General features: G+C 43.4%; 3 protein-coding genes and 1 long non-coding RNA gene across 9 annotated transcripts in view; 3 read left to right on the plus strand and 1 right to left on the minus strand.

Annotated features, from left to right (window-relative positions):
- Positions 1-7,591, plus strand: part of LOC132079627 (uncharacterized) — a 7,652-nt gene extending 61 nt beyond the window's left edge. Inside the window, exons 1-3 of one of the 2 annotated variants that reach the window (XR_009419436.1) lie at positions 1-3; positions 960-1,152; positions 6,313-7,591. The exon at positions 1-3 is cut by the window's left edge and continues 61 nt beyond it. This is a non-coding gene — a long non-coding RNA (uncharacterized LOC132079627). Of the gene's footprint in view, positions 4-959; positions 1,153-1,459; positions 2,179-6,312 lie in introns of those variants that run through there. The other variant, XR_009419437.1, reaches the window with a different exon arrangement.
- A 10,076-nt stretch (positions 7,592-17,667) lies between these two features.
- Positions 17,668-50,532, minus strand: LOC132079504 (tropomodulin-2). 2 transcript variants are annotated; one of them, XM_059482172.1, is made up of 10 exons: positions 50,451-50,532; positions 40,586-40,787; positions 38,197-38,353; positions 27,289-27,411; positions 26,160-26,246; positions 23,384-23,514; positions 22,705-22,812; positions 22,291-22,434; positions 21,842-21,986; positions 17,668-19,827 (listed from the first exon to the last, which is right to left on the minus strand). In XM_059482172.1, the coding sequence occupies exons 2-10, from the start codon at positions 40,709-40,711 to the stop codon at positions 19,793-19,795; spliced, it is 1,056 nt and encodes a 351-aa protein (XP_059338155.1). In that variant the 5' UTR covers positions 40,712-40,787; positions 50,451-50,532; the 3' UTR covers positions 17,668-19,792. The 2 variants fall into 2 exon arrangements, with proteins under 2 accessions (XP_059338155.1, XP_059338156.1); XM_059482173.1 differs by having other exon boundaries at positions 40,586-40,790; positions 50,451-50,522.
- A 5,011-nt stretch (positions 50,533-55,543) lies between these two features.
- On the plus strand, positions 55,544-80,143 carry LOC132079384 (tropomodulin-3-like). 2 transcript variants are annotated; one of them, XR_009419399.1, is made up of 11 exons: positions 55,544-55,603; positions 61,748-61,944; positions 63,323-63,479; positions 70,467-70,589; positions 71,169-71,258; positions 71,758-71,888; positions 72,834-72,941; positions 74,374-74,517; positions 74,855-74,999; positions 76,089-76,380; positions 77,131-80,143. XR_009419399.1 is itself a non-coding variant. In XM_059481957.1 (10 exons), exons 2-10 carry the CDS (start codon positions 61,819-61,821, stop codon positions 77,160-77,162), a joined length of 1,056 nt encoding a protein of 351 aa, XP_059337940.1. In that variant the 5' UTR covers positions 55,544-55,603; positions 61,748-61,818; the 3' UTR covers positions 77,163-80,143. The 2 variants fall into 2 exon arrangements, 1 of the variants encoding a protein (XP_059337940.1); XM_059481957.1 differs by lacking the exon at positions 76,089-76,380.
- Positions 80,144-80,609: 466 nt separating this feature from the next.
- Positions 80,610-89,811, plus strand: LEO1 (LEO1 homolog, Paf1/RNA polymerase II complex component). Of its 3 annotated transcripts, none has more exons than XM_059482112.1 (12): positions 80,610-80,680; positions 81,420-82,124; positions 82,373-82,480; positions 82,982-83,076; positions 83,739-83,884; positions 84,333-84,417; positions 84,730-84,824; positions 85,100-85,234; positions 85,906-86,041; positions 86,348-86,534; positions 86,806-86,903; positions 89,527-89,811. In XM_059482112.1, exons 1-12 carry the CDS (start codon positions 80,623-80,625, stop codon positions 89,629-89,631), a joined length of 1,953 nt encoding a protein of 650 aa, XP_059338095.1. In that variant the 5' UTR covers positions 80,610-80,622; the 3' UTR covers positions 89,632-89,811. The 3 variants fall into 3 exon arrangements, with proteins under 3 accessions (XP_059338095.1, XP_059338096.1, XP_059338097.1); XM_059482113.1 differs by having other exon boundaries at positions 82,376-82,480; XM_059482114.1 differs by lacking the exon at positions 85,100-85,234.
- The last annotated feature ends 25,353 nt before the right edge of the window (positions 89,812-115,164 follow it).

Genomic DNA, 115,164 nt, shown 5'->3' on the forward strand with positions numbered 1-115,164 from the left:
AAGGTATGGAACTTTGTGATAAGGATACAACAGTATGGGACCCCTGTGATAAGATCACAAGTATTGGGTGTCTAGATGCCATTTTATCATTGAGAACCATTCACATCTAGATCAGTAAGTGCACAGTGATCATGATTTTTTAAAAAATATATGAATCAGCAGACTACAGTCAGCATCTTCTAAAACAGAGATCAATATCAGCTCAGTCTAGTTACAGCGGCCATATAATTTGATGGCAAAGTAAGTAGAGAAGAGAGGAAAATGCCTTCTGGCTAATTAATCACTCTGTTAGTGGTCAGCTATTCATCACCTCCTTTGCCAGTAAAGAAGTCCAAGCTTGCTTAGTAAAGGATAAATGGAAACTGAGCATTTCCTAGCTTTGTTTATGGTGATGCAAGCTAGGAACATTACCATTTATAATAGTTGCACTGATGTAGGACAGAGAACAATGGAAAACCTATCCTTGTGGGCAGATTTGCACTAATTAGGACAGTACAGAGGAAAAGAAGGCTGCCCTCTAGTAATGAGTGGTGTATCAAGCTAAACCATCCACCTCTGCTCATGTTGTAACCTCTGACAAAAAAAAAATTATGTAATGTAGGACAAAGATCAGAGACAAATCCTGCCTTTTAAGAATAATAGCCCTGGGTTCTTCAATTAATTGCAGCAAGGAGAGAGGGTCTTGCATCAATTTCAAAAGGAAAGTAGGATCATCTGATCTGGTGCACATTACTTAAGATGTGCACATCTTCTTCATCAAAATAAGCCCATTATGTAGCAGTAGCAGCTGGGAGCCATTATTAATATTTAATGCTCTTAGCAGGGGTTACTGTGGGTTTCTGTATTAAGGTTACAAGACAATGTTGCAATATGCGCTGGGTTTGGGCTCTTTGAGCTTTTTTAGTTTTGTATCAAGTTCTAGTGAAGTCTTATTAATTCCCCTTCCTTACCATTTGCAGAGCCAGAATATTTTTCTAAGCTGGACTGTGGTGCAGGATTATTCATGCTTCATTGCCTCCAGCTTTACTAGTCCATCATCTGCCACTTAGCAACGTGAGGATTGCAAGTCCCATTCTGGGAGGAGCAATCTTGCACAGGAGAGGATGAAACCAGTTTGGGTCCCATGGCAAGGGCTGGCTTCTGCGGTCACAGGTATGTTCTGTTTCCTCCAATGTCATTGCAGGGTGTCTCCAAACTGGTAATAATTAGCATTGACTCCATGATTCTCAGAAGGCTGATCAATAAACTTTATTATTAAGAAGCCTATTGCTTTTTATAGACAGTTATGATACACCTGGACCTAACTGGTCCTTCAATCTAAACACCATCACCACTGGCCAATTAAGAAACCACCCTTTGGTAAACAAATCTCCATAACACATTGCACCTGTTCACACCAACAGGTGCAGCAAGTGAAGATAAGAATTGTTTCTCATTCTTTTCTCTGGTCTTCTCACAGTTTTCCCCAGGACAATGCCTGGGAGAGTTGTTTCTCTCTGTGGCTAGAGAGCTGCTGCAACACTCCAACCCTGTGGTTTTTGGTGTGACCTTCTGGAAAACGATGGTACCACTCAGTCTCTCCTTCTTAACTACATCTTTTGACTGATATTTGCTTTCTACCTGTGCATGTTGAAAGGACAGGTGATTCTTGGAAATTTTGTAGTTGTTTTCACTGAAAATAGGGCTGAATATGTAGAATGGAATCCCCATGTTCTGCACATCTCAGTCTAAGAGGACACCATCCATGTCCTTGGGACATGGGGCCAGCAGCCACTCTTCAGTACAGCATGAGGGACCTGGCAGGCAGGGAGCTTCTGCTGGCAGTGCTTTAGAGGAGTGTGGGACAAGCTCTCCACTGGCTCTTCAGGGACAGTCTCTGGCCTTCAGGCTTTCTTTTTGCTCATATTTTGTTTATACCCTTTTCATGGTTTATCAACTTTTTCCTTGAAGTCATAAAATCCTTGAAATCAAATTCATTGCAGCTTTTTCTGGTTAATAAGTTATCAGGCAGTGAAGCCAACAGTGCAGAAGGGGGAAACATTTGGAGCAGCATCATCATCATCATATATATCCTTAAACATCATAAACTACATAAATCACTGTTCTACATTAAGAAGCAATTGTTAGGAAGGTGCCACGGGACAGTAACTGCTGTCCTTCAATGACTCCTGGATTAAATGTACTCAATTTAGAGCTAAAATGTCAGGCTAGAGCCTTCTTTCCATTCATGCCTCACTGATGAGGTACAGCCTGAGATTATGTGTAGCAGATGGCTCAGTGTTGACTTGCTTCACAATGCCTCAGTGGCACATTTCCTTTTGCACTGGGTAGCACATTAGTGACAGGACACATTGGCAATGCACCTTTTTTCTCCTGAGCTGCCTCAGAGATTTGCTGGGGGAATTGCCTGATGTTACTAATCTGTGCTGTCTGTGTAAACACTGCTGCAGGCTGATGGCAGCACATCATGCTCATTTTGGAAGGGGAGGAGGGCAGAAATAGTGCTGAAAACATGGAGTTAAGTGTGTGTGAAGAACAGTGAACCTTCTGAGCCATTCCATTATCATTGGACCTCATGATAGGATATTTGATTTCAGTTTCTGGAGTGAAATGAATGTCAAATTGCCAGTTAGCCATTGCAGGATGCTTCTGAGTTCCAACATGTTTTTAATTTAGCTTCTGTGTGTTTCTATTCACATTGCCTGAGCTGTCCATGCCAAGAGCTGCTTTCCAGAAGCCTCCTTTGTTCACATGCACCTACAACACAGGTACAGCTGGATACACAGGATCCTCACCCTGATCCCACTCTGCCATGTCTGCTGAGCCTGCTGGTGCCCTGTGAACAACAGCATCTTCCTTTTCCTGCTGAATTCAGATTCAGTGCAATTAAGCCTACTTTAGCCTCTTTTGATTAAAAAACAACAAACACAATAAATCTGGATGTAACGTGGATATTAATGGCAGCTTCGTTGATGTGCTGTGAGTCACTTCTGAAATCACCTGCATTTATTGAGTGCAGAGGATGCCTCTGACTACAGCACCCCAGGCCTGAAGGTGGTGGCCCTTGTGACACTCCTCTGAGAGCAGCCTGTCCTTGTGTGAAGGAAAGCTGCTCTGGAATAAGAAGGCAAAACAATTACAGGAGTGCATGTGAAGCTGTGTAGCAAATTTCTATTCCAAGAGCCCTCTTTGCCTTCCAGCCAAAGTTTACCAGTGTTTATTTTCTTTCTGTTGGTGTATTTTAATTTGACCTAATTGGCCTCGTAGCCCGTGTTGTCATTCAGTGTCCAAAGCTGGAGCATGTTTTTGGCCTCTGACTATTTTTAGCTGTTGTAAGTGGCGCACTGAACCAGCAGTATTCATGCCTGTTTTTTACAGGCTTCTGGCCCTAGAAGTGCCATGGCATTATTGGAAGTGAAGAGGTGATGATGGTCCAAGTGGGTCATTGTTTTGTACCCTGACTGTTGCTGGGTGCTGCTCCTTAACTTTTAAATCACTATTGTACAAGAACTTTCTCAGGTCTGGTCAAAAGAGAGTTGGCTGCTCTGAGTGAAACTTTTTCCCTTTCTTGGATGAAATGTTTCTGTTGGAGGGGGGTGGGAGACTTGGGTGTGGGTGCTTCTGCTTTTCCTTTAGGTGGCTAAGCCCTCTGTAAACAAACGTGCCTGTACAGTCTCTGCTCAGATTTATCTGGTATTGACCTCGTATTCCTTCACTGCTTGCACTTCAGTTCTCTGCTCATATTGCCTCCCTGTTTAAATAGCTGCAGGAAGCTTGGAGATCAGCCTGCAAACAAAATCCTCGTGGTGAGCTAACACAGTCCGGCAGTTTGGCGTCCTTCCTTTTTTTTTCCCGTGTCTTTTTATTTTACTGAAATGCTGCCCTCGAGTGGCGAGCAGCTGATTGATCCCGATGGGAGATCGAGCTGTTCTCCTGCCTGGCCGGTGCCCCTTTGAGGGGGATGAATGTTCCTGGTGGCCCCGAGCACCAGCGGCTGCAGAGCCAGCACCCAGCGGGAGCAGCTGCTCAGCCTGCTCTGTGCAGGAACTGGTTGGAAATTTCCAAGCAATGCTATGGCACAGCAGCTGGAACTCCAACACCAACAGTGTCCTCAGCTTTTACAAGCAGATGGAAAACTGTAATTCTGAAGGAATGTGATGTTTTGATATGTTTATCTGATCACAAGCCCTCTAAATTTAGTTTATATTATTATTTCTTGCAACCTGTTATACTGTTTCCTTACATGAATTCAAGGTTTTAACATAGAAACTGTTTGTAGAAGAGTGTTTTTCTGTGACAGGGTAAAGATCTCTGAGCTTGTCTGAGCAGTCCCTCCACTGTGCTCTCTGGGTCATGTAGCAAAGGGCCTGTGTGAAGGTCCTGAGTGAGCTCCAGAGCACCCCAACAGTATATTAAGTTGGAATACAACATCAGGAGTTAATAAAAGGACAAAGGTGGTTTGTGGTAAAGCAATTTGAGGCATTACTGCTTTGAGCTTTATTCTGTGTCTCTGTGCCAGAGGCTGCAGCCTTTGCAGCATAAGGACTCTGGCTCCTCAGCCAGTAAGTTGTGGCTCAGTGTGCTGGTTTTACTCAGATTTGTTTTTCTGGGCCACTGAAAACTGTGTCAGCATGTGACTTGTTTTACCTGCAAGGTAAAAAGAAAAAGCAAGAACGAGGAAGGGTTTTTATGTGAAAGGAGAGGTGCCTTTTGGGAGGACTTTGTTCTTAGCATTCCCAGGGTATTTGAGGAGCACTCCATGTTTCTGTGCTTCACTGAAGACCAATTGTCCAAAGGGATATACAATCCTACTTGTATGTAATTAACTCTTCTGGCAAGTACCTAAGTGTGTCCTATTTGGAATATTCTCATGTTCTCATCTTTTCATAAGGACAGAAGATAGTGCTTTTCCTAGGTACTGTATACTTCTGTCATCCTGCACAATATGCAAATACCATAATTTCTTCTGCATTAACACACATAATTAGGGATAGGCTTGTTTGTTCAAGTATCACTATGACTTGTGAACTCAGATTAAGTGAAGACAGAAAGTGAGGTAATTTCAGATGCAGAGTCCCTTCTAGGGAGTCTTTCAGGACTGGTTATTTTGGTGCTTGCTGCAATGACCAGCTAATTCTTGCTCACCATCCTTTGGGTGATTGTTCTTAGCAATAGTTCTGCCTATATGTCTATGAATACGTGGCTTGTATGAGTATATGAAGGCTTCTGAGAGGCTCTGTGTGAAATATCTCTGTCAAACACTGTCAGTTAAATAATTTCCTTGATGATTTGGCTCAGCTAAATGCTTCTTGTACTTAAAAACTCTCTCAGAAATTATTTACGTCTCTATTTCTAGTTGCTGAGAGCTCCTTAATTAAGATGCTGATGCTGGGCATAAAATGTGGTTTTTTCAAATGGTTTATAAGCACCTCATCTGTTTTTACCCAGCACTTCTGAAATTCCATGAAAACACAGTGAAGTATGGGAAGACAGTCTGGGGCATTATTGCCACAGGGGAGAGTACAGAAAGGAAATGCCCAGACTATTCCACTAGAAACCAGGTATACATATTACTTCATGCTCTGGATTTTCAAAGAGGAGTTCCAGACTTGCAAGGTGATGTTACAGGCAGCTGATTCTGGATTGGAGGTCAGTCACTGGGAGTGCCTGAAGCAGTGGTTATGTCTGATATTAAACCAGGGGTAGGTGAGATGCCAATGTCAGTGTCTGGGCTGTATGTGTGTAGAGTTCTGGACAATGGTAGCTCCTGGTAGTTGCTTTTCTCCCGACTTGTAAATGAAGGCATTAACTGGCCAGAGCTGCAGCAGGAGGAGGCAGACTCTCTTTCAGCCAGGCTGTACTGGTTACATTATATTTCACATTTTGTTTCTAATAGACATTATTACATTTTGATACATTTAATCCCTTCAGGTGAAACCTGTATTGAATGGGGGCCCGTTGATTTTCTTGCTGCTTAGATCAAATCCTTTTTGCTTCCCTTGAATTTCAAATTTTGTCTTGTGTCCTTAAAAACATAATGAATTAAAAACATAATGAAATAAATTTAAGTGAGGAAAATGGAGAATATCAGTAAAATAGGAATGTTTGCTCCCTGCAATTTAGTGCAGAAAAACATTTTTTTTCTTCCTTTTTCTGGCTGAAATACTCCATATACTTTTGGCTTTAGTTTCCAAGCTCAGTCCAACATCCATTTGTTAGTGTGCAGTGAATCTCTGTATGACACTAACTAGACATGGCAGCTCTTTTTTAAAATAGACCATTCCAATCTGTCGCTTTATTCTCTGGCACCAGGATTTTCACTTTCCTGAGATGAACTCCCCTGCTGGCCATCAGCCTGATGGAGTGGAAGAATTGCAGAACAAGCTGCTGCCATCAGCTAATTCACCTGAACAGAGCTGTGTGTGAGACCTACCTTGTCCTGTGAGAGCCCTGTCAGTGGTAGCAGCTGAACAAATATTTTCAAGGTGGCAAGTGAGCCAATTACCTGAAAGAGCCCAAAGAGTTTATGCAAATACCTGTGCTGTTCTTAGTCACACAGATTTGCTGGAACTTGCCTCACATCATCTTTCCTGTTAAGCAGTTCTTTCAAGGTGCTCTGAATCATTTCCTAACTCCACGCATGTGAAGAGCCCAAAAAGGTCCCCTCAGTTTCTCAGAATCAATCTTCTGCTGCTTCCTGGTGAGAATCCCAAGGAGGTTATTCATTAGGAAGCAATCAGGGAATTAATTAGCATTTAGTTTCAAGATTGCCTTTGTTGTAAAGTCATATAAAACCCTGCAGCCTATTTGTTTGTTACACTGGGTACAGCTGCCAAGGTGCATTTTTCCATCACAAAATGCAGTGTGATCACTAACATGGCACCACTAAGTGATGCCTTTGTTTATTTACATATTGCTCAGCACCTTGCTTCTAGAGAAGCGTGCCACATTAAAAAAGTGGGGAGAGGTGAAGGACACAAAAAAGGGGTAAAGGAATCCCATGAAAAGAGAAATAAATCAAAAGCTGTGTCTTGACCCTGTATGTACAAAAGCTGAAGCTCACTCACCTGCACAGCTCCATAGCTGGGATCAGAAGCTCAAGGACTTCAAGCACATGTCAGGAGTAGAGCCAGAGCAGCCCTCTGGAGCCAAGCTCTCTCTAAACCTCTGTCTGTGCCTCTCCAATGACTTTGTAAAGAAAAAAGAAATTATTATCAAGACTTGGGTCTCATTGTGTGTGGATCCCCAGGAATGAGGATGACACTGTGGGATGGGTGTTCAGACCCTTTTGTTGCCTCTGTCCCCTTCAGCATAATGTGAGGTAATGTGAAGCTGCAAAAAGAGCTGGCTGGACTCCTTTCCTGCTCACCCCACTTCCATGTGTTTAGTGGTACAGATTAAATTTGGCAAGCTGACCAGCAGTGTTTAATGCATGAATTGAAGAACAAGAAGTACTGAATATATTACTCTCTTAAGCAATGTGACATAGTTGCCATCTGCTTTCATTGCTTACTGGTTTAATTGTCTGTCAGGATAAGAGGTTAATTTTCCTTCGTTAAAAGTAGCATTTCATACTATCAGTACATTTCTGCTCACTCAGGCAATACCTTAGTTTGAAATGTAAAGTACACAATGCAAGAAAAGAAAATAACTTCTTTGGAGTAGAATATTACTCCAGATTACAGACTGATTGCTCTTTTTCTTGATGGAGATGTCTGTTCATGTCCAAGTTAGTGCTGAGAAATAAATGAAAGCTAAGAAAAAACAGGGGAAGTCTGCTAAAACAGTGGTTTTTTACAGAAAGATAAAACTGGGTATCAAGTGGCTCTGAGGGCATAATTTCTGGGAAGTTGCAGACTTTTCACATATCAAGTGCAGTCACTCATCACAGTGAATATTTGTACAAATGGCTGGAGCAGCAGGGGGACTCTTGTAGTAAATAATTATCTGCCTCCTAGGGCAATAATGAATGCGTCAAATTAGCAGGATCATGTTCAGCAAGTAGTTTTGAGATGCTGGCTCTGAAGTAGATACTAAAATTGGAATCTTATTTCACAATTATTTCAACTTATTTTGAGTTTGGAAAAGAACTTTTTTTTTTTTGTTTTGTTTTAATTGGCACCTTGAATGATAAGGTTGTGTGAGCTACACTTCAGCTAGCTTGGATATACAAAGATTCCTCAGCCTATTTTACAGCAATAAATTAATAAGTGTTTAATCATCCTGTGAATTGAGATCATTATTTTAGTGTAGTCATAACGAAAAAGGAAAATGTTAATCACTGAGACTGGATTATGCAGTGACCTTTTAAATCTATGGTTGTTTGCAGCTATTAGACTTGTTTCAAAGTAGGAGTCAGCAGTTTTAGTTGTGGACCTTTTGGGAATATTTGCTATGTTTCTGTCCAAAAAATAACTGCTTTTTCCCAAAAAAGCTAATTTCTAGTTACTGATTTTTTAATTCTTTGTATAATCCAAACCATGAGCATATATGTTCTTCAGCCTTGGTGTCCTGAAAAAACAGCAGTTTTCAGCTTTTGTTTAAAACCTCATAAACTTCCTTTTCTTTCTTCTTGATGAAAAGAATTTGGTGCTTTTCTTTGGTATTTACATTAAACGTGAAAGTGGAAGCAAGAGACTCGAGTTCTTTGGGCAGATCTTTCTCCCCAGTAGGACTGCGGCTGTTTATGAGCTGTAGTTCAGTGGCTGTGCTGGTCGGCCAGAAGGAATTTCTGTGAGGGAAATGCAAACACAGAGGAGTTTCTGTGGAGAGCAGAGGGTCAGCGGGCGAGGGGTGCTTGCTCTGCTGCAGGGACTGAGTGGGGTCTCTGGGCACTCAGTCCTGCCTGGGCTGCTCCAGTCTGGCTTCCAGAGGCTTGAGGTCGCTGGAGAGAGCAGAACACGGGGAGCTCAGTGCAGCTGCGCTGCTAGGTGCAGTGGAACCAGATGTATGTTTGTATTTTTGAACTCTAAAATAGAAATAATAGTTTTGCTGGTTTAGTTTCTAATCTTTTTGCAATAGTAACTATGCATTTGCCAGATATGTGATCTCTGCATGGCACACTGGGGCCTCCCACTCAGCTGAGGCTGCTAAACTCTATAAAATACAAATAGCTGTTACAATGGATCTCCAGTGCTAGTTTTGTAGCTTTTAATTGACCCAAGTGATTATCTAAGCTACAGAGTGAGAGCACCACATCAGCTGTTCTGGTACAGGGCTTAGACTCATCTTCTTAAAAGCCTTTGTATGAATCATAACTCTCTCTGTCCTTGAATAACTTAAAATCTAACAACACTGAAAATCTGAACAGCCCAAACCTCTTAATGATGCTTGGCTTTGACGCACATCTGAAGAGGCAGGTACCATTACTCATCCTCACTTGGATTATATCCCAAGGTCCCTTTTGTAACATCCTGTAGTCCTGTGACCAGCTCCTGACTGGTTCTGTAAACAGGCAGGCTCTGTTGTTGAATGTTAAATCTAGCACACAAGTAACTCAAGTAGAATATGTACTCAGAGATGACATTTCAAAGGTGAAACCTTGGAGGATTAGCTCTGAAGTGAATTTATTTTTCCAAAACTGATTACACCAAAACATATTTCCAGTGGACAACAACCTGGTAATTTAGTATCATCCTGGTAATTTAGTCCCTTTCCTAGCTGCAGTCACTGATTGGGAATTCTCTTAGCAAATGTTTGTGCTTGCAAGAATTTCTCCTCATCATCCCTATTGCCAGCATATTATCTGTGTACAAAATCCACCTTAGCTTCACTGAGAGTCTGTAAAGTTCCAGTTTAGGGTCTCAGCTATTACATCAGTATATCCATGTTAGTCTTTTCTGTTGTCTCTATTCTCAGGCTCTTTAGTCCTTATAAACCCAGGTCTTGGCAGAGTAGCAGCATTTTCATCCAGAGATTTCAGTCTTCCCTGCATGTGGGTTTGTTTGGGGGGATTACATCTGGTTTGGGGATGAGGCTGCTGTTATTTCAGCTGTGCCATTACACAGAGCAGTGTAGATGCTCCTGAATGGCAATTTCTGTTCCACACTGAGTTTCAGGAGACTCGGGCCAGTCTGTGGCCACAAACAGTATCAGTTTGTGCCTATTTTACTATTTCATCTCCTAACAAGAGCATGAACCCTGATTAGTCTGTGGTGTGACACTTAAATCTTTCAAGTCTGTCTGAAATGTGTTCAAATTAAAACCATTATTCTCCTCTGAGATTACATGTGTAAATGGGAGTGGGTCAAAACAACAAAAGCTCCATGTTCTTTATTACAATTGGACTGGTCATTTTGAAATGCAGGTTTGCTCCTCCCTGTGTCCTCCTGGGAGCAATCCCTGTAAATAGGTTAGTTGTTAGCACCAAACCCTGCTGTGTCTCAGGTAGGAAGTGCAGGGCAAGAAATTGTCTCCTAATTGGAGAGAGCATTTTGTAAGTCATGCTTCTCTGTACTTAAACAGGTTTTTGTCTATAGCTTATTAAAGAGAAAATTACGTTCCAGAGAAAAAAGTGTCCTGCTTCTCCCTGAGCCAAAATAAGTCCTCAGCTCTTTAAACATCTTATCATCAGGAATTTCTTCTGGTTAGTGCAGTAATTTTTCCCTTATAAGGCAAATTCATCATGAACTCTGAACCTTGGGTGTCGTCTGAGAAAGAGTTAATGGCATGTGAGGAGTGGGGTGGGAAAGCATTTCAAAGGTGTAAATGCTAAAATTGACCAGCATGCATGTTAGCCTTCCTATTGTCTTTTACCTTGAACCTTTTTCCTGAATGATTGCTATTATAGACTTTCACCTACCTGAAAACACAGTAGAAAAACCTCAACATTTCCAACTGTGTTTTCAGGTTTGAACTGATTTCTAGCCTATAGACTTTGGATTCCTAAAGGTCACTGGCTTACTGTCCATCTACCAGAAGACATAAATCTATTTATTGTAGTCTCAGTCATCCCCCTGTGAGGAGAGGGGACAAACCTTGGCCTCTTCCTGCCATGACCAGCATGAGGGCATGCTTGGGAGCTTCCCGTTCCAAGTGTATGTTTTGCTTCCTTGCTTTGATGCTGAAGGGGCTTTCTCTGTGTTAAAGATGCCAGGTGCTGGCAGTGGATCCCAGTTCTGGGATGAGCATAGAGGCTCCAGGCAGATCCAGCTGGTGTCCCTTGCCTTGCTACTGCCCAGCCTTGAGGCAGCCAGAGCTGTGCCCAGCCCTGATTCACCAAGGAGATCAGGGCTTTCTCCCATGTGCTGTTTGGCTGTGCTCTCTGCTCTTTGCTGTCTGTTTGGAGTGTTCCATGGCTTGCCTAGGGAGTGCAGTAAATATTCCATGTGGGAGAAGGGAGGGAGTGAGACTCAAGGCATTAATTAAAGGCTGCCTAGTCTGGGCAGGCCGGTGCTTCAAGCACAGTTGCCATGGCATCACTGCCCCTGGATGCTCCAGCCTGCGTCACGCTCCCCTCTGCTCTGCTGGGGTGCCTGGCTGTCCCTGTGCAGAGGGGGTGACACCAAGGCTTTGGTGACTCACACATCAGAGGGCAAGAAGCATTGCTGCAGCCCCAATGAGCTCCACTGGAAAACAAATCCATGGCCAGCAGATAAATCTCTGCTGACACACCAGTGCATCTGTAGGAACTCCTACAACCAATATCAAGGGCCCATCTAGTGTTAATATTTTGTTGAGTGAATGAGAAAAAAAAGCACTGAATGTATCTGTACCTCAGTTTCCTCTCTGTAGTGTGTGTGAAGGATATGTGCAGTAGTCTTTGAGTGCTTTTAAAAGTTTACACCAAAAGTGCTTAGCAAAATGCAGCAAACTATGATTTGAAGATGGTCCAGAAACTGAAATGTCACCTTTACCAGTTACAGGGCAATTGCCATTGATAGCCACCCCTTCTACATACCCTTGTGGTATCTAAAACCTTCTGGGGGCAAATTTTTCTTTAATTCAGGGCAGCTTTGTCCAGGGGAAGGAGATTCAAAAGGTCATCCAGAGGGCTGATCAGCTTGGCATGGGTTTAAACATTTTCAAGTAAATTAGCCTGCTGAGATTGCTTTGTCAGGTTCCAAGCAGAGCAAATGTTTGGGCTCAATCTGAACATCTGGAAAAGGATGCAGAATGTTGGTGCCAATGCTTTTTTAGTATCTCTGGCAGGTCTTGTGTGCCAAACTGCTCATGGTAAACTCAATCACCAACTCTGAGCTGATGGAGACATCAGGCTTTTCACTTCCTCTGCAGCAGGTGGCTTTTACCTTCAGCACATGAAAATCTCTTCATCTGTCACACCTAATTCATTCCTGCCATTGCATCACTTACTCTCTGAGCACAGTTCTTGTGTCAACATTTTTATTTTATTCTGTATGATGCAAGTATTTGGCCTGATTAAATTGTAGGCTGGGTACTGGCACACAATTTAGGGATATTAGGTACAGAGGCCAGACTTGGTGGCCCCAATTGTCCCTCTCATGGAAAAATGAGACCAAATGGAATCATTACAAAATTTCAAAGCAGCAGGCACTGACAGCAACTCACAGGCAAAGCTGTGACCTGTGCCAGGAGGTGATTTAAGTATCCACCTGGCCTTTGACTCTTCTGACACTGCTGTAAGTGGCACAGCTGCAATGAGTGTGCACAAACAAAACACAAAACCTTGTGCAAGTCTCCTCCTGAACAGCCAGACCTCCTTGGATGTTCTTGCAGTGATTCATTCTGACTCCAAGCTGTCCAGACAGCCCGGTGGGTGCTTCTCAGGGGCAGCCTGAGGTGCCTCAGCCAGTGTGTCTGGGGACTGCTGCCCTTGCAGCACTGGCTGTGTGCAGGCTGGAGCCTCTGCTGACTTCTCAGCATGCAGGATCACGCTGCCTCTCCTTGGAAACGGTGCTTTCCATTGTGCAAATATTAAAAGTAACTTGTTGTGACTTGTTCATTTAATTATGGAGTCGGTTTGAAAGCTTCATAAGAGTGAAGGGAAATAATATTTTTATTGGATTTTCTTATTGGTACAGAAATAGAATAGGAAATATCTAGAAAATATTAAGTCCAGCTGTCTCATTTTAATGAGAAATGTATATGAAATGAAAACAAATGCATTTTTATGTAAATGTCATCACGTATCTTTGTTTAAACATTCAGTCTTTCTCATCATGGAAATGATCTTTCAAGCCCCATGGATCTCCAGTGCTGGAAGGGACCTCAGCTCTTGGCAGGTGGCATAACCACTCCTGTTCCTGCTGGCTGGCTTTGTCACAGCTGCTGAGCACTTCTGCCTGCTCATGCCAATCAAACTCCCATTTCCCTTCTGTCAGGCACTCTAGACTTTTCCACAAATGCATGTGAGATCAGTACTCTACAAAAAAGGCGACCTAAACAGGAGGTAACCAGGCCCAGGTTCAGTAAAAGTGCTCTTGACTTTATTCCAGGCTCAGAAGAGATGCCAAAAACTTCCCTGTGGTGCATTTAATGTCACAGTAGTTCACCTGGATCAACCAGCACATTTGGAATGTGAAGGTAGAGAGAGCTTAAGTGGAGCTTTCATCAGCAGCCACAGAACAATTGGTTCTGCAGAGCAAAATTTTAAGGAGACTCTTTTGAGGGCTTATTCTTATTTTTCTCCCCCCAAGCAGCCTAAAAGCATGCAGGAAAAATACAGGGATGCAGTAGAGTGACTGCCTGGCATTGCCCACCAGCCAGAGGGTGGGGGAGCCTCCACAGCAGCTCCTGCCAACTGTCTCTGTTTTTCCTGCCCTTGAATTCAGCACGCCATGAACTGTTATAACAAAGAACCACATTAGATCTCTGAGCAATCTGCTTCATGAGGGTGATGAACAGCAGTGTGTGCAGGGTGCCAGCATTGCTGAGTACAAACTAACCCTGAATGCCAATGCCCTGGTTCACCAGACACTGGGCACAGTGGCCTCCTTCTCCACCATCATCATCTGAAAGCTTTTAAAGCTATTTGGATGATTGATGAGTATACAGCATTTTCATGGACAAGTGGAAGAATTAATGCAAGATTCTCAGGCCTGGGGAATTGTTTAGTGTTCACCAACAGATTGAGATCTAAGCAGATTTTAGGTGACCTGCATCTGTGATGACAGCTGAGAAATAATTCTGTAACTAGGAAATGTTGCTTCCAGACGCTCTTCAATTTATTATCAATGCAGTCATTATCAGAAAAAAATTGACTGTGAAACAATAATGCAATTGCTTTATCTGACTGCCTTGTTTTCTCCTCCCTTGCTCACTGAATGAGTCTACCTAATGTCAGACTCAATAAAGTCAGACAGCTGCTCTATGAAACAAACAGACCCTCATTAAGGGAGGCCCCTTGCGCTGCTTTTGTTTGTGCTCATCTGCTTTATGGGAATAGACAGGAAAACCATGAATATTTAAAGCACTTTGCTGTGGCTGGGAACCAGCTGAACACAATTTCACTGGTGTTTTGCCCTGTCCCACCCCCTCCAGAAGGAAGCCTCAAAGCCCATTGACCACTCAGATTGTTGGGTTTCATGTGCAAATGCTGTCCTCTAGGTAAATATCCAAAATGTTGAATTGAGAACTGCTTGGTTCCTGTCCAACAGCCCCATCCCCAGCAGAGCACTTGCCCTGTGGGGATCTCCTTGCACTGCATTTGGGTGCCACCCTGCTGCAGCTTTGGCAGCAGCTTGTGCTGGGCAGGGAGCACAGAGCTCCTGGCTGTGCCCACAGAAACACATCAGCCAAAAGAGCAGGGCACAAGATTTAGTCAGCTTGACCCCATTCTCTGATACTGCATTAAAACTCCCTGGAGTCTCTGTTTCATTCAAAATTGAGATTTTACTTTTGGGTAGATGCATTAAAAGAACACCAGCAAGGGACCTTCTGCATGGCAGCAGCAGGGGTGGGTGGGCAGTGGGAAATGCAGCTTCCTGCAGTTCAGGCAGCTGAACTGTCACTCCATATCATATATTCATGGGGAAAATGACCTGGCATTCCATGTAGAATATGAAGCACTGGGGTTTGCACTGTTGCTGCTCAGGCTTGGGAGAGAATTGAACTGATTGGAATAGGAAAGACAGAAAGATGCATGCTCAGAGATTAGGAATAGTATCAATCCTCTCTTTGTAAAGTCATTATTTTTCAGTATATGAAGCTTCCATTCTGAAAAAGGTGAGTGCGGGGGGAGAAGCTGATTCCTAAAATAAAGGTGCAGAGTGATAAGGTGGGATACAGTATCTGTGTTCTTTGGTACATGCTGCATTTATATTGAAAATCCCAAGGGAATTGAACACAACCCCAGTAATGAAAGGGATGCAGGACCAAAACTGGTCTTTTGGTAAAAGCTCTGAATTATGCAGAAATAAAACTGAGAGATATGAAATGGAGTGCATGACCTCATGAGCTTCTGCAGCTGTATTCTCTGATTCCCTTATGACTGAGGATCTGGGAATTGTGCTGCATCGTTCCCATGAGCTCTCTTCTGGTTTAGGCTCTGCAAATCCCAGCAGAACCACACACTGGGACACAGATACCTCCTCTTCTTTCAGTTTGAGATTTCCTCATTTTCTTGAAGAGTCTCATCCGCTTATTTACATTGAGATGAAAAGAAGAAAGATACTGTGAGATTTCACAGTTAAAGTACTGACGTAAGTAAAGGTGGTCTTAAAATGGGTAGAGAAGATGTTTTGTTTCTCTGTGGGTTAACCGTGAAGTTCTCTGGGATTGTGGAGAGCAAATTGTCTGTGGGGAAATGACATTTCCTTTTCAATTGTCCTTATGCACCGTGCAGTTATGTGCATTTGGCAGCTCTTTTGTCATGCAGCACAGGTTCTAAGGGCCACGTTAACCATGTCATTAACTCAGTTCAGGCCTTTAGGCACCCTGAAATGCACTTGAGCCCCTTGAACCTTAGAACTGGGCATAATGTGAAAGAAATTGGTGTGTCTTGGTGTCAAATTCTAATGAGGTGCCACATGGAAATTGCTGAGGCTCTGGAGACGGAGGGCAGGAAATACCTCCAGTCTCTCCACCTGAGAAGAGAAGGGGAAATCCAGGAAAGCTGCAAGAGCCACAGAGGAGAAAGCAGTTTAATCTGATATCAGTGCACCAAAGGGGGCTCGATTCAAGTCACAAACCCATGAAAAATTGCAAAATCCAAATCCTTTGTGAAGGTTTATTTAGAAAAACCACGATGCTGGGGAGTCACTGTTACATAGCATGGTAATTCTCTTTCTCTTGAGCAATATGCACCACACCGTGCGCATGCAATTACTTTGTTCCAGAGCTAACACTGTCATTGATACATGTACACACATGGTCCTCAGTGCACACTACACTTCACAGGGATGGTAGGACACACACAAAGTTGAGCTTTTCCATGAAAAATCTGTATAAAAAATACAAACCAAACTGAAGCAGTCAACACGAGAAGCAATGTGCAAAAATAGACAGTTACTCCTGAATGTTTGCTTAAGAAAAAGGGACTCTTCTGTCCTTGTTCCCCATTCAGCATTGACAATGCCAGATGCCTGAAAGTAGGATATGAAATAACTGGTCACATCCTGCCCCCCTTCATGTTAGTTGCAGAGGTTTTTAACCAGATAAATAATCCTGTATTTGTATTAAAATCTGCCTCCAAGCATCAGCACTGTGTGCTGCGGTTGCATCCAACAGATCTTTATATTGAGTGTCTGATCTGTGACACTCAAGGCTGGTGACAACCCAGGCCTTGTGTGGAGCACACAGAAGAGGCAGAACCAAGACATCTCTGGTCCCTGAGCCCCCTGGCAGGGGCTGGCAGCAGCTGCCTGCAGAGAACAGCCAGGGACTGGGAGCTCTGCTCAGCCTGCTGGAAGGAGCTGGCTCCAGCTCCTGGCCATGGGGGGCACACTCTGCTGGCTCATGGTGGGGCTGGTGTGGGAGATGATCCCCACAGGATGAGGCTCCTCCCTGCAGAGGAACCCTGGCTGTGCAAGGGGCAGATGAAGGAATGGAGAGCCCACCCAGCCAGGTGCCTCAGTCCATGGTGCAAACTGGGGCTGCAGAACTGCCCTGGCTGTGTAAGGACATGTGTGTGCTCTGAGCAAAGCTGTACAGACGCCGCAGACACCATGGAGCAGTCACACCAGCCCATCCCTGTGAAACTGCTGCATGCAAACACCAACACTGTCAACGGCAGCTAAGACTAGAAATGGATTGCACTTGTTTCCCTTGAACGCAGACATGTACCACTAAGAAAGAAAAAATAACCATAAAAAAAAATCTTCAAACAATTGATTGATAATTAGGATTCCCCTGGTTGGATTAAAGGAAAAGCAATTAGGGGCAGAGTGATTCCTATCACTGGAGGTTAGCAGTAACATAATCTTTAGGTGTTGTGGATGAGGATTCTTCCCACCCATGAAACTTCATGGTGCAAAGCCCAGTATTCTCCTTGTAATCCAAATGGTTTTTAAGGATTCTGTTTGAGCCCACGCAGAGTTATGACTGTATTACAGAACTTGTAATTTCTTTTCAATGGGAGATCAAAGTTTTTCACAGCAAATCCTGCACGGATCCAGGGAAAACCTTAGCAAGGCTCCCCTGCGTGTTTTGTTTTTTACTTGCAAAGCAAAGGTTTCAGTTTATTCTGAGGAAGGGAAGAAGTGGAAATTGTAGAGACTGGGAGGGAAGTAAATTGTAGAGACTTCTCAGGGAAGTAAACTGTGGCTGCTGCACTTTACATCCCAGCTCTGCAGACCACTTTAGCCAAGTATTTTAAGTGGGATTTCAGTGAGTGTTATTCACTTTGGATCCCACTACAAAGACCAGTATCCAACAGGAAGAGCATTGGCTTGGACCTTCTAATTTCCCTTACAAAAGGCACAGAGGGAGGGTTCATCCTGTTGGCTCACACCTTGGCAAGGTGACAACATCACTCAGGGAACTGTGCCAAGCATCACCAGGTCTCTGATCCCAGTGCCCCCAGCAGTCCCTGCTGGCTCAGGAGCATCCTGCAGTGACTGTGGTGTGCAGCCCTGTCTCAGAGATGCCACCGTGCCCCAGCTCTGGCTGCAGGAGCATTTCTGCAGCTTCCTGAAAGCTTGGGGTGTGTGACACACCTGACCTGAGCATCCCTGGGCTCTCACAGCATGCACCTCTGGCTGTCAGTCAGCTGTTGGCAGTGATACAACTGTGGCAGAGAGTAGTTTTAGATGGTGAATAACACAAAATGAAACATCAGACTGCATTCTTACTGAAATTTCAATGCTGTTGAGCACTGGGGTTAGCTGCTGCTCTGTGAGTGCTTCCCACTGGGTTGAGATAATGTCCAGCACATCAGTTAAGGCCATGATTTAGCAAAGCATTTGTGCATGTGCTTAAATCTGCCCTTATTCAGATAAGCACTTGTAGGGGAATAGAATATAAGGAAAAAAAAAGATAGTGTAGAAAGTAATCTCACCCCTAAGGAGTTGCAGCTGGGCCAATTAGCAAAGATTGGGAGCAGGCCTGACTTTAACAGGCCACAGCTGTAAGCAATGAGAAGAAGATGCTATAAAAGAGGGGGTGGCTGGGTGAGAGGGGAACTGGGGTCAGTTGGCTGCTTTGTGAGGAAGAAAGAGGCAGTGCTCTGAGGAGATGCCCATGAGAAACACCAAGAAGGTATGGAACTTTTGTGATAAAGAGACAGCAGTATGGAACCCCTACAATAAGGTGACAACAAGCACTGGCACAAATACTCATGTGCCTTGTGATACAGGGCCAAACCTCAGCTGCAGCATGTGAATGTCAGTCATGTGGCTGTCCAAACTACCCCTTTAATGTCTTTTTTTTTTTCCCTGGTAGCACAGTGGCTCTCTTGGATTAAGCATTTAATTAATCTTCATCTAAAAGATCCTGAGAACAGTCCTATAATGCTAACAAATGTACATAAATACAGAACTAAAAAAAGTCAAACTCATGGCTCAAAGCAAAACAAATATTGCTCAGAATACTTGTTTAGGTTAAGATCACTAGCTGTAAACTGTGCATTCTAGTAGCAAACAAAAACTTGTTGGCCTAGGAAAAAAACCCAAAACATTCAATGTCTACGGGATTGGCAGCACTAATATTACTTTACAATGTGAAGTAAGAATAAAAAACATCAGTGTAACATTGCAAAATGATCAGCTAACCTAAGCTGATGTAAACAAGTACGCTTTGACAAGGTTTGCACGTCTAGGCGTGACCCTGCACGGGGAGCTGGGCGGGTGCAGACCCACCAGGGGCACAGGAGCTGCTCCAAGGTGCTTCCAGCTGCCCGGGTCCCTGCAGGAGAGAGGCTCGGGGGTGGCAACCTGCAAACCTGTACTGGCATCACTAGCTCTACTCCTGGGAGCAGCCCTTTGCAGGATTCAGTTCAGCAGGACTATACACATGGGTAAGGATTATTCACAAACATAAGGCATTGCAGAACTTGGCCCTAAAATTTCTATTTTCAGCAGAGAATCCCTTATCTATATACAAGGTGATATTTTTATATATCAAAAAGTGTCTAAAATAAGGGTCAGAGTCACTATATGTTATGCTCAGTAACACAGTTAAGATGCTGCATATTGGCTTCAGATACTGCAAACCATTTTCTTCATTAAAATCAAACCAACTATGAACCTTTCTCACAAGAATTAAATTAACCACGAAAATTAAGAATGAGCAGGCTCTGTTTTCAAGGTTAAAAGGAGAGACATTGACGGAAACCAGCAACTCCCAATGCAATAGTTTTCCAGTGCCTTCCCCTCTGAGCAGTGAGCACTCTGGGCTGCAGTGGTGGTGCTCTCCAGTCGTGCCTGGTGTCCTGTGGCTACTGGCGCTCCCCTTCCACCCGCTTCTTGCGCACTGTGGGCAACAGGAGAGTCAGCACTGCCTCCCTGAGGGCACAGACACCCCCCCCAGCAAGGCAACCAGCACAGAAGGGAGCAGCTTCTGGGAAATGCTCACAAGAATTACCATAATCAATATGTACCATATACCATCATGCACAACAAAATAATTGTACCCAAACTGCGTTTTTTGTACTGCCGACTGTAGAATTTCACCAAGTGTTCACATCAGTACATTTTCCACAAAAATCACATTCTGAGGTAAAGGTTTTAGATGATTAAACAATCACCACTTCCTGCACTTCCTTCCAGTGATACCATTTAGATTTTATTACAGTTTTATTGTTCTTTCAAATGACACTGTGTTCCAGCTAAATTGATACTGGTCTGCTCTAGTCTGCAGTGCACTGGATTATTTAAGATTTAGGCATCAAAAATTAATGACTTCTGTAATTGCACAGTGTATACTGTAGGTAAGCAATAGTCATATTCTTTTAGAAAATAATTTGAAGTACTCTGAAGTACCAATATCAGTTAATATTGGCAAAAAATATATTGGACATTCAATTACCTGTTTAAACTTCACATCCTCTGACTGCATCTGATATTCAGTTAATTGACTCTGTTTTTTAACTGGAAACCACATAGACTGAAGTTGTCTTTTAGCAAACCAGAGTGGTAAGCCTTGTGTTATGGGCAGGATTATTCTGACAAGTGTGAATTTTTACAGCACTTAAGATATATTATACCTGGTATAGAGCAGGTTTAGTTGGGCAGCATTTGCTACTCCACATTCTAGTAAAATACACTGAGTCTTTTTTGACCTGGCCAGATAAGATTTGCAAAGTTCTCCTGTTTGTGTGATAGAAAATTTAGTGTTATGTCAGTGTCATGTCCTGTTCCTGATATTGAATGGCTGAAGCACAGAACAAAGCAGTAGAACTTGATGGATGAATGCTTTTCACCACAGAAAGTCAATAACAACAATATATTACTAAACATCTCATTACTTTACTAAGAGGAGGTTTTTTCATCATGCCTTTTTGGCAGATTGCATTATTCCAAAGCCTGCAGTGTAGCATTAGTCATTTGTGTCTGCTTTCAGTGTTTTGTTCATTTATTTTATTGAATTCCTTTAGGAATTCTGTCCTACAAAATCCTGAACAAAACCAAACAACACAAACACAGGAAAATAAAGATTAGGACATAAGTCTAACGACAAGTGGTGAAATAATGGGGAAAAAGGGTTTTTCTCTATTTGTAGATGGGATATTTCAAATAGCCTTCTGGGACACTGACAGGAAAAATAGTATATGGTTGGAATGCTTAGATATTGCTAAAAATTAAAATTTCAAACTCCTAAAAGCATGCGTGAAAGAAAAAGGTTTTACCTCAACTTTTATCTTAGTTCCCACAGAGAGAAACCCAAGCTGAAACTCACAAAGACATCATGGTTTGATACCCCAGTCTGAAGCAGAACTGATTAAAAATACAAAGTTAATTTCTTTTTTCCCCTTCTCACTCTAAATTTCTTCTGCCTGGTCATCTCCTGTGTATTCTGTGTACTGAGGGCAGAGCATGTCACACTCAGGTGACACTTGCAGGGTTTATTGTCTTTGCCTGTCCTTGGTCACAAAAGCAGGAGGGTCTGGTTTGCTCCCTTGGCTGGGCAGGCTGGACAACAAAGTCAGGACTTCTGTGTCCTCTGAGAAAACAGGATGGGTTTGACTCCTCATGTACTGCCCAGAACAGCTGATAGAGCAGGGAGAAATTTAGGACACTCCATAGAAAAGGCTGAAATAACTCCCCAGAAGGAGCAGGAGAAAAATAGTGGCTCCTAATCCCAGTAAGATCTTTGCTGTTTTCTGCTCTAGAGCCTGAGGAGCTTTGCCTCTCCCCTCACACGGAGCAGTGTGAATAACGCTGTGGTCAAAATTCCGTCTGAATGAGCAGACAGGGAGAGCTGTGCCTGGGAAGGTCAGGGCTGGGCTCACACCAAGAAATGATGAGTAAATGCAGTGCCAGCTTACCCAGATCGTTGTTTTTAGTGATAGCTGCTGCTACCCTGGTTCTTGGACCTTGTTTTGTGAACTGGTATCCAAACTTGAGAATCCTGGAGTTCTCCTCCAGCATCTTGGCAATCTCCATCTCTACAGCTGTCCCAAGCTGCTGCCTCTATCGGGGATGTAGTGAAGGATGCCCAAAAGAAAAGGAAACATTTGCATTCATATCAGAGAGAAGTAGGTGCTTGCATTTAAGTACTGGGCTGCAAACTACAAAGAGAATCCCATCCCTGGGGATTTTGCCCTGGGTTTTGAGTAGAATTATTGAGAAGTTTTCCACCCTTTGGTTGCACTGACTGGGGACATGACAGAGCCACAGAGGCTGCCTTGACTCTGCCAGAGTCCCCTGGTAGAACCCTCTGGGAATCCACATAGAAGAGAAACAAAAGTGAGCTTCCCCAACATTCTCTCTTTACCTGGTTGTCAATTTTAATCTCTGTTAGGGATTCATTCTTTTTCAGTGCATCAATCAGTGCCAAAATCCCTGTCCCAGTGATGAAGTTGGATTCTACATTCAGACTCTTCAGTGTTTTGTTCACTTTCAACATATCTGCAAATGCCTGAAGGGCCAAAAAGAGGGAACATGAGATAACATCTTGAAAGTTTCATGGAATAGCAGGGAATCTGCAAAACAGAGCTTAGTACCAACAAGAAATAAAACATAAATATGCTTAGAAGAATGGAGAGGTAGATCAGAAGAGATTATATTTCTGCTTTTCATAGCCATAGAGAATTCCTGCAAGGGAAAATAAAGAATGTATCCTAAAGCAGACACGAACCTACTTAAAATTTGTTGTGTTTTTTTTTCCCCCAGTAATGTTGAAACTTACAATGGCTACGGGGTCATTGCTTCGAGTAGCTGCAAGACTGAATGTCTTCACATGTGTGTTGGTTTCCAGAGCTTTTGCAAAATCTTTCAGTGTTGGAATAGGAATATTCTAGGGTAAAAGGACAAATCCAGGGATTAGGAAAGCCAATCACACTGCTGATTTTAGTTATTATGAAACTGATTGATGAACAAGCACAGTCTATGCAAAGGAAACAGCCCTGATGGTTTGAGGATGGTTTCCAGAGTGGGCACAGTGGCCCCCAGAGGCTGGAGGTGCCTGAGATGCCAGCGCTGCCCAGAACTGGGTCAGGCCAAGGCCAGCACGTGACCCTCTCTGAGCCACTTTCTGTTCCTCTGCCAGCTGTGCAGTCTCCAATGCCAGCTCCTCCTCCTCCTCTTGCCTGTGTGGGCTGATTGAATTTGGCCAGTGATGATTGCACAGTACCCATGAGAGATCTTCCTTCACAATCTGCTGAGAAAGGCAGCCAAAGGGAGTCACCCCTGGGGCATTTAATCAGCATTTAATTCAGGATGATCAGGAACTGATGACCTTGGAGCCTCTACAACAGGAGCCTCCTTTCCCCACCCCTTCCCTGCGTGCCCTGCTTTTTCTGAACAGTAAAGAGAGACAAAATATGAGGATAAAAGGCACAGGCTTTGGACAAAACCACAGCATCTACCTTTATGTTGTTGAGATTAACTTCTGTGAGACTGGGATCATTTGCTTTTATCCTTTGTAAACTTGCTTCCACATTGGTTGGATTAGGTGGCTCCTCAAAGATGGGCTTGACCTTTTCACCTTTCACCACATCTGCAACACAAAATCTCATGAAATGTCAGCCTAGGAACAGGCACCATCCCTCTGGCTGTTCCATTCCCATTTAGGTTTGTACTGCAGCAGTCCAGAAGGGTTTGTGAGAGCCACAAAACCTGCAGGTAGGAGTATGATCCCCATTTTATCCCTGCCATGCCCTCTGCACCCCCTGTGCACCCAGAGCTGGCACTGGAGGCTGAGGTCAGGCAGGCTGGGCAGCATTGTCAAGGGCAAACTCCTCCTTCATACAAAATCCCTGCACAATTAACTGCAGCCAAAGCAGCTTTGAAGAGTATTGTTTGGGATGTGATACTGTGTCTAATATCTGTAAAGAAAGGTGTGCTCAGACCTTGCCCACTGTAGTGAGAAAATGTCCCTGCACCTAGGAATAGACTGTGCTACAGAAAGCAACAAGAGCAGGAGGCCCCTCAGTTTCCTCCTCCCAGCTGATACTATCTCAGCTTACTATAAATTCAATTAGCCCTTGTAAAATTGCAACATCTGCACTTTTAAAATAATAAAACCATCAAAGCATGAAAAGTAAGTCTGTCTGCCAGCACCAAGATTTATGAAATCTTTGAGTAGTCATGTTCCAAAGAACTGTGGTATTTAGTGCTGGAAGCTATGAGCTATAAATATTCTCAGAGATGCATAAAAATCATAGCTTAGAACATAATTAGTACTTCCAATTCCCATGCATACAATTGTGGAGATTAATTTATTAACCCTGACCTCCCAAGCCACTAGAATGCTGCTGACCACAAGTATGTTTGAATCCTTTTATTTCATGCTCCAGACAGGGAGAGGTCTTGAAGATTTGTGTTCAAGTCTCAGTGTAGTACACATTGCTGTTCATTGCAATGGGTAAAGGTTCATGTCATATCATGGGCCAAAAGAAAACCACATCCTATTTAGAGCTCATACTCATAGTAGAGATGGTCATAGACAAATCTTGAGCTGGTTTTCACTCTGCTCCCTTTGATGCCAAACCTCTTTTTACTAATTTCTTGAGAGATCTCACATATCCCTGATAACACTTCAGCCTTTCTAGGGAGCTGGGAATTGAAAATCACATTTAGAGAATTCACCTTGGATGCAAGGACAGAAAGTAAACAAAAAAAGCAAAGCTTTTTTGCACTTGTGGCAACACCCTGCCAGACTGGGAGCAGGGCAGACACAAGCACCCTGTCCTCAGGTTAGACATCCCAGTGTACTCAGGCTAAAGCCAGGAGGAATTTTCATTTTCTACTTCTTGTTGCTTTCCATGAGTTTTTCTTGTTTCTTTAATCATGGTGCTGTTTTGCCACATTGATGAGCAAATTTTTACTGGAGCATTTCACTTGGCTAAGGCAAGGTATTGCTTTTGGACCAAAGAATAGTGATATGATGGTGATTTTCTGGTTCATAGGTCTGTGATTGGAGCATAGTTTAGCTGACTCACATAGCTGACTTTTTGACTTAGTACAACAAAAATATTCTGAAATCTAGGAGGATTAGTAATGCAGGCAGTTGCCTGTTATGAGATAGATGGCAGCTCACACAGGGCCCCACTGGGAAGGCCTGCAGAGCAGCTTTATCCTGAGAAAAATGAAGTGACATGGGGTCCTGTCTGCTTCCCCACCTCCCCTGCAGCAATGGAAGATGGAAAGGAAAGCCCTTGGTACAGATAGCTGCTCTTCTCATGGCCTGAGGAGAAGAAAACTTTTTTTGAGTGCTGTTTCCCTAGGAAAGGGCATTCCACAGTTTTGTCTTAAAAAGTAAAGTTTAGCCCACTAGATATCCAGGGCCTGGAGGTGACAAGCTCCGGATCAAGGCTTGGCAGCTCTCAAGGAAAGCTTGGAATTCAGATGCTCCATTTCTCCCTCCATCCAGCCTCCTGCGGGCTGCTGAGCTCAGATCAGATTCACCAAGGGGCTGTTTATTCAGTGCAAACATTTCTGGATTTGTTTTTAGTAACTGCAGCTGTTTCTCTTGGGGGATTTCCAGAATTATTCCATTTCCTGTGTCCCTAGGGAGGCACAGAACAGGCACCCTCTGCACCACTGCCCCAGGAGCCAGGTGCAGGTGGGAGATCAGAGGCAGTGGCTGGGCAGGAGCACATCCAGGCAGGCTTTGCCTCCCTGTGAATGCAGCTCAAGCTGACTCTGGTCACAGATGTGACTCTGACAGGGATTCTGCCACATTTGAGCCCTTGTGGTTCAAATAACCACATTATTTATAGTTACAATAATTTTTCAGGTGTGTTAATGCAGGTATTTGGGGCAAAATGGCCTGGCCTGAACTGCAGCCAATTCTTAGCCACAGCTCACTCTGTTTTCTGCCTGCTGCCTAAACTGAAATGGAATGGAAATTTATATGTCTTGGCCTCTTAAATACTCCCACTCTTTCAAACACCTCTGCAGAGCCAGATACTGCTCTCTAGGAAAAGAAATTCCCTTAGGAATCATCTGTTTGTACACTACTGTTGTTATAATGAATTTTAAGATCATATTTACTTTTAAAAAGTCACCTTTCATGATGAGTTAGATCAATCAAAGTTGGTTCCAGTGACATTACACTAAATTAGACCAACAGAGCCCACCTACAGCTGTAGAAGTCCCTAGAGATGACATGCAGCCCACAAGAGAAATCTGCTTGCTTACTTCTCACGATTCCTTTTCCATCTTTACCACGGGCTCCTGCTTCATCAAATTTTGGGTTGTTGACCATGTTGTGCACTCCAAGAACAGCTGAAATGTGTAAACAGCAGCAAGAGGATACAATGTTAATGACAGGAACACAGACTGCAGGACAGTGTCTGCTACAAATCGTAGTTTAGTTCCCCAAACAAAATCCCCTTTATAAAATGCTGTGTGTGTCATGCCTGCTTGTGGGGAGAGTCTTTTGGGCTACAAATTCGGGAGACACAGACACTTCCAATATAGATTTTTGGACAATCAAGTCAATGTAGACTGCATATCCCAGAAGTGCCAGCTGGAAGGAAGCACTGTGGGTCATCCTGTCCAGCCTCTCCCTCAGGCAGGAGCGCTGCCAGCACTAATGAGGTCAGCCATGGCTTTGTCTGCTGGAGTCTGAAAACACCCAGGCATGGACATCCCACCACCTCCCTGTAAATTGTTTCAATGCTACACTCCTAATCACTTTCCTTCCCTAATATACAACCAGAATTTCTTATTACTTATATGTTCTATTGTTTGGTGCATCTGAGAATCTCACTGTACATGTGATGAGCTTAATGCATTGCCATTCCCACCAGGGTTTCCAATGGAAGCACATCAATACTAATGTGCTTGGAAAATAATCAGAGTGTTGAAGATACCCAGGTCTAATCACCTGGCAACCAATTTTCTCATTTAAGGGGTTAGATTCCAAATTTCCTCATGGATTCAGGATCTTTATCCACTCTAACAAGCTCATCTGGCTATTTGGGATGTCAGAGTTGAGAGGAGGTGGCTGCAGTATGTTACAAACAATGTGGATATAATGGGATCAGTCACTTCCATTACAGTGCCAGCACCCCAGCCTGCAGTGCACTGTTCACCCTTCCCTTCCCCAAATCTCATGAGCTGCTTCATCTCCCCCCTGGCCTGACATATCAGCTTTAAGCAGAGAAGTCTGAAATGCAGCAGCTGCTGAGTCCTGCTTCAACCATCCTGGGCAATGTGTGACCCATGAGAGCAGCACCAGGGGCCATCACGGGACACTCCTGGTGGCAGCTGTGGCCAGAGCAGGGCTGCACACGAGGGAGGATCACATCTGTGTGTTTCTAACCTGCAAGGTCATAGAGCTCAGTATCAGAAGCACTGGCCAGGGCCTCTTCCAGCTCTGGATCCAGGGTCACCTTCTCTTCCGTGCGTGTTTCCACGGGCTTCTCTTTAGGGATAAATATTTTGCCTAAGATAAAGAAAAAAAGCCAGAGTGAGTAATGAATTATTGGAACAACTTCTTTGCCTCCTGGCAGCAGAGGAATAGGTCTGTGACAGTGGAACTGCTTGGAAATATTATCACAGGCATGTTTTTCTCTTTCTTACTTGATGTTATCCTCCACACCAGGATCTTAATAAGTCTAAAAATAAAAGGTGCAGATTACTGCTCTTTGTTGGTGATTGTTATTTTGGGAATTTGCTCTCAGGAGGAGTCCCAGCTGGGATTTTTCTGAAGGTCCTGTGTCCTTAAATAGGCAGAATCAGGTCTACACAAAAACCTTGCAGAAATTTCATCCTTATATTTAAATGAGGCACCAGGAGCAGTTAAAACCATCCTACTGCAAGAATCTTTCAGTTCATGAACTTCCATACATGATCCTGAAAGCTCAGCAAACCTATTTTCTTCCAGTAACTCAGTTTAATTCCCAGCCCCTCCAGAGTATTTTCCCTCTGTGTCCCCTGCTGATCATTCACATAAATAGCCTTACCCTGATCATTTGTGCAGGCCTGAAAAGTCTGAACTGAACCACATGTTGCCCAAGAAAGACTCCTGGCATATTTGTTTCGCTCTGTATCCTGCTGAAACCTTTGGGTTAGCAGATATGTGTTTCCATGCAATATTCCCCCAAGGCTGAGGTCACTGGCCTGTCTGTGAAATGGGGAAAATGCAGGATAAATCCAGGAACAGCACAACAAGTTCCACTACTCCTTCAGGCTGCTGTGGTGGTTAACCTCAGCCCTGGGATGATGGAACTGCAAATTGGAGTCAGAGCTGGAGCTGCACTCGAGGCACCAGCACTGCTGGGCTTTTCTCCCACTCAGCTTTCCTGAGCAGCCCCCACAGCCAGGGCAGGACTGGATGATCCCCAGGATCAGACAGAGCCATTGCTCCAATAATTGAGGGAATCCCCATGATCAACTGTCCCCTGTGCCATCGTTGCCCTCACCTTGTCCCTAACAATTCCTTCTCAAGCAGGCTTTAATTAATCCTGCTGCAATGATGATCTTTGGTGCAGGCAGCTTTGGCCACTGTCAGCTTTAAATTTTCATTTTGTGCAGCTTTTTACACTCTAGAAATAATGCTTGAAGCATTACATCTAGTCCTGTGGCTTTCTGAAATGTCTCTAAAATTTTAATTTTAACTCTATTAGTCATATTGTTACCATTCATGAATGCAATTCTGATATTTAGTACTGAATTACAGATGTTTGGCCTCTGTTTTTTTCAACACTTCTGTGACTTCATTTTTCCCCTTTATGGTCCAAAGTATCATTTTCATGTTGTAATTTCCAATTCATTTATATCTTTTATACAAGTTTGTCTACAGCCATTTTTATGCTGTCAGCTTTCATGACTGAAGTCACTGAGTAAGCTCAGAAAAAACTTTAATTGATATTTCTGAAACTCTGGCAAGGTTTATTGATACATGATTCACATTATTTACCTTAGAGATATTTCTACCAAGGCTAAACTACTTCTGAGTAGAAATTGGACAAAAAATTATGCAGGAAGTCAAAGTAGTATCACGGTATGATTTATTTTTCATGTGATACTTTAAGTAAGTAATCTTTTTAGAAAAGGCTTCAAGAAGATAAAAGCCTTTGGTGGGTGAAAGGTAAGGACCATTCTAACTGTGACTGCATTAGGTCACAGCAATTAAGCACAGCCATCCCAGCAGCATCAAACAAAAATCAAGTGGAAATCTGGGGTAAGAAACACTACAAAGATGGGTCAGTCATGCTCTCCAGATTTACCAGCAGCACAGCTGGGCAGAATTCAGACCCTCTCTGTGCCACCCCCTAACCTGAAGTGTTGGATGGCAGCACTATCCAGACACCACTGACCAAGACTTAACCTGACTTGAGGAAAAATATTCATTACTGTGCTGAGGGCTAGAAAACCAAAATCAATCAGAGTATCTGAGTAAGCAATGAATAGTGAGGAATACTGCCCAGAAAGTGTTTTCCTTTCAGGTCACCGGTGATTCCACCTGAGTTTTGAGTATTCAGTAGGTTGGTTGAGGCATCGAGGGAATCTTTATCCTGACTGATAAGGCTGCTCTGCAGCAGCAGTTCCACATCTCCCCAGACCCAAACCCCAGTCACACTTTCAACAAACACTGATCCAAGTCTGTGCTTTCACACACAACATTGCAAAGGCACACAGGACCTTGAGTTTGGACTAAACTGGGCACAGTATGTGGTGTATTTGGTCTTTAAGGACTTTGGATATGTGAAGGTCAAGTGCCTTGCATAGCAAGAAATCAAGGGGTAATGGAAGCCTCTAGAGGCTCATACCTTTGCTGTACAGTTCACATATATAGGAATACAATTTTAAACATTTGTTTCAGGCATATGTAATTCTTGGACACCAGCCTGAATCTCGTTAAATGTGTATATGATTCGCAATGATAGCTTCATTTAATGCATTCTCGGCAAATGTTTCAGAAAAAAAATTCTATTCTTGGTTCTATGAAATATTCAAAGGGGCAAGGTCATGTCAAAGACAGTAATATATATCTTTAATGTATGTGGGTCTTGCTGGCATCCAGTGGTGTTTAAAAATATTCATTTTACTGCAATCTAGATAAGAACATTCCACTGTGAAGAGATGCTGTAGCACAGCAGATGGAGGTTAGAAAACCTTCTGTATTTAGCATGTTTTTAGGAATTTATTACCTGTCCACCAGCTGCAAAGCCTGTGTGTCTGTTTATAGACAGCTGTCAACCTGTTTTCCTTCATTATTTAAAGACACAGTTTAAAGATTCAGGAGGTGTCTCCTAGTCCCACATCTGTACATTGTAAATTCATTATCCAGTGCATCATGGAATTCACTGACAAAATAAAATATGGATTGTGGCTTCCTTGATTCAATGGTCCAACTTAAAATTTATTACTTGGAAGAAGCCTTGGAGGAATAGTGACATTTTATTATTATAAAGTGAGATTTATGAAGAAAGGCTGCTGCTCTTGATGTTCTTTATATTCACACTGTGGTTTAGAAGGCATTTTATTATTATTTTATTCTATCTGGTATAATTAATGTTGGCTGTGCTATATTTTGCCTCCAGAATATGCTAATGTTCTATGCTAAGTTTTAATAGTAGTAGCTTAACTTTCTACCAATGAAAAACACAGTGACAGAAGTTCTGTTTATACATAACTTGAGCTACTTTGTTGTTAACAAGACAAAAGCAACCACAATTCTGCATAAGAATAATATTTTTTTTGCTTAACTGTAGTAAAATATAATTTTATTTTTACACAAGCACAGAAACCCAAAGTGTGTGGAATCCCAAGTGCTTTCTTTCAGTGTGTAATTTTAAGTGTTCATCACTGCAATTCTCCCCTTCCTTTGGTCAAACTGGCCAAAAGTGTCTGGGGTGCCCTGGGGGATGGCTGAGGCAGCTGATTACAAACCAGGGCCTTGCTGAGTGTGAGTGCAGTGAGCAGAGTTTTGTCTTGGCTCAGTTTAACAGCAGAGCTACTCCTTTTCACCCACTGCAGAAACAAGACTTCTATTGAGACTGAAATAGGAGATGGCTTTCCTCAAAAGAGGCTACAGAAACAAAATCCATTGACAGCCAGAGGGAAGAGGATTCAGGGGGAAGCACTACAGAGAGACACAGAAATGTGGATCAGGTAAAAGGAAAGCAAATTCTCCATTAAAAAAAAGAAATTCACTGGGAACAGTCATGAAACCACAGATTTCATTTTGCCACTTGGTTCAGCCAGGTTCTCTTTTCCTGCATTGTGCAAATGCCCCCATTAAAGCAATGTCAGATTAAAGCAAGGAAATGAGATCTCCACCTTTTATACAGTAATAATTAATTACCATATGCACATTTATGGGAGGATTTTTTAAGGATATTGACTTAGTTTTATAATACAAATGCATTTTCTACCATAATTGTAAAACAATAATGTACTTTCTTTCCCTATATAGTGTAACTCAGATCATTGTATTTTCAAGAAAAGACCTGGTTACACTTACTACTTCTGACTTCTCAATGAATCACTGAGCACAGTGAGTGCCTGTTTGTTCTCAATTACAGAATGCTATACTGACCTTGGGAGTGAAATTCAATAATCCTGGAAATCTGCCTTGCCTAAGACAGGCACCTGATTCACTTTTTTCATTTTACACTATTCTTTTCTGTTGATGCTTTCTTAAACACCTCCCTACAAATATTCTATAAAAATGGAGCTAAATTAGTTCTTACCAAGGATAAATTTGTATTATGAAGAAGAAAACATTCCAAGTTCAAGTAAGCATGGAGCTGAACACCAGCAGTAATAAAAATGCAGTATCATAATTGTTGTTGTTCTGCTGCTCTTGGATTAGTGTCAGCATATTCTATGCCTTAAAAACTATGACAATGGACTAGGAAGGCTGCAGAGATAAGCATTCCAAAGCTGTCAAATCTATTGTGCATAAACACAAAAAGTGAACTCAAGTTGCACCAGTATCCTTGGCTTTGATCAGCATGCTGTGATGCTGCCACTGCAGCAAAACCCTTCAAAGAGCTCTCCTGGAAAGTATGCGGGCTCAAACAAAAATAAACCAAAGCCAACCTGTACTTTTTTAAAACAGAAGGAAGCCCAGAATTTCTTCAGACCCTCACATGGATTATCAGAAGTTAGTAACCCAGTATCCTGGATTCTCACTCGACCAATCCAGCAGAAAGATCCATGTCTGATGTGGAATGGTGCTAGAGGAGGAAGAAACTCAAACTGTGCCACTGCACGTCAGGTCCTCCTGGACACCAAAGACCTTTGAAATGTGGGCAGAGCTGAATATCACACGAGTTATGTTCCCTTCTGGCCTCTTTTCTCCTACCCAGCACATTCTTCTCCTCTTTTCCTTCCCTCATTGCCCCCTGTGCCTTCCCCATCCCCTACATCTCCTGGTTTTGAAAATCTTTGAGTCCTGACCCTTCCCACCACCTCCCTTTCTTCTGCCCTCCCTTCCTTACCACTGCTCTCCTCTACAGCTCCTTTCCCCAGAGCTGCCACATCTAATCCTTCATCCTGGAATATTCACACAGCTCCTCAAACCCCCCCTCCACCTCTGCCCCAGCCTCTCTGCTGGCTCTTGGCTCTTTTTTCTCCTTTGCAGTGCCCTTACAAAGGGAGGGGAGGTCGGTCAGAGCAGGAGGGAGCCTCCCTGCCCTTGGTCGTGGTGTGACATGGAGGAAATTCCTCTCAGATGAGAATTTCAAGAGCATCCTGAGAGCCCAGCCATGCCAGGTCCCTCTGGGCACTGCTGAGCTGCCACATGAGCTGGAGCAGCACTCACTGCAGGGGGAATGCTTGCAGAATGCTACAACAAACTGGAAGCACAAGAAAGCACAATATTTTGAGGATGCCAGACTTGAGTATATTTCCCTGGGGATTCCATTTCAAGTCTTCTCTTCAAAGCATGGAGGCACTGCAGGTCATAAAAAAATCAGCTGGAAAAATTTGCTCTAGATGGATAAAACAATGTGTTTTCTCCTAATCTTGTTCTTGGAAGCAGCTAAGTCCTTTTTGCTGACACTTTCCAAAAATCCAACTCGAGGCAGCCTCTCAGCATGGGAAATTTCACTGTGAACTGTGCAAGTTTGGCAAAGTCGTGAGTGACTAAAAGAGAGTCTTAGAAAAGCAAGCAGTGAAAGGCACTGGCCAGAGGCATTACTGTCAGCAATGCTTTCAGTGCCTTAAGAGACAAACATCAGCTCTAAATTTAAGCCCTAAAGAATAGGAAAAAGGTGGCAAAAACTTAAACAAACCATTTAGGCATTGGGGGTGAAACGACTGCCATGTCAATCCAAGAAATGTGTCTCTGTATTAAACCCTAAATTTTGAAAGCAGTCTGCTGGACACAGTGGGATTGGAACTCATTAGCATCCACTCTAACACTCTGACCTTCTGGAAATGACTGTTCTTATTACTGCTGCTGTGTACTGATACTCTGCCTGGCACAGCACCACATGCGACATGGATGGCCTCTGCCAGAGCAACTGAAAACACAGGTTTGGCCAAAAGTTCTCTGGTACTTTCTTCCCTTTTCCTTTTATCAATCAGCTGAAAATGTTAGTATTTAATCACATACAAGCATGTTCCCCTTCCCTGTCTAGCCACAAATAATAATAGCCCAATCCACTGGAGTTTTTCCATGCCTTTGATGAGAACTGGATGGGATCCAAAATGAAATGGTTTGGCAAGGAGCAGAAGACCATGTAGAAAACAAGGATAGTGGTGAAGGGTTGAAACAGCAATCCCTAAAGCAACCATTCATAGCTAATGACATTTCACAACAGAAGAACTTTTTTAAATTGTGTTTCATTAGTACCATACAGTTCAGAGAAGCCCTGCAAGAAAGCAGAAATGCTCTTCCCAGTCGATGTCTGTGCCACAGCAGGACTCAAGCTGAGGTCAGACTGAGGTACAGAGAAAACAGCACTGACAGAGCTCTGGAATACTTTGTGTCTGCACTGCCCCTCATGTTCCCCACTTTTCTTTTTATTCCTGGGTCATTCATGAACATGAAAATGATACTTCAGTGATGGAAGTCTGATAGCCACCTGTTCCAGCTATATCTGTCAAGTGAGTCACCTGGACTTAAGTACAACCCTAAGTAACTTCCACAGACCATCAGGTTCTATGTAAGGATTTCTAGAACATCTATCCTGAGTAGGAACAAATCCAAAATACACAAAATAAACACTTACAAACTGCCCATCACCATGGCCCAGTTATCAGCCCTTACTCTGCCTACACTGCTCATTACTGACACACATCTGTGTTGCACAAGAGCTCCTGAAAGCCACCAGATCGTGTCAAGCCACACAATGGGCATTCCAATGAAGTGCCCAGCCCTGACTTGCATTAGGGAGGATGTGGGTAAAGCAGCCTGAAAACATTTCTCAGTGGCCAGCTTTGGGTGTGAGCCTGTGATCACTCCAGCCCTGGTTTGGGCAAACCTTGGGCCTCCACTGAAATGTGAGATCCCTCCCATGCAGGCTTCAATCCTTTTTGTACAGCAATTAATGAAGTACACCACCAAGCTGCAATGTGGCAGAGGCCCAAAACCCTAATGCATTCCATACATTTGATTGTTTTTGCCAAACACCTCCAACCTCTTGAAACCACAATTACAATCAGAAACAAGGCAATTCCCTGCACAATCAGCCCCCCTTGTCTGGGGCTCACATTTAACGTTTCCTCTGCTTTAACCATTCCGCATATCCCTGTCAGCTCTGGAATTTGGTTTAGCTTGTTTCTAGGACAATCAAAACCTTATGGTTGCTCAGCATTTAGAGACCAACATAGGCAACTGAGTTTTTGTCCTTCAGCAGCTGCTTGGTATTGCTTCTGGGTCAAGAACTCTCCAATAAAATATTCATAACAAAAAAGAGAGTAGATAAAAAAATCATCAGAGTAGATAAAAAATAACAGTAGATTAAAAAAATGACAGTTGATAAAAAATCATCATGTACCACATGCTGGTCTGGAAGGAGGATATTTTAAATGCCACCTTCTTTTCAGCTCATCACTGAATTTCCAAGTTTTAGCTTTGTATAGTAACTGTAAGAACTGGTAGAAATGTCACTTTGCATTTAATAGAAGCATCCCACTTCCTAAACTTGAAAAAATAAATGCTTTTCCAGTGGCAGACAAATATCATAGTACAAAACACTGACAAAAGTTCAAACAACACTTGACATACTCTAATCCTACTGACACACAAATATTCTTAGGTCATAAACACCAAATGGCAATTTGGCATCAATTCTTCCCAAATATACACAACTGGATGCATTTTAGAGCTGCTTGAGAATTTAATTTTTAACTAGCAGAAATAGCCTCAAATTAGTTTGGAATTATTTACAGAATGGCTACATTACAGTGCATTTCGAGTGTAAAGAAATAATTTAACAGAAATCTATGTAATATAATCATATAAATATTTACCAATCTGTAAATACAGCTTAGAGACCATCAACGTGCAGAAGATGAGAAATGAGATTTTCCTCAAGAGATATCCTTCTTTAGAATTCTTCTGAGGACACATTTTAGAAATTTAAATTATTTTTCCTGAACTAATTACTGAGCTTTGGAAGAATACAAATTATTCTCCAATTAAAGCATCTAGCATGTAGCATCAGATTTGAAAATGTCTTTCAGGATTGCTTTGTTCCCTTGCATGGGAAATATCTTCTTATAAGTGTAAAAAAAAAAAAAAAGTAATTTATATTTTAATACAGCCATCCTGGGTTTTTTTTGTTTTCAATTGCAAGTGTCAAAATGAGTCACACTTCAGTTACAAGCATAGATTCTAAGATCCAGGAATAGCCACACATGGACTTTGTAGAACATCCATCACATTTTACCAATTAGCAGCCAATTAGCAGGTTTATCATAGAACCCACGGGAGGATTTCAGTGCATCTGGCAGGTGGAGATTGCAGCTATATGTTTTATAGGGCTCAGGGCTGCATTGCTGCAAGTTTGCTGCATTGGTGGTGTTTCTGTAGGACACCTCCTGCCAAGCCACAGAGGGGCAGCAGGACTCACACTCCAGTACCAATTTAGGATATGCCAAACTCAAAATAAACAACTTTGTTCTCAAAGTCAGTTCCCTTAAAGCAGCGCAAAAATGACACTATGCACTCAATTGTCAAGGTACTGGACCTCATCAGATCTCAGATTAATTCAGTTATTTCTAACCAACAAAGAAACAAAGGGTATTTTCATAGCATTTGGCCTCTGACTTCAAAGAAAATGTAGTATAATTCTGTGTGTTTAGATTATAATTGTAAAATGACTGCAGAAATCACAGAACACATGGTTGTTTTCATTTGACTTAATCTGCTAAAGCTGATACTGAGGATTTTGTCATGAATTTGTATTGTACAAAGAGGAAATTAAGGGAATAATTCCTGTGGCCTAAAATGCTGCCATTACCTCATAATTGTAATAATTCTTGAAATTGTAATTTTGAAGTAAATGAACACAGTGAATCAAAAGCCAAATTAAGAACAGCTTTAAATGCTAGGAGGGCTGCATTCACTCTGTGCTCGGGGGGAAGTGAAATGTGTGGTTGGTTGTGTTTGCAAAGCAGTGGCATTTCCACACCAGAGACACCAGGAACTAATAAGCAGAACTCATAAGCACTTTAAGGGCATCTGGAAGCAAATGTAGGAATAATGTTGCTCCAGCTTCATCAAAGGAAAACTGAAATGGAATAAACAGCCCAGCACATACAGTACCTCTGTTAGGGACAATGCAGGGACTCATTTCGTACAGATCAAGGGCCAGTCCTATGGGTATGTACCATTCCATACACTGCTGGGGTTTGTGCACTGATGTTTCAGCCTTATCTGGAGATCTCAGATATAATACAGTGAAAACTGCAAAATTTTAACCTTAAATCTGTAAATATCAGTGAGGTGAGACCTGACTGGAGGTGTTGGTATAAATACCTGGGGGCTTGCAAGCAGTGACTTGTACTGCTCTGACCCAGCATGAGTAGGAGACTGAAAACAATTGGCAATAAATCCATACTGCAGTAAAGTGCTTTCCTTCCTGCACAGTGTGTGCTTGACCTCTCCTGCTACTGGCAGGACCTCTGCCCTGTCACTGCATGTCAGGGGCTCACCATCAGCCCTCTGAAGAGCAGTGTGTGGGCATTTTGATGGGGCAAAAAATAGGTTAAAGAAAATGCTGCATAGAAAAATGACACATTGATCAGATCTAGCTGAAAAATGTCTCATCTGACTGAAATCATTGTTTCAAAGACTGAGAACACAATGTAATGATAGTAACAACTCCTGGCCTATGAAGTGTTGTATAAATAACATTTTACATCTTTGGTAATTGTACGTAATGTAAAAAATGCTGCCCTTGAGTTTCTTGAAGTATTTGCTTTCCCTTAAGCAGATCCCATTGAAATAATGGCAAATGCATTATACAGCCAGAAATGGACCCAGACTTAGGAAGCTCCTTCTTGAATGAAGGGGTTGCCTGAGGCCAGCATTTTGGTCTCCTTCTTATAAACAAGGAAAAGGAGTTAGTGGTACTAAAGGAATATTGTTTGTTTAAATTATGACTGTTCCTGCCCTGAGGTTATCCTACTAGTGTTTAAATTATTAGAATTAGGTTTTCCTGGTTTTCCCCTTTTTATTCCCTGTAGCTGTAGGACAAGGGTAGCAGGGAAAGTGTCTGCATGAATAGCATTGCCAGATGTGATAGTAAACAAGTGGAAAAATACTTATTTTTTTGTAACAGTATTCCCTGAGCTGTTACGTACAGCAAGATTCACTCAGAAAGGCATTTATTTATGTGTTTCCTCCTGAATGCCTCCCCCACTCAACACCCCTGCATGGCCGAGTGCTTAACAGGGAGCAGACCCTGTGGGGCTGGTGAGAGCACCTTTGTGCTTGAGTGCACCCAGAGGCACTGGCTGAGCAGGGAGCTGCTGCCCGAGCCCTTGGCTGCACTGGTGCTCCTGGTGCTGTACCCCCAGTTAACCTGGGCATTAACCCAGCACAGGCCATGGGGCTGCCACTGGGACAGGCCATGGGGCTGCAGAGCAGTGATGCAGACACCGGAGCAGCTGAACCAGCCCTTCCCCTTGTGCTGCAGCAGCTCCAGCTCTGACTGCAGCCTCGCCCTGCACTGCAGAGCCCCAGCTCTGGTGCCCAGCACACTGCAAGAACAGACAGCAGGGACTCTGTTTGTCTGTCTGCTGCCCAAAGCATGGCCAGTACCTTTCTTTTCCCCCGTGAAGGGCACGAAGTCCTCTCTGTCCTTGTGCTCCAGGGCTTGTTTCTCCAGGTAGGAGAGCAGGCGCTCTCTGTCGAAGGGGCCCGTGGCGGCTTTGGTGGTCTGGTCCTTCTGCCGGAATCCCGCTGGCAGCAGGGCATTCTGCGAGAGACAGGGCAGGGAAAGGACACAGGCAGCTGCACACTCTGCTCCACACCTCATCTCAGGGGTTTGCAAGTGAAATCGTGCTTTGCATAATGCTCTTGGGTGACAGCAGTAACACACGTTACCTAAATGTAATCACAAAACCCAGCACATCATTCGGTGCTCTTGACTTACTACCCACTTGTCACAGACATATTCTATGAAAAATCCTTTCGTTAGGATTTTTTTCTCCTGAGAAGCTGAGAAACCTCAGAAACAAAATATAAACAATAATTATTTGCTGCTGTGGAATGCAACAGATGCATCTGTGATTGGTCTCATATAGTTGTTTTTAATTGATAGCCAATCACAGTCCAGCTGTTTCGGACTCTCTGGTTAGTTACAAGATTTTATTATCATTCAATTCCTTTCTATTCCTTGCTAGCCTTCTGATGAAATATTTTCTTCTATTCTTTTAGTATAGTTTTAATGTATCATCTTCTTTTAATATAATATATATAATAAAATGATAAGTCAGATTTCTGAAACATAGAGTCAAGATTCTCATCTCTTCCCTTGTCCTGGGATCCCTGTGAACACAACCACACCCACTAATATTTGTATTAACCATATCCTCAGTCAGACCACAAGAACTAAGTAAAGTCATTATGACCCCAGTTTGCAGTCCAGGGATATAAACCAGGCTATGTTTTCTGTAAATTTCCTTTACTCTTTTTCCATTTTTCTCTCACTGAAAACAAAATTCCTTTCATTCTAAAGCAGATGTCTCTCAGACTTCAGAAATGAGTGGCATGCACTAAAGAGACTGGTGAATGAGGTAGACCTCAGCTATTCAGAGTATGAGGAAGCAAGCAGATAATTCCCACTTTCAAGATGTAGCTGTGGGGTCCTGTGATTTCTCCTGCATCCTGTAACATGGGAATATGCACGAGGCCCCCACATTTCAGTCCAGGAAATCCCAAGAAGAAATGCAGGTAGGTGGACCTTGCAGTGCACATGCAGCAATACCAACATGCTGAAGGTGCCCCAGAGCACCTCAGGAACATTTCCTCTCTGGCCAGAACATGCAGAGGAAATCTGATCCATGGCAAATACACAGGCAATTCTGAGCACATCCAGTGAACAACTCAAGTCAGCAGTTATTTCACCTGTGCATGCACAAATGTGCCCAGAGTGCTCCAAATTCACTGCACACATGTAGCATAAATACAAATGCACCATGGCCTGATTTACTGTGTTGGTTGGTGTTGCTTTTTTAATGGTTTTCTGTGTCTCCATTTGAGATGCCAGATACTTGAAAATATCAGAAAATGTAGAAGTGGTAGTAGTGTGGGAAGTGGCAACATGGTGGGAGAGAACACTAAAGTTCCCATTAATTTCCAGACAAACCGGTGCTATAGAATGAGAAGCTATAATTCTGTTGTGTTTCTCCAAATTCATTTTGCCTCCAGACAGAACATTTTACCTACCAGTTTTCAAGCTTCTACATCAGTTTGAATATTTTTGAGTAGGTGCAGTCACAATTCCCTGCACACTTGTGACTGTAACCTCGTTATTGTAGGATCAAGTAGTTCTTAGACCAGAGATCTTTAAATTCTTTGTGACAATTTCTCAATTATTATATAAATATAATAATTTTTACACATATATAAAAATTGGGGAGATATATATATATATATATATATATATATATATATATAATTGGGGCAATAGATGGATAGATAGATGGATAGATAGATAGATAGATAGATAGATAGATAGATAGATAGATAGATAGATATAATCCAAATTATTCTTACTCTCTGGAAAATGACAGTTGGGTAGCTGAATCCTGTTTTGCTTGATCATACCCAAACATGTTCTCTTCAGCTAAAAATATATGTGCTGAACGACACAGTCAACAGATTTCAGAAGTTCAAAAGAGCTGATCTCCATAAACACATGTTATGTTTGTTTATTGCTGTGCTCAGAAATAGCAGCCATAAAAAGCTTCTCATTTTGTTGCAGTGTGCCAACATGACTAAAAATTTAGATTGCAGGCAAGCTCATGTCTAAATAGAACAAGAGCACAGTGATTTTTACAAAAGTAGCACATCACAGCAGGAATACAACCAAAATGTCTGCAGCTGAGCTGCTCATACTTTAGAGCACACTGTCACAGAATAGAAATTAAAAATCCTGCAGTGTGTGGCATTTCTAACAGGCAGTGCTGCAATTCTCATCACTCACCTCAGGATCAAGGTCATCAAGAACATGTTCTAGCTGCTTCAGTTCATCCTCTGAGAGCTTGCTGAGTATTTCATCCTCGTTGATGTTCTTGTACTTCTCCAGCTCCTTTCGGAAGGGCAGCGACATGGCTCCTGCTGTGCTGCTCTGCTGCTGCTCAGGATTCCAACCATCCAGGGGTGCCCAGCTCCTCCAGCCACACTCCCTGCTAACAATAAACCATTGTGAGCATCTCCATTGAGCTGAGAGCCCTGGAAAGCTGAGGGTCACAGTGACACTTGCTAAAGCAGCAGCGTGTCCTGGCACAGCACAGGGCTGTGGGATGGGAACAGCCAGGACGGGTTCAGTGTCCTGGGGCAGAGCAAGCAGCAGCTCTGAGACACAGATAAGGAAAATATTAGCAACTCTTCCTTTTTCATAGAAATAGAGCTGCTTTATTTCATTTGCTTGGAAACAGTATCTGTTTGCTCTTTTGGCCAGAAGCAAAGTGGCAGAGGCACAAACAGTCCAACAGTGACAAACAAAAACCAAAACGTTATGCCTTGAGGGATTCTATCTCATCCCAGCTTTGCTGGTGGCTGAAAGCTAACCCACATCATCCTGGCTGACTTTTTGGCACATTCTAAGCATCTGTCAGGTACACTGGTAGTTAGTCTTACTTCAGATACAAATGATAGCACATATAATCAAAATTCTTGGAGTGAGGAGATGCCAGTTATAGCTCAAAACAATATCTGTAATTCAGTCTGTTACATGGGAGACCTGCAGAAGTTCAAAACTTGAAAAAACATGAAAAAAAATACGAAGTTAGTATTTCACAAACTCTTTTCTTTTTAAAATTTGAACATGATTCCTTGTTAGATGATCCCAGCCGACTGGGAACAAGAAGATCCCATTTGCATGTCCACAACAGTCATTGTCATCATATCTGTCATATGACAATATGACAAAGGACTCTCTGTCTTTACTTGCTCTTTTTTTTTTTCTTGTCCAGAGCAAATTCCAGAACCAGAATCAGCCTGTAAAGGGACAGAGTGAAAGAGAACTAACTTATGATGAGAAGCAGCATTAGCTGGGGCTCTCGGTGTGCTCCAGGCCCTCCCAGGAGTGTCCAGCTCCCCCAGCAGCAGCACCAGCACTCTCCCAATGACACAGTTAGCTGGGCAGTTTCACAGATGAGTTTTTGCCTTCAAATTTCAGAGTTATGGTTGATATGGAAACCAGCCAATGGCACCTACCACTGATTTATATACCAACCCCAACCCTAATTTCCTCTGGCCAGGTTTTTAGTTGTCATAAGCTGATAAAATCCATGTGGGTGCTGTTGTTTGTCATATGAGCTGGAAGCCTGATTTTTGTTTTACTTTTATTCCAAGTCCAAATGAAAATATTTCATTTACTTATGAGTTTCACTATTTAAGTACTAAATATTAAAACATATTTCATTTTTATATTTATCAAAAATACTAGAAATCAGCAACCTATTGAAAGGGAAGGGAATAATCAGTGGATTTACAAATTTGAAATATCTGCAATTCTGTGACTACTGCAAGGCACATAAAGCCTTTACTGGTAACTTAAATATCCTATTCCAAGAAGAATCATTATTTTGCCTATACACTTTCTTTTTTTTCCTTATTCCTGCTCTGTTTGTGGCTGCTGTTTTCCTAGCATGACATCATCATCAAGCCACTCCACATGTCAGGATAGAATTCAAGCATTCTTAAGTTGAGAGTTTGTTTTAGGGAGGTAGTCAGCATCTGATGTTTAACAAAGTTACAACTGTTGTGAAATATAATACCAAAATTTCCTCATATGCAATGAGTGTGGGGGATATTTTGACCAAAACCAGTATACAAAGGAGCCAATGTTTTTGTGTACTTAGTGATTAAGAAGAAATCTAGTTCAATATGTGTTTAATCCAAGCAATTTTTTATCAAAATTACTTGTTAAATAATGAAAGAATTTTATTTTAAAATTATAATTTGTTTAAACTGTAAAACCAAATGGAGCTGCAGTACAACATCCTGTCCTAGGGCATCAGGTGCCTTTCTCTAAGTTCATTTGGATAAACTCATTACAAACATAACATTTCAGCTAGCAGTCATTAACTGAGATAAAAAAATTCTTTTAGGGGATTACAGCTTTTTAAAACTATTTAAGTAAAATGGTTATTTTATTAGAGTTTAATCACATCCCTGGAAAGGACAGAAATGTAATCGCAAGGCTAGGGTAATTAAATATTGTAGGAAAAGCAATTTGTAAGAGTCCAGGGCAGTTTCCCTGGCTGAGGGTCAGCAGGACACCTGGAACCAGGACCTCTCCCTCAGAGGTACAGCCCTGCAGGGCTACAGCCAGCAATTGTGGCACTGGGATCAGCAGGGCCATGGAGCTGAGGGCTTCTGCGAGGTCTGCAAAGCAGAACCCATGACTGTGTGCACCCCAAATTCTTTGTGACTTGCCCAATTGCTCAGCCATAAAGGGAAGGTGTGCCAGGAGACACTTTGGACAGGTGACAACTCTCACTGTTTTAACTTTTAAGTAAGAAGAGAAGGTGTCTGACCATGTCCAGCAGGGATACCCCAAAGAGAAATTTAAACCCAGATGTTACAGATGTACCAGCCTAACTTCTCTGATGGCATTAAGAACTGTGTTGAATAACCCCTATGAGATTGGTAGTGCATGGAAATTGTGCTTTTCTTGCCTGCACACATTTGCAACAGAAATTCCCTTAATATCTTAGTTTTCACAACAGAATCCTACTCTTTTGTGACTGAACAAAAGCAGAAGACAGCTTAGGGAATTTCTTTGTCCACAATGCCTGAAAGCAGTAAAGCTTTTCTGGAGCTTTCACTCTGCTGCATAGGAACACCCATTGCTCACTCCTGGGTTTATGCTCTCTGTTGACCTTTCACCAGAGTCACAGAACCACAAATCAAGGGAGGAAATAAACCCAACAATTCAGCACCAGGCAGACTGGGAAGGAAATGCTGAACTCTTGATTCACACACTGGAAACTGCTGTCTAATGTGATGATAAGGATCTCCACCTCCCTAATTGGATTTGATACTGTTAATATTGTGTATGTAAACAGAGCCACATGCTGCCTGTGCAGCTCCTTACTGAGGGTGCACAACTATTTACTTCTTGCACACTCCATCCATTGGATTTGCTTTGTTGTGATCACTGTATGAAAGCTTCCATTAGTTACAAAAGCAGTTCTAACCCAGAGCTCCCTGCTGCTGCTATTTTGAGCATATAAAACAGATCAGGTGTCACACAGCACAAGGGACATGTCCAATCTAGAGACAACCCACTCCTGAATGTCACACTGCACTAGGGACACTGGGGAAAGCAGGATGAGGGAGCATGGATAACACTGGAGCAGTTTCCCTTCAAACTTACTGGGAAGAGTGAAAGAGATGAAGGAATGGGGGAGCACACATCCCATTTGTTTTTCTCCCCTGAGTTTCAGGATGGAGCATCTCAGTTTCTCCTGGGCCTAAGCCCCACTATTAAACAGCAAAGCCCAACAGGTGAGACCTGTGCTCATTCTGGATGGGGCAGAACTGGAAGAGGCATTTCTGCCACCCATGTGCTCCTTTTAAACCCTTGTGGAGCACAGAGGTTCCACAGTGAGCTTCAAAGAACCTCTTGCTGTATTCCTGATTCCTTCTAAAGAAAGAAATACATACAGTGGAATTTGGGGCAGCTTTTCACCTATTCCTGGCAACATCAGCATTCAAAACATGTTTTCAAAGAAAAAAAGGGTGTCATTAGTCAGCCTACATAAAATCATTACTGCTCAGTGCAGTTAACCCCTGCTGTGATACAGCCCCTCTGCACCTTGCCATGCTCTTAAGCACTTTTTTGTTATGCTTATACACTTCTGAAAGGGCTTTGCAGAGGAGTCAAGCTGTGGTTTCTGCTGATACCATAACACTGTTGTAATCTTCTACTGCTGATACAGATGTTTCTTTCAGAGAGTGAATCACTCTTCTGCTGAATTGATGCTGAATATCACAGGGGTCCCCCTTGCATCTGCTTGGATCCCTTAGGAAGTGTTGGAACACCCTGAACTGTAGAATCTCCTATGGACCAGCAGCTACAAATGCACTTCAGGTCACTCCTGCTATCTAAAACACAGACTACACACTTAGAGAAATATCAGTCTCTGGGGTCCTGCAGAGAGGAGAAGACTGTGATACTGAGGATGTGAATTTCCAGGTTTGATAGTGTGTATAAGCTAAGAATGAAGCTGCATGACAATGTGCATTATGAAGTATAGAGAGATGTGATGAATGGGAAATAATCTATTAATAGAGTTCTTTGCATTTTTATTGGGAAAAAAGGTATTTTTTATAATCAGGCTTGACAAATTGCTCTCATTTTTGCAAATCACAGCAACTGATCTTTAGAAAGGAAATCCTGATGCACGACCTCTTTTAAACTATCTCTGTATCCACAGTGGTGGATATTTGTGTTTTGAAAAACAGTTGTAAAACTGACCTGTAAATGTGGGAAAAAATCTTCCCTTTCTTTAAATAGACTCCTGTAGCTAAACATGAAAATAAAAACCAGGTGGAATTAATCCCAAGTTAAATTGATACTGGACCAAATAAATAGGATTGGGGCCATTATGATTAGGAGCCATATTTGTGCAACACAAGCAGATGCTCAGTAGAAGGAGGATGATTGTCCCATGCTGCCCAGGCAAGGAAGTGCCCCCAGCAGCACACTGAACCCAGTGCCAGGCAGGGAATATCAGAAATACTCCATTGTCTGGCATATAAATAAGGTTCCTTTTTAATTTTTATACTTAAAAGGCAAGAAAAATGTACCAATGTACTTTCTAACTATGAAATATGGAGGATGTATGCTGGGAGATGATGTTTTGCAGTAGGAGGTTCATGAATCTCAGAAAAGTTAGAAGGAATGCATTAGGGCCAGCACAGAACACAAGTGTGGCAGAACACAGCATTGCAGAACCGGGGTTTGTGTGTGCAGGATGTGAATAGAATGGGCTACAGGTCCTGATGCAGACACAGCAGACATGTCAAAGAAATTCACATAGGTACAAAATGGAAGAGAGATCTGTAGAAAAGTACTCTTCCTCTCTTTCCTCTTCTGGAATCCCCCAACTTTTCTGTCTGTTTCCCAAAAAATACTTCAGAACATAAGGAGTACTGAAGTGCTCCAGTCTAGTCACCTTTTCTAAGCCTTTTACATTCATGACATGGCATGATCACTTGGTGGATCAGAGCAAATCACCTGTTAGAGGACTTGCAGAATTGGGTTCATCAGGGTGTGTCTCTGGGGCTGGCACGGGGGAGAGCCCAGCTGCACTTGGCACGGCCTCACGGCTGGCCCTGGGACAGTCAGAGTGGGGCCAAACCTCTCCTGTGCCCAGCCCAGCTGCCATCCTTTGTCATGCTGCAGCAAAGAATCCCTCAAAATCCCTGAATTTAAAATCCCTATATTTAAAATGCTGCTTTTCTCCAGAGCTAATGTAGGGTTACTTCATGCTCTGTTCCCAGCAACTGGTTCAGTCCTATACAGAGAGCAGTGAATAATTAACAATTATGTTGTCCTAATATTAGACTAGTCCTGAAATTTTCGGATAATCATTCAGTGATGAAAAACTCCACTTGATAATTGGATGTGGCATTCTGAACCTTGGTAATGTTTATGCTACTCTATAGTTTACATCACAGTTGGCTGCTTAAATGAGGATTGATAACTTCCATGCAAATAAAATGTGAGACATTAATTCATTGTAATGGCACTTCAGTCATGCCCTTTAAAAAAATAACCACCACATATATTGCAAAATTATCCATATGAAAGCACTGTTATTTATAGAAGACATAAAGGGATGTACTCCCTCTGATTGAGGTAACATGAAAGGTTTTTCCCTTGTGATTAAAGAAAGATGAAATATTGACGCTTCTCCCACTGAAGCAGAATGTTACATAATGACCAATTTCTGATTGTTTCTAAAATAACATTAGTGGTATTACTCATAACCACTCAAAACATGAAATTGAGTCCTGGAAAGGAAGTATTTCTTTACAATGCCTGATGCATTTATAGCTTGTTTCTGGGTATCATGATATTTTTAGATCATAACCATTAGAACTGTTTCCAGACAAACATATGATGACTAATTATACAGGGACCATATGATGATTTAAGTCTTACTTAGAAAATCCAACCTTTAAATCACTCAATTCCTGCCTCCAAGAAGAGGATGACAGAACAAAGCTAAGCTTGCAGACATTGGTGGGATTTTGTGTGGTGGTCTGACATTTCAGTGATGCATCAAGCACAGGAAAACACGATGAACACTCCCCGTTGTTTCTAGAGGGGTGAAGTTTAGTTACAAATGAATGAAACAATCTGTCTGCTCACTGCAGCTGGTAACTTTGTAGCACTGGAAGGTTCTTCTGTTTATGGAACTTAATGATGGTTTGGAAATCTATGCAATGTTAATTAACTGTTCTAAGACAAAGACATACCAGTCACTGTCTGAAACTGAGGGCGGTGTGAAGTGCAGGCTGGGAGTCCTGGAGGGCAGAGTCCTTTTATACAGGCAAGAGAGACGGTGAAGTGGCAGCTCCACCCTCAATTTGTCATCTGTGTGCTCACTGTGACGTGAACAGGAACGCCCTGGCTCTACCAGGGTGCCTGACTGATGCTCCCTTGGATAAGACTGCAAGGAGAAGGAAATGGCCTCATTATTCTGGTGGGCACTAATGATATTTTAACCCCCTTCAATAACGACCAGACTCTGCAGGTTGGCAGCAGCCGGGTGCTGATTTACCTGGAACAGGTAAAGATCTGCATCCCTGGTCAGCACTGCCCCAGAGCTGACATGTCCCCTCTGTGACACGGCAGCCCACGGTTCTGTGGTTCCCAGGGAACATGGATCACACACATTACAGGAGCAGCTGGGATGCTCACAAGGAGGTGTCTTCACCCAGTTCAGTTCCCAGTTTTGTGTTGGTTGAAGAACTGTAATCCTTTAATCAGCACACCCACCGTGAATGCACAGCAGAGCACACACTGGGGGAGGAAGACCTGCAGCTTTGCACAGAGGCACACTTGGAAAGCCCAAGGCCAGGTTCTGGATCCTCCTTGACTGATCACATTTACATGGAACCAGCTGCTGTGGAGCCCTAAACACCATCAGCCACATGAGAGCATCTCCACTGCCCTGTCAGGAGAAAGAAATGCCATGTGCAAGGTCAAATGGGAAGTCTGTGGCAAGATAAGGAATGGAACCATCTTCCAAGTGTCAAGCATTGTTCAGCTTTTCCTTTGGCTATGGGTCCCTTCTTCCAAGGACATCTTGTACATTTAAGTGGATCTTTTAAATTAATAACATAGGCCAAGTGAAAACACAGCAGAGACACCCAAAGGCTGGGTAAGAGCATATACTAATGACTGCAGAACTGAGATCCTGAATCATGACCACTGCTAGGTACCCTCTAAATAAACCTCTTTTAGCATCTTTCCTAAGCTGCTTTTTCTCCTTACAATGCACAGAGACATGATAACTACCAACATTTTTGCATTTTATCTGTAAACCAAAGCCAGAAACCATGCAGGATATGCACATCCCAACAGCTGAATCAACAAACAGGAGAAGGAATTACCTGGAAATTGACTTTTTATTTTTACAATGAAATACATCGGACCAACCCAGGAAACAACAACAGCAGTGTTTGTTTCCCACATGTTGGAAACATCAATAGGAAAAAAGGACACTGGGTAACATAAACTGCAGCATTGTTCCACCTGTGCTGCCAACAGATAACAAACCAAGTGCTACCTTTTTGTCACCACTGTTCTCAGATTTCCCTGTTTTAGCATAGCAGCTGGACACTCAGTCCCAGCTGCTCTTTGAAAGAAGGATTTAAAAACGAAGTTTACAGATTTCTGGGGCACCGAATAACGATGACCAAATCCCTCTGTTAAACAGAAGCCACCACTACACTTGTGTGCTGTGGTCAGTAAACAGAACTTGGGCATTTCCCCCACTATGAACCCACCATGTACAAATACCTGAGGCCACAGGATGCAAAACCCTGCACAGCCACCTCATTCCCAGTCAAAAGGACACTCAGGAAGCCATCAAACTAGGAGGCTCAATAATATAGGAATGCTACCAAAAAAAAACCCTAAAACAGATTACAGAAATGCATGAACATTGCTTGCCAGAAGTTGTAAAATACTGGAAATAATGCTAATTTGAGGAAGGAAGAAAAGGTATGCAAAGAAAGCAAAGCACACTACTTTGAACAAAATTATTTAGATCATCAAGATAAGAGAGGCTACTGGCTAACTCAGATATACAACCAAGCTGGATAAATGGGGAAAAAGACACATTAGGAATTTAGGTTGGTGAAGTCATTAAAATGAGTCACATAAGTCTTCATTTTTCTTACTCAGTAGTAAAAATTTAAATATATCCATGGTGGAAAGCAGTTAAGATGTGCACATTGTAGAGCACCAGCACAAAGGCAGGCAGGCTGTTAGACAGCAAATGAGTGCAGAATAACATGGAAGGACTGAGATATTGTCAGTGTAATTCAGTGAGACACCACTGAATATACCACTGGGTGCACCACTGCACACCTCTGAGTGTGAGTTCAGTTTTCTATAACTGCATCCCTCACAAAGAATTAGGGGATGTGATGCCTCCAGCACCAGGCCACCTGATCCCAGGTGTTTCTTTGCCATTGCATGTTCCTCTCTCCAAGAGTGAAGGGCAGAACAGAGGAAGTTCAAAAAATAATCAGTTCTGAGAATAATCAGTTAAAGTAAATCTTTCATATAAGAAATTGAAAGACTGAACCTATTTGCTACAAATAAGCAGCTCAATAACTTGATGAATATTTCCTCTACTAAACACTTTCACAAGCATAGATCTACACAGTGTATCATTCATGGTATAAAAACATAATTACTTCTTCCAATTATTTTAAAATTTATATTTTATATTGATTAATTTCTGTATTTGTCTCATTAGTAATAATGATAGAATTTTTTCAGAAGTTTACGTCACTGCTAAGCTCAGGATGCTTATGTTAATCTAACCAGTTGTCATTTACTTTTTGGTGTTTATAGTTCTCAGTTATCTTTACATGCTTCTCATTATTAACTGTGGATTTTTACTCTGGCAGAAGAAATTCCCCTAAAGTTTCCATCAAAGCAAATTCCCTTGAACTAGGGCACCCTGATTATTTTTAATTAGAAGATGACAGTATGCGATCTCTAATGCCAGTGTGCACGTTTTGAGGGTACACTTTGCTCCTCAGGACCTTGGAAACGTTCTTAAATTTTCTAAATCAGCGATCTCTTCCTGACCCTGGCGTTGGCTCGTTTGTTCTGACCCGCTGCCCGGCGGCGGAGCAGAGCCCCCCTCCGCCGGTCCTGCCGCATCCGTGACATACAAAAGGCAGGAGATCTCCAAGGAGGGGCAGCTCATCACCATCCACACAAACACCTTCTTGAGGTATTTTATTAAACTGCCCATCTAATTTCTGTCCTCCCACGCGTGACCCGGAGGATGCGAGCGCTCCGCAGTAACCAGGCGCGCACCCGCTTGTCAAAGCTGCGTTCTCCGCCGAGCCCGGGCGTGGCGGGGCCGAGCCCGCCGTGTCCCGCACGGCTCCAGCGGCGGTCTCGGGGCGCGGCTGGGTGGGATCGGGGCCGCCCCGCATCCGCGCCCCGCGCCGGGGACGCTCCGCCGCCCCCGCCGCCCCCGCCGCGCCCCGCAGCGCCCGCTGCGCAGTGCGCGGAGCCCCGCGGAGCCCCGCGGGCGATGCTGCCCCGCGTCCCGCCCCGCCGGCCGCCGCCTTACCCCGCCGCGGGGCCGGGCCTGGCCGCCGCCCGCCGCCTGCGCGCCGCTCCGCGCCCGACCGGCGCCGCCGCCGCCTGCGCGCCCCTCCGCGCCCCGAGCCCGGCGGCTGCAGGTGGGTGCCCGGCGCGGCGGCTGCGCAGCGCGGCCCCGGCCCTGCCGGGCACGCTGGGACTCGTAGTCCGGCGGCCGCAGCGCTCGCCGCGGGCACCGGCGCCGCTCCGCACCGGCAGCAGCAGCGGCGGCTCCAGCGGCGGCAGCTCCCGCAGCAGCGGCCCGGGAGCCCCCGGCCAGGCCGCCCTGCCTTCCCCTGCCCCCCGCAGCCCTCTCTGCTTTTGTCCGCCCCAAGCCCGCAGATGAGGTCCCGCCTGACCCACACAGTCCCTGTCGCCTGTGCCTTGGCACGGTGCAGCCTGAGCCTTCTGTCACCCGTGTGGCTCACGACAAAAGAGCGCTCACTGTGCCTTGGGCGCACTGCCAGCCGCGGCCACCGCCCCTGCCCCGGGCACAGCCCTGCCCCAGCACAGCCCTGTCCCGAGCACAGCCCCGAGCACAGCCCTGTCCCGAGCACAGCCCTGCCCCAGCACAGCCCTGCCCCGAGCACAGCCCTGCCCCGAGCACAGCCCTGCCCCAGCACAGCCCTGCCCCGAGCACAGCCCTGCCCCAGCACAGCCCTGTCCCGGCACAGCCCTGTCCCGAGCACAGCCCTGCCCCGAGCACAGCCCTGCCCCAGCACAGCCCTGCCCCAGCACAGCCCCGAGCACAGCCCCGAGCACAGCCCTGCCCCGGCACAGCCCTGCCCCGGCACAGCCCTGTCCCGAGCACAGCCCTGCCCCGAGCACAGCCCTGCCCCAGCACAGCCCTGTCCCGAGCACAGCCCTGCCCCGAGCACAGCCCTGCCCCAGCACAGCCCCGAGCACAGCCCTGCCCCGAGCACAGCCCTGCCCCGAGCACAGCCCTGCCCCAGCACAGCCCTGCCCGCGGTACCCGGTCAGCTCCGGGCACACGTGTCGCCAGCTGATCCCGAAGAACGCGGTTTGCTCCTCTCAACACCTGCTGCCAACCGAGCCAGCCAAACAGGCCCTGCAGCAGAACTAAGATGTGTCACTCCAGGGAGCCACTTTTAGAGTAGAGGGTGCTGACCTCTGAGACCATTTTTGATATTTTTCCTTTCTTCTGTTAATTAGTGTTGGCAACTCAATTTATATTTTTTCTATTATTCTATAGTAAGGTTAATCATTGGTTGAAATTGGAAGTAATATTATTTAAGTGAACCCCTTTTAATTAAGCATGTCCATAAATTAACTTATCAGGATGCTTTCACTGGGTGTTGTGATTTAGTTAAACAGAGGCCCTTGGTTCTGAGCACTAAGTGATGAGTCACAAGCAGCAGAAAAACTGTTCCAATGATTGGGATGTCTTTAAGTTTCATTTCACATTGGCAGGAAAAGAAGACATTGCCTTGTTAAGACGCAGATGCTGCACTGGAGTTGAATTTTCCTACGGAAAAAAGTACAAGTAGGAAACACCAAACCCCGCCAAACACTTCAGGTGTCTGTGGCAAGACTTAGAGCAGAAAACTCAGGCTAGTATGAGGGGCTGAAGGGTTACCATGGGTGTTTTGCCACTGCTGCTAAGGAAAACACCTGTATCCACAATAATGTGCAGTGTAGAAAAATCCTCCAAAGCTGCAGTTACCTGCTTGGAACCTCCTTGCCTCAGACTTCTCGTAAAATGGGATATCCAGCCATAAGTTAACAGCTTTTTTGCCAAACATCTAAAATATCATCAGATCAACAGAAATAGGAAATAATCAGATCCATTTATTCTGCAGTCTTTCCCTTTCCCTCCCTGCCTTGAAGCATTCAAAAAACACAAGGTTTGCATCTGTGATTTTGTTTGTTCAGTCCCAGAAGCATCAGGCAAGCTGAACCAAATTGCTTTGAAATCTTCTGCCCTGTAACTTGGTGGCTCAGGCTGAAGAGCAATTTGTTGGTTTGGTGGTGGGGTTGAAGCTTCCCTGCAAATGGGTCTCATTCAGCCATGAGACAGAAATGTGGATTTAATTATTGACACAGATCAAAACCTCTTTTGGGATTTAATCTTGGTCTGTAGGATCAGGGCCTGAATGAGTCACTCATAATTATACAAATACTGGGAAAGGGAAGTGTATGCTATCTACACAGAGTGAAAGTTAACATTAGGGTGTTTGCTTTTTGATAAACTCATACAAGTTTTTTCACTCAGATTTTCCTGTCACATCTTAAAATGTATTCATTAAGTTGATATGAAGGAAAATGAATCCTCCCATGCTGACTTTCCCATCTGCATGCTTTATATCTGATGACAAATTCATTCCATATCCCTTTCTGTTAAAAATGTAACAATCCTCTGCAAGGAGTATAGAGTTTGGCTGAAGTCAATATTCTGCTCTTCTTTGTGGTTTCATGTTTCTTCCTTCCTTATACTTCATGCATGGAATTTACAGTCAAGAAATCAGAAATATGATCAGTTTCTGTTTAAGAAAAGGTGCAGGTCACCTGTATTTACGAGGCATAGCAACAAAACCATACACAGTAAATAGATTAAATGCAGATGTACTAGATAATCCTTCATTCTTCCCAAACTGCAACATTACAAGACAAATGTATTCAATACAATTCATGAATCTGAGCTCTATCCCCTGTCTGGGCTGCAGGAGATCCCATTTATGGGCTATGCCTGCTGTGATACATTTACATCAAACGACTGTGGCCACCTGCACTGACCATATTTCCCATGTGTGGGATTTCCCAGGCTGGCACATCTGAGATTGTAGGGTAAGGCTCCAAAGCTCTCATTTTTTCCCTGGCAGAACCTTTGCATAACATTTTGCCCACCTAGCCTTTTGATTAATTTTATTTTTATGTGTTTGACCTGTTGAAAGAAGTGCAGTGGCAGAGTAAACACCCTAAGGATATAACATATAAGGGGACAACTACCCTAGAAAACAATGTACTCCACTCTGGGGGATGCCTTTGAGAGCTGGGACCCTGTGGATCCCAAAACAATGCATTTCCTGGCTCAGCCTTTCCTACACCCAGTGTCAGTTTGTTTCAAAGGCTCTGTGGTGAATGCAGTGTACATGTTTGGCATTTTTTCAACTCTGTCTAAACTGGGCTTACTGCCAGCAGGTTGTACCAGTAAATCATTAGCTGGGGCACCCAAAAGCAAGTTTTATTTTGCTAAGCTATTTGTAGCCAAAATGTGGTTAGTTGTTTCAAAATGTTTGTGGCATTTTTAAAATAAAAAGCTACAGGGGCTGTTGTTTTCATCTGGTTTCCTTATGACACAGCTTGTAAGACTTTGCTTAATTAATTCCTGCTAGAACTGGAGCTTGTCTTCTAGACAACATCTGGACTTGATTACTGTGTGGTGCATGTTTTGATCTCTCCCCTTAAAGACCAGATAATGATCAAATTCAGTGACCTGTAAATAAAACCCCCTGCTTCGATTCCTGATCAGCAAATTTCAGGCCTAGGGTAGAGAAAATAATTTACTCTTGCCCAAATGTAAAATTACTGAATTGGGGAGATACTTCTGAAACGCCCTTGAAAGAAAACCAATCTATATTAGCAGCCTCCATTTGTAAGATCTTGATGGTTGAAGCCTTAAAATGTTGGCCAGCAGCATTTCAACTGGTCAATCCCCAACTATATTTGGATTGGAAATTTTTTAGTTGCATTGATTTGATAGGTAATAGGATTTTCTTGGATTGTTTTATAAGGTGAGGTACAGTAAGACATTAAATAACAATGTTGTCAAGTCCTCTGTTATTTCATCCAGACTTGCTTCCTGTGAACCATTCTACATCCTTAGCACAATAAATCCTGAATAAATGCATTTCAATTAGACACTGCATTTGCTATGGTAGCAACACTAATAATAAATATCTTATCTGTCCCAGTTAATTTGCAGCAGATATCCAACTGAACCACAACTTTCATTTTGTGGGTGTGGAAGGTGAGACATAGAACAGATGGTGTTTGGAGTCTGGGGCCCAGCTGGCAGCTATGCCATTGGAACAGGAACAGGCTGAAAGGTGCAAGGCATGGCCATGTGAATTCCCTAGGCAGGAAGACATTTCTGTCTCAAGCCACATACTTTGAATGAATAGTCATCATTTTTACCACATCAGCACTGTGGAGAGTAAGTACAGTATGTTTTAATCAGTTTAGGATTATGTTGGAGGCTTTTTTTTCCTGCTGTGCTCAGCTCTGTGACCGGCAGCGAGTAGCTCCGTGCTGCATCTGCTCTTGCTCTGCATGTGCATTGTTTGAGCAGCAGTGGAACTTCCACTGTCCAAGTCTTCCAGTCACATTATAAACCTTTAAAAAATTGCATCCAGAATATTGTTTACTAACAGGTGGTGCTTAGCAGGTAGCTGAAACATCCTCAAAATCCTGATGATTAAGCACACACCTTAAGCGCATTGGGCACCTTGGTGCTTGGATCCCGCCTGCCCCGTGCCAGCAGAAGGAGCTCTGGCCCGGAGCTCGCCAGGAGCAGCCGCCGTGTCCCCGTCCGTGCTCCCTTTGCGGGTCAGGGGTGACAGGGCCCTGCAGGCCTCTGCGCGGTGCCCTGCCTGACAGCGCACAGGGGAAGCTGCATGTTTCAACAGATGAAACAAGGTGTGGGCAGAGGAGAAGAGGATCCTGAAGGGGCCAAAGGAAGACAGAAGCTACAAGAGATCTGTAAGGCCGCGGAGGGCCGAGAAGGGTCCCACTAGCGGGGCGGCCCCGGCGCTTTGCCCCGCGGGGGGCTGCACACAGGTGGCGCGCCCTGCGGAGGGGCCGCCACACAGCCCAGGGGCACGGGCTGCCTCACAAGGGACCCCGCAGGTCACCTCGATCCAGCGCCCTGCCGGACAGGGGCACCTTGCACAGCCCGTCCAACCTGCCCTTGAGCACCTCCATGGCCCGGGCGGGACCTGGACAGGCACCTGGACCGGCATCGAGACCGGGACCGGCCCCGCGCAGGCCCCGCCGCTCCCAGGAGCCCCGCCCTCACTCGCGCGCAGGCGCAGGCGCGGGCGGCTCGGCGGCTCCCGGCGTGCGCGGGGCGCAGGCGCGGCGCTGCTGGTCGGGCTGGGCGAGCGGGGAGCGGCGGCCGGCGGGGTGAGGGGAGCGGCTGCGGCGGGACGGGACGGGACGGGACGGGGGTGCCGGGTGGAGCCGGGCCGGGCCGGGCTGGGCTCGGGCGGGCAGAGCCCTCCGCCCGCCGCGGCGGCAGCCCGGTGGGAACAGGAAGACGGGGCTGGGTTGAGCCCGCCCGGCCGGACCCCGGCGGCTCACGGGGCCCGGAGCCCCGCCGGTGCTGGGGAGCGGGGGGGTCCGGCCGGGGCGGCGGCGGGCCCGACAGCGGGGCCTGCCCGGGCGGTGGGCGCGGGGCTGAGGGGCCGGGGGAGCTGCGGGGCTGGGCTGAGCAGCCCGAAAACGGAGACTGGGGAAACTTCTCCCGTAGAGCTGGTGCCCGTAATGCTTTCACTTTGCTGCGTGTGTTTCCACGGCTCTCCCCGCGGTCGGTGGCGGAGGGATGGATGCCTTTCCGGGGCGGGGTGCGACCGTGCACCGACACCGGGCCGGCGTTCCCGGAGCCTCCCGTGCGGCCCTGCCCGGGGCTTGTCCCGGGAGCTGCTCGGGGCTTTCGGGGCCCTGCTCGGAGAGCCCGGCGCTCTGCGGGTCGTGTTGAAATAAGCGATGTTCTAGGGAGGTTGCCGTGTACTTAAAGTTTGCTGCAATGTGTTGGATCAATCCTCATAACTAAAGTTTGGCTACGGTGTCAGGTGTGGAGAGATTGAAAGCAGCCAGTGATGTAAGGGAGGACCTGAAATTGACTTGTACTCAGAAGTTTTCCTGAAGTAATAGAATGGAAATGAATTAAATTTCTTCTGTTGTTCTGTTCCAGGCTTGTAAGTTTTGCCACTTTTCTGCAATGGATAAAAGATAACTGAATGTTTCAATAAACGTTCAGGTAGCTTGCATCTGAAGTTTCTTTTTGACTAAGACACCAGCAGGCAATTCCTCCAGGAGCAGATACTGTATATTAATGGGCAGCAGTTCTTCTTTCTATTGAAGAACATCCAGGTATTTTCTGGAAAAAGTTATGCCTAAACATCCCTCATCCTGGCCAGTCAGTAGCTTTCTGCATGTTGGGAGGGAGAATGGACAGCTGGAGTGGCGATTTGTCACTGAGGAACTTTTTGGGGCACCTGGGATTTTTATCTTATCCGAGCCTTGTGTTTATTTGGGATTGTAACACCTGCCCTGCAGCAAGTTTGGTGAGCGTGCCTGGAAGTGCCATGGGTGTGCTGAGCTGCTGCCACTTCCATGCCCTGTGCAGCTTGCCAAGCACTGGCTTTGGGGCTCCTGGCCCTGTCACCCTGCTGTTGTCTGCTTAGACATACCCCTGGGTATGTCTGTTTAGCCCTGCAATGCATTCAGGAACAGGCACACAGGAGTAAGTTTTTATGGGACAATGCCAGCTTGGCAGCTTTGCCATCATTCAGAGCACCCTGTCTGCAGGAGAGCTGTGTCCCAATTCTGTGTTATTGTACACAGGATTTATAAAAGAGCAAAGTGGGCTTTGGTTGCAGGTGCCCTCTGATACAGAGGAGGAGCTTGCAGGAACTGGAAACACAGATGTGTTCAGATTTCCTTCACTATGGAAGCATCTGCATGGTCTGTGTAGTTACTCTGCAGTAGCTGCCTGTCCCCCTCCACTCCCTGGGTCACTGTCTGGACAAATGTGAAATTAGAGAAGCTCAGTTTGCCATGTATAAAGGTCAGTGAATTGTCTCTTTGAACAGAATGAAGCCTTGGGCTTGCTTTTCTAGGAAAATAGCCCAGAACAGTTGTGTGTTCCCACCTGGAAAACACAGTTTACCCTGAGGAGAAGTGTGGGCAAAGGCGAGCTGCCACCTGCTGGCTCCATGAGCCCTGGGCTGGGGGATCTCTGCTCCTTCCCGGGGCAGGACAGCCCTGATCCTGTGCCCTACCCCAGCCTGGGGCTTTGGAAGCCTCAGGTGGGTTTCTAAAAGCTTTCTGCTAGGAAAGGCATTGGGCTGTTCAGCAGACTTATGAGGCATTACAAAAATATCCCAAGGAACCTGCTGGGATGATGGTAATATTTATATTTACTCATTTTTCTCCTTGCTTTAGTAAGTAAAGATAGCTCTTTCAAGTGCAGTACATTCTTCATAAAGAGTTCTGTACAATCTTGCACACTGGAAAATAGAATTGTTGCCATCAGAGGGGTTCCCTGGGGAAATGCTCAGCTTTGGCTGCTCCAAGCAGCTGGGAGGGCCTGGGGCCCTGCGTGGTGCAGGAATGCTGACAGCCCTGCACACCCTCTGCTCCAGAGCCCCCTGCTCTGTTGGGGTCACCCAGAGGCTGGGGGAAGGAGGCTCATGAGGAACAAATGAGATTAAAGTGAGCTCTGACTGTGCTGGCCAAACCCAGCTCAGTTTGTTTTTCATGATGTTGCTTCTATTTTCAAATCCAAGTCACGGAAGCCATTTGGAGTGAACTTTAACAACACTGTTGTTTCCTGTGGGCAAGTTATATCTAAAGAGTTTCCCCTGTTTGCGTCCCAAGAAATTATGTTTTTGAATAAAACAGAAATTTCAGGGGGGGTAAGGGGTGGAGGTTTTGAAAGATAAGTGGAAGCTTGCTGTTTTTAGAATCTTCTGGTTTTTAAAAATATACTTTCAGAGAGGAAGGGAGAAAAAATATTTTGACTTGTGCATAAGAAATGTGTGAAAGTTGTTTGACAGTCTTTCAAGTGGTTATTCAGGTAATGGCATATACAATGACACAAAGTTACTGCTGTTTTCTCGTTTCTTTAGTTCTTCATTGATTTCCCAGGCCTGTGATAATGGCAAGATTTTTTTTCTCTGTGATGTCCAGCAGAATTTCTTCCTTTCTGATTTTCAGCTTCTCTTCTGCTTAACAAACAGGGAATTGACATTTGATGGACTAGAAGTGATGGCTTTCTTTCAGTTTCTCTAAATGTGACTGTGAAGTTGCTGGTGTTAAGAACTTCATGTTACAGTTATATATCTGAGAAAGAATATTAACTCTTTGGACTTTTATGCAATGTTTTCATGGTAAAGCTAAGAAGGATACTTGAAAGTAAACTAGCTGTGCTCATGAAAAAAGGGCAAAGTATTTGCAAAGCCAGAATTGATGGTTACAGTTTTTCCCATGATTTTGCATTAAGAACACACATATACACATCTGTATATATATGTGTATGTATATGTAAAATGTGCCACAAATATTCACAGGCCAAGTAACTGCTCCTTCTAAAAGCCTGTATTTTGTTATGCATGTGTCTCTATGCTGAACTGCTACAGCAAGTGATGGAAAGCAAATAGAGCACTAAGTGTGTTTAATGGGAGGTGAAAGGCTTGTTTGATTAGATTAGGGCTTTAGCTGGCCTTTATGCCCTTTTTAGGTAGTGAGAATTCCTTACACTATGTTTTAAAACCTGATTTTTAGCATGTTGTATGCAAGTGTTGTATATGGTGTGTTTGCTTTTGAAGGGAATGTTTGAGAGTCGTTGCCAAGCAATCTCAGTGTGCTCACCAGTGCTACCATCATACAACTTTATGGTGTCTCACATTAAGGGTGTTTTCATATTTTAAAAAATATCCCTGATAGGTATTAGAAAATATGTCCAAAAATATTTAAATTTGTATTTGCCAGGCCACATGTGATGATTCTCCTCTTGCTGAAGTGAAGCCTCAGTTACAGAAACTGTGGTTTTTTGGTCTGCTGCTTTATTTTTCACTTTTGTGTGCGTTTGTGTGTGTGAACGCTGTACCTGAAGATTTGCCTTGACTTCTTTGGTTGTATACAAACAAGTGAGACTAAGGGCTGTGACCTGAAAATTAATGAATGTATTACAAAGGATGATTAGTTTTCCAATACAAAATATCCCAATGCAGTAAGTAAAATGTAATTAATTCTGGATGACAGCATTTTGTGGCAATTAATGGAGAGGAAAAACAGATGATGTTGATGAAGATAATGTATGATTATGCAGTGCAAGTCTCTTTCAGAGTAAGGGCAGCATAATTCTGCAGCTTACTAACCATTCTGCTCCTTATAATTACCTGTTAAAACTGCACCTTTTAATATTTGAATGCAAATGGACATGCAGAAATGTGGTAAATAGCAGTGTCTTGGTGCAGGGCAGCCTGGTCACAAAGAGCAATGTGTAATGAGCTGCAGGAAATGTTTTTCTCCTGTGATCCTGTGTAATGGCTTGAACTGTAAGGAAGGGCAGAACATTAAGGCTCCAGGAATGAGAAGTTCACATGCAGATTGTGTGGCATCAGCTAATTGTCCATCAGCTGCTTACACCTGGAGAAACAAATACTGCCAGACTATGAAAACTGTAGGAGGTGGCTCTCTGGGCCACAGAGTCACTCCTTTAATTACTTTTGGAACTTAGGAAAACATAGGTGTGCTACTCTCTGCATTTTCTGCAGCCAATAACTTGGATGGCCCTAGCTCTGTAGCCTCTTGCAAAAGGTCTGGGCTCTTCCACCATGACTTGGTTTAGTTCAGAGGAAACCACAGTTCTTTTGATGTAATTTACCACAAAAAGCAGAATTCCTCCTTATGTTTGAGAGATCCTTGCAAAGGTCAGCTTTGGTCCCATCAGTGTCAACTGTAGTTCACAATAAAGCTCTTCTGTTTGTTTCTTAAAAGCAATACTTTCTTAAAAGCTGACATCCTGAAAATAGCTGAATATATTCCTCATTCAGGTGTACATGTTGATAGGACCTGGAAATTCACTGTTCTTGCAAAGGCAATTGTTAAAACCAGGTTAATTTTACAGGTACACTTGACAGAATGGTGTGGATGAACCTCTGTGTGCTCAGGTCTGTTCAGTGTCTCTGAATTAAAATGTCACCATATGTAACTGTGGCAGCCAGGGAGACCTTTCTGGATGTAAACAACTGAGGTGGAGGAATCCTGTGTGAAGGATTCCCTGGTATAGCATGTATGTATATACAGCCTGCCTTTTCCTGCTGCTTAAGAGGCAGGGACTAAATTGATCTGGTTTTGAAGGACAGTGCAAGTGTGGATTTGAAGCAATGCACTTGTATTTATGGTGTGGCATCTGTCCTTGGATAGGGGCTACTGGAGAAAAAAATATTTTTACTGTGTGCCTGGCCTGTGTTGAGTATTTCTGTAGAGCCAAAAAAAGGATTTAAGGAGACTAATGAACAGGAATGTATACATTTAGCTTTTGCTTCCCAAACACCTTATGAACTCTCTTGCTTATTCACAGGGACTCATCACAATTACCTTTTCTTTGTGTGGTCAGCTTCAAGCAAGAACTTGGCTGAACAAACGGAGAGTCCTAGAACTTGTTTCAGAAAAATGAGAGGAAACAACTTGTCTGCTAGAACACTGATGGGATTAACTGTTTTTTCCATCAAAAATTGTAGGAGGTTAGAAAAGATGTTCCCTGCCCTCTCCTTGTCTTTGAGAAGTGCTATAGAGACTACGTTTTGAAGGACTCTGGTTTCCTCTAAATATAACATTTAGCGACCAGCTTATTCTTTATTTTTAATTTTTTCAAAAAATTGTTTTTAATTTCATTTTTTTATGGTCATAGGATTGGCTGGAGTGCTGCCACTTAGAAGCTGTATTTCCTATGCTTTTCATCAAGCTATTGTAATTTTCCTTGGACAGAACAGAATGTTGTTTTAATGGTAGTGCTATAATTAACTTGGAGGCAAACTTCCTTTGTTTCCTCTGTAGGTAATATGCAAGGGTATGAGTCAGTAATAACCAATTACCTTGTTTATAGGAAGTTATCCTGAAGTGCCCTTGAACTGCTGTAGCAACAATAAATGTGGAGCATCTTAACTCTTCTTTTGGCTTCATTATGTGTAAAAAAGGAAGATGTTAAACTGGACTCATAAATGGTAGGATCTCCTCTCTCCTGCCCTGCTCTGTGGGAATGATGGCTTTGGTGTTCTTGTCAAGAGGATTGAGTATTGAGTTTGATTTGAAAATAGATATAGCTTAATTAGATATGGTTTGAGTACTGATGGACAAAGGCATGGTGGGACAGGATTCTCATCAGTGAAGAAGCACAGCTTCCAGGTGCTCCTTGTCAGCTGTTGAGTAACAGTACCAGCACTGGGTGACAAAGCTTTCCTTTCACAGATGTACATGGAGGCTGAAGATGCTTTGTAGTTGGGGTATTTACCTTAATTCTGCTTATTTCTTTTTAAGTTTTTCTTAGATCTGGATAGGAATTAAGACTTGGTTTTGAAGTGCTTGAGCAACTTGCCACTGCCCAAGTCATGACACTCCCATTTCGAAAGGACTTGGACAAGTACAAAGATCTCGATGAGGATGAAATTCTTGGCAAACTTTCGGAAGAAGAGCTGAAACAACTGGAAACTGTTTTGGATGATCTTGACCCCGAGGTAGGCATTAGCCAAGAGAAGTTTTAGTTTTTTTCATTTGTTCCATTACTAGTCTAAAATAAATTGAGGCTTTGTACAATATAATTTCTACAGAGTTTTTTCATAGCCTGCTGATGATCTCACAGATATATATGTGTATATAGTGCTTATTTCCTGTTTGCAAGGTGGACACAACTGCAGCCAAGGAGAACATAAGAAGGGATAGCTGGGAGGAGCTTTCCGGGATTGATTTATAAATAAGAATTGCTGTTGTTCATGTTCTTGAGAAGAAAGTTTATTTAGAAAGGCCTGTTTAACTTCCCTGTTTCCAGTGCTGTCTGGTAAACAGCCCTTTTGCATCCATGTTTGTTTTATTATTTCTGCTGTGGAGCTTGATGGGAGTAGGAGGGTGCCAACTTCTTCTAATGAGTCCTGGTCCTGTATCTGGTAGCTTACATCTATTCCTGTCCTCATGCTGACTTTGTGAAGAGAAGACAAGTAATTGCTAAGCTCCTGAATGATTATGTCAGCATGGGATACTGAAAAAAGAATATTACGGCTTTCTGCTACAAAGTGCTGAGTTGTCCTCTACAGATAGTGGAGCTAGTTTAAGACTTCAAGACTTGTGTTTTCCCCTCATGGTTCTCTCTGGTTTTGCTGTAATAAAACCAGGATTAGTTTAATCTTGATGTGCAGGGATCAGTTCAGAATATTATGATCATGAACATGATTATGTTTTGTTGCACTGCAAGGTGTTACTGATATGTTAAATGCCTTTGACTTTATGGATGTTTTAACAGAGGAGAACTGGCAGAAGGGACTGGTTGTCTTTCATGGCAGTCAGAATTCCTATACATTCTGGTCATTCTGTACTAATATCCTTTTTTTTCTCTTTGTTGAAATATGTTGATATTATCAAAGAAACATCCCACCTTGAGTCAGGTCAAAACCAGAAATACTGTGTTAAAATAATAGTGGAGTCAGTTGTCTTAAAGACTTAAAATCACATGACGTAAGTGACAGAGGAAATAGTCTCTTGCTGAATGTCTAAAATGTAAGTAGCTGAGTTTTACTTAGTAGTGCTCATTTAAACAGTGCTGATTCTAGGAAAGAAATGCAAAGTAACTGGTAAATCGAATGCTGGGAGCTATTGCACTTAAAGAATTGCTCCTATCCTACTGAGAGCACAGTGTGCTGTATTTTCATTATATTCTCCCCGTCTAGATTACCTTGTGTCCTTCCCTGCCCCAAAAAAAGGAAGTTGGCAGGGAGATCAAGGATTGCCTACAAAAGATGCTGTATCAGGGCTGAACCTTGCAGGGAGTGAGGAGGAAGTGGGAAATGAAGCTGAGCAGGTGCTCAGGCAGACCTTGTGAGCTGTGCTGCATTTGTTTTGCAGAACGCGCTGCTGCCCGCAGGCTTCCGGCAGAAGGACCAGACTGCCAAGAAGGCCTCGGCTCCCTTCGACAGGGAGCGGCTCCTGGCGTACCTGGAGAAGCAGGCACTGGAGTACAAGGACAGGGAGGACTATGTGCCTTTCACAAGGGAAAAGAAAGGTAACAGCACCCCTTCCCATGTGAGTGCTTGTGAAATCTCTGAAGTGGAGGAGCCAGAACTACTGTGAACGAATTTGGTTGAAGCACTGGGAGCTGTAATGCTTCTAACTCAGACCATTTCCAATGGCTGCTGCTGTGCAGGGCCAGGAGGTTTCCTGTTCAGGCATTTGTGCTGCTGGGGCTGGTGTGCTCTTTGTGTGTAGCACAGGAAGGAAGTAAGACTCAGAGATTTTATCATAGGTTGTGAAGTTCTGATGGGCATGATATCCTCCAAAGTAAGAGCTAGCTCTGATTTATGTCAATAATGACAAATGCTGTCATGGTGCCTGTGGCTTATGCCTTGTGTTGAATACAGGCAGCAACCTTTATAACCCTGTGTTGCATTAGAGAAATTGAATGATGTGGTAGACAGTAATGTTTGAAGATGATGTAGGCTGGCAAGGCCATACAAGTGGTGTATGCAGTCATGGTGTTTTTCTAGCATCCTTACTAAAGGGTTTAATAAGATTGCATAGTTACTCCTGACTAATTATATAGTTAACAATACAAGTTTTGAAATCTGGCAGTGGTTTGTGGTCTTTTCTTAAGGGTTTGAAACCCTTTAATTCTGCTTAATTCTCTGGTGTGAATCATTGCTTATTTCAGAATTGAGTCTTCATTCATCCACTGAGTTTGTGTATATGATTGTGGGGTCTGTTTGGTGAAAATTTTGTTTGAGAAAATGCATTTTCTATTCCTGTGCCAGATAGCTTTACCTGACAATGCTGATGCCTCCCTTTTTTCTTGAAGTAATAGAGAGATTGTGACTTTACAGTGTGCTGCACCATGTATGAGGGACTTCCTTCACAGAGCATTTTTTACTTTATTGTGTAGCTGAGCTCCCTTTGTGTTGAGAGATAACTGTGGCACTCTTTGCTGACAGCAGAAGGGGAGTTTGGTGACTGAACCTGCAGGAGTAACCAAGTGCAGGACAGTGCAATGTATTCACTGTAGAAGGCAGAGGCACCCACAGCAGCACCCCTGCTGCTGCCAAGGACCCGTTCATGTTGTGTTCTGCTGTGCCTGGCTCCTGCTGCTCTCCCGACACATCTGCCAGGCTGTGTTGGAGACAGACTGATGGCTAAGTGTGACTGAGTTCAGTATATTTGGGGCTCACAGGTGATTGGGGAATCCTTGAATCCTGTGAGTGAGCTGGGCAAGGAGGATGTGCTCTAACACTGCATTTTCTGCTGACTGCTAGTGCTCCTTTCACATAGATGGCTCTCTAAAGTCAGCTTACGTCTACATGCACACATAAAAGTATTTGCTTGGGTAGATAAAATCTGTGAGAATCTTGCAGAGAAACAGAAGGGTCCAGCTGTAATGCAGAGCTTGGTTAAGAAAGATCAAATGTCATTTCCTTTATGTAATAAAGTATTACTAAATGGTCTGTCTGCTTGTTGCAATGAGTCATACCAGTGTAGTAAAATTTCCTGTATCTCGTAAAAAAAAGTTGCTATTTAGTAACTTCTGTCATTTATTTGAGTGCTGTAGGAGAAGAGAAAATAATACAAAAGTGAAATGTAGATTACTTTCATTAAAACTAAACATTCATTAAAACAAATGTTTAGTATCCAAATTGATGCTCTGTTGAGTGGGCAGGAGGCAAGAAAGTCAAGCTCATGTTGGAGTAGTGAGGGATAACCTTTTCTTTTCCCCTCATGAAAGTATTATGGTGCAAATTTGACTTGCTGTTGCATTTGTTGCCATTTTGCACAAAAATGGCAATTGTAAATAATTTAATAATTTAAATCAAGAAATTATGATATTGATCTAGATGGAGAACTTGGAAAGGGCATACAGTGTAATTAATACTTGAGTAGGATGTTTTTTTGTTATAGAGGGCTTGTATCCTAATGTGTTTTTTGTTAATATTAAAACAGACCAACAGACAAGTAAACTGGGTTATAATTTTTCACTTCATCTAGAAATACGTGTTATGAAGAAACAATAACAAATTATGGAAGAAGGGTAGGTGAAAATCCTGCTTGATTCTCCTGTTAATTTAGGAGAAATGTGACAAATATAACCTTAGTTCCAGAGGTATTGGGAGGAGAGAGATGGATTGAAGCTGCAGCTGGTTTTTTTTGGTGCCATTTGTTGGGTCAGAATTTGCTAAAATATTTCTGTGTCCCTGGCTCATCTCCTTGCTCTAAGTTGTTCCAATTTTTCATTTCATGGAGCAAAAAGAGGAAAAATCTACCCTTCTCTTTCCTTTTTCTATTTTAGTAGAACTGATGTCCTGCATGGTGATTTGGTCTGCAGATTTATCAAAGAAGCTTACCCTAGATTAATTTTAAATATCCTGTCTTGCTACTGATTCTGGTAACCTTGTTTTCCTACTAGAGTGTGAAGGAAAAGACTCTCTTCCAGACGCCCCAAGTACCTAATTTTGGGGTAACATGTTATTAAAATAGTGTTGCTACTCTTTCAGTGATAGATGATGTAATTGCTCCAGGTCTTTGGAACCTCTTTTATTTTGTGCTATGGCATGTGGAAGATCAGAAATAATGTAAAGTGTCCTGCTGTGGTGAAATGAACAATGCTAAAGAAATGCAATGTTTTCTCCCTAAATTGTACTGTATTCCATTTTCCCAGTGCCTTGATTTTGTTTCTAAAAGCATCCTTAAAAACTTACTTTGTTTTAAAAAATTATTTTAATGATTTAAGTCACATTCTGTTCCAATTAAGTGTTGAACCATACAGTAAACCATTGTTCAAGAGATTCATGAGATCAGTGTGGTAATATTGTAACAGAACTAGCTTTGTCTCAATGTGTGTATGGAAGTATGTCATAAAGATTTTCCAGGGTATACTGCAAGGAGAAGGAGCTCTCATCCAAGCAGTAAAGCAAGGCCTCAGCACTGAAGGCTGTTGCCCTCAAGTGTGTTCCACTCATCTGACTGACTCTGACCAATGCTCCTCCTCCTCCTCCTGGAACAGCAGAAGACAATTATTGCTGCTGAGATAAAGACATATCTGAGATAGTAATGCACTTTGTGCTGTGTAGTGCAAGGCATGAGCTAAGTGCTGTGTAAGCAAAGCTTTGCATTTCCAGCCTTTGCACTCTTCTAATTGTGGCTCTCTCTTCCCTTTGCATTCCTGCAGGGGTGTGTTTGTTCTATCTAGATTTGCAGTTCATGTGACCTCTGCTTTAGGCTTGGTTTGGTTTTCCCCTTCTCTGTCACTCAGAAAACAGTGAAACTGTAGCTGAAACTACTACTGAAACTAAAGCTCTTCTGTTGGCACCCTGCTCAGTTGTTGCTCCAGATCACCATTGCCTTCTGTTGCAGCAGGATTTGGGATGCTGTGTTATCTGTTTGCCATTCAATCATTTTAAAGTCTTTAAAGGAAGTGTGTTACATGTTGTGAAGTGAAGCTAATATCCTGTAGGATATTTGCAGAAGCAGCTTGTCAAATTGATATTCTCCATACAAGAGCACTAGAAGAAAATAACATGTGATACTCCAGCTTTAATGTAAAACAGTTTTCTTATTTATCGCTCTGTGGCCTGTAATCAGATCAGATAGCAGATAACAGCTCTGCTTCTGCACTAGGACATTGAGGAACTCACTTGTAAGTTGAATTAGAAACATTAGTATGAAATTGTGCTTACAAGGGAGTTGATAAACCTAAATTTGTTACATGGTAGGAAGTGGAGATTGATGAAGTGTGGATTAGATAAATTTCTGAACTAAGCAAAGTTAAAGGAACACAAGATGTAAGGAATGCATCAGATGTTGCTCACTTCTCTTCATGAAGTCAGTGGTGAGAAAAGCTTGTATTCAGATGTTCTCAGGTAGCACTTGATTTGTTTTCCCAAATGGAGTACCCTAAAAGTGGAATTTAGACTTTCTTCTGCTGTGCTAGGTGTGGCTGCCTGTTAGTGTGGGGTGTGTGAGAATAGTACCAGCAATGTGCAGTGCATGGCCCCACTGAACAGACCTGATTTCTGCAAGGTGCTGAGTCCCACCTTAAATCCTGTGCTTCTGTGTGGGAAGTGTCCAGGGCACTTCCATAAACACCATCCAGTGTTCCTGCCTTTAGAGCAATGCAGCTGGGTGGAACTTGAACTGAAAGTTCATTCTGCAGCAGAGGAGGCCTCTGACTTAATCCAGCATGTGCATCATCCAGCATGTAGCTGAAAGACATGGAACACCTGCCTGTATGTATTACAAAAATGATGTGAACGTCCCTGAAATTTGCCTCTTCATGTTGTATTGCTTCATCTTTGCATTATCCTGGCTGGCTGTAAGGGAGCTGTCATGTTCCTTCATGTAATAAAAACCCTGCTATTTGGAAATGTTCCACTTGAGGGCCAGGCAAGCTGCACAGATGTGTAGTGGTTTTTGGTTTTATTTAAAGCTTGCATTAGGAGGGGGGAAGGGACTTGCTGAACTGTATTGGCAGCAGGCCTGGAGTGAGATCACTGTCCCCAGAGACACAGGGGTCTTACCCTTCTGGAAGTAAGTTCATTGCTAGAAGGGAGTGGGGGAAGGATCTGCTTTTGTATGTACGTTGTAAAACTCTGATTTCTGTTCTAGGACGAAAAGAAGCCAGTGAATGAGAAATTATGTACACAAGGGTGTGACTTGCTTTATAGCAAAAACTGCTCCTGACCCAGCTCATGTGACTGGAGTTGGCTGCAGTGAACATTTCTGGAGGGCAGTGGCTTTTAACATTTTTACTTTAGTAAAAACTGATTATACTTCTCACTCTCTTTAGGTTTTCTAAAGAAAGGCACGTATGGATAAGTTTTTATTACTCTTAGGAAGCAAATATTTGAACCAGACATTTCTAACCTATGAATTTAAGAATTACTGAACAGCAACATCAGGAAAAGTAGTTCTCTTTTTGTGAGCACTGTGGGATGAATTAGACAGAAGGCTGAATCAGATTAAAATACATTTTTGTCAAGTTGCTTTTAATTGAGGTTAATTTCTTTTTCCTGGTCTCTTCCTGCAGCACTGATGCTGCAAATAGGATGGCTGAACTAAAGCTCAGGTGCTCGAATCCCACTGTCCTCCTTCCTTGTACTCCAAAATCCTCACATTTTTACTAGCCCGTATTACTGAGGGAAAATAACACAAACATAGCTGCTGAAAGGCTTTAGATCATGTGTATGCTCCTCAGAGTGCTTCATGGATTGGTGAAAGCTTGTCAAACATTCTCTTCTATAAACTACAGTTTAAGTTAAAGGTTAATCTCTCCCCAGTAGATGATGCTGGTGAAATAAAATGATAGAAATGCATTGCATCATTTATATCAAAACAACCTGAAACCATTGCTACGTAACCCTTCAATTTATGAAGAAGAAATGTGTAATTTCTGAAGGTTTGCTTTTAATCTTGAATCAATTTATGAAGGTTTTCTTTTAATCCTGAATCACCAACAATTTCTTTTGCACTGTCCATCAAATCTGAGGTAATGAATGTCAGCTGCACTTAACTACTGTTTGAAATCAGTACAGTTATGTAAGGAGGTTTGTTTTCTGCTTCTAAATATGGATAATGACCATTTATACAAGTTTCCAAAGAGATAGCAACCCAGGAACAAAGATACCGTGTTGCTAGCAACAGCTCTTGGTCATCAGACTGTGTTGTCAGAGAAAAACCTGATGTGCCTCTCTGTAATCTGTGCCAGTGGGAATGCATTCACTTCCTTTAAAAGGAAATGGCCACAAACTGCTGTAATCTAGAGAAGATATGGAATACATGATTTTGGGTTTAGTGATGCTAAACTACACCTACTAGCACTGTAACTGGGACATTGGGACAGCGATGATTCCTCTGTGGAAATACTTTTTATAGCTGTGGATATGGCAGAGGGTGGGCTACTGAATTAGGACTGAGACTTCATAGGGTGATTATCAACACCACTTCCTACCCAGGAAATAACAAAAGGGAGCTGGAACTCCTTTTCCATTGCTCTTTCTGTGGATAGCTCAGGCAACTTGGGAAGTTTGAAAAACTTGAACTTTAAGTAGCTCTTAAGATTTGATTCACAGTTGTATAGGTGGGAATGATTTCTCTCAAATGCATCAGTAAAAGAGCTTTTGTTTGCCATGTTAATTTGTCCTGAACCTAAGCACCCCTTGCCTGTCCTGGCTCTAACCCAGTGGAAGACTTCTTTGTTCTGAAGGACCAGTTCTAAACCATTCACAGCTGAACTGTTAGAAAGACTTTCTCATATTCTGATTTCCTACCCTAAAGGTGCATGCAGGAATTATGGTAACTACACAGACCTCTACCTAATTCATGTGTTCTAAAATAAGTTTTCCCAATACCTGCCTGCAATAACCTAAAGGCTGGTGCAGAATGTAATGTTACTCCTGGTTCTTTTGCCATTGAATTTTGATGACCTTTCTAAGTATCATTTTAGAAAACAGTGTCACTGGCAGAGAAATCTGGTACCATGTTTTGGGCTGTTCACAAACCCACTTTCTCACTCAGCTTTGGTTTTTTGCTTCAGAACTTAGGTTAACATCTGAAATCAGAAATTTTGTGTATGGATTAAAAACTGCAGTGAATAGTCAGGTGTGTGATCTCAGATAACTCTGTGATATTCTCTCTCTGACACATTCCCATTACAGTTCTGCCTGGCACCCTTTTTCCCTTGAGAGGAAACTCAGCTTTCTCTGCTGATACTAAATATTTCTTACAGTCCTTCTAGACTGTTCAAAATGTATAATCTAGATCTTTATGTTACTGTCTAATCCTTAGGAGAAGCAAATAAGGTTGGAATCATGATCCAGACTCCTGGAAATTTATTCTTGTTTATACTCTTTCCTCATCTCTGACTTGTAGCAGCAGAAGAACCATTTATGTTGTGTGTGGTTCTCCTGGTGTTCACTAAATGTAATATGTATTCTTTAAAAACATAGTATTTGAAACATAAGTAGTGATATAATACAAACTAACATCAGACTTTCCATTTTGTTTACTCCAGGGAAAATATTTATCCCCAAGCAAAAGCCTGTGCAGTCTTTCACAGAAGAAAAATTCTCTCTTGATCCAGAACTGGAGGAAGCCCTGACCAGTGCCACAGACACAGAACTGGGTGACCTTGCAGGTGAGGATTTTTTGAAGGATGGATGGGCTGGCACATATTTAGAGAAGGAAGATCTATAATTAATGTGGTGGTGTATTGATCTACAGGATGTTGTAGTTGTGATAGAAGCCACATTATGTTATTTGCCAGTTTGCTTGAAGTGTTTCACTTTGTTGGTTTGTGATCATTTGTGAGGAAGTTAATTATTTTGGCCTGCAAAAGATTCCTGATGTTTAAACTCAAAACCTTTAAGTCCATTCCTCAGACTGGCTGGTTTTTGATGTGTATGTATCTGCTTTTTCTTGTGTATAACAATGTGTTTGTATGTGCCTGTATTCCTAAAGCTTAATTTTTGTGATTGAGCTGCACTTTTTAATGTTGGTGAAACTGGTGAAGTCAGAACTTTCTAAGATGTGAAAATTAACTAAAATGTCTCTAATTATTTTTTCTACTTTTTTCAAATAATTAAGATATTGAATGGCTTTTTGTACTGATAAGTATTGTACAAACGTCAGGTTTTGTTATTTAAAAGAACCCTGCATCTGAGCTGAATTAGGAACAGTAAAAACTGTTTTTTCCTTTTTTTTTTTCCTTTTTCAGCAATACTGGGAATGTCCAACTTGATAACAAACAATCAGTTCTGTGATGTAGTAGGAAGCAGTAATGGGATTGACAAAGACAGCTTCTCAAGTAAGTGTGTACACAAGTGCTAGAAAAATCAATTCTCTGTACTGCACACAGTTCCTATAGCATTCACCAACATTCTTTTAGACTGTCCAGCCTTAGTCTGGAAATGTGTATGCCCGTAACATTGCTAATTGAGTTCTGGCAAGAGTTGAAATATACATACACTACAGTGTCCTCTGCATTTAAGTCATTTTTTGGTGACAAAATAGGCATAAGCATGCATTGTGTGTGCTGATTCTTAGGTTTTATATTTGTGTTTGTAATTCAACTCCTATGTGCTTTCTGGAAAAAAAGCAGAAAGGCTGTGAGGACTTTTGAAATTGAAAAGAACTGAACTTGATGAAAATATGGTCAGGAGAGGATGGTATGCTTTTTTGGTGGGGGAGAGATGTAAATTCTGATGAAATGATCTTTAAATACAGGAAATATTTAGTATGTGTATAATTTATTCACAATGAATGTGTGCAGCCAGTTGATTACATTTAAATGCCTTACTTTTCAGATATAGTAAAAGGTGAAAAAATGTTGCCTGTTTTTGATGAACCACCAAATCCTACAAATGTGGAGGAGACACTGCAAAGGATTAAAGATAATGATTCTCGTCTTGTTGAAGTTAATCTAAATAACATTAAGGTAATTACATGAAGGCTGCAGTAAATATGCTGGTTTTTATCAGTAGAAGACATTTTTAGCTGCAAAACTGTCTAAGAGAGCATGATAGGCTTATTCTAAGTACAGCAATCTTTCTGCTGAATGTTGCAGTGTGTATAAGCTCAGAACCTGCAGCTAAACCAATAAGCCATCTTGGTTTCTCTTGCCAAATGTGTATTTAAAAAGTCTTAGACTTTCTCACTGCCAGCCCAGATTTCTGTAGCTGCCAAGCTGGCAGCAGTTCCAGCAGCTCATTATCGTGGAGTTAACTACTTTGCTGAATCCTTTGTCCTTGATGAAGCAATGTGCCCTCAGTTTCTATTGCAAGTAAAGGGATATTTGTGCCTTTAATCCTTCTGATTCTTGTACAAAAGGGCTGGTGGAAGTTAGGGCAGCTTCTCCTAAGTCATATGTAAAAACACAGTTGTGTTCTTACACATGACAAGCTTTTGTATATTTGCTTGAAAGAAACCAGAACTGCAGCACCCCTGACTTGCAGTGCAGACACCAGAGACAGCCTTGCCAGCAACCAGGGCTGCTTGTTCCCCTTACTAAATTGGGGAAATAAAACCCATGGTTTAAGAATACTGTGTAACAGGTACATGCTAGCCAAAGTAACTGCTTAAAAAGGCAACAGATCAAAGTTTGATACAATGAACTGAGATATTTGCTACCCTAATTAGTTCTTTAAAATTATTCCTTTTAAGCTTTGTTGCTACTATTCTGTAAAAATGATTGCTTTATAGAATTGGTGACTCCTGCAGCCATTGCATCTTAGGGTAGGTCTTCACTGTGAGGCTGCTGGAGACCATGGTAGTTAAAATTGTAGGGAATTTTGCTGTAAAGAGAATAAGATAGTGGGAGAAGTTGGGGGAAGGGGATAAACTTGTGTGTCTCAAGAGAGTGAAACGCTGTTTTTAATTCAAGAACATACCAATTCCAACGCTGAAAGAATTTGCAAAAGCCTTAGAAACCAACACACATGTGAAGAATTTCAGCCTGGCAGCCACCCGAAGCAATGATCCTGTTGCTGTTGTAAGTACTCGTGATAAGGGGTTTGAGTGGGGGGCAAGGGAAGGTAGGATGGAAAGGCAATGGTAAGGGATTGAATTTAATCCAGTTTAAATGATCAGGGATGAAAATGTTTCCATTCTGCTACACTGTGAATTATGTTTTCTTTAACAAACCTTTGTTGTATCTAAGTTGGTAAATGATTACTAGTAACTTAATATGCAGCAATGCTTGAGATGTGTGAGGGAGAATTCTTTATTCCAGTCCCTTTCCCTGATTTTTCATTTTGCTAACTTTCTTCCTTTTTTTCCTTCTCTCCTAATTGTTTAGTTCCTGCTGTTCATTCCAGTAGCCAATAGTTCATTCAAAATTAATTTGCAGGAAGCACATTTCAGGACTTAAAAACACCCATAAAATTTTTCAACTAACTAGAGTTTTAGTTTAATTTGTAAAAATACTTGTTTCTCTATCTCCCTGCTACCAAAGATAGGCTTAAAATATTGGTATAAAAAGCATAATATTAGTCGAAGTATCTAGCTTGAAACTTAAATATAATTTATTGTCAGGTTGGTTTTTTTCTATGTTGAATTAAAGCAGTACCTTATTTAATTACAAATAAACAGGTAAGAAAACAAAATTAATTGTTTTGCCAGGACAATCCTTTGCACGTGTTTTAAATTCAAGTTAGAAAAAAACAACTATTTTGAAAGACTCCCATTAAATGAACAAATGAGCATTTGAAAGCTTTGGGTTTGGATCAATTAAAAACTTTCTTTTCAGCAGGACTAAAACATGTAATAAAAATCCATAAAGGCCTCTTTCCTCAGGTGTGGTTTTGTTGCATTTTTTGTATTGTGACTTGGTAGAAAAAAAATTCAGAGTTTTTCTGCCAGGAAACTCAGCGCTTAGCCATTCCTGTTTTCTTCCTTTCTCAGAAATAACATCAGGTATAAAAGTGCCTTTAGCTACATGCTGCTACTGTGCTTAGAGCTTTGAATTTTACCTTTTCCTACCAAATCTATAGACAAAAGCACTTTCAAAGTCAGATCTCCTGTTAACAAATTAACCATATCTAATTCTCCTCTCAGTTGACTAATGCCCTTTCTTTGGCCTTTGCTTAACAGCCTGCATTGCTCGTTGTGTGCTGTGAAGGCTTACAAAATGGAACTGGTCCAATATGCTAATTTCAGACCATTTATATTCTGTGTAGCTTTTTAGTTTGTAACAAGAGAAAGACAGGCCTTCTCTTGACTGAATGCTACTTAAGAAGGGAATGTAGATAATACCTGGCTAAAGAGTCATCTCAGTCTCAGTAAGTGAAAGCTTGCAAAGTTACACCTTGCATCTCTGAACTTGCTGGTTCCATGGAACTAGTTAGTGGAAGTGGTTATTGCTGTGTCCTATGAGGTAGTGCAGCAAAATTCAAAAGTTTAATGATGCTTTCTTATATTCAAAGGCTCTTGCAGATATGCTGAGACGAAACACAAAATTAAAAAGTTTGAACATAGAATCAAACTTCATCACTGGAGTTGGAATTCTGGCATTGGTTGATGCACTGAAAGACAATGAAACGTTGACAGAGATCAAAATTGATAATCAGGTAAGTGAGGTGGTGGTGATACCATAGCTAAACCCAGCCAATCCTAATTGAATGTTTTTACAAGACAGCCTGTGATAAACACTTCAAATATTTTATGTTTAATTATCTTAACACCATCAACAATTGTCCTTAAGACTGTCAGAAGCATCCAGCTGAGGTTGATTTCTGTCCTTCCTTGTGCTTTAAAATGTACAAATATATTTTAGGACCTTCTCCCTATCTGATTAACTAGAATGAAGCCAAGTGTTTATTGACTGATATGGGGCAAGTATTTGGATCTCTTTCAAGATGAACACACCTAAGCTCTGTTGTCTTTGTGTACCTTTTATTTTAACAGAGGCAGCAGCTGGGCACAGCTGCAGAAGTAGAAATTGCCAAGATGCTTGAAGAAAACAACAAGATCCTCAAGTTTGGATACCATTTCACACAACAGGGACCTCGAGCCAGGGCAGCTGCAGCTATCACAAAAAACAATGATTTGGGTAAGACCTGTCATCATTAATTGACTGGGTGTGGGGCACAGGCTTTAAAGGGCTTATTCCCCTTCTCTCTTGACAAAACCAGGATAGCACAAGATTAGTAGATCTGTTTCAGGTTTCTCCTGTGCTTTACTCCTACATTTTTGTTGCAGCTTGATGTTTTCTGTTTTGTTGCAGGGTGTTCATGAGGGGAGAATTTTTAGCATAGTCTAGAACAAGAGCATTCAAATTTCATGTGAGTTGTGGCAAAGGGAGTGAAAACAAGAGTTTTGATCCCCCAGTTGTATTCAGAGAAGATTAATTTCCTCTTTAAAATCAGTACTTGAAACTAACAGTGTAGGATGTCGTGTTCAGTGCCAGAATCCAAATGTCACTGGGATTGCTTGAGCAAGGAAACTAAACATACTGTCATGTACAGAGGCTGGGACTGAGTAGTCTCTTCCTTGGTGGTTCTGTTCATGCACAAGTAGCTGAAAGCAGTGACATCTTTATTTGCTGCAGTCAGGTTTGTTGGAGCTCATCAGGTAGAATCCTAATTAAATGGATCAGCAGAAAAGTGGTTAATAACATAGCACATGAACGGAAATAGTTTGTATAATAATGTCAAATACTTGAGGCACTCAGCTACAAAATAATGTACATCTATTCAAGTGGAACTTCATTTTAAAATTCTATTTAATTAAATCTTTTTGGTTTAGATGCTTTGTGGTGACCTCTCATCAGTGTGAAAAGGGAGCAGGCAGTTTAGTAGTAGCAGCGGTAATTAAGGAATATATTCGAGGGAATGACACAGGAAATTGGAATTTGGTTTAAAGATCTGATGCCACTCTGAATAAAGGTTAAAGTGGAGAACAGCTCTAAAAGATATGGATGAGTAACTAGAATAGAGCACAGAGAGATAAGAAAGGCACTCAGACACTGCATATCTGTTTCTCAAAATAGATTCTAAACCAGTTGGGTTTTTTATCATAATGCTTCAGGTGTCTCACAGCTTTCTGAGGTTTCCTGTCTCCCTAGTTCTCTTATTAGTGTTTGACTGTTCAAAATCTATGCTTCTATTGATATCTTGCCTTTTTTCCTTTGCTTTCTTAGTCTGGAGTATGCGAGTAAAAGTTTCTGCAAATACCTTTTCATCTGTCCAGCCCTGAAGCTACAGAGAAGGTTACTCTGAGTACCCACTTGGGTATTGAGCACTGAAACCAAGATGTTTGAAGTCTCTAATTTCTCTCTTTGTATGTTCCTTCTAAAAAAAAGTCTACGTTTTTTTCCTTGCTCACACTGTGTTGTACCACTTCTCTGTTCTTTGTGTACTTTTAACTGCGTGATTGGAGAAGTCTAGGGCTGGAAATTCTTTTCATCTGTTCTTGCAGTTTGATGAAAGCAGGTATGAATAACTTTTGCCACCTAGTTTCCGTTGAGTGAATTTAAGAGCACATTCACTTTCTTCTTGTATAGATGTGCTTGCTTCACTTTTTTAAACAAAATTGAGATGTCCTTTGCATTTTGTGCTTTATGTGTCCTATAAGACCTTTAGTGCCATTTGCTTTGTCTGCACGGAAAAGGAAAACATAATTTGATAGTGTGAAAATATCAAAAATAATAATATTGAGGAAAACTCCAGTCATTCAATCAATAGTGCATATTCTCATATCTTAATAAAGTGACCTTTTAGTTATTTTAATCACAAATTTTTGTTGCTCTTGCATTTTCTGAGAATTGAATGTTTCTATTAATAAATGGAAGGTGTTAGGCTGTTGATTGTAACATCTGTGTGTGTATAAATTGTGTTAGCTATAGCGTGAAGCTCTTGTAGTGTTTCTTTTGAAGCCATGTAAATTAAATTCACCTCTAAAAACTGCAAAAACTGTAAAAAAAAGAATCCTGGCTAAATCTGCTTATCAGACATAAGATGATTAATGTTTCCCATAAGTCCTTCCTTGGAAATATTTGCAACTGTTTGTGAATAAGGCAATAAGCTCTGCTTATTTGCTTAAATTGCTGTCTAATGCTAAGTGTTAGCTAACTTAATTTATGGTACTTCATGTGACAAAGTAACTGTTCATGTTACAGAAACACAAAAGCCAGTTAAAATGCTAACATAGCAAACCTTCTCTTTCTTGTCTCCCTGCTGCAGTTCGGAAGAGAAGGGTTGAAGGGGACAATTAGCAAAGCTGCTGCCAGAACTGTGGAGTCAGCACGGGCAGCGCCGTGGGCTTCAGCAGCCTTGGACTACACTGACCTGGTTAGAAGGGAAAAGACTGGAAACCCCCTTCCTTTTAAAGCAAAAAATAGAATCACCTGCTGGTATGCAGCATGGTTTTGGGATGGATGGAGACACAGCAACTGTGCCAGTCTCTGTACCATAGGTTTTGATGGGGTTTTTTTAAGAACTTTTTTTTGTATTTCAAGACTTTGGCTGTGCTTTCCACTAAAAATGTAATTGCAAATCAATGGTATAATTGTATGTAGTCAAAGAATGGGACTTTTAAGATGATTGGGCAGATACTGACCCAGCTGAAATGTTTTAAGAAAATCTGGGGGTGTCTATTTACCAGGAGGGGTGTGTTGTGTATATTCCTGACAACAATGCTCTAGAGAAAAGGGATTCTTCACCCAGCAGCTGCGCTCGTGTAGAGCTTTTCAGCTTTGTTCATCTGCACTGAAGAGAAATCTTTTACAGCAATGTTATTTGTAATTCTACTAGTTTGTTTTTTATTTGTTCTTGATACTGTAATCAAGTTCAAAGACATCCTTTCAAGCCAAACAAAAATACATTGGCTAAGGACTTCTCCCAAGGAATTAGAGGGACTAATAGAAAAATGGAAGCCTTGGAAAACAAGGAAAAAATTCTGGAGTCTTGCAAAACGACAGTTTTTCTGTTACATCTAAATCCTTAAAGTCTTTTTCTAAAGGTCCCATAACTGTATCTTGCTCTGTATCTAAACTGAATACATTTTTAGGCTGATTTCATGTGTTCATCAGCATTATTTAGTTTATATTCTTTGTTTAAAAATTGTTATCTGCATTCATAAGTATCAATTTCTCTAGAAGTAGTGGACATTCATATTTAAAATTCTGCATAACTATACAGGAAAAGCAGCCTTAACTGTAAGACCACTGGCCTAAGTTACATTACATTAAGCTATTTGTACTTCATACAAATACAACAGTTTTCAATAATGAAGTAACACTTTTAAGAAAGGGTTTTTCTATTCTGTATCTGTCTTGATGTTGAAACACTACCTAAGACATGCAAAACCAAACCAATATGTAGTGTCAAATCTCTAGGGCGTAGTCATTGTTGAAGTGTTTAAAGTTCTGTAAGCAAACTAATAAGGCAACAAGAATCGCTTCAACTTCTGTACATAATCACAGTACACTTGAAATATGCAAATCTAGAAACTTTTGGGTGTAGGTCTGTTTGGACTGTCTTGTACTAGTTTGCTTTGAGTTCACAAAAATGTTCTACAGGACTGCTTGGCTGTATTTATAGCAACAGAGAATTCAACTGACAACTGTTTTCATCCAAAGATCATAATGTGGTGAGCATTTATGTGTAGAAAACATTGGACTGAGAATTTTGCATCAGGTTGTATATACTGTAAAAACAGAGCAAGTCTCTGACACTGTGCCCACACTGTAATTTGCTGCAAGTCTTGGTTTGGATCTTTAAAGACAGACTTTATTCTGGAGGTTTTACTGCAACTGTACAGAGAATTTTGAACTATAGTGCCTTTAGTGAGGATGTATATAACTGGTTTGTACTCATGGAAGAACTTTTTTCCCCCCTACTTCTAGATCAGTGTTTTATTAGAATTACAAATAAATAATGTGCTCTGAAAACCAAGTTGGAATTAGTTCAGTTAAAACCAAAGACTACCCTTACTGTAACATCACACCAACACCAGAAGTGTTCTGATGAATAACAAAAAGGGCTTCTTTTGGTTTGGGCTTTTCAAGAACTTTTTAGATTTTGAAATAAGCTTTGAAATAGTTCTAATACAATATGCATACAATCAGAAGTTAAGTGTATTTTTACAGACAGACACTGCTGTACAAAGATGGCCAAAGCATGGCCTGTGCTGAGTTGTCTAAAGCTGCACTTTACTTTTGATTTGCTAGGCACCATTATAATTTTGTGTCAAAAAACAGGCTGTAATGTCTTCCTTCATTTGTTGAAGGGCTGCATATTCACAGAATCTGTTCATGTATTGGGATTCTATGATGAGTTGTTATATCACTACCTAAAAAGATTAGGCAGTTATCTCCTACTTGAAAATGAAGGAGAAAACTGAAAGGCTGGATTATGGAAATAATAGCCCAAATCCCTTTCCTGCTTTTACTTAATCAAGTTTGGCTGTTTAATTATTTATATTCCAATCAAAGGCAGAGCCATTTAAGTTTCAGCTCTCAATTGTCCTGTCACAAATGATAGTTAAATGGCTTAGCTCTGTAGACAACAGCTAAAAATTTGACTGCTTGTGACTTTCAGGACAGATACCTGACAGGCTGGGCATGGAAAACAAATTTTTTCAATCAGAAGGGTCTAATCTTCCACATTGTTGCAATGGTGTGGTGCATGGAACAGTTAACAGCAATCACTTTTGTGCCTGCAGTGTGTATCCTTTTTGGAATAAATGAAGAAATTCAGTCTGTAGCCGGGAATCTTCAACAGTCTCAAGAAACAAAGTGAGCACTGATGTAATGCCATCGAGTGAGGTCCTGTGTATGATTTCACTGATTGTGAGTGCAGGGGTGGTATTACTGTGATAGCCAGTTACCATAAACACAAGGGCTTTTTCTGAAAGAGATACTGTTTTCTGTTTTCTTACTGATTGTTTTTCCTGCTTAATGCAGAAATCAAATGACTGCATATGTTGATTCTGTTGGTTCCAAGCTAAGCATGGAAACATATTTCAGAGCAATTACCTATTTACTCTTTTATTTTAAAGAAATAGCCTCACTCTCTCTGCAACTTGAGTAATCCTGCGTTTGTAAGCTACAAACGAGCAAGTGTTCCATTTAAATTTCCATTGGGGAAGCAGGTATTGAGTATTTTAGCATATCAGCACTATATGCTGTCAGATTGTAAAACAGTTACTATTCTTTGGATGATTAAAGTACTGTATTCTTGTTGTGGCTTCGGGGTTTTGTTTGTTAGCTGTTTTTATTACCGTACAGAGTTGTTCGAAACCCTTGTGTTTATGTGAGAGCCTTTCGTTCTCCGGCCGGGCGGGAGCGGCCGGTGCCGCTGAGGGGAGCGGCTTTCCCTCAGAGCGGGGCGGGGCTTTGAGAGCGCGGGAGCGGCGCCGCCACAGCGGCACCTGCGGGCCCGAGCGAGCGCTGCCGGGAGCGGAGCGCAGCTGCTCTGTGCTGCTCTGTGCGGGGCGCTGCAGGCACGCCGGGAGCGTGCGGAGGGGCAGCCGGGCACGGTGCGGGTCCCAGCCCGGCCCCGCCCCGCGGTGCCGCTCCCCGTGCGGGCCATGTCCCCTCACGGCCGCGGGCGCGGCCCCTTTAAGAGGAGGCGCCCCCTTTGAGAGCAGCCCCGGCCGGGCAGCAGGCGGCCTGCGCGAGTGGCGCCCCGTGTGACGTCACTGCACGGCGCCGGCGGGGCCGCGCTGCCGCCATGGCCGACATGGCGGATCTGTTCGGCAGCGACGCGGACTCGGAGCCGGAGCACAAAGGTGAGGGCGGCTTCTCGCGCTCTCTCCCTCCCTCCCTCCCTCCGCCCGGGTGCCCCCGCCGCGGGCTGCGCCGCCTGCCCCGCCTCTGCCGCGGCCCCCGAGCGCGGGGGCAGGGATGGAGGGAGGGAGCGGCGCGGAGCCGCGGGCCGGGCTCCGGTGCCTGCAGGGAAGGTTGTTCCGCCGCAGCCGAGTTCTGAAACAATGGAACATCTGGTTTACGTCCCTGACGTTTAAATAATTCTCGTACGCGTTCCTGTAAATTACTTTTCAAGGCAGGTGTCCTTTTATTTTCCTGTTGGAAACCTCGTTTACCAGCCTCGGCAGTGAGGAGTAGTTCCATTGTCATAAACCTCCCTGGGCAGATGACTTGGATTAAATGCAGAGTGACAATTTTGGATTTGTAGGATCTTAAAAGCCGCGTCTATATAGTTACTTGTTCAAGCCCTCACTATTTCAGTTGTTACCTTCCTTTGTGTAATTCTTTATTCCATCTACAGTTTTAGAATCTTAGATCACAGCTTGTGGTTTGAAACTTTTTTGGCCATCAATCATTTTCCATTGTGTCTTTTGGCTGTGCTTTTATTAGCAGCCATTTTATTTCCCTATTCTCGCTAACTCTGTTTATCTTGCTGGCCGTTCTCTGTAGGTTCGGTTGTGTGTTTGGGGTTTTTGTTAAAGCAGTGCACACACATCCTCAGAGGGGCATCCTGACTGCTGAAGAGTGGTGTTTGTTTTGCAGACTCCGATTCCGGCTCGGATTCCGATTCTGAGCAGGAGAATGCCGGCTCTGGGAGCAACGCCTCCGGCAGCGACAGCGACCAGGACGACGACAGGGAGGCGGTAAAACCCAGCAACAAGGAGCTGTTCGGGGATGACAGCGAGGACGAAGGGGCATCCCACCACTCAGGGAGTGACAACCACTCCGAGAGATCCTACAACCGCTCCGAGGGCTCGGGGCACGAGGACAACGAGCAGTCGGACGGGGAGCAGCACAGCGCGTCCGAGGCCGCGCACGACGACGACGAGCACGGCTCTGAGGAGGGCAGCCATCGCTCCGAGGGAGACGGCTCCGAGAAAGCACACTCCGAGGACGAGAAGTGGGGCAAGGAGGACAAAAGCGATCAGTCGGATGATGAGGAGAGGCAGCAGAACTCTGACGATGAGGAGAGACAGCAGAACTCTGACGATGAGGAGAAGGTGCAGAACTCGGATGAAGATGAAAGGCCACAGGTGTCTGATGATGAGGAAAGACTGCAGAACTCAGATGAAGAGAAAATGCAGAACTCTGATGATGAGGAAAGGCCACAGGCCTCAGATGAGGAGAAGATGCAGAACTCTGACGATGATGAAAGGGCCCAGCGGTCTGAGGAGGAGAAAATGCAGAACTCTGATGATGAGGAAAGGGCCCAGCACTCTGATGAGGAGGAGCAAGAGCACAAATCTGGTAGGAATGAATACAGAAATAATGATTTGCTGCTGTTTTGGTCTCTCTTTATTTATATCTCTCTTTTTCTTCACATTGGCCTGAAAAGATAGAAACTTCAATGTAAGGGCATTGATTTCATAGTTTTTAACTGTAGTCATCTTTGCAGTTATTTTTGATGCAGCACTTTCAGAGCTTATTAATGGAGAGGAATTTTTAAATTTGTGGATGAAAATTTTTACTTTGCTGAGAATAACTCTGCTCCTTAGTAGAGTCTGCAAGGGGCAGTGACAGCGAGGATGAGGTTCTGCGAATGAAGAGGAAGAAACCAATTGCATCAGATTCAGAAGCAGAGAGTGACACAGAGGGGCAGAAAGGTAAATGCTGAGGGGGTTTGTGGGGTTTTGGGTCCTTTCATCCTCCTCTTGAGCCTGCCATTCATCAGCTACAGGCCTTGATAGAATTGGTAGTGTTTGCTGCACAGTGCCATGGAAATAACCAAACAGACATCAGGAATTCTGTGTGGGATGCACATGCTGATCCTCTCCACATAGCTCTGTCAAGTTTTCTCTTCCACAAATATTCTTTCATCCATTGTTACTGAAAGATATGAAAAATGGTTCCTGTAATCAGAGCAGAGAACCTGTACTATGATTTGTGGTGATTTAGCTGGCTGAGGAAGAGGTGCTTATTTTCTGAGAAGTAAAACCTCCAAAATGCATAATGAAAGTTCTTTACTTCTGTTCAGTTACTTGAATAAGGATTATCTTATACTCTTCTGTTGCCAACTTGATTTCCTTATTTGATAAATAAATCTTGCATTAGAGCTGCGTGTGCATATATATGTGTGGTTTAAAATTGTAATTTTTCTGCTGAAGAGCATGCAGATGTCATGGACCTGTTTGGAGGTGCTGATGACATTTCCTCGGGGAGTGATGGAGAAGACAAGCCACCAACCCCAGGACAGCCCATTGTGAGTAGATTTGACCTTTGAGACAGTTAACATGCCATTGCACTCTGAAATGCAGAACACCAATTGAATTGGGTAATATTCTAGTGAAAAAAAAGGAGTTGTGGCGTTTAGTAGCATTGCAGATAATTTTGTCCCAGCTGGAAGAATTATTAAAATTTTATACATTACAATATCAGATTTAATCTGCCTTCTCCCATCCCTGCTTCACTTTTTGAACTCTAAAAAAATTTTTAAAATAGTTTGATTGCCACCAAATAAAATACAAAGCCGTAGCTGTCTTTGGTACCTTATTGCAGCAATTTGGGAAAATACTTTTGGTTTTATGATAATTTTTCATCTTTTATTGATAATAGATAAAAATAACTTCTTTAATCTGGTAGAAAGTATCCCCCAGTCTCCAGTGCTCAGCCAACTCTGTTGGCTCCTTTGCTGTTTTTTATTGTCTTTGGTCTCTTGAGTTTGCACTGGTGCTTGAAGTCACTTAAAGTGCCACATGACAATGCTGAGTTGAATTCCTTTCAATGAAAATGCCTGAATTCTTTTATCCAAATCTTCCTGACCTCTCTGTGCCTATGAATGACTTTTCTTTAAGCAAAATGTAATTACTAGAGCACCAGTAGCCAGATAGATTTTTTCACTTATTCTCCTGTTCTTTTTTTTAGGATGAGAATGGGCTGAGTCAAGAGCAGCAGGAAGAAGAGCCTATTCCAGAGACCAGAATAGAAGTAGAAATACCAAAAGTAAACACAGACTTGGGTAATGATTTGTATTTTGTGAAGCTGCCCAACTTCCTCAGTGTGGAACCCAGGTAATTGCACATTAAATACAGGATTGATAAAGTCTTTTAGTGTTTTTGTTTAGTATGTGTTTACCCTATTTAAAGTTGTTGACATTAAGATGCAATTTTTGGTTGTGATTAGTTAATAATAATGGCAGTTGTTTTCTAATCAGCTAATTTTATTATGAAGGTAGGTTTCAGCTTGATGAATAACTTACTGTCTGTAAAAACCAGACAAAAATGTGGTTTAATTGAAAGCACATGCTATCAGTTGAATTGTAAGCATAAGTTTAGGCTCTCAGAGATGTGAAAGGTGAATGCACTGACCCTTATGCAATTTCCAGTGATTAAAAACATAATTTTGAATTTCAGAATAAGGCCTTTTTTATTCCTGTATGTTAAATGTTCTATTTATGAAGAGGCTGGTTACTTGGATTAATTTTCTTGGAAGGATAATGTGTTGTAAAATTTGTTGCAGACCTTTTGATCCCCAGTATTATGAAGATGAATTTGAAGATGAGGAGATGCTTGATGAAGAAGGTAGAACTAGGTTAAAACTCAAGGTATAGTATTAATTTTCCTTTGTCTTTTACACTCACCTAGGCACTTTCCTTCATAGTCTATTTCACATATTTTGGAATGATGTTTGGAGTTTTCAGATTATGCACTGAGCAAAGTTGATCTATTGTCATAAATTTTTAAAAAGGTTGATAGCTGCATTTCACTTACAAAAGCAATGATTTTCACCTTTATTGCTTTGCATTGTGCCACAAATTATCAAGCCTTTCTAACTGAAATTCTTGACCTATATAGAGTGTATTTTACTACAGTAATCCTTAGCAGCTAGAAAAACTGTTTTGTTTTTTCCCCTACAGGTAGAAAACACAATACGATGGCGGATGCGACGAGATGAGGAAGGGAATGAGATCAGAGAAAGTAATGCAAGGATAGTTAAATGGTCAGATGGAAGGTTAGTTTGCACCCTTTGTTACTGAAGTAATGCAGTTCTTCTTGCACTGACATGCAAAATTGGAAGGTCAGCAAACTCTGACATCAGTTCTGCACAGTACAAATTATTTTAGTCTCAGTGCTTTGAAAGGTTTATGCTCTGTATAGTTTAGGTTGAAATATAATTATTGGCTAGATATAAAAAGGAAACATGAATGCTTTCTCCATTTAGAAATGAGGCAAAAAAATAGACTGCAGTGGCTTTATCAAGTAACTGATGTGGGAATCTCTTTTAAGCATGTCCCTCCACTTGGGCAATGAGGTCTTTGACGTGTACAAGGCACCGCTACAAGGGGACCACAATCATTTGTTCATCAGACAAGGGACAGGCCTACAAGGACAGGCTGTGTTCAAGACCAAGTTAACCTTCAGGTAAACTGCTGTTCCATATCAAATGTTGATACTGTTTTTGCAATTAAGTGTTGTTAATAGTATATAAAGATTAGATATACCAGTTTGTAAAGCTTCAGAGCTTTACTGGTTAGTAAGAATGTGCTGTTTTCCAAACTCAGTTTTTCAGTAAGATTTATCCTACATTAGGTGTTTAAGTTGGGAATGTTACTGTGCCGTCTCCTGCAGGCTACACACAAGTGTTTTGTATACATGTTTTAATTTTCATTTTTGCATGTAGGTCCTCATTTGAGTCAGAAAAAATATTACTATTCCCTGAAATTAATATTTTGTCTGAGGTACAATTACTATCAAGATGGCAATTGCTTCTTGAGATATTGATGTGAACTGTGAGGAGGATATATCTTTAGGTAATAAGGGTCAAAGGTTGTAGGATTCTAGCATCATTAAGGGTAAAAAAGGCCTTAGAGACATTGAGTTCAACTGTTAATGGCTGGACTGTGATTTTACTGAGAGACGACTTGCTGTCTCCAGTTGCTATTACAGTACACATAAATCCTTTTTGAAAAAGGTTGATGCTTTACTTTTGTGCAGATGAATCTCTGAATTCTCAAGTGCTGGTCCTACCATTGTCTTTTGAGAATGGATATATTCCTTAAAGAAGTTTTTAACCCCTAGCAATTTTTTACCAGGCCACACTCTACAGACAGTGCCACTCACAGGAAGATGACTCTGTCTCTGGCAGACAGATGTTCAAAGACCCAGAAAATTCGTATTTTGCCAATGGCAGGCCGTGATCCGGAGTCTCAGCGCACAGAAATGATCAAGGTATTGTGGCATGGTGATCTGCTGGTTTAATCTTAATTAACACAACTGTAATAGAGTTGTGAATTTTGAATATTTTTGGATGTTTTATGATTCATGAAAAACAGTAATGTTTTGGTGTTTTAAGCAAGAATTCCAAGCCATGAGTGTGGCTTCCTTAACCTGGCAGATGACAAAACGAGAATATTTGCAGCCTTTACCTGCTGTGTAAAAAGCTACAGTAGGATATGAAAACAATGATGCTACAGGTGCTCTTGAGGTGGTTTGGGGTTTTTTATCCCTGAGTTCATTGCTTGTGTGCTTGGGCAGAAAGAAGAGGAGAGGCTGAGGGCTTCCATCCGCAGGGAGTCGCAGCAGCGGCGCATGCGGGAGAAGCAGCACCAGCGGGGGCTGAGCGCCAGCTACCTGGAGCCCGACCGCTACGACGAGGAGGACGAGGGGGATGATGCAATCAGTCTGGCAGCTATCAAAAACAGATACAAGGGTGGCATCAGAGGTAATCATAAACCTTAACAGCATGTCGTTAAGGCCTGTGTGATTCAGGCAGGGTAATTGCACAGGACAGCCTTGGTGAGATAGGATTTTGCCAGTTCATTCAGTATGTGAAGAGATGTTAATTCAGTTTGTATAAGTTTATTTTGTTTACTCTGGACTTAGCTTCAGCAAACATTTCGTGGCACTAAATATAAGACATTTTTAATATTCTGTCTTCCACACCAGTTTCAGATAAACATATTTGGCTTTTTATATTTTTCTGGAATGTGCAGAGGAACGTGCTAGAATCTACTCTTCTGACAGTGACGAAGGCTCAGATGAAGATAAAACCCAAAGACTACTCAAGGCTAAGAAACTTAATAGTGATGAGGTAAGAGAAGGACTTTGTTCTTAAGCTGCTCATTTTTAATGAGGAACATTTCCTTCACTAAATCTAGTGTTTAAACTTGGGACTTCTGTGGTTTCATTTACACCATGATGAATGATTTGACTTGGCATGCTTTCCATGGTAATTAATCACCAATTTCTTATGCACTGCATTAGTTCACAGACCTGAGTGATTCCCAAAGGAGGACACTATTGTTATTGCTGATTTAAAGATGGAAAAATTTATGCAGTTATGTAAAATGAATATACCAAAATTATTCAAGGAGTAATATTGGAGTCCTAGTGCAGTGTTACCTAAGTTACGTGGTCCTCTCCTGTTTATTATGGAAATAGTGGAAGCATTTTCACATAATATTTCTGCTCTTTTCAAATAGAAGAGTTAAAAAAACTGAGTTAAAAAGACCTCTTGTCTATTGCTAAACATACATTTTCCATCACCCAGGATTGTCTGAAACATTGGGCCCTGATCATATTAACTGTTAGCTACAGCAGTAGTGCTGTTTCCTAATCTAAAATGGTGTTTTATTGGTTTGTAATTTATGACTGCTGGGTCTTTATTAAATGAGTTTTTGTGAACATTGCATTTGAGGTTTAGTTCAAGTCTGTCACTGATGATACAGCCCTGCAGTGTTACACAAGGAGTAAGCTGCTCTCATTTTCATTTCTGTACTGTGTTTCCTGTAAAGTCCCTGGGAGGCCTCACTCCCCAGCCCCTTGGGTGTTTTCTGTGTGCTGAATGCAGGTTCTGGGTGCTCTTACAGAGCCAGCTGAGTTACTTGCACTAACTGGCATTGTAATGTCAAGTGGAAATAGTAAAAATTAGTTTAGTCTTCTGAAGACATAGACTTCTGGCTTTTTATTTTACGTCAGAAAAATGTAATATATCAGAGAATATAACAGCCATAGTAAGCCATGTAGACAAAACTGTAATTTTGTGGACCCTGTGAGCATTTGTTGGTAGAAATTGAATTGTTTATTTTTAAGACTCTTACTAGATGTGTTAGTTCATGATACAGCAATGTGAGGACTTGTCAGTTCCCTTCTCTCAGAAGAAAAGGTCTAATCAGCAGCATTTCTCTGCAGCTTGAGGAGCAGCAGCCTCCATTTTAGAGTGTCTGGAAGGTAATGCTCCTCTGGGGCCTCGGAGTGGAGCTGCAGTGCCACAGAAAGCCCAGCGGTGCTCCAGCTCCTGTGCTCAGTGCCCACAGGGGGAGTGTGTGCTCAGTGCATACCCACGCGCGGGGAGCTCTGGCTTCCTCGTACACTCCCTTGCTTTCACCTGCTGCCAGTCAGCAGCACAGCACAAATCTTGGTGCTGATAGCAATTTGTTACCATTACTGCAAGTGTCAGTCTGTTATTAATAATGTAGTTTATCACCACACAGCAAGTAGTTTCACTGTTGCTGCAGTTAATGGGGATATTCTGCTGTGCAGGAAGATGACTCACTGAACAACAGCCCAGCTAGATTACAAGAGAATGTTTGTTCTGAGGAAGAAGTTATCACTGAGATTTCCACCCCTGTTAATTTCTGTTTTCCCTGCTTAAAATTCCTTCATAACTGCGATTCTCCCGGTACTGAACACCCTCATATAGAATCAAATACTCTGGATAAATAATTGATCCTTGGAGTTCTGAAACACTATAGTTCTAGAACTCAGTCTTTCCTCCTTAAAATCCAAGCAAGTTGCTTAAAAAAAAAATAAATGAAAAACCAAACCCACGCTTCCAAAACCAGCAAATGGAAAAAGGGATGAGGTTACTTAGGCCTGAGAGTATTTTTAAAGATACACTTCTTTTTCAACAATAGTTGAGTTACCACTTGTTCCTCATGTCACTGTGGATGAGTTTTGCATGAACAACTTGTGATTTGAAATGTTGTTTGGAAGGATGATTCAAACTGAGCTGGTGGAAATGTACATGGAGCAAAAATCAACCTTTTGGCTCCATGACCTAAAAACTGAAGATCAGCCCTATAAAAGTCTTTATGGTATTGCTTGTAAGCAGGTAATTACCTCAGTGATTTGAGTTCCTTTGACCAGCTCTTTGCAGCCTCACAAACTATAAACTGTTACATTTCTTGGACTGTTGATTCTGAGTGCCAGTGACTCCTCCTGATTTTTTTTCTTTATGCCAGAGAGCAGTTAGTTTAGTTTTGTCTTTCTGATGAGCAAAATGCCTGCCCACTTCCTGAATTCCTTCTTTGCTTCAGTAGCTCTGATTCAGATTATATAGGTATAAATAGTTTTCAGCAAAGCTGCAGGGGCTGCCTGCAGGGAATGTGTCTGTGTGCTGGAGAATCACTCCAGCACATGAGGGCTACTGGCAGTGCCCTCACATGCTGTAAATGCAGAGAATGCAGAGAGAGGCTCTGTGCATGCCCTGCTCAGGCAGAGCAGGTGTGGATGCAGGGCCAGCAAGGGGATGGACCCTCCTGGTCTGGGGTGTGACACTTGGAGCAGCCACTCAGTGCTGAGGGTAAGGACTGGCACAGAACCAGCCCTGCTTCATGTAGCACAGAATGGAAAAACTAGAGCTAGGAATTCTGCTTTCCTTACAAGAAAGACTTTGAGGTGGTGGTTTATTTTTGTCCTTTTTTTGCCTTTAGGAAGGTGAACCTTCTGGAAAGAGAAAAGCAGATGATGATGATAAAGCAAGTAAGAAGCCTAAGAAATACGTGATCAGTGATGAAGAGGAGGAGGATGATGATTAATATTAAGGAAGTGCAGCAGTTGATTTTTTTTGTTGTTGTTTTTTCTATATATATGTTTATATATATTGTACAGTTCTGTTAGAGCACAGATGTAAGTAACCATAAGGGGCTTATTTTGATAAAGGAAAATTCCTAAGTCTGCATTTCTGGTGTGAATAAAGTTTTTTTGACTTCCTTTGACTCTTGAGAGTTTTGTCTCATTGCAGCAAATGTTGCACCAGGGATCATCACAGTGCTGATTTTAATCTTGCACAGTGCATTTGAGTTTTGAGAACTGTAGTAGCTGGTTACCAAGTAAATTGGTCATTAACTTAGTGAGTTCATTAGGAGAAGCCATGCTAATCTCTGTGGAATGCTTCAATGAGAAGTTTGCCCAACAAGGGTATGATGCTAGAGCTTGCTAAGAACACACAGTGGTACAGTACAACTCTGTTTCTTCCCTAGATATTCCTTATTTCCTGTTTACTGGACAGTACATTGCTATGCTGGTATAATTTGCTGACTGAAAATATTTCTTGCCATGTTTGAGTAAATCATTTTAACTGCATGAACTTCACAGTTAACTGGTCACATAAGGCATTTATTTTTCATGCATTCAAGTCCAGAATGAATATCTGCATCTTGCCAGAGTAGTAATAATAATAATAACAACAATAATAATAGTCATGTGCTAGTGATATAAATGTCAGAGTAAAAGCACTTGTTTCAACAAAACTGACATTTCTGCCAGCAGAGCTGGAAGTCTCCTTTAAAAGGTGAAATGAATTACAGTGCAAAAAATGCAACATGACAATTGTGTCTCAGAATCCCATGTAATTCTTATGGTGCCATTTCCTCTTGTTCTGGTAGGTTTTATAAATGGTTTTGTTTAACTGGGACGTCACTGGAGGAGAATGTTCTAGACAGAACCATTGCTGTGTTTACACTTTGTTTAAACACCTTATTTCACAATATAATACCAGCTGTAAAAGAGTAGAAGAAATAGCTGAACTTCTCCACTCTTTCTTTCAGAGATGAAACAGCATGTGCAGTTTTTCTCACTGATGAGAGAGCATTTATATGTTATCTGTGCTGCTCTTTTGGCTGATTTCTCACATAGTCCTGCAGGCCTGAATGTGATTTGAAGTTGAGAAAGCAGAAGTAGCTGACCTCCCCTACAAATAAGTAGGGGAGTGGTGCTGTGCAGTTTACGATGTGGATTTGTGTTACATAAGCTGAAATAAAGTAGCTGGTAGTTATTGAAGACTGATCCCCATCTCTCTCCTGCCAAACTGAATTTGGCTTTTTTTCTAAAACAGAAGGGAGAAAGTGCCTCAGTGAGCGTTCTGTTTGTGTCATTCCCTGGCTCTTTGAGCTTTCAACCTGGACATCTTACTTTTCTCACCTTTAGCTAGGATAGTTGTTTTCCACAATACTCTGCCTCCATTCCTGTCTGGAAGGCACAGGAGTGTTCTGGCTGCAGAGCACAGAGCTGTGCATGTGTTAGTGTATTCTGCTGAGCAGCTGACTGCAGTGCAGACTGCGAGTAAGAAAAGGTGAAAAATTTCATCTTGGAAGTCTGAGTGCCTGAGAAACTCTTCTTTTTTTATACTTAAATACTCATCTGAGAGTTTCTGTGCCCCTTTAATGTGCAGATAAAGTCCCCAGCTGCTGGAATTTTGACCCTGTAATCCTCTTAGTTTAGACCTCTGCTGGGAGAGTGGTTCCTTACATGAGGTTACCTGCTCTCCACTGGTAACCTCCTCAGGAAGGAGCCAGCTGTTTAGGAAGGGACTCATTCTATATGGATGTGACATGCTGTAGTTTCACATAAAAGCCTCCCAGATACCTCTGAAACAACAAATTTGGCATATGGAAACACAGCATCATTTCACTGGTAATGTGTTTACTTTTATAACAGTTTAATGGAAATGCTGGCTATTTTTATTTTTACTACACTCCTAAGAGTGAAAATGTTTTAATCACTTTCGTAAGTTTGATGCTGACTAAGCCTTTACTAAGTAAGTGGTCCACTTTAGCTTCCAAAAATGAGGCTTTTTGTGGATTACAAAGATGAAAAGAAGTCATTTTTTACACTGTCGTCTTTTGTAAATTGCTCTTTTAAAGTCTTATTTAAATGTGGACTTGAAGAAAGTGTTTTCTCAGCTTAAATTGGTTTAACAATCATCTTGTAATTAAAGTCACTTGAATGAACTTAGCCTTATCCCCAGTGTTATTTCAGTTGTGGGTCTAATGTATGGTTTCATTTAACTCGAAGACAGCTTTTGCTCTCCCTTTTCCCAGCCTCCCAGTCTGCCTGTTGATGGAATGAGGTTCATAAAGCCTGTTTTAGTGCCTGGTGAGTACTTGTGGTGGCTGGGTAAAGGATTCAGGTGTGCTGCAGGGTGTCAAGAGAGCTCAGCCCTGACCTCTCCCTGCCTGAGTGGGCACTGCTGTGGAAGCAAAATATCCCTGCAAGGTAGGAGGGGGGCAGACTCCCTGAGGAAATGAGTTTTCTCCTTCCTAAGTAGGATGTGCAAATGAAGCTTTCTTGGGAAGAAAGACAAGTATCTCCAGTGGAAAGTACAGGAATTTATTACTGGATGTTCTGTAAAGTTATCAGCACAAAATGCTCTTTATTTCACCACTCCGTGCAGTGTGCAGTTACAGGCTGTGCCTGCTCTGTCTGTGTCATTTCAGGTCTGCACCGAAACCTTTCCAGAAATTTGCCAAACAAGCCAGGAAGCAGCAGCACAGCTGCACAGGGCAGGTTGGAGTAGGGCCTGGCAGAGCCCAGGGCTGTCACAGGGAGCAAGCCCTGGCACTGGCATGTCCTGGGAGTTTGTGCAGCCTTCAGGTCAGGGAAGAGCAGCCCATAGGCCTTGCTACCCACTGACCCAAAGTATTCCATCATGGAATTACATCTTCAAATAAACCCAAGGGCACTTCCTCCTCTTGCAGTGATGAATAGCGGGAATATATAAGGAATATGTTGACTTTTATCTTGACAGGCAACTAATTTGATCTGGCTGCCCTTACTGTAGACATGCTGGGTAGGATGTTGCTGTGAATAAAAGTGGTTGCTGGGTATTAAAATAGCCACATCTAATTTTAAATATCCTTAATTCCAGTAGGATGAAAAATAGATGGGGCAGGGGAATGAATATTCAAGATATCAGGTGTTGTCCTGCAGTGACTGAATGAGCTCCAGAGTTTTCTGCAGCTCTAACCCTGTTCTTATCACAGAGGTAACATCTGTGCATCTGTTTAGGTTATTTATGGTGCTTGTCTGGTTGATAATTAGGTTTGTGTCTGCTGTGACTGGTTAGGTAATGTTTTCCCAGGATCTCCACTTGCAAACGGCTGGGTTTGTTTTAGAGTTACAGCGCTGTGGGGAGCTCCTTCAGCAGGGCTCCTTCCTGCCTCAGCTCACATCAGGTGCTGCACACAGCCGGCTCAGCCCTCTGCGCTCTGCTCTCCCATCTCCTCAGGGGCTGCGGTTTCTTCTGGAAGCAGTGGGTTCAAAGCTGCCCTGGGTGGAGGCTTTTCTGTTGTGAGCTGAGTGACTGATGTGCTGTTTTCACAGTAGTGTCAGGACACGAGGAATTAAGAGCACAGATGTGGAAGTTTCACACCTGAGCCCTTGTTGAGACCCTTGTTGGCACTGAGCTCTGGGAAGCTCCTCAGAACAGGTCCTTGCTTCAGAAGGCTGATTTATTATTTTATGATATATAAAATATTAAAAGAAAATGATATATTAAAACTATACTAAAAGAATAGAAGAAAGGATTTCATCAGAAAGCTAGAAAAGAAAGAAAAAGAATGATAATAAAATCTTGTGACTGCTCACAGCCTCGACACAGGTGGCTGTCACTGGTCATCAAGTAAAAACAATTTCACATGCTGGGTAAACAGTTCCCTAAATCACATTCTAAAGCAGCCAAACATGGAGAAACTGAAGCTTTGCAGCTTCTCAGAAGAAAAAATCCTAACAAAAAGATTTTTCATAAAATATGTCCATGACATGTGAGTGAGTCAAAATTCATTCCCTCATAAGGAGGGATTGGATTTTATGAATACCATTCCCAGGTTTTTTTCACATATATCAATATATATATACATACATATCTTTATATATATATATATATATATATATATATATATATATATGCAATGTGTATTTTCCACATCTCATGTCTCTCATGGTCAAAACTTCCTTTAAATCTACAGATGAAAATACATACTGGACATGATTGCAAAGTGACCACATTTAAACTGAGAACATTTCACTAATCTGTGGATATGTTACCCTTTTGCAAATCCTGTTTGATCTCTCAGAAATAAATAGGATTATTCTGGCTCTCAGACTTTCTCAAACACTGAACTTGAGTAGCTGCTGGCATACAGCAGGCAGCACCACATATGTGGTTTTCTGTTGAAGATTTATTCCTACCACAGCACAAATTGCTAGATACTGGGGAAATAAATTTCTGAATGCTGCACTGCCAGTTTGAAACTTGAGTCACTTTGTAATTTAGCCCTTTGCTGGACATCAGGGCTGCTGTTTTCCTCAGTTATTTACTGCCTCTGCTCCTGTTTTTTCTCGGGACAGCTTTCCCTTCAGTTAGCCAGCAAAATTTTTTGAGTAAGGTGGATTATCTGAGATTTTTCAAGCCATTTAAATGTCCTTAATACATGTGCAGTGACATTTATTAGGGGCATTCTGGATTTCCTTGATGGGAATTACATAAATGTGCAAAGCATTGTGACTGCCGAGTGTTCTTACAAACACTTACACCTCTGCACAGGTCCCACACTGTGTAGAGCAGCATTTTAAAGTTTGATTTCTGGTCTTGCCAGAGATCCAGACTTGCTGGAAGGCTGGGAAGAGGCTTCTGCTGGAAAAGCAGATGAGCTCATGCTCATCTGTTAAGAATTGACGCTGTGGGTTGGCAAAGGTTGGGAGTGCTGACCTGGATGTTTGGGACAGTTCACAGTTTGGGTACAGCCCTGGGTATGACAGCACTTTACACCTGACACTTTCCTGCACAAAATACAATTCCCAGAGAAGCTGGAAGGAACCTTGTTTAGGGAAAGAAATTATTTTGAGTGTCATGGGCTCCTTTTGAGCCTCTCTTCACCTCTGTTTTTGTTTCCCTTCTTGCCTTCCTTTCACAATTTATTAAATCTCTTCAGGCTTCCCTGGGCCAGACAGGTTTCTGCTGTTACACAACATCATCCAAGGTGTGCTGGCAGATCAGCTCTGTTGCCAGGGGTCTGGGAATGACATCTCCAGCTTTTTGACACGGTCTAGTGTCACACTTGAGTGACACTTTGTGTATTGCATGCTGGTGTATTGCATGCTGTGGAGCTGAACTCAGGGCAAACTTTTATTTTTCCCAGCAGCCTGTTACTATAAAATTTTAAAAGAGTATATTGCCTTTCCAAAGTTATTAGAGATTTTAGGTAGATTGGCTCTTCAAAAGACTTTGATCTTGAACAAGCCCAGCTTTTAGCTTCTTCTTACACCACGTCATTTCCAAAACACAAAAAGCTTTAAGATTAAAGGAAACCTGAAATTAAATAGAGGGGGAAAGCCTTGTTTTGGAAGCAGGGAGGGGGCAGAACTCCCTGTGCAGGTGTTTGATCTCACAGAGGGGCTCTGCTGGGTGAAGGGTTGGTTTTCTGGGTCTGAATGAGCGTGCAGCTGCCTTCTGCAGCACCCAGGGCCAGAGCCTGCAGAGGGGCTGCAGCCAAGGCTCACACAGGCAGAATGTTATTCCTTGCACTTCAGAAAATGTGGCAATTAAAGAAGAGTGGGCTCACAAATAAAAAACAAAACCCAGGCATGCCCTGGCTTTCTCTAAACACCTAATTACCCAGAAGTACACAAGTTGTCTGCCAGAAGGATGTGTTTTTCAAGTCATTATTCCAGATGGTTCTTTCCAAGCCATATAAATATATGTGGTTTAAAACTGGCAACAAAACTGACTATAAAATAAACTGAAAATTTGCATTAAAGGAAAAAAAAAGGAAAAAGAGGAATACATACTAATGCAATTTAGGCTGGAAAAAAAAAAGTCTGTGTTCAGCAAGGAAGGTGTGAGGTCTGTGCCTGTGCCCTGAGCTGGGGCAGGGAGTGGAGCAGCCCCAGGCAGCTCCTGCTGGGCCCTGCTGGGTCAGGAGCTGCTGCAGGAGCCCGTGCAGCTCCAGCAGTGCCTGCCTCCAGCACTCACAGCTCCATCCCTCACCCCAGGCTCTGCTCACCTGTGCTGCTGCTCCTGCAGCCAGGGCTGCGCTCCTGCTCTGCTTTGGCTGCTGCCTGAGCTGTGGCGTGCTCAGCCTTTCTCAGGCTAGGTGTAATTCTATTCTGCTCCTTTATGGGAAGGGTCCTGTGACCCTTCCCATAGCTGGGTTTGGCTTTGGGCCATGGTGTGGCATGGCAGCTTGCCTTACAAACCCTGTAAAGGTTTACAAAGCAGGAAAATGTGTGCTGAGATGTAGAGAGTAGCAAATCTCTAGAGCCAGAACTCTGCAGTACTGAGTGCCTTGGTCACTGGGTTCTTGGCACAAAACACCAGTGGGTTTAAGTTCATAGAAAAATGGGTTTGCACATGGACCTCTGTCCTCTGAGACAGGGTAAACTCGAGTAAGCTTTTCTGACAGATTTTAACCTGTGATTTCACAGTGCTGATTGTGCTGTTTAGCTGTCTCCAGTTTCCCAGAGGTTTTCTGAGCTCACCTTTTGCTATGGCTTCAATCTGGACATTTTCTGTTTTGTAAACAAGGCAGGGCTGCAATTTACACAGCTGCTTTTTGAGCATTTCCTAAATGTGGTGGCATCTCTGTCGTTCAGTTGTGGACCACCAAGCACTTGTCAGCTCCCATTTGCTCAGAGCCCTGGGTTATTCCTCCTTCTGGAAGAAAAAAAGGCACCTTTAGGCCTTACAACTGGAAGTTCTGTTGTCTGTCTCTGTGTGGGGAGTCTGTTTTGTGAAGATGAAGGAAGGCTGCACATTGCATGAGGTCATTTGGAGGTGGAAGATGAAATATCCTTGTGCTTTAGTGACCTTGATAATGCACTGGCAGAGCTTTGATGTGCAAAGCTGAGATTGCTGCTTTGGGCCAGCTGTAACCAGTTCATGTTGCTGTTTGTCAGTTTGAGGGTTTCAGAAGGGAACAGGACAGATTAGGAGAGAGCAGCACAGGAAACTCTTGTCACTGGGCAGCTTTCTGGTTCTTGTGACTGGTTTCCATAGCAGGGAATAGGCAGCTTTGGTTAAACCTGTTACGTGTGACTCTGTTGTGCTCCAGAAGGATTCCTGCAGCACTGAGCAGTGTCAGACCTCCTGTGCCAGAGGGAGTGGGTGTTGTGCCAGGCTGTTTGTGCACAGAGGAGCTGCTCTGGCAGCTCAAGGGCAGCTGGCAGCTCTCCTGCCTCGTCATGTGTGCTGGCAGCAGCTCCTGGGCTGATTCACCTCCCCAAAATACCCTGCTGGGCCAGGCTGGGCTGCTGAGCCCCGTGCACCTCAGAGGGACCCAGGGGACACGGTGAGATCCCTTCTGCACTGCTGGGGCATTGCTCTGTGAGTGATGGGTGAGTGATGCAGTGACTGACTCTCACAATAATGGACAAATATCATGGATATGGGTTAAGAACAGTTTTATAGAGTTATAGTTATTATTGACTCTCACCATTAATGCACAAATATCATGGATATAGGTTAAGAACAGTTTTATAGAGTTATAGTTATTATTGACTCTCACCATTAATGCACAAATATCATGGATATAGGTTAAGAACAGTTTTATAGAGTTATAGTTATGATTGACTCTCACCATTAATGCACAAATATCATGGATATAGGTTAAGAAAAGTTTTATAATTTATAGTTATGACTGACTCTCACAATTAATGACAAATATCATGTAAATAGGTTAAGAAAAGTCCCTGAGTTAGTGAAGCCCCACTAAAGTCACTGGGAGCTCCAGGAGCAGGCAGCAGTGAGGTGAGGATGTTCCAGCCACATCTGCTGCCCAGGTGAGCTCACCCACACCTTGCTGCAGAGCCAGGCAGGACTTCACCACCCTGGAGAATGACCATCCCTAAGGAAGGTGGAACTCCAGTGAGAGCTTCACCCTGAGCACTGAAAATTCAGCAAATTGTCTGGAGAAGAAGGGTTTAAAAGTCACAAGGCAAGAGCCAGATGTCTCCTGAGGTTCCCTTGGTGTCACCACCCCTCACGTGCCCCACTGGAGTGGGAGTCACCAGCTCTCCAGCATGGCCTGTGTAGGGAGAGCAGTGGGAATGCAGCCTGTGGGAGTGTTCCATGTACCAGTGTTCCATGTACCAGAATGTGACTCAAGGTGCAGCTCAGTGAGTGCCATGTTTTCTTTAGCAACAAAACCTTCTGACAAAACAAGCCAAAGCCACTTGACAAAGCTGTTCCTGCTCCAGCAGCCTGGGATTTTCCTCTTGTCACTGACCTACCTGTGGGGACACGGTGTGAGTGGGAGTACTGAAATAGTCAGAGTTAAGTTTAAAACAAAAAAAAATCTTTTAGAACAAAGGGAAATTTGTTCCTGAACTGAGCTCCTTCTCTGGGGAGCTGCATGGTCCCTCAGCATCTGATAACATTGCAAAGCAGGTGGGAGCCCTGGCCCTGCAAGTGTGTCTGAGGAATCTGCCTCCACCCTGAAACCAGGGTGGGGAGAGGAGGAACTGTATTTTTGGCGCAGGTTACCTTGTGTATTTACATTTTCTGCTGGGATGAATTGCCTGTAATGGCCGAATATGAGTGATTTGGTTAATTTGGAGTTCTTTTCCTCATCTAGCCTCATGGTAGCTTGCAGTGCTGCACAGGGATGCAGATCTGAGGCTGTTTCAATATTGCTTGTTATTCAGTGTATCACACTCCTCCTGGCAGTGAAGCAGTGTGTAAATGTGTGTCACACTCTGTGCTGAGCCTTTGGGTTCATTGTCAGGGTAAATTTGCTGTTATTGGCTGAGCAGACTGGAGTGCCTCAGCATCCTCAGGGCAGTGGTGCTGGTGGAGCTGGGAAACTGCACCTGGGAATCCCATCCAGAAGGAGCTGTGGTGCCAGGGGGCATGGCTGAGGTGGGCAGGCTCAGCTGAGCCCCACGGTGCTTCACCAGGGCTGCAGGGATGCCCTGCTTGTCAGGGGGTGCTCTGGAGCTGCTGCTGCACTCCTCCTTTGCAGGAATCCCTGTCCCAGCCTGCAGAGAGGGATCCCTCTATGGGAATGAGTGTGGAACAAGGGCACTGCTCTGGCTGCTCACACAGCCCTGCATTAGGGTGTCCCTGCTCACACAGCCCTGCATGGGGGTGTCCCAGCTCACACAGCCCTGCATTAAGGTGTCCCAGCTCACACAGCCCTGCATGGGGGTGTCCCTGCTCACACAGCCCTGCATTAGGGTGTCCCAGCTCCCACAGCCCTGCATTAGGGTGTCCCAGCTCACACAGCCCTGCATTAGGGTGTCCCAGCTCACACAGCCCTGCATTAGGGTGTCCCAGCTCACACAGCCCTGCATTAGGGTGTCCCTGCTTGCACAGCCCTGCATTAGGGTGTCCCTGCTCACACAGCCCTGCATTAGGGTGTCCCAGCTCACACAGCCCTGCATTAGGGTGTCCCAGCTCCCACAGCCCTGGATTAGGGTGTCCCAGCTCACACAGCCCTGGATTCAGGTGTCCCTGCTCACAAAGCCCTGCATGGGGGTGTCCCAGCTCACACAGCCCTGCATTAGGGTGTCCCAGCTCCCACAGCCCTGGATTAGGGTGTCCCTGCTTGCACAGCCCTGCATTAGGGTGTCCCTGCCCCAAGAGCTGCCTGAGAGCCAGGTTTGGGAGGCACAGAGTGGAGGAGCACACCCTGCCAACGCTCAGTGTGCCACAGGCAGGGGGGCAGCTGTGCCCTCCCCAGTTTGGGGAAGGAAGGTTCTGGAAAGCTGGGCCACCTTCCCACAGCCCTCCTGCTGCACAGGTGTGCCAGGTGAGCTGGGTGGAGGCTCCTGGGTGGGATGTGGCACCTGTGGGAAAGCAGGCTGGAAAGGGAGCTGCTGTGAGTCTGTGGGGTGCAGGACAGGGTGTGAGGCACAGGCACCACTGCAGACACTCCAGCCGTGCTCCAGAGGGTATGCTGTCATTCTGACTTGCAGTTTACTACCAACATGCCACTCTGGCCAGGACTTCATTTTTCTTTTGTTTTAGTAGCTGAACAAACATTTTTCTCTCACAAAATGTACTACACTAGGCAGAAAGGAGTTACCCCTCTGGAGAGACACCAGTCTGGGCAGTGCCAGGTTTGCAGTACCATGGCAAAGGGTTTTGAGTAAGGTGGAACATGCTGCCTTCTCTGTCATCGAGCTCAGCAGTGAAGGGAGGATCCTCCAGGGCTGGAGAGTCCTGGATTGGTTCTGGGAAAGGCAAAGGGTTTTTAGTAAGGTGGAACATGCTGCCTTCACTGTCACCAAGCTCAGCAGTGACAGAGCAGCCCCCAGGTCCTGGATTGGTTCTAGGAAAGGCAGTGACGCTGCAGGGCCGGGCTGCCTCTCACAGGTGACTGAGCCCAGTGGGAAAAGGGGAAGCTGCAACTCGAGAAGGTCAGGTTGGGCTGCTCCTCTGCTTCCCCAAGCTCAGCCCACTCCGTGTCCCTGAAAGACCTAGGTAGAGCTAAAGTTAAGTCAGTCAGATAAATATTTAGAGTACAAATGTTGGAATACAATCCTCGAGGGGTCTGATTGCTCTCTCTGTACTCCAAAATGTACCAAAGGGGAAATAATAGTGCTATAAATAAAGTCCTGTTTAGCTGGGTCATTACCTTGGGGTGTTTCTGGTTCTTCTCTGGGGACTGGAGTTGCAGCAGTGAAAAAATTAGCAGGGAACTGAGAAACCAGGAGAGGGTGATCCCTTTGCCAATGATCCCTGGTTTGCAGGGCTCCTCAGCTATGCAGTGATTCATCATTACAGCAGCAATCAGGTTTAAAGTCCTTGTATGTGCAAGTCATGGCAGCAGCCAGGGCAGCCCTGGTACAGGCTGGTCAGACCATTCTGTTGCAGATTCTTTGGAGAAGCCTCACCCATCAGCTCTTTTGGGTCGTTTGTGGTGGGGTTTTTGTAGTTTCTTATTGCCTTGTATTAGAAAATAGAGCAGTGCACAAGATTCAGAAAAAAGTAGTAAATTTTTTAAATTTTATTTTTAAAATTTTAAAGTAATAATTTATTTTATTTTATTTATTTTTATTTTTTAAAAGTAATTAAATTTTTTAATAAAAGTGGTTTTCAACGGCCAGTTCCCCACACCAATTTACAGAGACATCCTCCAAAACAGTTAATATCTACACACAGAAAAAGTGCATCTTTGTGTAGAAGAGGAGTTTGATTTGGTTTTGTTCTTTCTCTTTACAGGAGCAGGACTTGGTGCTGCTGAGCATGTGTTTCTTCTGGACCAGGCTGCTCCAATTTCAGTAATACAGTGGGTAGAGGTTGCAAGAACTAAAACCAGCTTGCACAGAAAGTGAAAGGACCAAGCTTTCCTAAACCCACCATCCCCAGCTTCTAACTGGAGGTTAGTGAAGTTCCTGGTACATGCAAGCCTTGCTGGGAAATGCTGAGTGTTTGATTTGGTCTGAGATGCCCCAGAGGGGGGAGGCTGGCTGGGATGTGTGGCTGTGTGTGCTGCCTGGGGCTGCACCAGCCTCTCTGCTGGGCAGCAGCTCCAGGAGGGCCAGGAGGGAGCTGTGGGAATGGTGCTTGCCTTGTTTGCCGAGGGGAGCCCAGTGTACCTGCAGGGACTCCTCCTCCATCCTCTTTTCTGCCGGCAACTCCATCCCAGGTTATCTCCTTCATGTCCTTTTGTTTGTACTTGTTGGCCCTGAGCAGCCTTGCTGCTCCAACTCCTGCTGCTCTGTGGTCAGCTCTGAAATGGAGTTTGTGCAGGAGTGCAGCAGTTTGGGGTGAGCAGGTATTGGTTATCCTGCACATGGCACCAGGATCTGCCGGGCTGGGGCACACACCACGCTCTGCAGAGTGCCTGGGCTGTATTTAGGGTCAGGGCTGTATTTACTGCATGGCTCTGAAACATCTGACAGCCAGGAGGGCTGGGCTGTGGCTGCTCTGCTGTTTGAGTACCAGCAGTGAGCTGGAACCTTCTCCTGTGCCATCAGTGCTTGGGCTACACACCCAGCAAAGAATTGGCTCAGCTTGAATTTATGCTGATTTTTTTCTGCTTGAATTTTGTGCTTCAATGCTGATTTTCACCTTTGCTGTGACCATAGGAACTCTGAAAGAGAAGGAGTAAAATCCCTTTCCTTTGCCAAATGTAGTAGCAACGATGTGCAAGAAATAAGTGGACAAAGTGAGCTGTGAGGGGTGTTCTGGGCTGGATTCCCATCCCAGGGTATCTGAGTGTGTGTGCACCTCTGACTGTCTGTGAGCCTCTAACAGGGACCAGTCTCACCCAGAAGGGGAATTCAATTTCTCTACTGTAAATCATATTTGCCACAAGTGTCATCTATTGTCATCATTCATCTTCACACCTACCTTCCTACTCTCTCGTTCCCCTGACTGCTGTTTCACATATTTCTCCTGTGGTTGCTATATTATATTTATTTCTCTTGTATTGTTACATGGAATGGGTGGCTGCAGTCACTCCCCAAACACCTGCTGGAAATTTTATCACACATCACAATTTTATCAGTCAGCATCACATGGTAGGACTAGATTATACTGAGACAAAATCCTCTCTTTTTTCTTTTTTCCCTTTTTTTTTTTTTAATTATTTTTTATTTCTTTTTTTTTTTTTTTTTTTTTTTTTTTGGTTGAGGTTTTTCCCCCAGGTGGATAGCTGAAAATAGCCTTGTTCAAACAGACCTCCCACAGAAGTCTGTATGAGTCTGGCAGACACAAGAGCTTGAAAAGTGCTCCATGAGTTCATTTTGACTTCATAATTTGTATCAGCATTTGAAAAAAAAAAAAAATAATGCTGCCTCTTCTTCACTGAAGAGCTTTCAGCTTTGTGCTTGACAAGTGCATTTATCTGATCATGTACAAGGAGACTTATTTTCAGGTGATTTCCCTCTGATGTCAAGCCATAAAGCAGCCTGGAGCCTGATCCCAGAGGCCCTTACCAGCACTGTCTGCTGGCTGCAGCAAACATTCATTTCTTGCAAATAATTAAACCCCTGTGGAGCAGCAATAGCTGGGGTGCTGATATTGCATTTAGATAAGGAGGAGGAACTGTAGGTGATGCAGGAGAGCTACTTTGAAGTATTTGTTCTCTCTCTAAAGCACTTTCTCACTGAAAGGAGATGTCTATCAAATCTTCCTCTTGCCAATTAAATTTAGCTCTCAAATTGCTGCTTCTGTGGAGCTTCAGGAGGTGCAGCCCTCACATCAGCTCCAGCTGTGCTGCGGGCTGGTGCAGGCTGAGGCAGGGAGCAGACATGTCCAGCAGCCCAGACCTGGCCTGTTCTGCCTGCTCCTTACCCAGGTACCAGGGCAAGGGCTGGAATCAAGCCTTGCTTTTCTCAGCCTGGGTTTGAAAGGGGTTTCCCTGAGCATTTTCTCCCATCTGCCCCTCACATCAGGAGCTTAAAGCCCACTGACTGCATCTGGAGGCTCCTGCCAGAGCCAGGGTGTGTGCCCTGCCTCCCCCCATCAAACTGCTGTTTTGGAGGAGATAAACACTCACAGCTTCTGCTGCTGCAGCTAATAGGAGCTGCAGAAAAGGCTCAGCAATCAGGAAAATCCAGCCTTCAGCTGCACTCTTAAGAATGGAGATGGCTGATCCTGTCATGAGCCCCTAAAAGCCCTGGTAGTGCAGTGGAAGTGGTTTGTAACAGCAGGAATTAATGTATTAATAAATTTCCCCTTGCTTCCCCTGACACTAATTCAGTGGGCTTCAGCTGCAAGGTGCCTGTGCTGACACCAGGGACAAGCAGCTCAGGGTTCCAGGGATGGTGGTGGGGTCACAGTTCTGAGAAAAGCACTCTGGCTATTTCATGGTACAGATGGGTCACACACAGCTTGCTCAGCCTCTGGGTTCCTTTGGACTATAAGCTGTGCGTGAAGAATAACAACTGGGATAATTTTAGGGGAGCAAGTTTAAAAAAAATTACATGGGAAAGTGGAGTTGACTATAAAAAATACCAACAGGAGAGAGTCTTGCAGTGGCAGGGAGAAAAAAAATGTTTTAATGGGCTTCTCTGATTACCACTACTGACTCAATAGAACCCTCTACTCTGCCTAATGAGAACAGGTGAACTCTCCTGACTTCAGCAGTGACCTACCCATGACATCTTTTCTTGAAGCTCGAGCCAGGCTGGTGTTCCTGGAAGAGGTGGGAGGATTCAGTTATTTATGGCTAAGTCTTTTCAAAGAAATTAAATGGTACTGCACCAGAATAACTCACCAGGTATTTATCCTGTCATGAAAATAAAAAGTTAAACATGTAATCAGAAATTTCAAAAGCAGTGCTTCTTTTGTTAGCTTGTTTTGAGTAAGCACTGCTCTTAGAAACTGGAGAGTCAGGAAGCTGGTGGTGTTCTTAGAGTGGTTTGTCCATCTGCAGCCTGGAGAGGTTTTCTCAGAGTGGTTTGTCCATTTGCAACTGGAGAGGTGTTCTTGCAATGGTTTGTCCATCTGCAGCCTGGAGAGGTGTTCCTAGAGTGGTTTGTCCATCTGCAACTGGAGAGGTTTTCTCAGAGTGGTTTGTCCATCTGCAGCCTGGGGAGGTGTTCTTGCAGTGGTTTGTCCATCTGCAGCCTGGGGAGGTGTTCTTGCAGTGGTTTGTCCATCTGCAGGCTGGAGAGGTGCTGCAGAGCCCCTGTGCCAGGCAACGGATCCAGATGTGAAGGATGGCAGAGCACACCCACAGCAGTGTAAGGTGCAGCAGTGGAAAAACAAATGGAATTCTCTGCAGGCCCTTGTCATGCTGTGCTGGACAAGCTTTGTGGATCCTTCAGGAGCTGAAGGAAGGTGGCCTCCCATGTCCCCTGTGGCTGGGGGGAAACACCAGAATGCTTTGTCCATGTGCTCATAGGAAATCTCTTCTTGGCATGGATGTAAGAGCCCTTGTTCTGCTCTGCTCTGTTCCTGCTGTATGCACAAGCCCATCCTTGGAATGCTGTGCTGTTTCCTGGTGCTCCTGGAAAGCAGCTTCCTGCCACTCCTGGAGAACAATTTTCTGCCCTGAGATAACCAGGAGCCGTTCACTTTCTCTAGGATTTGTCCTCACATCCCATTTCCCAGCAGTGCCCCCCTGGGAGCTGTGGGAACTCAGGAGCTGTTGGTTGCCAAATTCCTCCATGGGCCCCTTCCAGCAGGAGCAGGGCAGGCAGCCTCTGCTTAGCTCATGGAGAGAGGAGGAAGAGGGGGAAACCAGAATACAATGTCTGTCCTTTCTTTCCTTCACTGGCATGTATTTTCTGGATGGGTTTTCCTGCTCTGACTCAACCTCAGTGAGCTCTGGGTGCCCAGTGTGTGATTGTTCTGCTGACAGAGGAGGAAGGAGGCTGTTGTCATGTGCCCTTGCTGAAATGGCCTCTGACATTTCTCTTAACTTGTTTAAACAAATACATCTCAAAACCAGTTCTCTTTAAGAGGGCAGCACACAAAGGTTAACTCTGTGTGTGCTGTGACTACTTTTCTATGATATTATGCTTTTTCAAGGAGCCATAAGTATGTTTTCATTGAACTTGAGCTCCTGAGTTGTCTAATAATACGTAGCTCCATTGCAAATAAGTTAATGTGAATGCATTTTCTGCTAGTTGTGGAGTTTATGTTGTTCTTTAGATTAATTATAATGAAAATATTCTGTTTGCCTATCCAGACTTGTGGGTATTTTCATTCCTGTTTGTGAAATTGGGAAGACTACATCATGATAATATTTTCTGGGCTTTAAGAGGGTTATGACAGGGAACTATTATGAATGGACAAAAATTACCAAAAAAGCCTGTGACAGTGTTTAATAGCAATGTCTGTGTCTTTTATTACTGCAGGCTTGTAGTCTGCTTTGTCCCAGTAAATTCACAGCACACATTTCAGTCTCCTGTTCATGCATGTCTTGGAGAGTAAAGGAAGTCTCACCTGTGCAGGAGTAGCTGGAAATGAGGACAGATGTTAGGAGTTGTTTTTCTGCCATTTTTGTTTCACTGCCCAGTTCCAGTCCACCCAAGGGAGCTGCTGCCACCTCTCCAGGACCTCACAAAGCCTGGATGTGAGGAGCAGCATGCTCCAGCTGGAGCCCCCTGCTTTCCATGCCTCTGGAACAACATTGAGTTTCCAGATGACAGGCAAAGGGTTTCACAGTGAAATAATGCCCAGGCTTGTTCTGTTCCTGACATCAGCCCCCTGAGTTCTCTCTCTGGCATCTCAGACATTTTGTGAGGCTCTGTAGCCTGTACTGTGCCCTGTGTGCAGCAGGTTTGCCAAGGGCTCTTGGAAAGTCCCTGACAAAGACCTTCCTTGGTGTGCTGAGATAGAGAAGTCTTTCAAGGACTGGAGTGAGCTAAATTGTGATAAGCTGCCGGAAGAGATTTTTGGGCTGCACTGAGCTCCAGGGGAAAAAACTTTAATCCACAAATCATACCCTGCTGAAGGAGGTTTTGTTTTGCATAGCTGGTCAAATAGCAGTTTGTCTATGTTTTCATTTCTGTTTAGAGCTTAGGAAAAACACTGACCTATTTGAGCCCTTGAAAGGGTTGTGCAGAGCCCTACAAAAGGAAAACCCTTCTCCCTGTGAGGAGGGAGCCACGGCAGCTGGGGCTGAGTTATGTAAAGGGTGAAAAATGGCTCAGTAAATGTGCAAATTCAGCTTTGAATTGGGTGAATTGGGACCTGGAGAACAGAACAGTGCAGAGAGCTGCTGGTGGTAGATGGTGGTCCAAGAGGATATTCCAGTCCAGGTTTATTTTGCTTTTGGACTGAGTGCTACTAAACTAACAGAAAGTTTTGGCTTTCCACTGAAGTTCCTCTCCTCCACCCTCAGCAGAAACCCACAGAGGTGTGTGCTGCAGCTGTAGATTCCCCAGTGTTTGAGGAGATGCTTCAGGGAATGCTCTCCCCAAGCACATCAGGTGGGCAGGTCCTTAAGCTGTCACCTCTCTGCTGGGGCTGTCAGCACACAGCCAGCCTGTGAGCCAGCCTGGCAGGGCTGTGTGATACCCTGGGTAGGTCTGGCACAGCTTGTGCTCAGCCTGTGGGCCACAGCTTGTGTTTCTGCAAACATTCTGCATTTACTAGCTGTGTTTTGCCCATAGGACCAATTTCTATAATGTGCTGACACGCTTTGCTCCTGTAGGAATCTGTCTCTTGACACCTCTCCGGTGCCCACTGGCATAACAGGAGAACCTTTCCAAAGATCTCCTTGTGTTACCATTATTTTTCGCACTGAACTGCACTTTCTTCTCTGCCAGGCCAGCAATCCTTCCCACAATGCATCCTCATTCTTGCCTCCTTTTCTCCCCAGGCAAACACGACCTGCAGCTTTCTAGCTACCAGACATAAATCACGTGCCTTGGCATGACCTTGACACCAGCAACAACTGCTTGTCTTGTTGATTGTCTTGCACAGATGTGCCTGACACAGGTATTGAGATGCTTGACATTAGAGGGAATCCTGGCAGGGGAGGCAGACAGAGCCTGGATGAGCTCAGCCTGCCCAGGGAGCTGCCTGGGGGAGCAGAGCACACCTGCAGAGACCTCCTCACCCTCCTCACCCTCTGTGCTCAGGGCACAGCCACCTCCTGTGCCAGCCTCTGGGGTAACACAGCCCTGCCTGCCTTTGGGGAGTGCCAGGCCATGCCCCAAGGGCTGTTGGCACCTCTTGATGGCAGAAATAAGGCAGCAGAGATTCAGGGACAGGAGTACCCCCTTCCAAGTGAGAGCAGAGGGTTGGTGGCAGTTTTCTGGCTCTCCCAGTGAAACTGCACTTCAGGAATGGTTTTTTTTTTTTGAGGCTTGACCTGCAAACAGCTTTGCACCAGTGTAGCCAAAGAACTGGTTTTTAGAGCACCAATCCTCTCTGGTTGCTCACCTATAGAGAACTGGTATACCTGGCTTGTCCTGGGAGGGGCTTGGACTAACGCCTTCTTCCAGCTCCTGCCTTCTTCCAGCTCCTGCCTTCACAGCAGAACCATCTGCTTTTCCAGAGGCTCCCTTAGGTCTGCCACTGCAGCTGCACAACCTCCTCCAGTCAAAATGAATTGGTTTTGGAGCTGCTGTTTATATCTTTGTACCTATAACTTTTGTGTGCAGCTGGACTTGCAAAGCCTAAGGCAGCTGTTTTGCTATAAATGTTGCTTGTAAGCTTTTCTAACAAAGCCCAGCGCTTGACAAGTGTTTCACAGCCCTCTAATCACATCACACCTTGGAGGGCCACATGTTGGAGGCCTCTCCTGTGGCACCAGGTTTAGTAATCCATGCTTTAATGCCTGCTTTCTGCCTGCTGGATTGAAGTTGCCTGCTCAGGGCTGCAGGAACAATCAGAGCTTGTGTCTGACCCGCTGTTCAAAGCCAGCCTGGTGCCCCAAAGCCACCCCTGTGCTGGTGCTGCCCAGGAGCCCAGCCTGGCACCCAGCTCCCTGCAGGTTCTGCAGGGGCAGCATCCTCAGGGACAAGCACAGGGTGAGGCTTTCTGACAAACACAAACCTTTGTTGAGGGCGGTGTCCCGGCTGAGAGCAGGGCTGTCAGCAGGGCTTTTCCTGCGCTGGCTTTGGGATTCAGGGTGTGCTGGGAGCTCACTGCTGCAGGAGAGCAGTGCCTGCTTTCAGGAGATGGCCCTGGGGAAGAGGCCTTGTGGCTGCATGTTCTGGTGTGCCTTTCCCTGGGCCATGGTGGGTGCTGCCCCCCTGGGAGCGAGTGACGCACGGCCAGCACAGAGTGCCATTGTGGGATGGAGTCACATGGGGCTCCTAAAATGGACAGAAAGGGAAAATCACTTCATCTCTGACTCCTCCATTGTCAACAACCTTTCTAGATAATACATGAGGCAAGGAGCTTTGCACTAAGATTACAGGGTAGTCTTTGCTCCCAGGTATTACTCAAGCTCTTCCTTCTGCTGTTAGAGACCCATCTGAAGTGGTATGAAATGCAGCAAGCTGCTTAAAACATGTCTGAGCAGGCAAAAGAAGAAAGGTCTGGTATTCTGGGAAGGCAGCAGAGGTAAAGGCTGGCAGGTAGGTATGCCAGGCACACCTCAGCCAGCTCTGTGCTGGTCAGTGCAGGTAACGCAGCACCCAGTCCAGCATGGCAGCAGGGTAAATGCACACACACACACCTGGCCCATGGTAACACCTGACACTGCTGCAGGTGAGTTTGTGCTGTAACCCCAGCAGCTGTGCTGCACTGAGAGGTGACAGCCATGTAAGTGAGCTCTACTGCACCATGACCTGTAAAACATTGCTATTTTGAGATTGCTGCTCTTGCACTTGTCTTTCCATCCAGTTAAATTGGTGCCTGAAAATATTCTCTAACAACTCTGATTCATTCACTAAGGGGTTTTTTTCTGGTAACTGTTTTACTTTTTTTTCCCCTTCTTATTTTAACTGTGTTTAAGTAGAAACCTTGGATGAGCAGCCATGTTATTTAGGCACTGTGAGAGCAGCAGTACAAAATGAGGCAGTTTGTTTTTCCTGTCCTAGCCAGCCAAGCAATTGCCTGCTCAGTCAGCCCTCCCAGCCACAAATGGGTGCAGCCCAAGGCTCCCACCCCACACCACAGACATCCACATTGTTCCCAGTTAATTGCTTTCTCCTGAACAGAAGCTGGTTTTCTTTGAACTGCAGCACAATGTGACACCAGGCATCACGTTGCCTTCCTCCTCACTCTCCTGTGGCCTTAGCAACCTGATACAGCTGTGACCAAAATAATGCCCATGGCTGTTAAAGTCAACACAGCTTTCCAGTGTTTTATGAGAGAATTGAGAGAAATGCTGATGGGATGTGGTCTTGCATGTTAGTTCAGAGAACTAACTAGACTGGTCTTCCTCCCTGCTTTCAGGCAAGCTAAGCTGTATTAATCACTTTATAAAGAAATAGCACAGTGCAATGGGGTAAGATTTCTGTAGGCTCAGAAACACAGGAGGAAAAGCAGTGTAAATCTTAGTTTAACTAAGACTTAGCCTCATCTGGGCTTTAATTGGGCAGACTGGTTTCTGCTGGTTTCTGCTGTAGGCAGCTTGTTTCAGTTCTCTGCCTTGCCCCTGTACCCGGGGTTTGTTTCTCCTCTGGTTCCTGTGCAGATGGGAATGGCCACTCAGTGCTGAGGCTCTCTCTGGACTTTCAAGTCTTAACATCTCCAGGTCATCCTTGAGCAACTCTTCCCCCTGCCTGCTTTCACTGCCCTTCTTGCTTGGCTGCCACGTGTCAGGATGTAAATTAATGTCCCATTGTGCCTTTGTCCTTGGGCTGGGTGCTCTATTTGCCATGTGAAAGCAGCTGGAGTGTTCAGAGCTCCTTCCAAAAGAAGCTTTACCCCACCATGTGCTGTGCTGGAACCAGCTGGTGCCCTGTCTGTGTCCCAGCCTGCTCTGGCATGCACAGGTGAGATTGGAGCCTTTGCACTGCAGGTCTGAGCCTGGTGGGGGACTGGGCTTGTTTTGAAGGAATATTGAAGAAATGACTGTTATTACATGGTTGTACTGTGAGCTGTTCTTCACCCCAGAACAGCAAATGCTGCTGCAAGTCCCTTCCTCCACAGGGTAGCTTGAATTGACCCCCAGGGCCCACAGCCCTCCAGGACTCATTTGCATCTCACAGCTCACAGATATGCACCAGCGGCTGCTGTTTGTTCCAGTGAAAGGGGGAGTATTTCTTCCCAGCTCCATGACTTTCCTGGGTCTCTGTGCAAATCCTGACTCTTCTCTCCAGCAGATAAGTTATGGGGATTCCCTGATCTGCACAGCACATTTTTCAATTTGGTATTGCTTTGCTTTGCTTTTGCACTATGGAGTATGGGGAATTTTCTGTTTTTTTTTTTTTTTTTTTTAAAGCAGAAATAAATTTGCCCCATTTTACATGAAATGCAAGTAGCAATGCAAATCCCTTACATAACAAACTTATTCCAGCTTCCTCCTAAGAAGGATTGATTTGGATATTCACCACTTGGGTGGGGAGTGATCGGGCTAAATTCTCAGCAAATACAAGCACCAAGCATCCTTAACCTTGTGAGTGAAATTGAAAGAGCAAGAATAAACCTGTGTGTCTGTAGCACCACCAGCCTTCTCCCAGGCAGTTCTGGGCAGCATTTTTCTTGCCATCCTCTATCAGATGAGCAGACTCCATAGCCTCAGCTCTGCACTCCTCCAAGGCTGAGTGTGCAGAAGTTCTCTCTCAGCTGTGTGCTCTCTGCCCAGCTGCATGTGTCCCATTTTAAGTTGTGCTGAGCTAGGTGCTTTCACATACTGGTAGATAACTCATTCTCTATCTTGGTGTATACTTCAGGATTTGCACCACATTAAATTAATTTCATCAGGAATTATTGCCAAGTGCTTCAAAATCTCACATTGAAAGTTGATTTGAAAGCAACAATAAATTAGTATTTTCAGAGGGATGGAAATTAGGGCAAGGAACATGTTGACTTAGAAGCATTTACAAGGAACCAAATCACAAAGGTGCTGACCCTGTTTGATGTCAATTTGTTGAATCACTGTATCCAAATTGAGTTTCTGCTATCTCTGCTTCCTTCTGTTAATGCTGGGGCACTGTTACTGCTGTGGTTCCTGAGAATCCCTGCACTGGATGGCACTGCCCAGTGAGAAAGTTGTCAGATATAGAACTTATGAAGTAGTGCCATAACAAACATCACCCCACAAAAACAGGGGCATGTTGGTGGGAAGGATTTGTTGGGTCCTGTTGATGTGTGTGTTGTGTGTGCTCGATGGTGACAGAGCAGCAGAGAGACTCAGTGCTTTCAGGAGCTGTCACCACCCAAAGTGCCAGCCCAGGTTTGATCTGGACTCTGCATGGTCAGGGCTGAGGTGAGGATGTGTTCCCCCAGGGCTGTTCTCACAACTGCAGTGAATAACTCCCCTAAAGGGAATTACCTTGGGGCAGATGCTGCACCCACAGCTGGCATTGTGTTCCCTCTGCAAAGCCTTGGCCACAGGACAAAGGGAGCTGGAAATGTGGTGGATGGGATCTGGAGCAATGGCTGGCAGTGGAGGGGCTGCCCCTGCTTGGGGGGTGTGTGGGAGGACAATGAAGTGGTGTCAAACTGAAAGCTGCTTTTGATCCCTTAGAATGAATTTTTGTGATGTCAGATATTTAGTGGTTTGCTTTTTGTAAAATTCTTTTTTTTTTTTTCCAGCTTTGAAACATCACAGTGTTTTAATGTTCTGCTATGTAACTGGGTATATACAACAGTGATTAGTTTGGGAATTTCTTCAGATCTTTAGGGATGCCACAGTTTCTTAGTTGACAATATAATAATATATGAGAGCCCATCTTGGCTGCAGGCTGTGGTAATTAGGCAGTTTTGCTACAAAGCTGCTCCAGCAGTGCTTTGAAGCCCTGCCAACTGCCAGAGCCCTCAGCTCAGCCAGGGCCACACGAGGTGGGAGCTGCAGGTTCCTGTCCCTCATGTGGGGCTCTCAGAGCAGGCATGGCAAATGTCACACAGAGCACACTGCCAGCTGCATCCTCTGCCTTCAAAGACTCTGTCAAGAAGCCCCATGTAAACACTGCATTTTTGTAAAAATATTCCAGATTAGCCTTCTTCCAGAAGGCAATATGAGTGAATAAACTAGGTGACAATGGTCTACATAGAAAAGTGATAAAACTCATCTGTGCAGTGAATGCGAGTCTGGATCTTATTTTGATCAGACATTGGTAGGCTCTGGTTTTATTTTCTTTTCACTGTGATGATGAAAAAAGATGGATTATCTCCAAATCATAGATCTTTGAGAGGCTTTGAATGGTTACCTGAAGTTTAATTTTAAAGAAATACAGAAGGAGACTGCTCAGAAAGACACTTCGCATAGAAAACATACTTGGGAAAGGCAGTAAAGAGCAAAATCTAAGAAAGCAGTCAGAGAATAAGATTCTGAATGATTTTTCCATTTGCATACTTCTAGGAGCATTTCAGAAATTACTTCAATATTTAAGCCCTTTTTCCTGCAGTACTGAAAGTCTTTGCTAACACTTCAGCTCTATCTCCTTTATTTGTTATTTGTAACACATGACTGCTTTCTCCTCTTAAGTAGCACCTCATAAGCATTCAAGATTATATCTTTAAAAGAAAGTATAATGTCCTAAAGAACAAACATAGCACAGCATAACCTTCACCTCACTGGGTTGGAGACAACAAAGCTGTGAAAGAGCTCTGGTATTCAACAGTGGAATACAAGCAGTTTTTGGAATGCTTTCTTCTCTTTTCATAGAATCATGGAATGGTTTGGGTTGTAAGGCACCTTGGTGATCATCTACATCATTCCAACTCCTTGCTGTGGGGGTTGCCATTAATGAATGGTTTGTTTTTTTAATGTTATGTTTCTTTTAAAAAGAAAGTTTGACTTTAATAGTCAGCATATATCCCTTCAAAATGTTGCAAAGGTATCTTCCAGCTCCTTCTCACACCCATGACTCTAGAAGCTATTGCTTTTAGTGTCCCCATTAGTCACTTGCTGGATTGGGATGGATATCTTCACCCAAATGCCAGTGGGATCACAGTGAGAGGCTTCTGTGCCTGTTTTTCATTATGTTTAACCACATCACCACCCCTGTGAGGTTACAGCTTGCATGAGATCAGCTTATGGAGGAAAACCAGCTTTTTGGGGACAGAAGGAAGCACTCTGAAAAGTCTACAGAGTCTTTGGCTGAAAGTAGAAAGCTGTAATTGTCCAATTTCATCTGCAATTTAGGAGTGCTATTGAATTCCACAGCGTTCCTCAGCTTTCTCACAATAGCACCCACTTGTCACTTTTCCCTATACCTCAGATTGGCCTAAAGTCTTGTGCCATGTCATTTTGTCAAAACTTTTCCATAAATGGGCTCTGAGGTGATATTGTTCAAAGTCTGCTGTGCATTTTTCAGTCAGGCTCAACAGCAAGATCCCACCCTGCTCTAAGTAGATCTCCCTCTAGGTGATCCTTTCTTCCACCCACAGGCCTTAGCCAAGGGAAGCTGGACATTCTGCACGTTTGTTGGGAATCTGGAATGTCTGGAAATGCAGGACTTGCAAGGGCTCCCCAGGGTTTCAGTGTTCCAGGGGACAAGGACAGTGAGCTGCAGGAGTCTTGGTGTCTGTGGCAGAAAGAACACTAGATATAGGAAGGTGGAAATGGAGATTTGACACGTCAGCAGAGAGACTCCTGTTGTGTACCTTCATCTGTGGTGCACCCCTTCTCTTCTCTACATCTCCAAGGGAATACAGAAACATGAAACCGAATTCCTCCTGATTTCACCTCCTTCTCCTGCCCTTTCCTTGCTCTCCTGCCTTGGCCTCTGTCAGGAGCAGGGCTGGGGTAGATTGGCTGCTGCTCTGATCCAGCCTGACCCACAGTGGTTCTCCTTGCAGTGTTGTGCAGCTTTTGCTCCTGTGCTGGGAGTCCTTGTTCATTAGTACTGTAACACTGCAAGGATTTGAGGTGGTTTTTTGCTGTTTTTGTCTTTAGGGTGAGCCTGACCCTGCAGGAATTGAAGGGTGCCAATGGCCCCATGGAGCAAGCAGAGCGTGAGGCTCTGGGAGGAGCAGGAGCAGGAGCTGTCCTGGTGTGACAGCACCCTGCAGCACACCCTGCCTGGTCAGAGTCAGAGCCTGCTGCTGCACCAGGGGCTCTGCAGGCACACAGAGACTGCCTCTGAGCTTTGGGGGAGAATTGGGCTCTCTCAGCACCTTTCTGTCACACTCCTTCTGCCTCCTGTCAGGGTGGATCCAGCCAGGGCAGGCTCTGCCACTCCAGCTTTCCCTTTCTGCTGCTTCAGTGTGAGCATCCTCTGCCCTGTGGGTTTTGCACAGAGCTTCAGGGCTGTTTGCTGGCTCTCGACCTGCTTCACAGTGGAAAATTCTTCCACAAGTGTTACTTACAGGAAGCAAAGAATATCTCCTCTAAATGGTCTGGCTGAGGAAATGGGTCATTTAGTGAAGTGTGCTGTTTACTGGCTAGCCAGTGGCCCATCTCCAAAATATATACTCAGTCTGAAGGAAGAAAAATATCTGAAATTATTCACTTTTTATATCAGCTTTTAAACAATATGTAGTTCATAGCTAAAATTTAAAAATATGTATTTTCATGTGGGCTAAAAACATCCTATCCTGTTCCAGAAATTTGGTCAAACCAAGTTTTAAATTTCTTTCAGTAAAAAATCCTGGGTGTGTATGACTTGTTGAGGTTTTCTTTGTTTTGGGTTTTTTGTTTTTGGTTTTTTTAATTTACTGTGTCATGGTCCTCCACATACTGTAACACTTTATAGCTTTGTTATAATGGCTTGTGGTAGGGCTAGTATCTCCCAGTGATACATTGGTAAATTTTGTACTTGTTTTATTCAGCAATTCAAAATGCAGCAGCCAGCTCAAGCCTGGAGCATGATCTTGGTTT

Source organism: Ammospiza nelsoni, chromosome 14 (assembly GCF_027579445.1).
Source record: "Ammospiza nelsoni isolate bAmmNel1 chromosome 14, bAmmNel1.pri, whole genome shotgun sequence".
NCBI classification, from domain to species: domain Eukaryota; kingdom Metazoa; phylum Chordata; class Aves; order Passeriformes; family Passerellidae; genus Ammospiza; species Ammospiza nelsoni.

Coding starts and splice junctions, on each gene's coding strand:
- LOC132079504 (XM_059482172.1), bottom strand. CDS start 40,711: ATGTCGCTGCCCTTCCGAAAGGAGCTGGAGAAGTACAAGAACATCAAC. Junction 23,515..26,159: donor TGGAAAAGGAATCGTGAGAA/GTAAGCAAGCAG, acceptor TTTGTGTTGCAG/ATGTGGTGAAAGGTGAAAAG. Junction 19,828..21,841: donor CACTAAAAACAACGATCTGG/GTAAGCTGGCAC, acceptor TGTTGCCCACAG/TGCGCAAGAAGCGGGTGGAA.
- LOC132079384 (XM_059481957.1), top strand. CDS start 61,819: ATGACACTCCCATTTCGAAAGGACTTGGACAAGTACAAAGATCTCGAT. Junction 61,945..63,322: donor TGGATGATCTTGACCCCGAG/GTAGGCATTAGC, acceptor TTTGTTTTGCAG/AACGCGCTGCTGCCCGCAGG. Junction 75,000..77,130: donor CACAAAAAACAATGATTTGG/GTAAGACCTGTC, acceptor TCCCTGCTGCAG/TTCGGAAGAGAAGGGTTGAA.
- LEO1 (XM_059482112.1), top strand. CDS start 80,623: ATGGCCGACATGGCGGATCTGTTCGGCAGCGACGCGGACTCGGAGCCG. Junction 83,077..83,738: donor CAACCCCAGGACAGCCCATT/GTGAGTAGATTT, acceptor TCTTTTTTTTAG/GATGAGAATGGGCTGAGTCA. Junction 86,042..86,347: donor AGCGCACAGAAATGATCAAG/GTATTGTGGCAT, acceptor GTGCTTGGGCAG/AAAGAAGAGGAGAGGCTGAG.